This window comes from Dendrobates tinctorius, unplaced genomic scaffold (assembly GCF_039654945.1).
Source record: "Dendrobates tinctorius isolate UK_male_01 unplaced genomic scaffold, ASM3965494v1 ptg000199l, whole genome shotgun sequence".
Classification (NCBI taxonomy): domain Eukaryota; kingdom Metazoa; phylum Chordata; class Amphibia; order Anura; family Dendrobatidae; genus Dendrobates; species Dendrobates tinctorius.
In genome coordinates, this window is record NW_027361866.1 from 2024281 (window position 1) to 2168459 (window position 144179).

Below are 144179 nucleotides of genomic sequence, written 5' to 3' on the forward strand. Positions count from 1 at the left end.
AGTATCACACATAGCGATATCGCTAGCAATATCGCTATAACGTCACAAAATCAGTGACGTTTTAGCGATATTGCTAGCGATATCGCTATGTGTAAAACCCCCTTTATGAAGACAGTATACACTGTGCGCTAATTGTGAAGGACCTGAGATAAGATAAGATGTTGAGAGGAAGTCTGATTCAGTTTCAGTTTCTCTGGATTGGACTTTTGGACTTTTACTGCAGGCAGGGAGTCAAAAATCGTATGATGTTCCAATATGAGAATTATTTCTGGACCCACTTTCTGATCCACACTATAAGGCAACAATGTCAGTGGACAGATATGAGGAAATTAGAAGACACATTCGATTTGATGATAAGCGAACACGTGCATTGAGGTTTGAAACAGACAAATTAGCCCCTATGGCTGGAGTCACACACAACGAATAAAAAATCGGTCCCATTTTAACGGTCCGAAATCGCACAAAAGTATCTTAACCAGTGATCCGTTTTTGATGTGATTTTTCTTCACTGATGCGATTTTAATCGCATGTAAGGATCCGTTTGACATCCGTCTGGCGAGATTTTCTCGCAGGATAGCTAAATGGACATATAATGGAGCCCAATGACAGGTTTCCCCACACAAATAATGAATAGATCTAGACACATTAAATACATATATATATATATATATATATACATGTCATAGAGACACATTTATATATATATATATATATATATATATATATATATATATATATATATATCTAATGCATACAGTTCTTCATTGCAGAATAGCCGCTGAAACATTTGCTGGCTTTTGTATAATCATTCTTCTGCCCGACACGAAATGACACATGGTTTACATATAGTTAACCATTTCATTTCATGTTTTTTTTTTATGTCTATCACTATTAATTATATGAGGGTTTGTGGGTAAAATTTTGGAGTTGTAGGGGTTCATTTAAGGGGTTAATTCGTTGTATTAAATTGCGGGACTCCCTGCAGCCTCAGTGACGTCAGCGGGAGTCCAAGCAATTTAATACAACGAATTAACCCCTTAAATGAACCCCTACAACTCCAAAATTTTACCCACAAACCCTCATATATAATATAATAATAATAATAATAAATTTTATTTTTATAGCGCCGACATATTCCGCAGCACTTTACATTTCAGAGGGGATTTGTACAGACAATAGACATTACAGCATAACAATAATCACATACAGTAGATTATAACATACAGTAGATTATAACACATACCAAGAGGAAAGAGGGCCCTGCTCGCAAGCTTACAGTCTATGAGGAAAGAGGGAGACACGAAAGGTAGGTGGTAACAGTTACCCTGAATTGTATGGACCAGTCATAATGTTAAGTGTGTAACAGTACAGACACAGAGGGCTAATGGAGGCATAAAGCATGTGGGAACATGATGCGGGGAACCTGGTTATGGTAAAACTTTTGGCTCTGCCACACAGGGATAGATTAGGTTAATGTGTTGGGGTGGTAGGCCAGTCTGAATAAATGCGTTTTCAGGACACGCTTAAAATTGTGGGGATTGGGGACTAATCGTATTGACCTGGGAAGTGCATTCCAAAGAATTGGTGCGGCACGTGTAAAGTCTTGGAGACGGGAGTGGGAGGTTCTGACTATTGAGGATGCTAATCTCAGGTCATCAGCAGAACGGAGGGCGCGGGTAGGGTGGTATACTGAAACAAGGGAGGAGATGTAGGGTGGTGCTGAGCCATGGAGGGCTTTGTGAGTGAGGGTAATAAGTTTATACTGAATTCTGGAGTGGATGGGTAGCCAGTGTAATGACTGGCACAAGGTAGAGGCATCAGTGTAACGATTGGTGAGGAATATGATCCTGGCTGCAGCATTCAAGACAGATTGGAGGGGGGAGAGTTTGGTAAGAGGGAGACCGATTAGAAGAGAGTTACAATAGTCGAGACGAGAATGAATAAGAGAAACAGTAAGAGTTTTTGCAGAGTCAAAGGTAAGAAAAGGTCGAATTCTAGAAATGTTTTTGAGGTGCAGATGACAAGAGCGAGCCAGTGATCGAATGTGGGGGGCAAAGGAAAGCTCGGAATCAAGTATGACCCCAAGACAGCGGGCCTGTTGCTGGGGAGTAATAGTGGAACCACACACAGAAATGGCAATGTCGGGTATAGGTACATTAATAGAGGGAGGAAACACCAGGAGTTCAGTCTTTGACAGGTTCAGTTTCAGATATAGTGAGGACATGATATTAGACACAGCGTTTAGACAATCGCCGGTGTTTTCTAGAAAGGCTGGCGTGATGTCAGGAGAAGAAGCGTATAATTGGGTGTCATCAGCATAGAGATGGTACTGGAAACCAAATCTACTGATTGTTTGACCAATAGGGGCAGTGTACAAGGAGAAGAGGAGGGGACCTAGAACCGATCCTTGGGGGACCCCAACAGTAAGGGGAAAATGAGAGGAGGAGGAACCGGCAAAAGATACAGTAAAGGAGCGGTCGGAGAGATAGGAGGAGAACCAGGAGAGAACGGTATCCTTGAGGCCAATGGAACGGAGCATAGTGAGGAGGAGCTGATGATCCACAGTGTCGAATGCTGCAGAGAGATTCAAGAGAATTAGCATGGAGTAATGACCATTTGATTTAGCTGTTAGCAGATCATTAGAGACTTTAGTGAGGGCAGTTTCAGTGGAGTGTAAAGAGCGGAAACCGGATTGCAGAGGGTCGAGAAGAGAGTTTTCTGAGAGATAGCGGATAAGACGGGAGTGGACCAGGCGTTCCAGGAGTTTAGAGATGAAGGGAAGATTAGAGACAGGTCTATAGTTAGCGGCACAGTTTTGGTCGAGGGATGGTTTTTTAAGTAGTGGATGTATGATGGCATGCTTAAATGAGAAGGGAAAAATACCAGAAGAGAGAGAGAGGTTAAATATTTTAGTTAGGTGAGGGGTGACAGCAGGGGAAAGGGACTGAAGGAGCTGTGACGGAAATGGGTCACTGGTGCAAGTAGTTGGGTGAGAAGATGCAAGGAGCCTGCTTACTTCTTCTTCTGTGACTGGTTCAAAATCAGAGAGTGAGTTAGATGCAGTGGGGGAGGGAGGACGGTGCATGGTATGAGGTGATTGGGAGATAATTTCCTGTCGGATCTGGTCAATTTTTTCTTTGAAGTAATTGGCCAGATCGTCGGCTCGGAGCTCCGTGGTTGGGGCCTGTACTCTTGGATTGAGTAGAGAATGAAAAGTGTCAAAGAGACGTTTCGGGTTATTGGACAGTGAGGTGATGAGGGTGTTGAAATAGGTTTGTTTGGAGAGGTGAAGGGCAGTGTTGTATGTTCTAAGCATAAACTTAAAATGGATGAAATCTTCGTGTAGATTGGATTTTCTCCACAGACGTTCGGCGCACCTGGAGCACCGCTGCAGGAAACGTGTTTGCACCGTGTGCCAGGGTTGTCGCCGTCTGCATTGCGGTGTTCTATTTATAGGGGGTGCAAATTCATCCAGGGCACTTTGAAGTGTTTCATTGTAATGCTTCAATGCAGAATCAGGACATGAGAGGGAGGAGATAGGGGCCAATGAAGACTGCAAGTTCTTCATAAGTTTCTGGGTGTTAATGGCCTGTATGTTTCTATAAATATGGACAGTGGGGGTGACCTGAGCAGCCTGGCAGTTCTTGATAGAGAATGAAAGAAGATTGTGGTCAGAGAGCGGGAGAGGGGAGTTTGCAAAATCATCCACTGCACAAAGCCGAGAGAAGACCAAATCGAGGGAGTTTCCGTCTTCATGCGTTGGAGAATTAGTAAGCTGCGAAAGGCCAAATGAGGAGGTTAGAGATAAAAGGTGAGTAGCAGATGGGGAGAGGGGAAGAGCAATGGGGATGTTGAAATCACCCATGATGAGGGTAGGGATGTCACAGGAGAGAAAATGTGGAAGCCAAGTGGCAAAATGATCCAGGAACTGATGGGAGGGGCCGGGAGGACGATACACCACCGCCACTCGCATGGAGAAGGGGGTGTAGAGTCTGACGGCATGGACCTCAAAAGAAGGGAAGACAAGTGAGGGTACTTGAGGGATAACCTGAAAGGTACATTTTGGTGATAGGAGCAGACCAACGCCTCCACCAGCTCTATTGTCTGATCTTGGGGTATGAGAGAAGTGAAGCCCCCCGTATGAAAGAGCAGCAGCAGCAGTAGTGTCTGACTGCTGGATCCAGGTTTCAGTAAGAGCCAGGAGGTTAAGAGAATTAGAAAGGAAAAAGTCATGAATGAAGGAGAGTTTGTTACACACTGAGCGAGAATTCCAAAGTGCACAATTAAGAGAGACAGAAGGCATGCAGGGAATATTAATAAGATTAGAGGGGTTTCTGAGTGTAGCAGTCGGGAGGTTTGACTTTCTATAACATGGGGGACCAGGGTTGGGAGCAATGTCTCCTGCGACTAGGAGAAGGAGGATAGAAAGAGTGAGCAGATGGTTAAGTGATTTGTGAGAGCGTCTCTGATGTTGAATGGTGGGACTGACTGGATCTGTGCAGTTTAACAACGTGAAAAGAGCATGAGTGCTATACATAGGAGAGGAAAGAAGCGAGGGGCCAATGTGGATGGAGTGTAGAGATTTAATGCCAGGGCGGTTGATGTTTGTGAATGCAGCGGCCAGGATTAAAATTACACAAATGCACATGGTATATATTTGTTGTACTCCAAATGTACAGGGAGTAGATGTATATAAATGTCTTACCTGTCTCCTGCCCTGTCTAACTGCCATGTTATAACTGCCAGTACTTTGATAAATTGTACTTGGATAAAGTGTGCATAAATGCCCCCTGCATAAATGCTATCCCCAAGCTATGTCTGAATATATAGGAGGATAAGACTTAGAACTTTTTTTTTTTTTTGGGCTCTCTCTCTTCTCGTTAATCAATCACACTAAATTGAGACACCAGGACCCAATAAAATGTTGTGGTCAAATAAACACATGTCCAGCACTACATGGATCATAAAGCACTTTGAAAAGTTTCTTGACCTCACAACATAAGGGGACAAGCAGAGTAAGCTGAAAAAAAACTATATACCATATAGAAGCTTGCAGAGTTGAAAACACAGAGATAGCATTCAGGATTAACTGCTTGCTGACATTGAATGGAGACACAGGAGTGGATTCAGAGCAGAGATTGGAAAAGCTGGTTACCATATAGAAGCTTGCAGAGTTGAAAACACATATAATTAATAGTGATAGACATAAAAAAAAAACATGAAATGAAATGGTTAACTATATGTAAACCATGTGTCATTTCATGTCGGGCAGAAGAATGATTATACAAAAGCCGGCAAATGTTTCAGCGGCTATTCTGCAATGAAGAACTGTATGCATTAGAAATATATATATAAATGTGTCTCTATGACATGTATAAAATATATATATATGTATATATATATGTGTCTAGATCTATTAATTTGTTTCTTTATTTAACCGGTCACTGTGATATTACAGTATTTGAAAAAAAAAATTGGGCTTTTGGTGCGATTTTACCGCAACTCACACATCGGGTCCATTTGCAATCCAATTTTTTCTCGCCCCCATAGACTTGCATTGTCGAATCCGATCCGAAAATCGGTGACAATCGGATCCGATAAAAAATCGCATGATGTGAGCTGCCCCATAGAATAACATTGGGACGAATGCAATGCGACTGTTTATCGCATTGCATTCGTCCGATTTAATCGCTAGTGTGACCCCGGCCTATCAGTTATATCTGGAACATATTTATCAAAAATGGCACCAAACTTTACAATCCTGGTACTAATGTTACAGTAGATGCGCAACTTGTACCGTTCAGAGGACGCTGCATGCCCAGCAAGCCAGACAATTATGGAATCAAAAACTTCTGGATGTGTGATTCTGCAAATTATTATGGCATAAATGGCGTAATCTACTGTGGCAAAGAGGTTGGTGCACCAGTACAGAAGGATCTTGGGTCTGAAATTGTCAAAGCTCTTGCTGTTCCAATATTCAATTCAGGTAGAAACATTACCATGGACAATTATTTCTGGGAGATTTTGTTCAATTTGTAAAGAAAATGTCTGCAAAGAACATCCTTCCGAAAAAATAGCTTGTCAAAATTGTTTGGAAGACTAATATAATAGAAAAGAAACATAATAGAAATGTAGCTGCAGCTAGTTTGGTATAGATTTCTATGCGTTTTTGTGCCTTTTTTCATATGGCTGTGTGAAATTTTGAAAAAAAAAAAAATGTTGGTGTTTTCAGTGAAAAATTATAATTAAAATTTTGTTTCCTAATCATATTTTATTTAGCAGTTTTAAAATAAACTTGTAAAAGTTATGTAAGCGTGTTTTTCCATATGATTTGCATGGGTATGTTAATATGAAGATTTCTGATGTCACGCATACTTGGTATAAGACTCAAAAAAAGTTAAACATTTTTGCTTGGTTACATTTCTCAGCCATACAGTATTACATGTTCTTGGGTACATTGGGTTAGTTTGTAACCCTCCAAAATTTTTTTCTAAATTTTATTGTTATTATATTGATCACCCATAGACTATTCTGTGGTCTGTATTATATTTTGTTGGTATATAACCCTAAAAAATCTTGTTCAAAATGTATTGGTATTATATTGCTTATCCATAGGATATTACATCTTCTTGGGTACATTTAGTTGCTATATAAGCCTCCAAAAACTTGTTCCAAATGTATTGTAATCATATTGCTCACCCATAGGTTATTAAAACTTCTTGGGTACATTTCATTGCTAAATAAGTCTCAAAAGACTTGTTCAAAATTTATTGGTATTACGGTATATTCCTCATCCTCACCCATAAACTATTCCGTCGTCTGGAGTACATTTTGTTAGCATATAATCCCCCCAAAAATATTCAAAAATTTAGGCTGTGTACACATGTTGCAGCTTTGGTCTGTTTTTGTCATTTTTTTCTGACCAGATTTGTGGCAAAACTTGATGCCAGCATAGTTTATGAGAAACCTGAAGTGTCATGCACACGTTGAGTATTTTCTACTTGCAGATTTGGTGCAGAAAATAATCTGCTGCATGTCAAATTTCTGTGCGTTTTTGCCATACGTTTTTCACCCTTGACTTCTCTCCAATCGATGAAAAACACAGACAAAAATAGGGCAAAAACACAGCTGCATTTTTCCTGCCAAGATATGCAGAAATGGTGCAGAAATTTTACTCAGTGTGTGCACATACTCTTATGAGTATTTTATTGCTCACCCATAGACTATTACATGGTCTGGAGTACATTTCCTTGGTATATTGTTAGGTTGAACAATAAGTAATGTTCACTAGTTGCCTGCTCCTGGCCCAATGGGTATTGATCAGTGTGCACTGAAAGAATCACACCAGAGTCTCAGTTGGATGTAACCTCTCTGATCAATCTATGGCATAGCTCCAAGAGAGCAAGCGTAATGCGACAGCTTTATTGATTCACACATAAGTTTTATGTCCCTTGTAAGTGGGCTCAGTTAACTCTAAAATAGAAGTGTTTGGATGTATTCCATTGGTTAGTGGGTTGGTGAGTGAGCTAGTCCAGGTGGATCCATGAGGTCATCAGGCTGGGTTGGTCCATGAGGTCATCACAGTGGACGTTGTCGTTGGTGGATCCATGGAACACATGCTGTTTGACCAAACAGGAAATTCCAGTTCCATGAGCACATGGTATGAGGCAAGCTGGAAATGGCAGCCATCTTTAGTGTCACACTTTGATCTGAAAAAGCTCATGTAAGGTGAAATAATACACTTGAGGTTAATTAAGTATTTGAACTTAAGGCTCCCCTCAACAATATAACCCTCAAAAGTGCATAACCTTTATGAGTCTAGGAGTACCAATAAATGACAATTTGAACAGAATGTGCATGAGGCCCTCCTTTATGCCTAATACAGGGTGTATCTGAGTCCATTATTTTTGCAGTTCTTGCTTCCTTCATAAATTCAACTGAAATTTCGTATGTTTTATTTTAAAAAAATCAATTTCGGTTTACTTAAATATTTTTTTAAATCTTTTTTGACATTTTGCCTTATATACAAGTCAATATACAGGAAAAAATATTTCCTAACATTTTTTTTTCCTGCAAAATGCAATCTTTCGTTGGTTCAGAAAGTTTTATTGTCACTCCTTAAAGTGGAGTAAAAGTGTGACACCATTGTTCTCAGCAGAGATCTGGGAGTCAGAGATGCTTCCAGGGTCTTCACTGCCCCCCCCCCAGACCTGTTTGTAGGGTCTGCCAGAAAATAGCTTAGCGTTCCCATTTATTCCCATTATGGTCGTACACGAGCATGCGAGTATTGAGAATTGCTTGATTCGAGCAATGAGTACCAGAGTATTTTAGTGCTCGCTCATCCACATTGTACATTCAAAAACATTTCACACATTAACTAGATATGATAAATAAACTTGTATTGTGAATACAAAAAAGCACTTTGTGTACTAATAATAGTATTTAATGTATCAATACAGATGTGCATGCTGGAAGCCTGATGAAGGCCCCACAGTGGGCGTACATAAAACACTAAGAAATAGGGCATTACTATAGCAAAATAGACAAGCAAGACCAATTGTCAATTAAGAGAATTTGAAACAATGTAACTATACACACACAAGGTATATAACTATATGCATCTCAGATTTAGGAACTTTATAGCTTTTATGAGTATCCTAAAATGTAAAGAAGGTAGAAAGATGCATAACTATTTTGTATTTTTTTATGTACTTCACTGGCTAACATTGTTCTACGTAAAGATATGTCCTCTTTCTATTGTGGGGGAAAGTTTCTCACTAGTATGACATCATGTCCTTGGGCCTTCCCTACCACTTAGGCTACTTTCACACATCAGTTTTTTGCCGTCAGGCAGGATCCGGCTATTTTTAGAAAAAACGGATCCGGCATAAATTTTGGAGAACTGTAGAAACGGATCCGTTTTTTTGCTGGATCCGTCTAGCAGGTTATATCTGTTCCTGGGGGCTGGCCAATTGGATCTGAGCATGCGCAGACTTAAAAAAAACGGATCCGGTGGCTGGATCCGTCTTTTTCTGGATCCGGCGCATTCCGGCGCCCATAGACTTTCATTGTAGCAAAAAGCTGGAAGCGCCGGATCCGGCGCTTCCGGCTTTTTCGCCGGAGACAAAAAACGTTACAGTAGCCGTTTTTTCCAGACGCCGGAATGAGACAAGTTGCCGGATCCGGCAAAAAACGGATGAAACGCAATGCCATCCGGCATGATCCGGCGCTAATGCAAGTCAATGGGGAAAAACTGGATCCGGCATTGCATTTTGCCGGATCCGGTTTTACAAAAAAAAGCCGGATCGCGCCTGACGGCAAAAAACTGATGTGTGAAAGAGGCCTAACAAACCAATCAACAGCTGTAGCCCTCCTGCACTACCCACAGCTCTGTCTATACTGATAATCACAGTAGGAATTCATTCATACAGATAAGCAGGCAGCACACAGATGTAACCTTGGGAGGAAGCAGGGGAAAATCCTATACACAGCTGATCCTTCCAAAGATTATAAAGACAAAGATCCTGCATCCATTCAGTCCAGACAAGTAAGCAGTATATTTACTTTCTGTTTTATGGAAATCTTGTTCAAATCCTTAAGCCATGGTCACATGTTGAGTCTTTGGTGAGTTTTTTGCATCTGTATTCGTAAGCCAAAGCCAGGAGTTGAACACTATTTTTTAATAATAATCTTTATTTTTTTTTTTATAGCGCTAACATATTCTGCAGCGCTTCACATACTTTATCATCACTGTCCCCAATTGGGGCTCACAGTCTAAATTGCCTATCAGTATGTTTTTGGAATGTGGTAGGAAACCGGAGTGCCTAGGATTCCAGCGCTGCAAGGCTGCAGTGCTAACCACTGAGCCACCGTGCTGCCCGTCAGACAAGAAACATAATAGAAACACGTGCACCATTTCTGCATTTTCCTCCCACTCCTCGTTTTGGTTTACAAATACTGATGTAAAATATTGAACGTGTGAATGTGGTCTTGGACCTTTTGGAACCTTAGCACTTGTCTTATCAGTAAGAAATGCATTGTGTACACGGTGCTGAAATGCATTTGTTTAGATGCAAAATGTTCTTCGGTGTTGCTAAACATTGCAGTTGTTTTGGGGACCCTTTTTCATCCACTTTTTTCTTGTGTGCTTTTGGAATAACAACAAACATTTGATTCCCACTTTTCTCACAATGGACTCCATGCAGAAGGAACAAAGAATTCATAAAGGAAACCTGCTAGAGAGCATGGAAGTGTTTGTGGCTCCACAGGATGTCCAATAGCTAGCCCACCCGCTGTGTGGAGACTGCCTAGGGCTAGTTTTGCACACAATGCTTTTCAGAACATACACAAGGTGGGGGTTTTGAAGCTGTTTCTGTAGAACTTGAAAAATGCATGGACAAAATGTAAAAATAAAAAATGCTGTGACAGACACTAGAAATTGTAATGCTAAAAAAGAGTGCACGAAGGAGGCTTAATGCATATGTGTCAGATTTGTTAGATTTCAGTAACTGCCTCATTTAGGTGAAGGCTTGCAGAAATCAATGCACATAATACACTACGCACCTGTGTAAGATTTAGCTCTAGAAACTGCAGTAAACTGCAATAAAACCATGTGCAACCTTTGTTCGCACATTCAAAAAGTTTCCCTCCTTACACTCTTGAGGCACATGCCTGTAGTGACCAGTCTGGATGGATGCAGTGGCATTTTTCCAACATAAGAACCCATTGCAAGAAAGTATTACACAGCACTTTTTGGCGTAGGTTGCAGTACTGCATGGGTCGCCCTCCCAGGGCTGTGGGGTACTCGGCACTGGGCCGGTGGGATGTGTCGCAGCAGCGGTGACCCGGTCCATGGCCCTGGGCGCCAAAGTAATCAGAGGCGTTTTGTGAATGGTGGTTTGTAGTTAATGTGATAGTTTGTGATGCCACCTGTGGTGTTCGGCAAGTGATATGTTAAGCCGACTCTGCATGCAGATCCTCTGGGACTGATGGTGTGTGGCAGCATAGATGGTGTAGCTCCCCATAGGCGGAGCTGTAGTCCCAGGGCAGTGTAGATGTGATGACACTTAGATGGTGTAGTGTCTGGAGCAGGAATGAATGGAGGACACCAGGGCATGTAGTTCCAAAGCTTTACTCACAGTCTGTAGTGCCCGCTTCCGTGCCGTGCCCTCCAGGTCAGGGACTCAGTCAACCCCCAGGCAAGATGGAATGCTCCCTTCCAACACTCCGCCAACATATGCCTTTCTGAACGTCTCCTCTATAGCGCCTTTAAGTGTGAAGATCTCCTAGTACTCAGTTACACTGGAGTTCCTCGGAAATTACTAAAACCCTATGTCTATATGCACCCACGAACTCCTGATAGATGTTCCTATGAACCTTACTTGTACGGCAGACAGCTGTAGCCTGCTTCGGGGACTCCTTTCTCCTGAGTCCCGGCTCTCTATCCGTGTTGCTGTTGTGCTGCAAGTCTATTGTTACTCACTGTTACTCGGGACACCGCACTAGGCAGAGCGAAGTTCTCCGAAGTGGACCCTCTGGACCGTGGCACCGAGGGACCCCGAACGAGCGACCAGGTGTGGCCGACCCCTATACAGGGACTGTTAGGCGCAGGTCCGGGGGTTCGAATGCCACGGTAGCCGGAACCAAGAGGGGCGGCTCGGAATAGATCCAGTAGACTGGACTGGAGCTGGACCGGGAGCTGGAACCCGGGTTGGTGCGGCTTGTGATGGACAGCAGGTACGGAGTCGGGTAGGCAGTGCTGGAGCAGGTACGGAGACTGAGCCAGAACAGGTACAGACCCAGGACTGGAGCTGGTACGGACCCAGGACTAGGACAGGTACGATCCCGGAACTGGAGCAGGTGTGGACTTAGGACTGGAACCGGTACGACCACAGGACTGGAGCAGATGCGGACACAGGGCTGGAACAGGAACGGACACAGGACTGGAACTGGAATGGACTCAGGACTGGAACAGGTGCGGACACAGGACTGGAACAGGAACGGACACAGGACTGGAACTGGAACGGACACAGGACTGGAACAGGTGCGGACACAGGACAGGAACAGGTGCGGACACAGGACTGGAACAGGAGCGGACACAGGACTGGAACAGGAGCGGACACAGGACTGGAACAGGAACGGACACAGGACTGGAACAGGAACGGACACAGGACTGGAACAGGAACGGACACAGGACTGGAACAGGAACGGACACAGGACTGGAACGGACACAGGACTGGAACTGGAACGGACAAGATAGATTAGCACAAGGAGCCTGATGACAGGCGAGCGTGCGGACCCAAAGGTGCTGAATGAACAACAGCGGTCAGGCGCCTCCATTAAGGGAGGACGACCTGATATAGCAGCCGCTGTGCTCCCATTGGCCCGGCGGCGCCGTCAGGGCAGGGCGCCGCCGGAGGCCGGGTCAGATGGGGAGAGCTGACCGCGGCCTACGGCGCATGCGCGAGACCCGCGGTGACGTCACCAGCCGCGGCCGCACAGAGAAGGAAGCCGGCGTCGGGGCTGGGAGGAGCGCGGCTGCCGGACGCGGTAAGTATGGCTGCGCGCGCTGGGAGACCTGACGGGGAGCGTGGCAGGGGGCCCGGGGGCCGAGACGGCAGGGCCAGGGGCCATGACAGTACCCTACCCCTCACGCCGCCCCCTACTGCGGTTGGAAAAAAATCGCCTGAGAATGCGGGGAGCGTTGATGTTCTCCCGGGGTTTCCAGGATCTCTCCTCAGGACCAAAACCCTCCCAGTCAACAAGGAAAAAGGTTCTCCCTCTAACTCTCCTCATGGCAAGAATATCCCTTACCTCGAAGGTGTCATCCGAACCCACCGGGAGAGGAGCTGGAGCAGGAGCCGGATGAAACCGATTTAGGACCACAGGTTTCAGGAGAGAGACGTGGAAGGTGTTCGGGATACGGAGCGAAGCAGGCAACCTCAACCTGTAGGCGACTTCGTTGACTCGTTCCAGGATCTCAAAAGGACCAATGTACCGGGGGCCCAGCTTGTAAGAGGGTAGTTTCAGTCGGATGTACTTGGACGATAGCCAGACCTTATCCCCAATGTGAAATGGTGGGGGGTCCAGCCATCTCTTGTCTGCGTGTCTCTTCATTCGCTCGCTGGCTCTCTTGAGGGCTGCGTTGGTCTCGGACCAGATCTCAGAGAATTCCTGGAATTGGGAATTGGCTGCCGGTACCTCGGAGGCTGGGGTGACAGGAAGAGGTATGTTAGGATGTTTTCAAAATACTACGAAAAAAGGTGATTTGGTAGAGGATTCACCAGCATGATTATTATAGGCGAGCTCCGCCCATGGAAGCAGCTCAACCCAGTCATCTTGATGGGCGTTGGAGAAATGCCGAAGGTATGTAGTCAGCGTCTGGTTAGTTCGTTCCACTTGCCCATTGGTCTGCGGATGATAGGCAGATGAGAAATCCAAGGATATGTCCAGAAGCTTGCAAAGCGCCCTCCAAAATTTAGCCGTAAACTGTACTCCACGATCTGACACAATTCGTTGAGGAAGGCCATGTAACCTAAAAATTTGATGAATGAAGATCTTGGCTAAAGCAGGTGCGGAAGGAAGGCCACTTAACGGAAGGAAATGCGCCATCTTAGAAAAGCGGTCCACGACCACAAGGATCACCGTACAGCCAGACGAGCGGGGCAGATCCGTGATAAAATCCATGGCGATACTTTCCCAGGGAGACTTCGGTATCGGTAACGGAAGCAGCAGGCCAAAAGGAGAACGACGAGGTGTCTTATTCCTTGCACAAGAAGAACAGGAGGCAACGAAGTCCGCCACATCCTGACGAAGAGTGGACCACCAGTAATACCGTGTTATGAGGGCCAGGGTTTTCCTAATTCCGGCATGGCCAGCCACCTTGGAGGAATGACCCCATAGAAGAACTCTCCTCCTGACGTTCTCTGGCACAAGAGTTTTGCCCGGGGGTGGAGACAGCAGCTTCAGCGGAGCCACTGTGATTATCTTCGAGGGCTCGATAACATGGGAAGGTTCCTCCCCAGATTCACACGGCTGAAATACCCTGGATAGGGCATCGGCTTTAGTGTTCCTGTCTCCGGGGCGAAAGTGCAGCTCGAAATCAAATCAAGCAAAAAACAGGGACCATCTAGCCTGTCGAGGATTGAGTCTCTGGGCGGACTGGAGGTAGGCTAGATTCTTGTGGTCAGAATAAACAACAAATGGGTGGACAGCTCCTTCCAGAAGGTGACGCCACTCCTCCAATGCCAGTTTGATGGCCAATAACTCACGGTCGCCAATCGAGTAATTACACTCAGCTGGGGAGAAGGCTCTGGAGAAGAAACCACAGGGACGTAGGCGGCCCGAACCAGTTCTCTGGGATAACACAGCCCCGGCGCCAGTCGAGGACGCGTCCACTTCCAGCACAAAAGGTTTGTCGCTCTCTGGACGGATCAAAACGGGAGCCGTGGAAAACGCTTGTTTTAGCGACTGGAAGGCCTCTTCGGCTTCGGGTGTCCAAGAATTAGTAGGGATCCCCTTACGGGTAAGGGCAGAGATCGGCTTGGAGAGTGAGGAAAAATGCGGAATGAATTGCCGATTAGTAGTTGGCGAACGCCAAAAAACGTTGGATGGCTCTTAAGCCAACTGGACGAGGCCACTTGAGAATGGCGGAGAGTTTTTGAGGATCCATCTGCAGTCCGGCATCAGAGACGATGTAACCCAGAAAAGGCAGTGAGGTCTGCTCGAACAGGCACTTCTCCATTTTGGCATATAAATGATTCTCCCGAAGACGCTGAAGAACAAGGCGGACGGTCCTCCTGTGAGACGGAAGATCTGGGGAGAAGACCAGGATGTCATCCAGGTATACTACGACACAGGAGTACAGGAGGTCCCGAAAGATTTCATTGACGAACTCCTGGAACACCGCCGGGGCATTGCACAGACCGAAGGGCATCACCAAGTACTCGTAATGGCCGTCACGGGTGTTAAAGGCGGTCTTCCATTCATCGCTGGCACGGATGCGGATGAGGTTGTATGCCCCCTGAGGTCCAATTTGGAGAAGATGCGGGCCCCTCTGAGACGGTCAAACAACTCCGGAATAAGAGGGAGCGGGTACCGGTTCTTGATAGTAATGCTGTTCAATCCTCTATAGTCGATACAAGGGCGCAGAGAACCGTCCTTCTTTTTGACAAAGAAGAACCCGGCGCCCGCAGGAGACGAAGACTTCCGAATGAATCCCTTGGCGAGGTTCTCCACGACGTATTCAGACATGGCTGCGGATTCCGCAGGAGACAGGGGATATATCCTGCCCCTAGGAGGAGTAGAACTAGGGATTAACTCGATCGGGCAATCGAAGGACCGATGTGGCGGGAGTATCTCCGACTCCTTCTTGTCGAACACGTCGGCATAAGCCCAATAGGCTGAGGGGAGTCCCGAGAGCTCCAGAGGTGGGCGGGTGGGAACGGCCGGATGAATGAGGTTCAGACAGCGACCATGACAAGAATCTCCCCAGCGTAAGACCTCCCCGGTCGACCAGTTGAGTACCGGCTGGTGTGTCCGTAGCCACGGGAGGCCAAGAAGGATGGCATGAGACAGGTCAGGCAACACGTAGAAGGCCACTTTTTCTCGGTGGAGAGCGCCGACTTGTAAGACGACTTCCTCCGTGACCGCGGTGATGGATTCCTGTAGCGGTCTGCCGTCAACGGAAGCGAGCAGCCGGGGGTTCTTCAGGGTGACCACGGGAATGCGATACTTATCCACCACTTCACGCTGGATGAAGTTGCCTGCTGAGCCCGAATCCACATAGGCCACCTCGGACCCACGCCTCTCCCCTGAAAGTAAAAGAACAGAAAGTGTAAGGGGCTGAGAGGATTCATAATCACCTAGGACGACCTCTTACCTGGCCTAGGTGGAGGAGTTTCCCGGTATCACAGGACAAGAGCGGATAAAGTGGGAAGCGCTTCCGCAATATAGACAGAGACCCTGCTCCCGTCTCTCCCTCTGACGTCTCTCAGTTATCCGGACCCGATCTACCTGCATAGGCTCGGGAGGCGGAGTATGTACAGGACCGGGCGAGCGTGGGCTAAAGGGCCGACTAGTGGTCGGAGCAGACCGAATGGGTCTCCTGTCCCTCGCTGATTCCCGGGCGCGCTCCTGAAACCGGAGGTCAATTCGAGTGGCCAGGGAGATGAGGTCCTCGAGGGTGGTAGGAGTATCCCGCCCCGCTAACTCATCCTTAATTCTGCCCGACAACCCCCGCCAAAAGGCCCCGACTAATGCCTCGTTATTCCATCCTAACTCTGAGGACATGGTGCGGAACCGAATGGCGTACTGACCGACAGTAAGGGAACCCTGGTGGAGGTTGAAGAGTGATTCCGTAAGTGAGGCTATTCGTCCAGGCTCATCGAACACCTTACGAAAGGTGTCCAGAAAAACCGGAATACTAGAGACTATGGGATCGTCCCTCTCCCAGAGCGGATTTAGCCAGGACAAGGCCTCTCCCTCCAGATGGGACATGATAAAGGCCACCTTGGCTCTATCGGAGGGATACTGGTGAGGCTGTAGCTCGAAATGCAAGCCACACTGGTTTAGGAACCCCCTACACTGTTTGGGGTCCCCACTGTACCGGGGTGGTTTAGCCAAGCGAGGAGAGGGATCGGAGCGGGATTAGGGAGGGCGGCTGAGGCTGCAGCGGCGGACTGGAGATCTCCCAGGCGACTGTCTACCGAGGCAATATAGGACAGAATATGGGACTGAGCGTCCCGCTGCTGGCTAAACTCCTTCTGGAGACCAGCCAGCTGAGCGGCATTCCCAGGATCGGCTGCCTGAAGGGCGGACAGACGGGACTCCATGGACTTCATGACCGACATGATGCGCCCCTGGTTCTCCCGTAAAAAGAGCAACTCCTTTTGACCGGGAGCAGAAATTCCGGCGGGATCCATGGCCTGATCGCACTGTTACTCACTGTTACTCGGGACACCGCACTAGGCAGAGCGAAGTTCTCCGGAGTGGACCCTCTGGACCGTGGCACCGAGGGACCCCGAACGAGCGACCAGGTGTGGCCGACCCCTATACAGGGACCGTTAGGCGCAGGTCCGGGGGTTCGAATGCCATGGTAGCCGGAACCAAGAGGGGCGGCTCGGAATAGATCCGGTAGACTGGACTGGAGCTGGACCGGGAGCTGGAACCCGGGTTGGTGCGGCTTGTGATGGACAGCAGGTACGGAGTCGGGTAGGCAGTGCTGGAGCAGGTACGGAGACTGAGCCAGAACAGGTACAGACCCAGGACTGGAGCTGGTACGGACCCAGGACTAGGACAGGTACGATCCCGGAACTGGAGCAGGTGTGGACTTAGGACTGGAACCGGTACGACCACAGGACTGGAGCAGATGCGGACACAGGGCTGGAACAGGAACGGACACAGGAACTGGAACTGGAACGGACTCAGGACTGGAACAGGTGCGGACACAGGACTGGAACAGGAGCGGACAAAGGACTGGAACTGGAACGGACACAGGACTGGAACAGGTGCGGACACTGGACTGGAACAGGTGTGGACACAGGACTGGAACAGGAACGGACACAGGACTGGAACTGGAACGGACACAGGACAGGAACAGGTGCGGACACAGGACAGGAACAGGAACGGTCACAGGACTGGAACTGGAACGGACACAGGACTGGAACTGGAACGGACACAGGACTGGAACTGGAACGGACAAGATAGATTAGCACAAGGAGCCTGATGACAGGCGAGCGTGCGGACCCAAAGGTGCTGAATGAACAACAGCGGTCAGGCGCCTCCATTAAGGGAGGATGACCTGATATAGCAGCCGCTGTGCTCCCATTGGCCCGGCGGCGCCGTCAGGGCAGGGCGCCGTCGGAGGCCGGGTCAGATGGGGAGAGCTGACTGCGGCCTACGGTGCATGCGCGAGACCCGCGGTGACGTCACCAGCCGCGGCCGCACAGAGAAGGAAGCCGACATCGGGGCTGGGAGGAGCGCGGCTGCCGGACGCGGTAAGTATGGCTGCGCGCGCTGGGAGACCTGACGGGGAGCATGGCAGGGGGCCCGGGGGCCGAGACGGCAGGGCCAGGGGCCGTGACATCTATGATGGAAGTAGTGCATTTACAGCCCACTACTCCACCGGTGTCTGCTGCAGAACCATTAGTGTTCATACAACCTAGGGGACCGGGCCCCGGCCTTGCGCTTAGAACTTCTAGGCAGGGTTCTCTCCTAACCCACGTCCTCTGTGTTCTTTTTACTCCATCGTTCCGTACTTGTCTCTTTCTTATGGAAGCTTAGGTTTCAAGTTAATGTCCTTCTCCTTCTTTCCTTCCCCGTGCCAGCTGGCTCAGATCACTGAGGCAGCTGCAGCACTCCTTCCTCCATCCCTCTTCCAGGGATCCTCACTCCTCTCCGAGTGACCTTCTCTCCCTCTGACCTCCTGTCAGACTGCCCTGTCAGACTGACCTGTAATTCTACACTTTCCCACTCTTTTATATATTCTAAACTCCACCCACCTCCCAGCACATTTAGTGTTCCAAGCAGGGAGCCACCAAAGGTGCTCTGCTACCCTCTGAGCCAAGAGCCGCAATGTGGCTTTGCCAAACTACTCTGTTGTGTGGGGTGCGAGTGTTGGAGCGTGGTTAGGAGTTGCCACCTTACCTGGATGGTGGGGCACCACACCTTAGGAGAAGGTGCAGTACCTCTGTGGCGACTGAGCCTCAGGGGCGCCACACTGCATATCTGCCAAATGGAGACTAAAATACCATTCTTTTGGCCTCTCTATGGTAATGGGGGCCTATGTGACCATTAATGAAAATCTGACATTTGCCCTAGCCTTCCTAAACCGCCACCATGTATGCATAGCAACCTTACCCTGCATTCTAACAAGCTTTGCAGTGGCTGAATTAACATATAATTAACTTTGATGCTGCTTTCTCTCTATGCAAATTAGTAGTTGACTAGTTGAGGGGGAAAAGATTTGGCTGGAGGAGCATTGACTACCCTGGACTACTTCCCCCTCTAAGTGCTCATACACACATGCGAGAAACTAGGACGGGTTTCGCACGTCAATACCCGGCATTGCCGCCAGCACTCGGGATCGGAGCGTTCAGCTGCATGTATTTCTATGCAGCTGAATGCTCCAATCTGAGTGACGGCGGCTGTGTCGGGCATTGACGCCCGAGACTCATCCAAGTTTCTTGCATGTGAGTATGAGCCCTAATTATGTAATCAGGCCCCTGTGGGTGTGGATGACGTGATTTAGGCTGGTTTCACATTCGCGCTTTTTAAGCGCACGCACGGCCGGGGGTAGCTCCGCCCCCGAGCCGGCTCTCTGCCCGGCGTGCCCGCCCCTTCCTTGTAGCGCCGCCTCCTAGCGCACAGCGGCGCCTGCGATCGGCGCACCCTATCTTTAGCATAGGGTGCGCAGATCGTGCGCAGGCCGTGCGCTAGTTGCGCTTTGACCTGCGCTGCGCACTTTTGACGGTGCGCCGTGCGCGCCAAAATCAAACTTTTCGGATTTTGGCGCGCACGGCGCACCGTCAAAAGTGCGCAGCGCAGGTCAAAGCGCAACTAGCGCACGGCCTGCGCACGATCTGCGCACCCTATGCTAAAGATATGGTGCGCCGATCGCAGGCGCCGCTGTGCGCTAGGAGGCGGCGCTACAAGGAAGGGGCGGGCACGCCGGGCAGAGAGCCGGCTCGGGGGAGGAGCTACCCCCGGCCGTGCGTGCGCTTAAAAAGCGCGAATGTGAAACCAGCCTTAGATGTACAATCTAATCTTATCCTCTTGTTCTGCCACATTCAGATTTACAGTACTACAATAGAGATACAGTCCAGGATAACTCAAAGCAGTCCAATTATAGACAGAAAGAGTTACTCACATTTTTTTTTATTGAACCCAATGTTAAGACAGCCAAGGAATAATAAAAATGCAGAAAGGGAAAGTTTTCACCGGCAGCAATTGTTGCTAACTACTGTATAACAATATGCTCTCTATTGTATTATCTCCGGAGTAGTGGCTTGCTCTCCTATAGTAAGAGAAGAAAAAGAAGCATTCTTTGAATACAGGTCTGTTGGCTGAAGGAGGATATATCACCTGTCTTAATGTGCCTGTGAGCATCTCCAAGTACAAGGGGGAGGTGTTAGCGATCGAAAACATGCTTTATATAAAAGTGTATACAGATAAAAGCATAAATAAATGTATACATTACAAGCTTTACTGTATTTTTTCCCACAATGATGTATGATTTTGTCTGGCTCTCTTGCTTTCCACATAATATAACAATTTCAAAGCATCTTTTCCCATAACTCTGAATTGTACTTTTTCTGTAATACCTCTTAGAAAGTCGTGAATAAATTGACAACTAAGTTTTACCACTCCCCCTGTCAAATCTCTGTATCCAACACATGTCTGTCATCAGATTGCAGAGCTCCAGGGGAAAATTAACACAAAGAATAAGTAAAATGTCAACATTAGTACCAGCATTAAATGCAAAAATTTTTATATGTGCCTTAAAAATTTCACTTACCCATCATATAATGAAATAGAGTACGTTGAGAAGGATCATATGAACTCTATCCATCAAACATCCAATGATTCTTGTAGTAACCTCAAAACACAACTTGTATGCTATAAGGAAATGAAAATTATAAAAAGTTAAAATAATCATCATTAGAATGGAATGGATATATGAGCAGACTAGAACTTTGCAGCTTTGCTTACCTAACAGTTATTCTCCATTTATAATTTAAGATGTATATATCCAGGTAATCCAAGATGTATGATAACAGATTTGATGCCACGAACAGAACACCCATAATGTATTAAACTTAAACGGAACTGAAAAAAAAAAGAAGGGGTTAAAGGCATGTTTTTACTTATGTTAAAGTGATTAAAGGGGTTGTGCTGTCTCCCCTGCTTCTGACTGCTCTACAGCAGTCTAGAAGCAGGGGGTTGGCTCATAACTCCATGGCTCAGCCAGCCCCCAGTATTGCATGAGGAGACTAACAGCAGTGCTCAGTTTTCTCAGACAAGTATATGGAGAGCCGCACGCATGCGCGGCAGGCTGCTCAAGAACTTTAACGGTTGACCTAGCTGTCTGTCAAAGACTGTGGCCACTGCTGGGGGGGGATTCCTATTGGAGGGCATTTTTCATGTTCGGAGCACATAAGGTTTTACCATGATCACAAAAATAGATTCTTTAGGGTACACTGGGAAATTATAGTTAAGAAAATTGCTAGAGAGCATCCCTGAAAACACCCGTTAGCAATTATTTGCCTTATGTAAAGGTGGCTCAGATTACGGATTGCTCCTCCCCATGCTGTGCAGGGGGTTGTTACAGTAAAGGTCACTCGCTTCCAAACAATTATGAGCTAAATTTCTCTGTGTAAAGCCACCATTATTGCAAGAACAGTGAGACTATTAAGTCTCTGACACAGGCAATGGAAAAGGTTGATTTATTAAACAAGTTAAAGAAGGTCATGGGTGGGTGTCTTTCAACATAAAATTAGTGTTTGTTACGGGTGTTTTTCTGTATTGAAAAACTGAGTAATATAACAGACCAAGTCTCAACAGCAACCAGTTGCACATTTGCATTACGCATACCATATCTGAGCTTTTAAGGATGTACATATCATATTTGATCACAATGTGAGCATAGTTTTACAAACCTTTTGGAACATTTAGGAAGGCCAAAGTACTGGAAACTTAGAGGTGAACTTTTCTTGATTTTTTCATAGCAAATTCTTGAATCAGATCTGAAAAGTCTAGCTCTTCAAGAATGTCATGTTCAATGCTTAACAAGCAAAGGTGGGATAGACGTTTCTGGCCCATTGTACTGCGAAGTCTGTTTTTAATTAGCTTCATTTTGGAGAATGATCTCTCTCCACTGCAATTGGTTACCATCAAGACCAAATACATTCTCAAAAGAATTTCAATATTTGGGAATGTACTCTTGAAAGGGTCCTTTAGCACCATTTTATACATGCAGAGCTCTCTAGGGAAATCTTCATGTTCAGCTAGTGTAGCATTTTTAACAAGATATGCAAACTGTTGTAATTCATTTTCAAGTGAAGCTGCATCTAGATCTTCAACATATATATTCGCTAAGTTACGGGCTGCAGAAGAGATTTGTTGTGGAGTGGCTACTGCAAGATTGCCAAGAATGCCAAACCTTTCAGCAATTACTTCATAGGAAGATATTCTATCCAAAAGAGATGTAGAAATACGATCTATAACAGGTAAAATGCTTTCAACCTTAAACTTCTCACTAGGAGAAAACTGGCTTCCAGGTTCCTTTGCATAGTCCAGGGGATTTAATCGGACATTTCTTTTATGACGTCTTGAGTGCTCCTCACAGTACTCTTCTGTGTCACTCAAATGTTTTGCTTCTTGCTCATATAGTAAAAAATGGTCTCTTTTCGACTCCACAAAATTCTTCAAAGACTTCAGCATATCCACTGTGGACTGAAGTAATAATTTTGGATGTTGTAGGGCCTTATTCGTGGCATCAAATCTGTTTAAAATGTCCTTCCAAAAAACAGCTAATAATGATATTTCCAGTGATGACATCTGTCTTGAAAGACCATTCGCTTCATTTTTTTCAATATCTTTTTCATCCTGGTCAGATCCAATTTTCACAAGAGCTTCTTTAATTTTTGCATAGCCTTGAACTAAAGCTTTTGTGGCATCTGCCCGGCATGCCCATCGAGTGTCACTTAGATTTTTGGGAACAAGATACTTTGATCCAGATTGACTTAGATAATTAGCCAAAATTTTATAGCGATGAGTGGATGCAGTGAAGAAAACATAAATTTGTTGTACAAATTGGAAGAAATTTACAGCCTTAGGACATGCATTAGCAGCTGCTTTACCAACCAAGTTTAAGGAGTGCCCACAGCATGGTATCAGCTCTGCAAATTTGTTCTTCTCTTTAACATATGTCTGCATCCCTTTATATTTTCCACACATGTTTGCGGCATTGTCATAAGCTTGTCCCCGACAGTCACGTATTTCAATTTTATGTTGCTGTAAAAACTGCAGCAATGCATTAGCTATAGCATATCCTGTTTGACCACAATTTGGAAGAAATGTTAGGAATCTTTCCTTTGGTGAAGATCCTTCAAGATATCATATAACAATTGTTAGCTGGTCTATGTGTGCTTCATCTGGGGTAGAATCAACTGACACCGAGTAATATTTTGATAATTTTATTCTAGCAATGATTTCTTGCTGAGCACGCTGTCCCATTAGTTGAATTAGCTCTTCAACAATTGTTGAAGACAGATAATTTGTTTTCCCTCTTCCTGTTCCACCATGTTCTTTAATGTGAGGCAAGAAACAGATCAAACTTTGCAATGAGCTCCATTATACCTAAAAAGTTACCATTTCTTGTTGATTTCAGAAGCTCATTTTCACCTCTAAAAGCAAGTCCTCGTTCAGCCAGGAATTTTATAGTACTTACTACACGCATAAGGACTTGCTTCCAGTATCCATGTATTTCATCTGACATTTGAAGCAAATGAGCACTAATGGATCCTTTCCTTTCTCCCCGGTTTGCCAGTGTTGTGACAGCGGTAAGATGGGACTTTGATACCTCATGTTCAGCAATACGTGCATGCACATGCTTCCAGTCTCCAAAACCTTCCCCAGAAAGGTTCTCCTTTTGTGGTGTAATAAGTTTACAGACATAACAATAGACTTTGCCTGTGCTTGGTGAGAAGCAGAGCCAAGATCGATTGACTGATTCACCATTCTTATTTCTTTGACTGAAAATATTTTTGCTACATTTTCTCTCAAATATTTCTTTTCCTGTTTTACACAGTTGCGAGACTGACTTTTCTAATAGCGTTGATGTGCAGTTCTGAAGCTTTTTTGATCCTTCAGTGGCCCAAAAATCTATAAATTCTGAGCTAAAAGTTTGAGGCCAAAGACCGATGTCATTACATACTCCAGCATTTATAGAATCACAGGCACAATCTACTGCTTCAGATGATAGATGAGCTTCTTCATCACCATAAGCAGGACTTGAATGACCTACAATACTTGAATGGTAGATTTGCTGTCCTCTAACAGCCGTGTACACTAGGTCTTCTTGCTTTTTATCATCTGCTTGGTCATCTGCTTCACCTATATCCATTACATCATGTTCTTCCCTTTCATCTGCTGTAAGATGGTAGTCATCTGCCGCTACATTAGCTGTGAAGTCCTCTTCTCCAGATTTTCTTGGATGCACATTACCAACAACATGTTCATCATATTTTTCTTTATTGTCTTCTTTACTAGCAGCTTGGGTTAATTCATTTTCCTCATCAGCTATGTAACAAATATTGTGAACCTCTGCTGCAAGACAAAATAAATGTTTTTTGTTTTTGTTTTTTTTTAAATTAAAAAAATAAATGTTCATAGGTATGCATTTGCTTTCACCTACCTCTACTGGATTGTCCCTGTAGCTCACGCAAATCATCTGGCAAAATTTGGCAAAAATAGTTGCTCAGCTTCTGAGTCTTTTCAAGAAAACCATCTCTTCTTCTTTTCTTTTCTATAGCTTTGTTCCTCTTCTGAGCACCACTACTATATGATCTTGGTGTTTTATGCCTATCAATTCTTCGCTCAGCCATGCTGTACCTTTACAGAAAAAAAATATGACATACAAACCATAGATCTCACGAGTGAATTCCAGCAGTTGTGTCTGAGCATACTCATATCTATGTGCTCCCATCCTGCTATATACCCCTTCCTGGCATATGGCCGCATCCTGCTATTTAACACATCCTGCTATATATGCCCTCAGGCCCCTCATCCTGCTCATAATATACCCCATCCTGGTGTATGGCCGCATCCTGCTATATACCCCCATCCTGCTATATACCCCCTCCCCCATACTCTTATATACCCCATGCATCCTGCTATATACACCTATATTGCTATATACCCCCATCCTGCTATATGGCCTGTATCCTGTGGCACACAAAAATAAACGTTTATACTCACCTTTCCTCATTCCAGCAGCATCGCTCCTCCTCCCGTCTATGCCGGCAGCAGCGCCGCTGACCTGTGTGGAGCCGGCCACGATCCCTGCAGCATCGCTCGTCCTCCTGTCTGTGCCGGCCGCGGCTGTGTCTGGACACGTGAGCACAGCGATGACGTCATCTCTGTGCGCACCACTAGTCTCCACACACAGCCGCGGCCGGCACAGACAGGAGCTATATATAAATATATAGCTAGCTGGAGCCTGGAGGCAAGGGGGTTAATCACCGTGGCGCTGCAGAGTTGATTGGCGGGACTGTACACAGCAGGCGGCGGGCGCACGATGCTCGTGAACGTGGCGAGCAGGCAGAGCAGATCCACAGGACAGGAGGCGTGACAGGAGAGGAGGCGTGACAGGAGAGGATGAGGCGGTACCGGTATGCCTAGTTCATCTCAGCATGACGGCGTCCAATATTTATCCTCGCGCTGCGTTAATAAAATGGCGGTCGCTGCCCAGTGGTGGGGGCCCGGGCCCCCTTAGAAGCTCTTGTGGTGGGGGCCCCTGGGGCTGAAGCCCCGCCTGCCCCTCCTATAATCCGGCCCTGGATGCAATATTCTCCCTCCCTGGGAATGTGCAATGCAGCCATGTGTACTTCCCAGGCTTAAAGAGGTCATCCACTACTTTTATATAGGTCATTAGTACCCACTTGCTGAGCAGGATGTCTTCTGGTATGGTGTTATTGCCGACTAATTGCTGGCTCCCTCCTGTTTGAGGTTATTGCTTGGTACTGTAATGCTGCCAGGATCGAGCCATAAGGCTACGTGCACATGCACGGATTTTGTAAAATCCGCAGGTAAATCTGCAGGTCAAAAGACCTGCGGTTTTACCTGCGGATTGCTCTGCGGTTTTGCCCTGCGGTTTTTCATCTCCACAATGTAGGAGATGGCAAACCGCTGCGGATTCCGCAGAAAGAATTGACATGTCAATTCTTTCTGCAGTTTCAAAACCGCAGAAAAACCGCGCTGAAAAATCCGCACCGTCTACACTGCGTTATTTTATTCCCATGGGGAATAATGGTACTGTACACCGCAGCAAAAACTGCTGCGGACCCGCAGTGGCCAAATCCAAATCTGCTGCGTAACTGCAGCAGAATCCTCAGCGTGTGCACACACCCTAAGAGCTGCAATAACACTGTTAGCGTGCCTGCAGAGTGCGCTCACAATCAAGACATTACACTGCTCCGTATGGAAATTGAGGGGACATAACGCCACACGAATGATGCACTGAAGCATTAATAAAAATGTTTTAAAAAAATTGTAGATACAGCTCACTCAACAAATTGATGTATATTGTTTAACTCCTTAACGACCTGAGGTATTTTTGGTTTTTCTTTTTCAGTTTTTGCTCCCCCTCCTTCCAAGGGCCATACATTTCTTTAAAAAAAGTTTTTGGTTAAAATGGCCATGTTAGGGCTTATTTTTTGTGGGTCGAGTTATACTTTTGAACGACACCATTTTGGTTTTACCATGTCGTGTACTCGAAAACGGGAAAAAAATTCCAAGTGCGTTGAAATTGCAAAAAAAGTGCAATCCAACAGTTTTTTTTTTCACTATGCTCACTAAGGCTGTGTGCACACGTAAGCATTTTTACCAGCAAAGACACTTAAAAAACACTTACAAGAAGCATCCCATTTATTTGAATGATTTCTGCACTTTTTGTGCATATTGATGCGTTTTTTTCCGCAAAAAAAAAGCATTGTGGTAAAAAACGCAGCATGCTCATTAATTTTGCGGAAAAATCCGCATTTCTAGCTATTTTCTATGAGCCTGGGGCCGCGCGGAAAAACGCGTTAAAAACGCATGTTTTTTGCGGTTTTCGGTCAGGAATTTTCTGCATACGTGTGCACATACCCTAAATGCTAAAACTGACCAGCCAATATGATTCTCCAGGTTATTACGAGATCATAGACACCAAACGACCATCTCCGACTCTTACAGCTGCAGTCATTGGCTGACTGCCCAGGGGAGTTTGTTCCAGAAGCTTCTGCACACCAAACAGAGCTGGGTCACATGGGCAAGCCTCTGTGGAGAGGTTTAACCCTTTTTGTGCTGCCTGTCTGCAGGTCAGGCGCAATGTGTTACAACATACAGTTTACTCATAAATCGCAGTGTTTGCATGAAATACACAGTACATCCGGCAGACACGGACTGGGGCTGAAATTTAGCCCTGGCATTTGAAATCACACAAACCCATGCTGTCCCAGTCCCCAATTACCAGATGGGATATATTACTAATATTACCCTGGATGGAGGAAAGCAAGATTTACTACAAGACCAATATTTCTAATGATTCCCGTGGCCTGCTGGGGTAAGTGATGGAGTCAGCCACTTTGTGCTTCATCACAGTATGGGTGTCTTGAGAACACAGATTCTGCTAACAACATAGCAGACAAGGCAGCTCATAACCAGACAGGCCCTTCTGGCCTGACTGCACATGCAACGGTTAACCAGGCCACAGAACACAGCAAAATACTTCCGGGGCTAAGTTAACGGCGCATGTGCAGTCAGGCTTTTCGGTTTTGCCCGCAGTTGGACAAAGCATACTGCGCGTGCGCGAGCCAAGAATGCTTAGCACACGCGCGAAAAATGGCGGACAAAAACTCATGAAAAAACTGCGGACGGCAGCCAAGGATGGGGAGGCGGCAAAGATCGGAAACACCGACCGACCTCATTTAAATAGCCCGCCAAAAGCAGGTGACAGATTCCCTTTAAAGTCCTCGCGCCTGAATGTCTCGCAGCTGTTGAACATCTGGGTTGCCCCGCGTCCCAGGGTTGTGGGGTACTCAGTACCGGGCCGGTGTCAGGGGGAAGTGTCACAGCAGCAGTGACCCGGTCCGTGGACCTGGGTGCCCAATGAATTGGCGGGAGATGTAGTTATATTACAGTTTATAGGAATAGTTCGTGACGCCACCTGTGGTGTTCGGCAAGTGTGGTGTTAGGCCGACGCTGCGGGCAGATCCACTGGGATTGATGGTGTGTGCAGCATAGATGGTAAAGCTCCCCACAGGCGGAGCTGTAATCCCAGGGCAGTGTAGATGTAGTAATGGCAGGGAGGCGTAGATGGTGTAGGTACAGGTACTCAGATGTAACGGTGCAGAATAACTGGAGGACACCAGGGTGTGCGGTTCCAAGGCTATACTCACTGTTTGCAGTTCACACACACGCCTGCCTCCGTACTGTGTTCTCCGGGTCAGAGCTCCATTCAACCTCCAGGCCAGATAGGGTTCTCCTTTCCACACTCAGCCACCATGTACCTTCCTGAACGACTCCTCCAATGCGCCTTTAGGTGTGAAGCACTCCAGTACTTAGTTACCCTGGAATGCCTCTCTCTAGGTGTTCCTAATCTTTACTTGTATGACAGACAGCTGTAGCCTGCTTCGGGTACTCCACTATCGCGTCCCGGCTCACTATCCAAGTGCTGTTGTGTCCCAAGTCTACGATGAGAGCAAGGCGTTAGTGGCTCACTACTCCACCGGTGACTGTTGCTGGGCATAAAGATCCGATCAACCTCGGGGACCGGTCCCCGGCCTTTGCGCTCTGGACTGGAAGGGTTATCTATCTTTCTTCAACCCGCTTTCCACCGTCCTTCTATTCTCCTTCGTTCCGATCGGTTCTCTCTCTCTTATGGAAGGTTAGGTTATCAATCTTATCAGTCTCTTTCTCTGTCTTTCTCGTGCCAGCAGCCCAGATCACTGGGACCTGCTGCAGCACGTCCTTCAGACATCCATCTTCTTCTTTCCTCTCTCACTATCTGACTAACTAACTTCACTCTTCCCACTCTTTTGTATCAACTTACTCCACCCGCCTCCCAGCACATCTCGTGTTAAGAAGTAGGGTTCCACGAGGGGTGCTCTGCTAACCCCCAGCCTGTAGCTGTTAGGTGGCCCCACTGAACTATCCTGTGTGTGGAATGCAGGTGTGGAGTGTGGTCAGGATTTTCCACCTTACGTGGATGATGGGGCACTACACCTTAGGAGAAGGTGCAGTAGCTCTGTGGCCACTGAAGCCTCAGGGGCACCACATACCCCCCGTTAAACACAGCACGTCCGCGGGCTGCAAGGCAACAAAAGTACAATACAGGAACACACAAAAAATTTTAAATGCTGGTTAACAATACTTATTTAATCTTCTTAATGTAGGAGGCACATTTCTTAAACGTTACAAACAGGCTAACTTCCTATCTTAGTATCAAAAGTTTACTTAAGTGCAATTCTAACTCAAAAGTGCTATACTCAACACATTTTCTTTATTACATTTTCTATCAATTATTCGCTTTTTCATTCTCTCTACTGTTACTCTGTTTCTACTGGACGCAAGACACTGACCATCTACACCTGGCCTGTCACCTGCCACTTTATTCAATTCTCACATTCTTTATTCAAGTTTCTCATTCTATCTCAAAATTTTCCTGATTCTCTGTATCAAACATTCTATAAAAGACATTTACTTTTCATAAGACACAACATTATCAAATACTTTTTCATAAAACATTCAAAATTCTTGTAAGGTGCTGAACACTGCTCCCAGCCGGGATCTCTTGCAGTGTCCTTTGAAGTAGACATCATTCTTCGAAAAGTGTACATTCAAAAACATCATCTTTGCAAAGTGTCTATATGTAAAACATTATCTTCGCAAAGGGGTTTCTATATGTGAAACCAAGAGAGAGCACCCAAAGGGGTGCAAACTATTTACAAAATAAGTTTTGGACCAATCAGCGTCTATGATCTCCACAGTTCCATTTCAAAACAACACTGCCAATCACAAACTGGGCACCATGATGAACAAAAATAACAGAGGCACAACTGGTGCAAATGACCCTCCTGGGTAACGAGATTTGTATGTTTTTCCTGTTTCTTATTTACTGGTGATCCCCTCCTGGGGTTCTGGTACTGGAATCAGATGTAATACTTTGGGTGTCTTCTTCTTGGGGTAAAGGCGACATGCTGGTTGGGGTTGGCTGTTGCCTGAGGTTGGCTGTTGCCTGAGACCTTGAAGCTGTGGCAGAGGAAACCCATGATGCATGTCTATTCCCACCGATGGTTCCTCAGGAGTGGGTGGTTCTGCGGGGGCGGCAGCCGGTACCAATAGATGTTGTTCCGCAATTGCGGAGGGTATCACCGTGAATGAGACTACAGTCGGCGGCAGGTACAAGGCTAATCGGTGGCCACCCTCAGAAATCAGGCCGTTTCTGCCTACGGGTGTAGCTCCCAACACTAGAATCATAGCACGTGCAGTCATCATTCCTGCTACCTCCCGGGGCCATTCCGGCTCCTGCGGCGGCACTGGGTGACGAATGATGGCAGTCGCAACCCCCGGGGTCATCTGCGGTACGGCCGGTAACTGCACCCGTCCCGGTTCAGGGCCCGGACAGGCCGGTATGAGTCTGCGTGGCTGCACTGGATCCGGACTAGGACTCCGCTCCCGCCCCCAACCTCTGGGGCTCTCATGTACCTTCATCTGGCAGGACGCGTCCAATGACAGCACTGGCCTGGATGCAGCGATGGTCGTTGTGAGGGATACTGAAGTGGTGGTACGCTCTGTGAGTGCTGCCTGGGGAGGGCGGTTTTTCCCCATCATCTTCTTCTGGCCTCTGCGTTCCTTCCATCATGGCATTCTGGCGTTCTTCTCCTTGCTCCGCCCTCCTTCTCGCCACTGGCTTCCTCTGCCCCTCCTTCCGGGGGCGGCGTCTTCTTCCAGCGCCTCCATACCAAGCCAGTATACGAACCCCTCGGGGGGTGGGCCATGCATCTGTCACATAGTAATTCAGGCAGGGAAGGCCCAATACTCTTCGCGATCTTTTCTTAGGACCTCCCATTTCTTCACGCCCTTCTTCTCCACGCCAGCGGCCATTTTTAAGATTCATGTCACAGTCTATTAAATTTGGTTTTTTGCACATCTTCAAAAGTTGTAAATCCAAGGCACACAGAACCCGATGGCATCAGGTCTCGTCATCCTGTTCGTGATGCCAAAATTGGGTCGCCCCGCGTCCCAGGGCTGTGGGGTTCTCGGTACAAGGCCAGTGTCAGGGGGTTGTGTCACAGCAGCGGTGACCCGGTCCATGGCCCTGGGCCCCCAAAGAATTGGCGGGAGATGTAGTTATATTACAGTTTATAGGAATAGTTTGTGATGCCACCTGTGGTGCTCGGCAAGTGTGGTGTTAGGCCGACGCTGCGGGCAGATCCACTGGGACTGATGGTGTGTGCAGCATAGATGGTAAAGCTCCCCACAGGCGGAGCTGTAATCCCAGGGCAGTGTAGATGTAGTAATGGCGGGGAGGTGTAGATGGTGTAGGTACAGGTACTCAGATGTAACGGTGCAGAATAACTGGAGGACACCAGGGTGTGCGGTTCCAAGGCTTTACTCACTGTTTGCAGTTCACACACACGCCTGCCTCCGTACTGTGTTCTCTGGGTCAGAGCTCCAGCCAACCTCCAGGCCAGATAGGGTTCTCCTTTCCACACTCCACCACCATGTACTGTACCTTCCTGAACGACACCTCCAATGCGCCTTTAGGTGCGAAGCACTCCAGTACTTAGTTACCCTGGAATGCCTCTCTCTAGGTGTTCCTAATCTTTACTTGTATGACAGACAGCTGTAGCCTGCTTCGGGGACTCCACTATCGCGTCCCGGCTCACTATCCAAGTGCTGTTGTGTCCCAAGTCTATGATGGGAGCAAGGCGTTAGCGGCTCACTACTCCACCAGTGTCTGTTGCTGGACATAAAGATCCGATCAACCTCGGGGACCGGGCCCCGGCCTTTGCGCTCTGGACTGGAAGGGTTATCTATCTTTCTTCAACCCGCTTCCCTCCGTCCTTCTATTCTCCTTCATTCCGATCGGTTCTATCTCTCTTATGGAAGGTTAGGTTAACAATCTTATCAGTCTCTTTCTCTGTCTTTCTCGTGCCAGCAGCCCAGATCACTGGGACCTGCTGCAGCACGTCCTTCAGACATCTATCGTCTTCTCTCCTCTCTCACAATCTGACTAACTAACTTCACTCTTCCCACTCTTTTGTATCAACTTACTCCACCCGCCTCCCAGCACATCTCGTGTTAAGAAGCAGGGTTCCACGAGGGGTGCTCTGCTAACCCCCAGCCTGTAGCTGTTAGGTGGCCCCACTGAACTATCCTGTGTGTGGAATGCAGGTGTGGAGTGTGGTCAGGATTTCCCACCTTACGTGATGGTGGGGCATTACACCCTAGGAGAAGGTGCAGTACCTCTGTGGCGACTGAAGCCTCAGGGGCGCCACACATCAGCAGCACATTAACAAACAGGCAATCCCTGCATGTGTTGAAGCTGTTGAACATGAACAGCTGTGAGCCATAAAGCCGAGGGGACTTGAACAAAGACATACTGATAGGGAATTTAGATTGTGAGCCCCATTGGGGACAGCGATGATAATGTGTGAAAACTGTAATGCGCTGCGGAATATGTTAGCGCTATACAAAGATTATTATTACTGTTATCATTATTATTATTTTTCACGCACACTGAAGACACTCGGTTAGGACCCGAGCATGCTCCGATAACATCTCATCTGAGCACAATCGCGCATCAATATTTATTATAACTTTTGCAGAGAAAATGTATAGTGCCAGCAAAGTGACACCAACCATCTGTTGTGAATAATTTGCATCAGTGTGAGACTGTTAGGGTGTGGGCGCGCGCTGCGGATTTTTTCTGCCGAAAAATCAGCATCGTTTGGCAGAAACCGCAGTGCAGTTTTGTCTGAGAGAGCGAATGAATGAATAAATAAATATGTTCATTCTTCCCGGAACGGCAGCTGCGGTTCTGCAAAAAAGAAGTGACATGCTGCGGAAAATAAACTGCAGCAAATCTGCGCGGAAATTTCTGCAGCATGTGCACAGAGGATTTGGTTTTCCATAGGTGTACATGGTAGCAAAAAACGCAACGTGTGCACGTACCCTTAGGCCGGGTGCACATGATCCGGAACTAGCAGCACATTTTTTAATCAGCGTATGCCGTCTATTGAACGTAGTTAAATCCGCATGTGTTCACGGAATCTTGCAGATTTACCACATCCAATATAGTGTATTGGTGAAATTTCGCTAGTCTCCTCAAGATAATTAGTCATGCTGCGGTCTAGAAAGACGCATCGCATGTGTTTCTCTGCTGGTGATCCTCAGGCGCCTGTGGACATGGGATTTCTAGAAATCCCATCCACTATGCTGTAACACCTGGATGCTGTGCTTTTGATGCTGCACAAGTATGCAGCGTCCAACCCGGAGTGTTTACTGATCGTGTGAACATACCCTTACGCATTATGTTAGTTAAAGAGGTTTTTAACTTTTTTTTCTATTGAAGACTTATCGTTAAGGCAACTTTCACTCAGTAGCAAGCTAGTCAGCATCAGCCAAAACTAGCAGGAGTCAAAAGTGAGAGACTCGTGAAAGTAAATCCATAGATGTGCTATGACACTGGTGGAGCAGGCTAGAATCCAGTGGCCAGAAAATCACTAGTGGGACACAGCAAGTGGTACTTAGGCTATGTGCACACGGTGCAGATTCTGCTGTGGATCCGCAGCGGTTTTGGCTCTGCGGGTCCGCAGCAGATTTAGGTGCGTTGTACAGTACCATTATTTTCAATGGTAAACTGGAAAACGCTGTGCACATGATGCGGATTTGCTGCAGGTTATAATCCACAGCATGTCAATTCTTTGTGTGGATTCCACTTCGGTTTCACACCTTCTCCATATGAGGTGTGAAACCGCATGGCTAAACTGCAGGCTAAACCGCACAACTTTTGACCTGCGGATTTACCGGCGGTTTTTCCCAAATCTGCGGGGACAAATCTGCAGCACCTAAAAGCTAGGTGGGCACATAGCCTAAAGGCTCCTTTACATTTAGCGATGCACCAGTGATCCTGACCACGATATGACCCGGTCAGGATCGCTGGTGCATCGCTAAATGGTCGCTAGTGAGCTTCCACACAGGAAGATCTCACAGCGATGCAGCAGCAATACAGTGGTCGTTACTTACCTGTCAGGCGCGGCGATCCTGACGTCCTCCGTCCGCGTCCACGCATCGCTCGTCAGCGCCAGCAGGAAGCGCCCGACAAGAAATGGAGCTGAGCGATCAGCGATGGACAGCGGGGGAGCCGGTCGGAGGTAAGTATCACACATAGTGATATCGCTAGCAATATCGCTGCTGCGTCGCCAAATCGGTGATCTTTTAGCGATATTGTTAGCGATATCGCTATGTGTAAAACCCCCTTAAGAGTCCTTGGAAGTAGTACTTGCATAGATAGGAGTAATACTGGGAGGAGTAGGACCAATCTGGGTTAGACAGTTAGCATAAGCTGGACTGAAAGATGGACACAATACTCAATATACAATAATACATAAGACGCAATGAGTTCCATGTTGCCTTAAGAACTCCCAATCAGAAAACAAGATGGCTTCAACAGGATCAACATTGGCCATCTTAGTAATGGGCAAAATAAAAATAGCAGCCTCCAGTGGTAAGAAGTGGAAATGCAGCACAATTTTGCAAGGTGGATAATAGCAGCCGCTAGTGGACAATCCGCAGAGAGACAACACAATCTTGACAAGATGATATATATACGGACGACTGACAAGCAAGACCAAGAGAGACTATTTGTACAATTTCAGTAGTAAAACACACACCGTTTGGCTTATTTGTCCAATGTTTTGTGGCTTTCTCTTGCTATCTATATTGCTGAGCTGTGAGCTCTGACATACACACTATCCTTAATTACCCTAAAATAACCTCTGCATTCCCTGCCTCAGCTTTCATACAGTCTGTGATAGTCCCTACTGATTGGCTGTGCTATACTACGTGATGTGGTTGCTACAAGGCATTATGACGAATCCTCCATGGCCTAAATTGAGTTTCTGTAGCTGTTAAAATCTTCTACAATGTGTAGAATAGCAACAAGACATTTTGGGGGCATTTTGGAGAAAATCAAATGACAAATTGTTTGAATTTTCCAGGACAAGGGAACTTTCTGAAATTTGACATGAATTTGTTTTGCATTAAATCGATTTACTCATCTCTAACTGCTACCTATTAACAACTGATGCTGATGCAGCCATAAATCTGAATGTAAAAACATTTTAAAAAACATCCATGGACATGACAGTAGAATGTGTGCAGGAACACCTTGATGCATATTTCTCAAAAGAATGAAGCTGTTCCCAAATGAAAATTTGTTAACTACCAACCATAGGAAGGGTTCATTCCATATTATTGAATGATTTAAAACGGATTTATAACCAGATTTCTTAATTTTTTTTAGACGGAGACTCACTGAAAATCTAAATCCGAATGGATGAATACAGATTTTCAAAATAAGTTAAACCACTTCAAGTCTCATAGCTACAGTATTTATGGGGAAGCTGTCTGGTGATTCATGTTGCTGGAACAACTGGAAGCATGCAGACAGGCTCCACTGTTACAAATATGCCTGCTGTATTCTGAAATACTGCAATGTTTTAGAACATATCTTAAACCAGGAGTTGATGGTGACTAACAAAGCTAATCTGCTATTAGGGCCCAACGGCTTCTCCTCACCCATATTTTCTTGGCTGACTGCTCTCTCCTTGTGATTGTATGGTAAAAGACCTGTCCGTCCAGCAAAACTAGTGAATTAATACTGAACAGATGCCAGCTGTGCTACACTGCCGACATGTGTCTATGACAGCAGTAATCATAGCGTGGATTGCTGCCTTTTTAAGGATTTAAATGCTGCAGTCAATCAAGGACAGTGGCATTTTTAGAGCACAATCACGGTTGTGCACCTCCTCCCCCGATGTGATTGTGGGGTGTCGATGAGTTGCCTAGGTAGGAGAGTCTCCCATTGATGCCATGCTGTCCTTCCTATTAAACTTAGTATACGCAATTAATTTCAGAAAACAGATGACGGCAATATTTAGACACAGATGACAAATAGCCACTTATTCAAAGTCATCTTTGAGTTGATAATTGTGGAGATAAATTTACAATAATTAACTGTAAACAATTCTCCAAAAAGTAGTGTCTCTCACCAAATTTGTTTTTTTTTTTACATTATTTCCAAAGCCATCTTACAGTATATAGCATGGGCAATCAAACAATAATAGGTTTAATTCCTTTAATGCCTTCACTCCCAAACCATTTTTCGCTCTTGCTCTTTAATTTTTTCCTTTATGTGCAGGTAGGAGGAGCTCTGTCAATCCATGGCTGTGGGTGGGGAGAAGCTGCCAGGTACCCGCCTACCCGACTAGTTTCTAGCACGGTTCAGTCTTCGGCGGCTTTTAAGGTATGTTTTTCTCTGAAAGGCTGCATGTTTTAGAGTCAAACATACCTGGCTGAGATCATACAGCCAATGCCTGATATATTCTGCTGTCAGGTTCACTTTAACCCCTTCACCCCCAAGGGTGGTTTGCACGTTCATGACCGGGCCAATTTTTACAATTCTGACTACTGTACCTTTATGAGGTCATAACTCTCGAACGCTTCCATGGATACCCGTGATTCTGACATTGTTTTCTCGTGACATATTGTACTTCATGTTTGTGGTAACATTTCGTTCAAATAACTTGCGTTTATTTGTGAGAAAAACGGAAATTTGGCGAAAATTTTGAAAATTTCGCAATTTTCCAACTTTGAATTTTTATGCCCTTAAATCACAGAGATACGGCACACAAAAAACTTGATAACTAACATTTCCCACATGTTTACTTTACATCAGCACAATTTTGGAACCAAAATTTTTTTTTGTTAGGAAGTTATAAGGGTTAAAAGTTGACCAGCGATTTCTCATTTTTACAACACCATTTTATTTTTAGGACCACATCACATTTGAAGCCACTTTGAGGGGTCTATATGATAGAAAATACCCAAAAGTGACACCATTCTAAAAACTGCACCCCTTAAGGTGCTCAAAACCACATTCAAGAAGTTTATTAACCCTTTAGGTGCGTCACAGGAATTTTTTTGAATATTTAAAAAAAAATGAACATCTAACTTTTTTTCATAAAAAAAATACTTCAGGTTCAATTTTTTTTATTTTACCAAGGGTAACAGGAGAAATTGAACTGCAAAAGTTATTGTGCAATTTGTCCTGAGTACGCAGATACCTGATATGTGGGGGGAACGACTGTTTCGGCGCATGGCAGAGCTCAGAATGGAAGGAGCGCCGTTTGACTTTTTCAATGCAAAATTGGCTGGAATTCAGATTGGACGCCATGTCACGTTTGGAGAGTCCCTGATGTACCTAAACAGTGGAAACCCCCTACAAGTGACCCCATTTTGGAAACTAGACCCCCCAAGGAACTTATCTAGATATGTGGTGAGAACTTTGAACCCACAAGGGCTTTACAGAAGTTTATAACGTACAGCGGTACAATTAAAAAATCATATTTTTTCCACAAAAATGATCTTTTCACCCCAATTTTTATTTTCCCAAGGGTAGCAGGACCCTAAAAGTTATTGTGCAATTTGTCCTGAGTACGCTGATACCCCACATGTGGGGGTAAACCACTATTTGGGCGCATGGCAGAGCTCGGAAGGGAAGCAGCGCCATTTGACGTTTTTGGCTGGAATTGAGATCGGACACCATGTCGCGTTTGGAAAACCCCTGATGTACCAAAACAGTGGAAACCCCCCACAAATGACACCATTTTGGAAAATAGACCCCCTAAGGAACTTATCTAGATGTGTGGTGAGAACTTTGAACCCCCATGGGCTTCACAGAAGTTTATAACATAAAGCCATACAATTAAAAAATCATATTTTTTCAACAAAAATGATCTTTTCACCCTCAATTCTTATTTTTCCAAGGGTAACAGGACCCTAAAAGTTATTGTGCAATTTGTCCTGAGTACGCTGATACCCCACATGTGGGGGTAAACCACTATTTGGGCGCATGGCAGAGCTCGGAAGGGAAGCAGCGCCATTTGACGTTTTTGGCTGGAATTGAGATCGGACACCATGTCGCGTTTGGAAAACCCCTGATGTACCAAAACAGTGGAAACCCCCCACAAATGACACCATTTTGGAAACTAGACCCCCTAAGGAACTTATCTAGATGTGTGGTGAGAACTTTGAACCCCCATGGGCTTCACAGAAGTTTATAACATAAAGCCATACAATTAAAAAATCATATTTTTTCCACAAAAATGATCTTTTCACCCTCAATTCTTATTTTTCCAAGGGTAACAGGACCCTAAAAGTTATTGTGCAATTTGTCCTGAGTACGCTGATACCCCACATGTGGGGGTAAACCACTATTTGGGCGCATGGCAGAGCTCGGAAGGGAAGCAGCGCCATTTGACGTTTTTGGCTGGAATTGAGATCGGACACCATGTCGCGTTTGGAAAACTCCTGATGTACCAAAACAGTGGAACCCCCCCACAAATGACACCATTTTGGAAACTAGACCCCCTAAGGAACTTATCTAGATGTGTGGTGAGCACTTTGACCCCCCCAGTGCTTCACAGAAGTTTACAACGCCCGGGCGTGAAAATAAAAAATTCGTATTTTTTCCACAAACATGATCTTTTAGTCACCATTTTTTTATTTTCCCAAGGGTACCAGGAGAAATTGGACCCTAAAAGTTGTTGTCCAATTTGTCCTGAGTATGCTGATACCCCATATGTGGGAGAAAACTACTGTATGGGCACACGTCAGGGCTCGGAAGGGAAGTAGTGACGTTTTGGAATGCAGACTTTGATGGAATGGTCTGCGGGTGTCATGTTGCCTTTGGAGAGCCCCTAATGTACCTAAACAGTGGAAACCCCCCACAAATGACACCATTTTGTAAACTAGACCCCCCAAGGAACTTATCTAGATGTGTGGTGAGCACTTTGACCCCCCCAGTGCTTCACAGAAGTTTACAACGCCCGGGCGTGAAAATAAAAAATTTGTATTTTTTCCACAAACATGATCTTTTAGTCACCATTTTTTTATTTTCCCAAGGGTACCAGGAGAAATTGGACCCCAAAAGTTGTTGTCCAATTTGTCCTGAGTACGCTGCTACCCCATATGTGGGAGAAAACTACTGTATGGGCACACGTCGGGGCTCGGAAGGGAAGTAGTGACGTTTTGGAATGCAGACTTTGATGGAATGGTCTGCGGGTATCATGTTGCCTTTGGAGAGCCCCTAATGTACCTAAACAGTGGAAACCCCCCACAAATGACACCATTTTGTAAACTAGACCCCCTAAGGAACTTATCTATATGTGAGGTGAGCACTTTGACCCCCCAGTGCTTCACAGAAGTTTACAACGCCCGGGCGTGAAAATAAAAAATTCGTATTTTTTCCACAAACATGATCTTTTAGTCACCATTTTTTTATTTTCCCAAGGGTACCAGGAGAAATTGGACCCCAAAAGTTGTTGTCCAATTTGTCCTGAGTACGCTGACACCCCATATGTGGGAGAAAACTACTGTATGGACACATGTCGGGGCTCGGAAGGGAAGCAGTGACGTTTTGGAATGCAGACTTTGATGGAATGGTCTGTGGGTGTCATGTGCGTTTGGAGAGCCCCTGATGTACCTAAACTATTGAAACTCCCCACAAGTGACCCCATTTTGGACACTAGACCCCCCACGGAACTTATCTAGATGTGTGGTGAGCACTTTGAACCCCCAAGTGCTTCACAGAAGTTTATAACACTCGGATGTGAAAATAAAAAAATCATTTTTTTCCACAAAAATGATATTTTTGCCCCCAATTTTTTATTTTCCTAAGGGTAACAGGAGAAATTGGACCCCAAAAATTGTTTTGCAATTTGTCCTGAGTAGGCTGCTACCCTACATGTGGGGGTAAAACACTGTTTGGGCGCATAGCAGAGCTTGGAAGGGAAGGAGCACCATTTGACTTTTTCAACTCAGAATTGGCTGGAATTGAGATCAGACGCCATGTTGCATTTGGAGAGCCCCTGATGTGCCCAAACAGTGGAAACCCCCAATTCTAACTCCAACCCGAACCCCAACACGCCCCTAACCCTAGCCCTAACCCTAGCCCTAACCCTAGCCCTAACCCTAGCCCTAACCCTACCCCAACCCTACCCCAACACACCCCTAGCCCTAACCCTAGCCCTAACCCTAATGGAAAAATGGAAATAAATACATTTTTTTTATTTTATTATTTTTCCCTAACTAAGGGGGTGATAACGGGGGGTTTGATTTACTATTTATGGCGGTTTTTATGTTTGGCGGCTGTCGCACGCTAAAAGACGCTTTTTATTGTAAAAATAGTTTTTGCATCACCACATATTGAGAGCTATAATTTTTCCTTATTTTGACCCACCGAGTCATGTGAGCTCTTATTTTTTGCGGGACGATTTGACGTTTTTATTGGTACCATTTTCGGGCACGTGAAATTTTTTGATCGTTTTTTATTCCGATTTTTGGGACGCAGAATGAACAAAAACCAGCGTTTCATGAATTCCTTTTGGGGGGGGTGCGTTTACACCGTTCCGCGTGCGGTAAAATTGATAAAGCGGTTTTATTCTTCGGGTCAGTACGGTTACAGCGATACCTCATTTAGGTCGTTTTTTTATGTTTTTGTCGGTTTCATGCAATGAAAACTATTTTATATAAAAAATAATTATTTTTGCATCGCTTTATTCTGCGAGTTATAACTTTTTTATTTTTTCGCTGATGATGCTGTGTGGCAGCTTGTTTTTTGCGGGACAAGATGACGTTTTCAGCGGTACCATGGATATTTATATGCGTCTTTTTGATCGCGCGTTATTGCACTTTTTGTTTGGCGGTATGATAATAAATCATTATTTTTTGCTTCGTTTTTTATTTTTATTTTTTAAGGGGTTCGCTAAAGGGGTTAACTAATGGGACAGTTTTATAGGGCAGGTCGTTACGGACGCGGCGATACCTAATATGTGTACTTTTATTGTTTTTTTTTTTATTATTTTCAAAAAATGAATTTATTGGGGAATATTTTTTTTTTTTTTTACTAATTTATTTGGCGATTTTTTTAAATTTATTTTTACACTTTTTTTTAATTTTTTTTTTACTTTATTACATAGTCCCAGGTTAGACATCACTGTCCTGTGACAGATCGCTGATCTGTCACATCACAGATCACTGTGACAGATCAGCAATCTGTCACAGGCAGTGCACAAGGCTTCCTCATGCCTGCGCTTTGCAGGCACTGAGGAAGCCAGCTTCCCCAGGCCCCCGAAGGCCCCCGTCGCCATCTTGGATTCGGGGGCCTGGAGGAAAGGAGCCCCCCGCAGCAGCGCTGCACATTGCGCTGCCGTGGGGGGCTCAGGGAAGCACGGAGGGAGCCCCCTCCCTGCCGATGCTTCCCTTTAACCCCGGTACACCGCGATCATGTTTGATCGCGGTGTGCAAGGGGTTAACGTGTCGGGGGCGGTCCGTGACCGCCCCTGACACGTAGTGCCGGGTGTCAGCTGTGATAATCAGCTGACACCCGGCCGCGATCAGCGGCGCTCACCACGTGGGCGCCGCTGATCGCGGTAGACGTACTATCCCGTCCCCGGTCATACGGGCCCGGGTACCGTGGACGGGATAGTACGTCTCATGTCAGGAAGGGGTTAAAGGGGTTGTCCACTACCTGGACAACCAAATCTTAAACTCAATGATAAAATAATAAAGTCTATACTCGCCTCCCTTGCCGTCTCTGTTCCAGCCGGTGGTGGCACTCACGGTCTCGGGGCTGGATTATCATAACAATCGCTGTCTTTTGTTCATGGTATTTATCTGCACCATCAGGACTTGGTAACCTGTGTTACCGTTTCCTTTTTTCATTGCCCTTTTGACCTTATCACATTAGCACTTTATAGTTAATATTGGTGACACTTTATATATCTAACGGTTGTCTCTTAATGTATATGCCCATCATTTCGCTTTATACAGCTCTGGCAAAAATTAAAGGGAACCTGTCACCCCTCCCAGGTGTTTTTAAGTAAAAGAGCCACCTTGTGCAACACTAATGCTGCATTCTGTCAAGGTGGCTCTTTTATTTAGCGTGCTTCCACCGCCGAAATAATCGTTTTTAAAATTGGTCAGACATACATGATATTTGACAGGGGGGCAGGTCTTTCCCCCCTGGACACAGACGCCTCACATACGTCAGTCATATCCACCTTTTGAATTTGGTGCCGCCTCCTCAGCATTTATTTCTTTTTCTGGCACCTGCGCTGTAATATTCTTTCAGTGGTGCAGGAGGATCTCTGATGACGTCAGCACCATGTGACCAGTAGCGGCGGAGCTCACCAGAGCAGTGGTACAGCAGGACCTGTGATGATGTCAGCACCATGTGACCAGTAGGGGTGGAGGTCAGCAGAGTAGTGGTGCAGCAGGACCTGTGATGACGTCAGCACCATGTGACCAGTAGGGGCGGAGCTCACCAGAGCACTGGTGCAGCAGGACCTGTGATGATGTCAACACCATGTGACCAGTAGGGGCGTAGCTCAGCAGAGCAGTGGTGCAGCAGGACCTGTGATGACGTCAGCACCATGTGACCCATAGGGGCGGAGCTGAGCAGGGCAGCGGTGCAACAAAACCTGTGGTGACGTCAGAATATTACAGTGCATCCAAGAGAAAAAGAAATGAATGCTGAGGTGGCGGTGCCAAACTCAAAAGCAGGACATGATTGACATATGTGAGGCATCTGTGTCCAGGGGGGGAAGACCTGCCTCCCTGTCAAATATCAGGTATGTCTGACCAATTTTAAAAACTATTATTTCGGCGGTGAAAGGGACGCTAAATAAAGAGCCACCTTGACAGAATGCAGCATTACTGCTGCACAAGGTGGCTCTTTTACTTAAAAATGCCTGGGAGGGGTGACAGGTTCCCTTTAAGAGACCACTGCACAGTTTTATAAAAATCATCTTCTCTATATGTCTGACAGCCATTCGAACCAGAGTACACCTCATTCTACTTAATGTGCTTCTGATTAGGTGATCACCTGAACCAAATCTTATTTAACAAAGGAAAGTATAAAAAACCCTGCTGTGGTGTTCACAATCCTCTTGCAATTGGACAAGCTGGATGGCAAAACAAGTGCTAGTAATATCCCAAAAGTGATAGGAATGAAAAAATAACTTTTAACCATGTCAAAGGAGGTGAAAAGAAAATTCTTGAGTGAGGAAAAGAAGGGCTCAATTCTGGCTTTCCTAGCAGAGGGATACAGTGAGCGCCATGTTGCCGCTATCCTTAATATTTCTAAGACGGCAGTCCATTACAACAAGGTCAAGCAGCAGACATTGGGGACAACAAAGCTACAGACTGGCAGAGGGCGAAAATGACTCTCCACTGACCGGGATGACCGTCATCTTATTCGAATGTCACTCAGCAACCGCAGGATGACATCAAGTGACCTACAAAAAGAATGGCAAATGGCAGCTGGGGTGAAGTGCACGGCAAGACCAGTTCATAACAGGCTCCTAGAGGCAGGGATCAAGTCATGTAATGTTAGAAAAAAACCTTTCATCAATGAGAGCCACGCTGAAGTTTGCCAAAGACCATAAAGATTGGACCATAGAGGACTGGAGTAAGGTAATCTTCTAATGAGTCTAATTTTCAGCTTTGCCCAACTGGTCATGAAATGGTTAGACCGAGACTTGGAGAGGCATACAAACCACAGTGTCTTGCACCCACTGTGAACTTTGGTGGAGGATCGGTGATGATCTGGGGATGCTTCAGAAAGGCTGGAATTGGACAGTGTTGTGAGTTCATTTTCCCCTTCACTACTGAGGCCCGAGGAACTCCCTCTTCTGGTAAAGAAAGATAGTGAGCCTGATTATCAAACACCTGAGCCTAATGATGATGACTGGCTGAGTGAAGTTACTGACTGGATATAAGGCTGCCAACGCCCTTCTGCCCTGCGGGTGATTTCTCTGTGGGATCCTTCCTGCTCTTCTAAAGCTAAGTTTTCTGCTCGGCTTTTTGCATTTGTGCTTTAACTTTGTTTTGCTTTGTTTTTCTGGATTTCTGCCATTCCCTGCTGGGGTGAGCTGAATTCCTTTAGCTCTGTCTTCTGAAAATACCTGAGTGCTGATTTAGTTTTTGAAGCCTAGCTGCTTCAGGGTCTTTTTCCATATCAACTTGTTGGCTTATGTCTTTGATAGGGTTTTGGCAGATTGCAGACAGCAACCTTCCTTTCCTGTTCTGTTTAGTTAGCTTGGGCCCCATCGTTTGCTCAGCCTATCTTTCTATCTGTGTGAGTGTTTTTTCATCTTGCTTCACCGTCATTATATGTTGGGGGCTGCCTTTTACTTTGGGGTCTGCTCTGGGGCAGTTTAGATTTCCTTTTCTGTCTTTAGGCTATTTAGCTCTCCGGCTGTGATCGAGGGGTCTAGGGCACCGTAGGAACCCCCCACGGCTACTGCTAGTTGTGTTGATAGGTTCAGGGGTCTGCAATCTGATAGTTGCCAACTTCTCTGGTTTTCTGGACGTAGCTTCTATTTTTGTGTCTGCCTCCTACGGTGACTCAATCATAACAGAATCACCCGCCATACCGCAGATCCTAGGGTACTCAATAGCAGGAAAGAATTGTAAAAAAAAAAAAAAAAAAAAGTGTGTATATTTTTTCCTCTATATCTCTGAGGCCGTAGGGGGAATTTTTTTTTTTCTCTCAATGGAGATAAAGCAATTGTCTGATCGTGTGGAGCAGCTCGCTGCGGAAGTGCGGGGAATTTCTGCCTACCTTGCTCATTCACATGCTGCTGAACCAAAGATTCCTACACCTGATGTATTTTTTGGGGATCAGTCTAAATTTTTGAATTTCAAAAATAATCGTAAATTATTTTTTGCCTTGAAGCTTAACTCGTCAGGGAGCTCCGCGCAGCAGGTTAAAATTGTCATCTCTTTGCTGCGTGGCGATCCCCAGGATTGGGCGTTTTCTTTGAAACCAGATGATCCTATTCTGACTAATGTGAACGCATTTTTTCAAGCCTTGGGGTTGTTGTATGACGAACCTAATGCCATTGATCAGGCTGAAAAGACCCTGCTGGCATTGAACCAGGGTCGAGATTCTGCAGAATTGTACTGTCAAAAATTCCGAAAGTGGGCAGTACTTACTACCTGGAATGATAATGCCTTGGCTGCTCTCTTTCGGAAGGGGTTGTCAGAAGCCGTAAATGATACTATGGTGGGATTTCCTGTTCCCTCTGGTCTTGACGATTCTATGTCATTAGCCATTCAGGTTGATCGGCGTTTGCACGAACGCAAAGCTGCATGAGAGGTGTTGCCACCTGTTGAACAAATGTCTGAACCTATGCAATGTGATAGTTTTGTCCAGAGAGCAGCGTCAGGAGTTCAGAAGGCGTAATAAGTTGTGTTTTTTCTGTGGAGATGCCTCGCATATTATTTCTGTCTGTCCTAAACGAGAGAAACGCTTTGCACACACGTTTTCTGTTGGTGGTCTTCAACCTAAGTTTCTTCTGGCTATTACTCCGATCTGCTCCCTGTCCACATTTTCCGCCAAGGCTTTTGTGGATTCGGGAGCAGCCCTAAACCTAATGGACTTGGATTTTGCTAAACGTTGTGGATTTCCGATGACACCTCTGCAGACACCTATCCCTTTGAGGGGTATTGATGCTACTCCTTTGGCGAAGAATAAACCTCAGTTTTGGACCCAGGTGGTAATGCGGGTCGCCCCAGACCATCAAGAAAATTGCAGATTTTTGTTGTTGCACAATCTGCATGATACTATTGTTCTGGGGTTTCCCTGGTTACAAATTCATAATCCAGTTTTGGATTGGAAATCTGTGTCTGTGGTGAGTTGGGGTTGTCGGTGTGCCTTTAGTGAGGCTCCGGTGTTTTCCACCTCTCCTCAGTCGCATGATGTTCCTGATTATTTGGCGGACTTTTATGATGTATTTAGTGAGAATGAGTCTGCGTCTCTGCTTCCTCATAGGAGTTATGACTGTGCAATTGAACTGAGCCCGGGGTGTAAATTTCCCAAGGGTCGGCTCTTCAATTTATCTGTACCCGAGCACGAGGCTATGCAATCCTATATTAAGGAGGCATTGGAGAAGGGTCATATTAGACCATCCTCGTCACCCTTAGGTGCCGGTTTTTTTTTTTGTAGCCAAAAAGGATGGATCATTAAGACCTTGTATTGATTATCGTGCCCTCAACAAGATTACTGTTAAATATCAGTATCCGCTACCCCTGATTTCTGATCTATTCTCCAGAGTTAAAGGTGCTTGCTGGTTTACCAAGCAGGGGGATGAATGGAAGATGGCGTTTAATACTCCGGAGGGACATTTTGAGTACCTGGTGATGCCTTTTGGGCTCACTAATGCCCCTTCTGTCTTCCAGTGCTTCATGAATGATATTTTCTGAGATTTTGTCGATAAATTTTTGATTATCTATCTGGATGATATTTTGATCTTCTCCAAGGATTGGGATTCTCATGTGGAACATATTCGGACTGTGTTCCGGATCTTGAGGGAGAATTCCCTGTATGTCAAAGGATCTAAATGCCTTTTTGGAGTACAGAGGATTTCTTTTTTGGGATTTATTTTGTCTCCGTCAACTATTGAAATGGACCCGGCCAAGGTACAGGCCATTTACGATTGGGTTCAGCCCACTTCTTTGAAGGCCCTCCAGAAGTTTTTGGGTTTTGCTAATTTTTATCGGAAATTTATAGCAAAATTTTCTAGTATTGCCAAGCCATTGACTGATTTGACTAAGAAGGGTGCTGACGTGTTAAATTGGTCTCCGGAGGCTTTTTCTTCCTTTCAGGAGCTGAAGCGAAGATTCACCTCCGCCCCGGTCTTGCGGCAACCTGATGTCTCACTTCCGTTCCAGGTAGAGGTGGATGCTTCTGAGATTGGTGCAGGAGCTGTTTTGTCCCAAAAGGATCCTGTAACATCTAAAATGAATCCCTGTGCTTTCTTTTCCTGAAAGTTCTCTCCATCTGAACGTAACTATGATGTGGGGAATCGGGAACTGTTGGCCATGAAATGGGCATTTGAGGAGTGGAGACATTGGTTGGAGGGAGCTAAGCATCAAGTCGTGGTCCTCACTGACCACAAGAATTTGATTTACCTAGAGTCGGCTAAGCGCTTGAACCCTAGACAGGCTAGGTGGGCCTTGTTTTTTACACGTTTTGATTTTGTGGTTTCTTTTCTTCCTGGAACTAAGAATGTCAAGGCAGACGCCCTCTCTAGGAGTTTCTTTGCTGATTCTCCTGTGGTGACCAAGCCTGCTACCATCTTAGGCTAAGGGGTAGTTCTTTCTGCCATCTCGCCCGATTTGAGACGTGCTCTGGAAGAGTTCCAGGAGGACAAACCTGAGCGTTGTCCCAGTGGAAAGTTGTATGTTCCTGACCAGTGGAAGAAGAGAGTGATGTCTGAAGTTCATTGCTCTGCTTTGGCTGGTCATCCAGGTATTTTTGGTACTAGAGATCTGGTGAGTCGGTCTTTTTGGTGGCCCTCCTTGTCTCGTGATGTCAGGAATTTTGTGCAGTCCTGTGGGACGTGCTCCCGGTCTAAATCGTGTTCTCGCTCTAGTGGGTTGTTGATGCCCTTGCCTGTCCCCAAGAGGCCATGGACCCATATTTCAATGGATTTCATCTCTGATATGCCTGTCTCTCAAAGGATGACTGTTATTTGGGTGATTTGTGATAGGTTCTCTAAGATGGTTCATCTTGTACCACTCCCTAAGTTGCCGTCTTCAAGCAACAGGTGGTTCGCTTGCACGGGATTCCTGAGAACATTGTATCTGACAGAGGAGTTCAGTTTGTGTCTAGATTTTGGAGAACTTTCTGTTCTAAGCTGGGAATTCAGTTGTCCTTCTCCTCTGCTTTTCACCCTCAGACCAATGGGCAGACAGAGAGAACAAACCAGACCTTGGAGTCATATTTGAGATGTTTTATTTCTGCTGATCAGGATGATTGGGTTTCATTTTTGCCCTTGGCCGAATTTGCTTTAAATAATAGAGCTAGTTCTGCCACTTTGATGTCACCTTTTTTTTGTAACTTTGGGTTTCATCCTCGATTTTCTTCAGGGCAGGTGGAGCCCTCTGCCTGCCCAGGTGTTGACACTGTGGTGGAGAGAATGCACCAGATCTGGGACCAAGTGGTGGATAAGTTATCTCTCTCCCAGGAAAAGGCCCAGCGGTTTTCCAACCGACATAGGACCATTGGTCCCCAGTTTAAGGTTGGTGATATGGTGTGGTTATCATCAAAAAATATTGCTATGAAGGTGGCTTCTCCTAAGTTTAAGCCTAGATTTATTGGACCTTACAAGATTTTGGAGATTATTAATCCGGTCTCTTTTCGTTTGGCTCTTCCTGTCACATTTAAAATCCATAATGTGTTCCATAAATCTTTGTTGAAGAGGTTTGTTGAACCTGTTGTTCCGGGGGTGGCACCTCCAGACCCTGTATTGGTTGAAGGTAACATGGAATATGAGGTAGAGAAAGTACTGGATTCCCGTCTGGCTAGACGGAGACTCCAGTATTTGGTTAAGTGGAAGGGTTATGGTCAGGAGGATAAGTCCTGGGTCTCTGCCTCTGATATTCATGCCAAAAGATTGGTGCGTGCCTTTCATCGGGCTCACCCTGATCGCCCTGGTGGCGTGGTTGAGGGTTCGGTGACCCCTCCTCAAGGGGGAGGTACTGTTGTGAGTTCATTTTCCCCTTCACTACTGAGGCCCAAGGAACTCCCTCTTCTGGTAAAGAAAGATAGTGAGCCTGATTATCAAACACCTGAGCCTAATGATGATGACTGGCTGAGTGGAGTTACTGACTGGATATAAGGCTGCCAATGCCCTTCTGCCCTGCGGGTGATTTCTCTGTGGGATCCTTGGAGACCAGTCTGAATTCCTGCTCTTCTAAAGCTAAGTTTTCTGCTCGGCTTTTTTTTTTATTTAGTTTTTGAAGCCTAGCTGCTTCAGGGTCTTTTTCCATATCAGCTTGTTGGCTTATGTCTTTGATAGGGTTTTGGCAGATTGCAGACAGCAACCTTCCTTTCCTGTTGTTTAGTTAGCTTGGGCCCCATCGTTTGCTCAGCCTATCTTTCTATCTGTGTGAGTGTTTTTTCATCTTGCTTCACCGTCATTATATATTGGGGGCTGCCTTTTACTTTGGGGTCTGCTCTGGGGCAGTTTAGATTTCCTTTTCTGTCTTTAGGCTATTTAGCTCTCCGGCTGTGATCGAGGGGTCTAGGGCACCGTAGGAACCCCCCACGGCTACTGCTAGTTGTGTTGATAGGTTCAGGGGTCTGCAATCTGATAGTTGCCAACTTTTTTCTGGACGTAGCTTCTATTTTTGTGTCTGCCTCCTATGGTGACTCAATCATAACAGGACAGGTTAATCTTTGCAAAGGACGTATGAATCAAGCTGCATACAAGGTTATCCTGGAAAAACAGTTGATTCCTTCTGCTCTGAGGACTGGTTTTTCCCAAAAAAATTAATTCACAATGCTTTCCTTAAGGCGGAAAAATTCTCAGAAAGATTGCATCAATAAAATTAAGGCCAATGCTGCTAGGGATACCACCACTTCTGATTTTGGCAAGAGCAGCCTGGTCACCATTTCTAACCAGTCTCATAAGGTCATTCGTGACCTGCTTAAAAAATACTGGTTTATCCTGAAGGATGACCCTTTTCTTTCAAAAAACCTACCTGCTCAACCAAAAATGATGTTTAGAAAGAATAGTATTCTGAGTAATTTTGTAGCCCCTAGCAACACTTCCCTTGGAGCCTCTTTCTCTAATACGCTAATAGATTCTAATCCGGGTAGCTTTGCCGGCAGCACATCCAAATGTCTCTGCTGCACATCCATCATACATGGTGCTAAAGAATTTAAATTAAATTCCACAGGTACCGTTTATAAGATTAATTACCATGTCAGCTGCCAGTCAATATTTGTCATGACGTTGGTATTGTCAAGTTGCTCCCAGCAGGGGAGAGGGGACCATCCCAAATACCCGCACCCCCCCAACTCGTATTAACCCCCCATACGCCGCATCATAAAACCAAAGACCAAAGGTTTCTTTTTGGAATTTATATGGCCACAGCAGCCTTTTATTAAAACAACAAACAACAATAATAATAAAGCATTATAAATAACATAAATACAGTAACTTGAACCCAGAGGAGGAGTCTTTGAAGCCACAAGATCAAGGTGAATTGACCCCAAAATGCTGTGGACAGAACCCAACATATTACACCCAGCCGTTACCCCACAGGCTCGGGAGCACCAACCACCGACACATCTGTCCACTAGGCAACTAGGGGATCCACACTCTTTACGGAAACTCCCCATCCACCTTTCACCAGATCACCACCACCAACTTATAAACGGAGGAGACCCTATACAGTGAATCTCCAAAACCAATTTCCAAACGACTCCAAGGACTCCCCCCCCTTCCAAACCGCCACAACGAGGGACTTTGAACACCTCAAGGGCCCGAGACCCCCCCGAACACGCCATGCAATGGCCCGCTCAATGCCTTCCTGAAGACCGAGAGTCCAAATATCGGAGCCAACCCCGTTCAAATGGACCCCATCCGCCAACCAAAAATCACCTTCGCCCCTTTCCAGATCAAAATGACGCACAGCCACGCCCCCGTTCCTTACCACAAAGGAAGACACCGCCCTGTTAACGTTAATCCTGGGCTTGTTGACCTTCACCAGGGACCTCATGGAACGCCACCGCCTGCGTGGAACAATTTCAGACCACACAATGGTGACCCCCCGATCCAACAACCATAACCGCAAACAATCCTGCTTGATGTCCTTTATAAGTTCCCGAAAAGGCCTGACCGCCAAATCATTGCCCCCCACATGAAGAACAAGAATATCTGGTGCGCGATCCAACTGGGCACACACATGAATTTCCTGTAAAACCCTCCGCCATTCCATACCCCTGAAGCCGAGCCACCGCACCACCGCCGTGTTCCTGGGGAAGCCCAGTTGTCTGCCTTCATGTCGGACATCGGCTCTCAAGGCTCCCCAATGAACGAAGGAGTGCCCAAAAATCCAAACCAGAAAAGGTTCGACACCTGCAACAAAAAAGGATGAGTGCTAACATCACAAATAAAAGACTAAGGCCTAACATAACTCCGATATCGGTTAGACTTCCAACCACCAATGTGCCGTATAGAAGCTGGATCCAAACCCCCCACTGCCGCTTCCGTCGCCTCCCCTATCCTGAAAGAATGAGGAGCAAAGCGAGAGTCATCCAGGCCCAGCAACCGAACGGACTTCTTAAAAACGGCACCAAACTGATATCTGGACAAACTACCGCCGTCAACATGACACAACAGTGACCCAGTCAAGCTGTGATGCAAGTCCCAAAAATTCCTCAAGCACTGAGCAGGGCACATTGCCCAACACCACCCGGCGACCTCTTCCCGACTGATCCGTCTTGGAACGTCGCAGCCAAAATTCAACCCCTCCCAAAGTCAATACAACATCCCTGGCCAATAATCCCCCCGCCAAGTTTTTACAGGAAGAAACAAGTTCACCAACCCGTAAAGCCCCAAAAAATGCGAACGAGAAAGCCAAACGAAACAACAAGACCTCGTAACGCGTAGAACACACAGACTCCAGTGTAAGGCCCAATTGCTCCAATAAATTAAAGGATACCGGCCTCCTCAAATCCCCCTTGCTTCGGCGCCGACGAAAACCCTTCGCCGCTTGTTTGACTAGAAACGTCTTTGTCAAATCCCGACTGCCACGCAAGCGAAAGCCAAAGGACAAGCCGGACAAAATACGACAAACTTTTGTACACGACCAACCCTCAACGGAGCCGCGCCCCAACCAGGCCAACAACATCCCTTCCTGATCCTGCCTGAAACCATCGACCAGGCCAGCCGTAACAACTTCCTCCCACATCCGCCACACTGCCCAGTAAGTCTCCCAAGTTTTAGGCGCCAAGGAAGCTTCAATCAGCGACTCTGCGGCCCGTAGGCCAGGTTCCACAGTTCCTCCGGACAAGCTAAACCCTCGACCTCCGCTTCTGGCACCAACGAGCGGAAACGATCCCACTGCGAACGAGAGAGAGAGTCAGCTATGTCGTTCTTGGCTCCGGGAACATGAGACGCAGTCACATGTGCATTCAAGGACAAGCATAGCAAAACCAACTGTTGCAACACTCGAACGACTGGAGGGGACGACGTGGTAAGCCCGTTAATCGCGCCCACAATGCCCATGTTGTCACAATTGAAACGAATGCGCCGATCCCGAAACTCAGACCCCCACAAATGGACAGCCACGAGGATCGGAAAAATCTCCAACAACGTAATGTTACGCACCAAACCGATTGCGATCCACTCATCAGGCCAACGAGACGCGCACCACTGTCCTCTGAAGTAAGCACCGAAGCCTATACCGCCAGCAGCATCCGTGAACAATTCCAAGACATCATTCCCAACGACGTCCGACATCACCAAAGAGCGGCCATTGTAGCCGTCTAAAAAAGACTCCCAACTGCCAAATCCGCCCTGAGATCCGACGACAATCTGATGAAATGATGGGGGGCCTGAATCCCTGCAGTAGCGCTGGCCAGCTTACGTGAAAAAACTCGCCCCATCGGCATCACCCGACACGCAAAATTCAACTTCCCCAACACTGACTGGAGGTCACGCAACGATATCTTCTTCAAACGACGCGCCCGAACCACTTCCGCCCGCAAATTCTCCAACTTATCCTCAGGTAGCCTGAACTCCCATGCAACAGTATCAATTACAATCCCCAGAAAACGCAGACACGTACTGGGGCCCTCCGTTTTACCGGGCGCTAACGGTACGCCAAATCACTCAGCAACCCATTCAATAGCCTGGAGAATTCTCTGACAACGCAACGAATCTGCGGGACCGACGCACAGAAAATCATCCAAGTAATGGATAACTCAGTCCCAACCGGAAACCTCCCGAATGACCCACTCCAGAAAAGAACTAAATGCCTCAAAATACGCACAGGACAGTGAGCAACCCATTGGTAAGCACCTGTCCACGAAAAACTTGCCGTCCCAAAAACAACCCAGCAGCCTCATGCTGTCTGGATGAACCGGTAATAAGCGAAACGCAGCTTCAATGTCGGTCTTAGCCAGGAGTGCCCCCCGACCACAGCTCCGCACCCACCGAGCAGCCTCATCAAACGACGAGTAGACCACTGAACAAATCTCCGGATCAATCCCATCGTTGACCGACCTCCCTTGAGGAAACGACAAGTGCTGAATAAGCCGGAATTTATTTGGCTCCTTCTTCGGAACCACACCCAGAGGGGAAACCACCAAATCCGGAAACGGGGGAGCCTCGAAAGGGCCCGCCATGCGGCCCAAAGAAACCTCTTTTTCAATTTTTTCCGAAACAACTGAAGCATGAACCAGCGCAGAACGCAAATTTTTTAGAACTAGCGGAATAATGAAAGGGGGCTGAGGAATAACGAACCCGTCCTTAAAGCCTGCATGTAACAATGCCGCTTTCTCTCTGTCCGTGTATCTATTTAGATAAGGGACCATCTTTTCCAGATTCACCGGAGTCTCCCCCTTTGGAATTACCGCCCCCAGCTCCCGGCTTCCCTTTCTTAAAACACTTAGATGCTCCGTGTGAGGCCCCGTTGCAGGTGGAGCAGAGATGTTTGAATTTGCAGTTCGCCCCAAACTTGCACTGCCCGTCGTTGAACTGCCAGCAAACCCCCACCTTGTGATTTCCGGACTTCCCCTGCCTGCTTCCACTCGTGGCACTGGCGTTTCCGCTACTCTGGCTGGTGCTGCCAGCCCCCCCATGAAAGGAGCTCCCAAACTTGTTTTGCGCTATGACCCGCATCCACAACCCAATATCCTTCTGATCCCAACGAATGGCTGGCCGAACGGCCTTCCTCTGCCGGAATTGCTCGTCATACCAAAGCCAGGCCTGACCCCCACAAACTCTGTAAGCTTCCCCGATCGCATCCAGGTAACAAAACAATGCCGAGCAATTGTCTGGGGCCTTTTCTCCAATGACGCTTGCAAAAATGGCAAACGCCTGCTGCCAATTCTCGAACGTCTGGGGGATGAGTCGCCACCTACGCTTCTCCTTCTCCTCCTTTTTTGCTGTCCTCTTTCCTACTCTTGTCCAAATTAAATTTCTCGAGAGGTAATAATGAAAAAATTTCCACGTATTCGTCCTTCCAAATACGCTCCTTTACGTCCTTCTTTAAATGAGCCCCCAGAGGGCCTTCAAAACAAACGTATACCTCCCCATGAGCCCTGTCATCCAAGTTCACCCGACACTCCTGATCCTTCTCCGTCTGCACAGACACCGACATCGGGTCTCGTGCACGCCCGGTCGGCTCCGACCCGCTCAGCCACACCTGCCCCCCGGCCTGTGACCCCACCCAAGCCGCCAATGGAGATGACGCAAGAAAACCCCGTTCTAAGCCTGACAACAAATTCCGCACGTCCCCTAACATGTCAACTACGCCCCCTCCCACCCCAGTACCATCCGCCGGGGAGCCCACACCCGCCGAAGAGGAAGACAAAACAGTAGACACAGAGGCATACTCACCGGGCTGCGAGGGGGCTGTGGGCCCTCCAGCCCAACGACCAGGATCCACGGATGAAGGTCCACCTGTTCTTGTAGCGAAGCTGGCACCGCTGGACTGACGCTGACGCTGAGGACTCTCTCCCGGAGGATCCAGGGTACAGGACCTGAAACCCAGGGTGGATCCTGCTAGCTGATCTCCTGGCGACCACGCTGCCTGGGTCGCCGCGTTGTGGGTCCTGGATCCCCCACCATCTGACCCCGCTGAAACAGCCCCCAGTGATGAGGCATGTGCCCCCGAAGCGCGCCCCCTGCCGCCGTCTGTGGGGGTGGAAGCCACAGGCCCTGCCGCTCTGCAGGCCGCTGGATCCCTGCTGCAGGACCTCCTGTCATACCACCCGGCGTGAGAGGCAGACCACGGTGCGGGCACCCCCCGCCGCAGGCCCCCGACCCACCCGAAGTCCCCCTCCCGGTGAGGGGTGAAGTGCTGGGCCCTGCCGCCTGGCAGGACGCCGTCCTGGATCTGCCTGACCGCAAACCGGAGCAGGAAGCAGGCTGTGCAGCTGGAGCGCCATCAGCACAGCCCCCCGATGCCTGTGTGGAGCTGCGCCGCTCGGCGCGTGTCAGCCCCGCCCCCTGAAGAGAGCGAGACGTCGGGCTGGACACCGCCGCATGGCCTCGCCGGGCTTGCGGATTCCTCCCAAGCCGGGGCCCGCTATTACGGGGAGCGCGCGGCGCCCGGCTTGAAGGGTCCCGGGAGGGGCTCCTGCACCGTTGCGAGGCCCGGGGAGCCGATTCAGGGGAGAGCCGCTCGGGAGGCCTCACCCTTCTGGTCCGTCGCTCCCTCGTCCCCGGCTGAGTCGCCTGCTCAGTGGTCCCAGGCATGATGGAGGCCAGCTGCGCCGCTAACCAGCCCGGCGGCTGCGACAAAGACGCCTCCTGGAGGCATTCCAAGGCCGGATCCACGTCAGACATGAAGGCTGGTGACAAGCTGCTGTTAAGAGCGGGAACAGAGAGGGAGGAAGGCCCACTGCACCCCCTTATATATGTGAAACGCCCCCATTTCCCAAAACGCTCCCCCCACCCTCTACTTCCAACCCTCCGTCATGTTGGCCTCCGCCCATGCCTCTTCTGTGAGGGAGGGGGAGGCTCAGCTCCGGCCATTGCTTTTATTTAATAGAGTGTACTTGCAGCCTTCAATATATAGGACTTACTATACAGACTATGCACGCACGATTGAATAAGCACCGTCAAAATATCAGAAACGGTTACTTACTGCATAATCTTTCCAAACATTTTTCCATAACGCATCAGAAAAATCCTAAACAATTTAAACTTACTATTATTGAACAGATACCAGATAACGTTACTGACCGCTATAGGAATCTAGTTAATAGGGAGAGTTTCTGGATATTCAAATTGGGCACACTTTCTCCAGATGGCCTAAATCTCACTATTGAGAATGTTATTAAATAAGCACTATAACGTCATTTCCCTTTTTCTTTTTTATTGTTTATGTATTAATTTTGTAATGTTTTTATTATCATTGCAAGTGCCAGTGTTTGTGACCGGCGGTTTTATTCTGGATTGTCATTGGTTAATGACACTTTAAATACCCCTCCCCTTGTTCCTAATCATGTTGTCACCTGATGAAGACTGCATTTGATCGTCGAAACGCGTTGTGGATTAAAGCTAAAGAATTTCCCCAACACTGGCATTGCTTGCCTGAGCGCTCCTTGACCGGGGTTTTATTTGTATTTGTTTCCTGTCCCTCCTTGAGGGTACTCTGCTAGAGCTGCCATGGCTTTACCTTATTTTAATTTTTTACCTACCTCCAGAGGCTTAGTTTCCGGCGCTGCCTAGTGACCGCTGTTTTAACTGACAAAACGTTAGTATTGTTGCTTCTAAATGATTATGAACTTGTTTTCTTAGCATTATTTGAGGTCTGCAAGCACTGCATTTTTTTGTTATTTTGACCACTTCTCATTTTCTGAAAATAAATACAAAATTTAGTGCTTGGAAATTCGGAGGCATGTTGTCAGTAGTTTATAGAATAAAGGAGGAATTTACATTATACTCAAAAATATACCTATAAAGAGAAAAATCAGACAAACTGAAAATTTTGCATTGGCCTCCTAATTTTTGCTATATACACTCACTGGCCACTTTATTAGGTACACCATGCTAGTAAGGGGTTGGACCCCCTTTTGCCTTCAGAACTGCCTCAATTCTTCGTGGCAGAGATTCAACAAGGTGCTGGAAGCATTCCTCAGAGATTTTGGACCATATTGACATGATGGCATCACACAGTTGGCGCAGATTTGTCAGCTGCACATCCCTGATGCGAATCTCCCGTTCCACCACATCCCAAAGATGCTCTATTGGATTGAGATCTGGTGACTGAGGAGGCCATTTGAGTACAGTAAACTCATTGTCATGTTCAAGAAACCAATCTGAGATGATTCGAGCTTTATGACATGGCGCATTATCCTGCTGAAAGTAGCCATCAGATGTTGGGTACATTGTGGTCATAAAGGGATGGACATGGTCAGCAACAATACTCAGGTAGGCTGTGGCGTTGCAACGATGCTCAATTGGTACCAAGGGGCCCAAAGAGTGCCCAGAAAAAATTCCCCACACCATGACACCACCACCACCAGCCTGAACTGTTGATACAAGGCAGGATGGATCCATGCTTTCATGTTGTTTACGCCAAATTCTGACCCTACCATCCGAATGTCGCAGCAGAAATCGAGACTCATCAGACCAGGCAACGTTTTTCCAATTTTCTACTGTCCAATTTCGATGAGCTTGTGCAAATTGTAGCCTCAGTTTCCTGTTCTTAGCTGAGAGGAGTGGTACCCAGTGTGGTCTTCTGCTGCTGTAGCCCATCTGCCTCAAAGTTCGACGCACTGTGCGTTCAGAGATGCTCTTCTGCCTACCTTGGTTGTAACGGGTGGCAATTTGAGTCACTGTTGCCTTTCTATCAGCTCGAACCAGTCTGCCCATTCTCCTCTGACCTCTGGCATCAACATGGCATTTCCGGCCACAGAACTGCCGCTCACTGGATTTTTTTTCTTTTTCGGACCATTCTCTGTAAACCCTAGAGATGGTTGTGCGTGAAAATCCCAGTAGATCAGCAGTTTCTGAAATTCTCAGACCAGCCCTTCTGGCACCAACAATCATGCCACGTTCAAAGGCACTCAAATCACCTTTCTTCCCCATACTGATGCTCGGTTTGAACTGCAGGAGATTGTCTTGACCATGTCTACATGCCTAAATGCACTGAGTTGCCGCCATGTGATTGGCTGATTAGAAATTAAGTCTTAACACACAGTTGGACAGGTGTACCTAATAAAGTGGCCAGTGAGTGTATATATATATATATGTATGTGTGTGTATGTATGCATATATATATATACTGTGCATATATGTATATACTGTGCATATATGTATATACTGAATAATTCATTGGGGTTGGCACCATACAGAAGCCAGAGCTCTGCACTATCGTTGTGAGTTACTTCCCACCTTGGTTTACTTGTTTACACCCTCACATGACTCTGTCCCTGTCACCACGCATGTACTTTGTGCTGCCATTTGGTGCTTTGACTACTACATATCATACACGTACACCTATTGATTTTGCTGCCTTTGTAACACTTTTTGTTTAGTACGGTGTAACAACACCATACTAGCACTTTAGCTATTTGTAATATTAATATTTTGTACGACTTTGCTTTTTGAATTCTTTAAGTGTATATGTTTTTCTGTGCTGTATACACTATCTTGTCACTCTCCACCCGGCTTTATTAACATTACCATACCCCTGGGTGTGCGTCACTTTTGTTCTATTTTATATTTTGCCTCATTCATTACTTTATATTTTACCTCATTCATTGCGGTTTGTCCTGTTATTTTTTACCTGAAGAATTTAATAAATTGATTGTTTTCTTTATAATATTTTGGACTGTATGGTCGGCTTTTTGCCTTTTCTTTTCATTCCTGTATCCGTGTGCAGTGTCGGTGTGCTGTGCGCTTTTACAGACACATTGAGCCTGTCCTATTCTGATTATCAAAATTGGATTAGAACAGAACATTCTCTGACCCTCACGGATCTCATTCTCAATTCCGTGATTTTCATGGATGTGTGAACGGACACATAAAACTCTAGGAGTCCGTGTGCCATCCGATTACAAAAAAAAATCTGGCAGCACCCGGACATTTCACACAAATGTAAAGAATGCAGCCTAAGGGCTTTTTAACAATAATTCCAAGTCACACAGTGCAGATACAGAATAATATTTACATCCAAGCACTTACCGCTGAAGTCTCATCTGATTAGTCGTTTTCTACTGTTACGTCTCCATCTGGTCAGACCCTCATATCGACATCTCCCAGCCATAACTCGTCTTGTCACGATGAACGTAGCAGCACTGGAAATAACAAGGACACATACATTGTATATATACAGATATGTACCTCACCATTAATATACTATTAGCCATGCACCAATCAATATATAATTAATATATAAAGTGATGAGCGGCACTGTTCCCACCATTAACTATAATCTCTGCCACCCAAGAAATATCAATTATTCAGTCTCTATGACCATCCACAATTAACTTTAAGGCTATGTGAACATAAGCAAGGTTTTACACTACAAGCAAAGTGAATGAGATCCCTGAAGTCTCAGGCACACTCTGCTTATATTTTGCTTGCAGATTTAAATCTGCATAATGTCAATTCTTGCAGCATATTTCACCCATACTAATGAGTGGGGAAAAATGGGCAACAAATGCATATAATAATGTGGAAAGAAAATGTATTTTAAGCAGTGTTCTTCCTGCCAAAATAATAGGATATGCAGCAGAAGTTTCTCCTGCACATCCTGACCGTGTGCACATATCCTTACTCCCTGTCTTGTGTCCCCCCTCAATCATTAGAAGTAACTTGATAAAATCATAATTAATTTGGGGGGTGGGAGAAGACGATACCTTTCAATCAGTATCAGACTGGGGTGCCAAGAGCCCACGAGTAACATTGAATTTGGGGGGCCCACTTTTCACCTGCATACAAATATTACACTATCCTCATTCACAACTTTACCTACATCTATAATTATAAATGCCCTAAGCAGCTTCCGGTTGTAACAACTTCCGTCCAGTTGTAACCGGTGACGTCACCGCACACCTCTTTCCATGTTAACCCTCAACACACCACTCCTCCTCAACACACACTCCTCTCACCTTTCACCATCTCCACTCACGTCCACTCACTCTTTCACTCCACATACGACCCCTTCTCTCACTCCGTCTCTCATACTCACGCCGTCATCGCCGCTGATCCACGATCCCCGACATCTTCTTCCGCCGGCGCCATCCTGGATCCAGACGTCCTCCACGCTGGCGACATGTTCTTGCGGCGAAATCCCGCGATACTCAAGATGGCGTCGCCGCAAGAGCATGTCGCCGGCGTGGATGCCGTCGGGATCCAAAATGGCGTCAGCGAAATCTCGCCGGCGACATGTTCGCCGGCGACGCCATCTTGAGTATCGCAGGATTTCGCCGACGCCATTTTGGATCCCGATGTCGTCCACTCCGGCGACATGTTCTTCCGGCGACGCCATCTTGAGTATCGCGGGATTTCACGATACTCAAGATGGCGTCGCCGCAAGAACATGTCGCCGGCGTGGAAGGACGTCTGGATCCAGGATGGCGCCGGTGGAAGAAGATGTCGGGGATCGTGGAGCAGCGGCGATGACGGCATGAGTATGAGAGACAGAGTGAGAGAAGGGGTCATATGTGGAGTGAAGGAGTGAGTGGACGTGAGAGGAGTGTGTGTTGAGGAGTGTGTGTGTTGATGGTTAACATGGCAAGAGGTGTGATGCTATCGCATCCTCCTGATGCGATAGCATCGGGCCATAATCTAGTCTCTATATAATAATTAACCAAACTACCCAGTTTATGAATGATGAGATCCTGCTTTTTTTCTGTACAGAGTGACTCAAGTGAATTATGACAAGTACTGCCCATACAGTGGGATTGGAACCCCAGATCTGCATAGGGGCCCACCGGGGGATTCTCCTGTTACCCTATGGGCCAGTCCGAGCCTGCTTTCAATTCTTCATGAAGTGTCCTGTGCATCTTACTACCCTCTCCTTTCCTACTCCCCAATAAATTGTGGTTCCCTGATAGCGTTCTCCCCATCTCACAATTAATTATGACACTATCAGAGACTTGGCATCCTCCTCCGCCACCCAATTCATTTTACATCCATATCGAACGTCTTCCTCCCCCTGTTCATAAGTCCATTATAAGTCCCCCTTACCCCCCATCATTGTCCTTCCACCCACCCTTCATTGTCGTGGACCTCTCCCCAGTGTATTGGTTAAAAAAAAACATCACCCCCACTCACCTCTCCTCCGTTTCCCTGCAAAATCATCATTGCCGGAGGCAACTTTCTCTCTGACACAGGTGGGTGCTGCATGCTGACATCATCCAGCCACGAAGCCTCTGTCAGACAGAAATCGCCGGGCAGGAAGCAGAGGATGAATTCCTGCAACTCTGCTGCCATTTTCTACTGTAGGCAGCAAAGGTGTAGCGATTGCTCCCTGCCCGCCGCACATGAGAGCAATCTGGCCATGGGCCCCCTGAAGCTTTGGGCTCCGAGAAACAGGCTAGATTGCCTTATTAGCCACCCTGCAAGGGTCCCCCTCAATCCCAGGGTCCCAATGCAGCTGTACTTTCATTATGTCCACCCCTTTTTCATAAAGTGGAAAGGAATTAAAAAATCAACAGAAGATTAAGGCGGTATATGAACAAAAGCCGCTGACACTAACTATTTAAGCTAGACCACTTTTCCATCTGTGATATTCCACTTTTTGCAAGACTCTACACAAGCATTGGACAAATGTGATATAAAGTATAGAAATACTTAAAACAATTATAATTACAAGAAGAAATAGAGAAATAATATACATAATTTGTGTCTTTTGACAGATATTTGTCATCTTGGAAAGAAGAATAAAGGTTGTTAGCCAATATGGAGATAACTGAGAAGGTATTGCCGATATTTAGAGAGGCAGGTTGGCCAATAATGATCATATGGGAGCGAATTAACCATGCATACACATCGGATTCTCCCCCTGTGGACTGGGGGCTTCAAAAAGAGGACTATGGCTTCCAATACTGGTATTTTAAATCCCACAATGAAAAATATACTGTGTTCTGGGACTCTGAACGCTCTTACTGGAAGGTGAACACCCCATTTGGACAAACTCTATATTTCATCGGACCTGTGTTTATAGACAAATCAAGGAAAGGATTACAAGTTCCTCCATGCTTTACTGTCATTGATTCAGATACTGATGCTCTAATACCTGCCAGGCGTGTTAAAGTGCTAGAAAAAATGTTACAAATTACACATTTTGTTGTTAAGCCTATTGCTCTGAGCAATCCTGAATAAAAATGATGTTTTCCTGTCTTCAGCATTTATGAAATGTGTAAATTTTTGTGATACTAAATTTGTGACATTAAAAATGCGCATTTTGGAAAACACTTCTTAGCTGATGTTATTTTTATAACATAAAATGGTTTCTTTTATGCGATACTCATAGCCTCATTTATAAACTTAAAGGGAGTCTGTCAGCACAGAATGACTGTTGAAATCGAGTATAGGTGTTCGGTGGACATGACTGGCTTTTTGTTCAGCTCAAGTAATGGTCTACACAGAGATTAGGTGAAGGAGCTGCCTACTATTTTCCTGCACTCTTCTACCGGACCAGACTAGTAGAATATGCTGCAATGTATTCCATGTGGATCCAAGGTCTATGTATAAAATCATCTATATGCACAAGCACATAGGCTACAATTAGTCTGTTTGTGGTCCACTGTGCACACAACCACACACAGGCCAAGAAAACGTCTGTGAGAATGTACCATTATGCAAAGCTTACCATTGCTCAGTCCTCAGCCAAATGTAAACGCAGCCACTAGTAAGTCCACAGCCTTGTGCAAAACTGCCCCAGTAATTCCACTTCTAAATCAGGATCTTGGAACAATTACCTGTGTAATGCTTTTTTTTTTATAGTGGTCGATAAAAGGTTCTTATTCCTCACCACCATCTTTTTTATGGCACTGATAAATAATTAAATCATTGGGTGCCAATGGTTGTCATTTAAAACCCAGGGCTAAGTAATGGGCCTCAGGATCTGTCACTTGAGGTAGACTGTTAGACCCTGCCATGACCAGGGTTTAACAGGCCCAATGCACTGCAATATGTATGTTGTGAATTAGTCTAGCATTCAAAGTGTAAAATGGTTAAGTTCTAGGGAGGGACCATGTAATAGAGTAAAAAAAGAAAGGATTAATTATATTTTGAAATAAAAGCATGAAAAAATAATGCAAAAATGTATTGCCAGTAAAATGGCAAGTTTTGTAAAAAATAAGGATAAAGTACACAATTAATTGTCTGCAAAAAACTACAAAACTGTCACATTATTATACAGTATGGTGAACTTCTAAAATGTCCAAAAAGCTTTTTTCCATCTTACTACCACACAATCAAAAAAGTCTTTATATATAAAAAGAAATGGTATAACTGAAAACTTCAACTTATCCAGGAAAAACAATCCCCCCCATAAAGCTAAGTTGATTTAAAAAGGCAAAACTTAAGTTACAACTCTCAGAACAAGGTGATGCAAAATCAAATTATTGTTTGTAAAAAAAGTTTTTAGCTTTCAAAACTATATGAATCTACTATGACTGTAACCGTAGTGACCCAAAGAAAAGTTAAGTTAGCTGTTTAATTACTTTGATTTTAATAAAAACATTTACCACACAGTGAACAGTGTAAAATAAAAATAGCTAAGTTGACTTTTTTGGATCATTTTAGATTTGAAAAATTAGAATAACGAGTGATCAAAAATGTTATGTAGTCACAATTTGTAAAAATGAAAGCTTCAAGTCATACTGTAAAAAACAAGTCCTCGTACAGCTCTGTCAGCAAAAAAATCAAAAAAGGTACGGCTCTCAGAATATGGTGACAAGGGAAAACGGCAAAAAAGTGATGAAATGTGGCGAAAAAAGTGTTTGCATGTGCAAAAGTAGCACAACATAAAAAAATATAGAAATTTGGTATCACTGTTATTGTACTGACCCAAAAAAACAAAATTGTTTTATCACTAGTACTGTATGGTAAACAGTGTTAAGGTTTTTTTCTTAACTGTTTATTTGTTCATTGTTTTCATCCCAGCATTAAAATAAGGCCGGAGTCACACTTCTGAGAAACTCGCTCGAGCCTCGCGTCTCAATACCCGGCACTGCCGCCGGCACTGGGGACTGGAGTGTGCGGCTGCAAGTACAGGCCTGAACAATCCGCCCCCTCTTCCCACGCAGCATTAGCAAAGGCCTGCATGACATGGGTTTGGAGGAGGGTGGGGATATTTTAATAAGGGTTGGAATATTCGTTAATGGGTTTATAGGGCGAGTTAGGGGTGGGGTTTGGTCAGTTCCCACTTCAGAGGCGTTCTGAGTAGTCCCCCCATCTCCCTGCTTACCGTCATAATCCAAAAGGGGGTGACACCAGTGAAACTGGACGCGATGGTCCCCAATAATTAAAGGTCCGGCACCTGTGCACTGCAGTTCTCTGCTCTGCCCTCAACAGGGCAGAGCAGTGCGCCGGAGCTGTGACAGGAAGCAAGGAGGAGGATATCATCTCTAGAAGATGGGAGGCACCGGACCGTGACACCCTCCGGACCCGGACTGGACCCAGACCGCCCCTGGGTAAGTATAATATGACTTGTTTTTCTTCTCTTTCAGGTTATATCAGGGGCTTATCTACAGCATTCTGCAATGCTGTAGATAAGCCCCTGATGGCGGTGGCCGCATCTTATATACGAAAAAATAGGTGATAGATTCCATTTAAAACATTTTACTAATTACCTTTCATTTTAGCAAAATGGTGTCAGCTGACATAGCAGTTCCACAGCCGTGAGGTAGTAGTACGGGCTGTGTAAAGACATCGGTTGAGATACGTCATGTAGCTACAGCATAGGGAGAAACTTGGGGTATGTGCACACGATCAGGAATGGCTCCGTATTTGTTCAGGATTTGACGCAGGTGAAATCTGCACCAAATCTGCATCTGACTTCACTGGCAGGTCACCTGTGGTTTTGATGCGTTTTTTCATTGCATGAGTTTTTTTTTGTCAAACAAGGTACGCTATTATGTAAATTAGGACACAGGCGTAGTAAGGTGCGTTCTTGCACTTAATATGCATGTGACTAAGAAGATAGTGCGGTTTTACCACATCTAAAGAAAGTGTATGGGAAATTTACGCCGCGGAGACTGGGCAACTCCGCTACATAAATAGACATGCTGCGGTCTGGAAAGACGCACCGCATATTTGTCTCCGCTGGTGAGCCCCGGGCATCGGTGCACGCATAGTGGGCATGGGATTTCTTGAAATCCCATCCACTATGCTGTAACTGCTGGACGCTGCGGGTTGGACATTGTGGATGAAACACCAGTCCAAGTAGTCTGCTTTACTCTGGCTGGTTAACAAATATAGGGGGACCCCACTCTATTATTTTTAATTTATTTATTAAAAAATGAGGGGACCTCTCTTTGTGCTTTCCTCCACTTTCTGTGTCATGTACATCTGACTGTGTCACAAGATTTTCCACTATTTAAATTAGTACACATGCGTAGTAAGCTGCGTTCCCGCACTTAATACACATTAGGAAGATAATACGGTTTTACCGCATCTAATGAAAGTCTATGGGGAATTTAATTTATACAGCGGAGACTGAGCGTCTCTGCTACATAAATTGACATGCTGCAGTTTGGAAAGACGCACCGCATGTCTGTCTCAGCAGGGAAGCCGGAGGCATCCGTGCATGCATAGTAGGGATGGGATTTCTTGAAATCCCATGCACTATGCTGTAACATATGGCCACTGCGGAGGTACGCAGCATCCAGCCTGCAGCGTTTACTGATCATGGGAACATACCCTTTGATACGTGGGGGTATTAACTGCATATGATCGCCAGAGCATCAGACTTCTGTCCCAAATTGTATAGAGCATCAGTGCACATGTTCAACCTTTGCTCCACTAAAAGGGGTTATCCAGAATTTTTTTTTAATTTTCTCTTTGGGGCCAAGCAAAGAATGTTCTGCCCTACAATGATCTCTCCTGGCTCAGAGATCTAATGGACCACTCCTCCTGGTAATTATCCGGCTTCTCTTGATGTCACAATGATAGAGGCATGCTCGGTCGATGAGGCATCCCTGTCGATGTCATAAGGTTACATCATATTATAAGGTTGCAATGTATGTTGTAACATTGTTGTGATGGCACATCGTGCACCACATTGCAAATTGGAGCACAGGGACACCTTATGCCTTGTAACACTTGGGAATCTGGATATATAGAGTGAAGTGGCTGGAGATGCAGCTCGAAACTTTGGAACAAAAGGATGCAGAGGCCAGATTTCGGACAGTGAGCAGCGAGGCAGCAGCACAGGGGAGAGGGTAAGTATTAGTTTTTTTTCTTTGTACTACATGCAGTGTATCTGCAATGAAGACTACAGGGGTCGAGTACATTATGCCACACCACACCGTAATCCCCAGAGTAGGACTGGTGTGATGTTCCCTCAAGAAAACCTCTTCATGGCGTAGCCAGAAATTGCCCACGTGGTCTCCTGACCAATCATTGTGCCAGGACAAAAGCGGGACTCCTCACTAAATTAGGATAAACCTCCATTCATGTCACCATTGCTCCATCCCTGTTTCTGTCCTTCATCTGAAGGTACATGGGAACATCACAATGGTCCTCCTCCTGAGAAAGTGATGTGGGATGGCATAATATATAGTAGCTAGTCTTCATTACAGACACACTAACAGCTCAACAATGACTTGGTGCTGGAACCAGTGTTACAGGCACTTCCCCAAAGAGCGTAGCTAGGGTTTTGGTTCAAGGAGGGGTACATATAAGAGATTACTGCACAGTTATAGATGGTGACTTACAGCTGACGTTCTTTCTGATTGTATCATTCACTTTTCCCGTCTTTTCCATCTGGCCCAGACTGACACAACAACTTCTCCAGCCAAGACTCGACTGCAGAGATTACAACAAGGACACATTTAGTTTCTCACATTCCAGCCCCATCACTATCTATTCCCAACCTGCACAAACTCCTCATCCTGCTGATACCCCAATGCTTAGCCGCTGCTGCCATGTGCATCCCTATCACTGAACCTACTGTGTGGTTCTGTGTGCCCTCTAAATTTTAAAGCAACCCTCTAGAAAAGCGGTCCCCAACCTTTTTCCTTTTTGACCTTTAGAGCCACATTCAGCACTGAGAAAGGGTCGCGAGCCACATTTAGCTCTGAGAGGGGGTCACGAGCAACATCCTGCTCCTCTCCCCCTCAAAGTAGTGTCAACCAAAGCCCCCATTATGGGTATAATGATAACCAAAGGTTTTCCACAGAAATCACTCAAAAGCAGTACACTGAGATCCAGGGGTTCCCACAATACCCCCATTCAGTATTCTCCCATCAAGTACTCCCAGCACACTGTCGCATCCAACTTCAAGGACCTCCTCTAACAGGTAGTATCATCCTCCAGTGTACCATACCTAAAATATCTCTAAACCCCTAAGACCAGTAAATGTGGAACCAGATCTACTCTTCTGTGCAGGGCTACTCAAAAAATTCCCATTTTGATATGTACTCTTCATACCTCTTTGCTAGACCTGGAGTTAATTCACCAAGCTGGCAGACAGTCGCGAGCCGCAATTCCTGGGACCGCGAGCCACATATGGCTCCCGAGCTACAGGTTGGGGGCCCCTGCTCTAGAATATAGTAATGCCTGGTGCAAGTACCCTAGAGAGCAGTGCCCACATTTTGCCCACTAGAAACCTAGAAAGTCTTTATGCCCGGTGTGCACTTTGACAGTCACAGTAACCCGACTTCCCCTATAACAGTAAGTGCCCACTTTACATTTAATAATGTCCCAAGTCTCCCCCTGTACATCTCCTCTACACACAGTATAATGACCTCTCGCTGTATAGTACCACCCACACACTATACTGACCTCTTAGTAGCCACCAAACTGTTTATTGGCTCCAACACTGTATGATGGCCCCCTCACTGTAATATCCACACTGTATGATGACCCCCTAGATAGCCTCCATATAGTATAATGCACCACATAGTTCTCAATATAGTATAATGAACTCCCCATAGGCCTCTACAGTATAATGTACTCCCCATGGAAAGACTCTATATTGTACTCCCCATAGGCAGACTCTATAGCATTCAGCACTCCCCATAGGCAGACTCTATAGCAGGGTTCCCCAACTCCAGTCCTCAAGGCCCACCAACAGATCATGTTTTCAGGATTTCCTTTGTATTGCACAGGTGAAGCAATTATCGCCTGAGCAATACTAAGGAAATCCTGAAAACATGATCTGTTGGTGGGCCTTGAGGACTGGAGTTGGGGAACCCTGCTCTATAGTATAATTCAGTCCCCCCACACATACAGTCAGACTCTATTGTCTACTGCACTCCCCATAGGCAGACTTCATAGTATACTGCACTCCCCCCGTAGGCAGACTATATAGTATAATGCAGACTCTATAGTATAATACAGCCCCCAGTAGGCAGACTCCATAATGCACCCCCCACAGGCAGACTCTATAGTATAATGCAACCCCCCCACACACACAGGCAGACTCTATAGTATGCTGCACTCCCCATAGGCAGACTCCATATTGTATAATGCACTCCCCATAGGCAGAGTCTATAGTATGCTGCACTCCCAATAGGCAGACTATAGTATACTGCACCCCCCCATAGGCAGACTATATAGTATAATGCAGTCCCCCATAGGCAGACTCTATAGTATTATACAGCCCCCCCCCCGGAAGGCAGACTGTAGTAGGCAGATTCCATAATGCACCTCCCCACTGGCAGACTCTATAGTATAATACAAGCCCTCCGGAGACACTCTATAGTAGGCAGACTCCATAATGCAATCCTCACAGGCAGACTCTATGGTATAATGTAGCCCCATAAAAACAATAAATAAATACCTCTCTTCCTCCTGGTTCCTCCTCTGTTCTGACCGCCCGCACATCTCTGGACAGTGGTCTCCGGGTAGTGACATAATCGTGACCCCTGTCAGTGTCGGCGTCGGTGATGTCAGACGCTGAGAGGGGGATGATTGGAGCAGGAGCGTAACGCTCCTTCTCTCATCAATGTGGTCTGCTGTATCGGCAACTAGCCGCTACAGTTGAACCTGTGATGATGGGCAGGGGACCCACCCTCGCCTACTCAGGGGCCCCATAGCGGCCACGTGGCAGAGCAGGGAGGTCATGTCTACCTGCTCTGCCACAGTGTAACTATATCGATGCGCTGTGAACGCCACTACAGTTACAGTAGCATAGCTCCGGATGGGCCCCCACAAGGAGCGCAGGGCCCGTGGTTACTGCCCCCTCTGCCCCCCCGGTGGCTACGCTACTATTTGTGACAACTTCTTTCACTCTTCTTTTTTTTTTCTCTGTGGTCGGATATCACTACAGAAGCTATACATTGTCTTGGGCTGCTAAATGGTCTGTCTAGCATCTTAAGGGTTAATGTAAATCATACATCAGGTTGTATGGATAGGTAACTTTTTAAAGTGATGGGGCAGTGAAATCCGGATCATTGTTGAGAAATCCTCCTGAATTGTGTCCTCAATCTTTGTCCCCTTGTGTCTGTAGGCTTTTATTTTAATATTATTTGCAACTAAGCTCTAAAATACTTCCACTAAACCTCTTAAGAAGACTGTCATTTTGGTCCTTGATCACACAGGAAATTTTAAAACATATTTTAGATTCATAACTATTGAAATTTTTGGTTTAAATTTTGAAGTACAAGTTATATTTTTAATACCCAGCACTTCTGAAATATTTTTCTTGTAGTGGGAATATGGTCTTGTGGTTTCCCTTGAATATGACTCTCTACATATTGGATTAATGGAATGTAATGTAGAATTTAATTATACATTTGTATTTTATTTCAGATTTATCTCCACTAGAACAATCTTCGGCTTTGGTCCTTTGGTTGAAATGACCTCGAGGAAAGAAGAAGCAATGGCGGTGATCAATAAAGAGATGGATTCAAAAATATTGCCTGAATTTAAAAAGTCCTGTTGGCCATTAATGATGATATGGGAGCGGATTATCCATGCATATACTTCAGATTCACCTCCAAAGGACTGGGGACTTCAAAAAGGGGACTGTGGCTTTCAATACTGGGTTTTTAGTTCTGATATTGAAAGCTATACTGTTTTTTGGAACACCAATAACTCATACTGGAAAGTGAAAACTCCATTTGGACCCTGCTTATATTTTTTGGGCCCCAAGTTAATTGACACATCCGGGGCAGGATTACAAATACCACTACATATTTCCGTCACTGTATCACATAAAGATATATTGATACCTGCCTTGTCCAAACAGGTGAAGAAAAAAATGTCAAAGATTGCACGTTTTGTTGTAGGAAAAGACATAACAAAGTGTTAATATATGAGTAACTAGTGTAACACTAACCCAACTTACATGTAAAAATTAATATACTTTATAATATATGGATTGATCAGAGTACCATATTTTTCCTGGGCATTTGTTTCCTTAGATACAGTAAAGTTTATATTTTTAATTGATCATTATTCTCCTGTCATTTAATATCATGGAAACTAGAGTGCATTGTTATATGCAGTTCAGATGAGCTGGAATCACACTCACATGTGACTGAAAATATGGTGGAAGATCTGTTTAAAACTCTTATCAGGTCATATTGACCCAAACAGTACATATATAACAGTTCGTGATGGGCAAGTAGCATTGTTGCTCGGGTGATCGAGTATTTGGCGTGCTTGGAGATCTAATTTTTGTCATCTCAGCTGCATGATTTTATAAGGAATTCCACATATGTATTCAGCCTGTCTAGCAGTCGCAAATCATGCAGCTGAGGCTACGAAAACTAAATCTCCAAGCCCGCCAAAATACTCGGAGACTACCCGAACAGGCTCGGGGAAACCCGACCAACGAGTATACTTGCTCATCACTAATAACAATCATAAGAGTTAAAATAATAAAAACACTACTTGCAATAACACATATCCATAAGCAAACTGCCTAACCACGATTTGAAAATCTTCATAATTATTCATCTTCAGTTTCTCAAACTTTTTTTGAGTCAAGTAGGCCCAAACAGTACAGCAAGATAAAAGGAAATCTATCATTAGGTTCACAAATCCCCAACCATAGGCAGCAAAAATTGGAGCCTGGCTGCTCGATTTCAGCTATGCATATTTCACTGTGAAACTCTCTGGTGTTTCAGAGAAAACAGTTTGAAGAACCGAGGACCATAGAAGTATATGTGATTGGATGGTGCTGAAAGGCTGGCCTCTCTCTGCATCACTCTAGCTAATCTAGCAAGTCTCTTAAATGGGTGTACATGGGGAGAGGCCTGTCAATAAAGAGGAGAAGTGTGGGGTGAAGTCAGGGCAGGGCCAGACCAGTCTACAAACACAGGGATTTTTTTGGGAAGGTATGTTGCTTTTTTTTATCAAAATGGAGCATATCTGAATCTGATAAGTTTCCAGTAAGATTTTCTATGGGATTAAAAAAAAGCCCTATGAAAAGCATGCTACAAACGTAACAAAATACAGGAACTCCACCAAAACGCTTTAAAAATGTGATGAAAAATACTTGAAATATATTCACTTGAGATCTTGTCAGCTTCCCTAGGTCTTTCAGCCATCTAGTATTTGTTGATCCTTTTTTGTACTTCCTAACAAAACCCTTTTGGAATATGCTTAAAATCAATTTTATAGCTGTACTTGCATTATGCTAATTAGTGGGTAACTGGTCATGGGGGTTTTGGTTTCTTTAGACTAATTGTCCCACAAAGAATGTTATCACAACTCCATGGGCTTGAATTACTTAAATTGCAAGAGCGGCATCACGACTGGCTATATGCAAATCTCTGCTTCCCTGGCAGTATGTAGTCTGGCTAGGTGTGTGCTCCTCAGCTTCAAGGGCGCAAGTTGTTACCACTGACACTTTGCAAATCTCATGGTTGGCTGAATCCTGGTGCATCTCTGGGTCGATAAGGGTATGTGCACACGTTGCAGATTTGCCTGCAGAATTTTCTGCACAGAATCTGCACCTCTTGGCAGAAAACGCAGGTAAAAATCAGCGCGTTTTTGATGCTGATATTCATGCGTTTTTTCATGCGGATTGTATGCATTTTTGTAACCTAAATAAAGATGTTACTTAACAAAAAAAAAAAAGATTTGTGATGTCATTTCTTGTCCAACTTCCTTTTTTACATATGTCCAACCCACACTCCATTACACAAACACAGATAGACAGATAGATAGATAGACAGATATGGGATAGATAGATATATATGGGATAGATAGATGGATAGAAGGAATGAGATACAGTTATGTCCATATATATTAGGACAGAGACAACATTTTTCTAATTTTAGTTCTAGACATTACCACAATGAATTTTAAACAAAACAATTCAGATGCAGTTGAAGCTCAGACTTTCAGCTTTCATTTGAGGATATCCACATTAAAACTGGATGAAGGGTTTAGGAGTTTCAGCTCCTTAACATGTGCCACCCTGTTTTTAAAGGGACCAAAAGTAATTGGACAATTGACTCCAAGGCTATTTCATGGTCAGGTGTGGGCAATCCCTTTGTTATGTCATTCTCAATTAAGCAGATAAAAGGCCTGGAGTTGATTTGAGGTGTGGTGCTTGCATTTGGAAGGTTTTGCCGTGAAGGAAACATGCGGTCAAAGGAGCTCTCCATGCAGGTGAAACAAGCCATCCTTAAGCTGTAAAAACAGAAAAAAACCATCTGAAAAATTGCTACAACATTAGGAGTGGCAAAATCTACAGTTTGGTACATCCTGAGAAAGAAAGAAAGCACTGGTGAACTCATCAATGCAAAAAGACCTGGGCGCCCACAGAAGACAACAGTGGTGGATGATGGCAGAATAATCTCCATGGTGAAGAGAAACCCCCTAACAACAGCCAAACAAGTGAGCAACTCTCTCCAGGAGGTAGGCGTATCAATATCCAAATCTACCATAAAGAGAAGACTGCACAAAAGTAAATACAGAGGGTTCACTGCATGGTGCAAGTCACTCATAAGCATCAAGAATAAAAAGGCTAGATTGGACTTTGCTAAAAAACATCTAAAAAAGCCAGCACAGTTCTGGAAGAACATTCTTTGGACAGATGAAACCAAGATCAACCTCTACCAGAATGATGGAAAGAGAAAAGTATGGCGAAGGCGTGGTACAGCTCATGATCCAAAGCATACCACATCATCTGTAAAACACGGCGGAGGCAGTGTGATGGCTTGGGCATGCATGGCTGCCAGTGGCACTGAGTCACTAGTGTTTATTGATGATGTGACACAGGACAGAAGCAGCCGAATGAATTCTGAGGTATTCAGAGCCATACTGTGTGCTCAGATCCTGCCAAATGCAGCCAGACTGATTGGTCGTCATTTCATACTACAGATGGACAATGACCCAAAACATAAAGCCAAAGCAACCCAGGAGTTTATTAAAGCAAAGAAGTGGAATATTCTTGAATGGCCAAGTCAGTCACCTGATCTCAACCCAATTGAGCATGCATTTCACTTGTTAAAGACTAAACTTCAGACAGAAAGGCCCACAAACAAACAGCAACTGAAAACCACCGCAGTGAAGGCCTGGCACAGCATCAAAAAGGAGGAAACACAGCGTCTGGTGATGTCCATGGGTTCAAGACTTCAGGCAGTCATTGCCAACAAAGGGTTTTCAACCAAGTACTAGAAATGAACATTTTATTTAATCTGTCCAATTACTTTTGGTCCCTTTAAAAACAGGGTGGCACATGTTAAGGAGCTGAAATTCCTAAACCCTTCATCCATTTTTAATGTGGATACCCTCAAATGAAATCTGAAAGTCTGAACTTCAACTGCATCTGAATTGTTTTGTTTAAAATTCATTGTGGTAATGTCTAGAACCAAAATTAAAAAAATGTCTCTGTGCAAATATATATGGACCTAACTGTAGATATAGCGATAGAAATAACGATTGATAAATATATAGATTATGTAGTGATACTAATGGCCATATAGTTAATGGGAGGTATGTATCACAGGGATGGCAGCTCCCTGTGATGTAGCCTGGAGTGTTTTTTCTTAAGTGTATGTAAGTTCTAAGTAGTTTTTGTTCACATTTGGGTCCGGGCTATGAGTAGCTTTGAGAGTTGGGAAGATCATGCTACCCATTTATCTCACTCCGTGGTGAGGGTGGCTCACTGTACCCCGTTTTGCCTAAAGGTATGTGTGTGGCTATGCATTTTGAGGACCTGTGATGAGGTCATGATCATGTGGCTAGCCATATGATAGGTAACTGGGAGTGGTTATGGCTATGTAAGGAAGGTGTGTTGCACATGTGAGTGTATTGGGAGTCTGTCAGCCCAGATAGAGCTCCCATGTGTCCAGGCTGGATGTCGCATAGGCTGGGGAAACAGTGCTTGTGAGTCCGAGCCAGAGGAGTAGACGGTCTTGAAAACCAAGAGTTATGCTGACCGGGGTCAGTGAGATATTAATGGGATACCTCTGTGGATAAGAGGGATTCGAGAACCTGCATGGCCAACAGGTAACAGAACGGAGTCCGTGTTATACTGACCTGAGTCAGAAAGAGACTGTGTTTGAATTGATGCTTATGGGATACCTCTGAGGATAAGAGGGATCCGAGAACCTGTGTGGCTGATCCAACAGGTAACGGTCTTGATAACCGTGAGTTATACTGACCGGGGTGAGTGAGAAGTATTTGTGAGGAAGAGACTGTGTATTGATGTTTATGGGATACCTCTGCAGATAACAGAGATCAGTGAACCTGTGTGGCCAACACCAACAGGAAACGGAACAGAGTCTGTGTTATGCTGACCGGGGTCAGTGAGAGACTGTGCTCACTTTGGTAAAGCTGAATGTGTAACAGTGTAATGGCTGCTGCACACTGATGAATAATAAACCAAATGGACTCGTTTTAACCCTGAGTGTGCTAGTGTTTACTCCAAGGCCTGCAAAGTGAGTAATCCCCGTCCACAGACAGTGTGGAACGTTACAATTGGTGTCGAATGCGGGCAACGGTCCATTAATTTTTTCTTTTCTTTGCAACTTGCTGTGGCTTGGTGGGGCTACAAAGGGGACAAGCGTCTGGCTGTAACTCTGTGGGGTTACGAAGCTTGCTGTGGATCGGCGGGTCCACAAAGTCTATGGTGCAGAGCCATGCAGGGATTTGTGGCAGCGGGAGCTGAAATTGCAGGAGCTGCAGTGGCTTCAGAGCAGCAGCCAGAGGTGTCGGCGGTTTGTGGCTACAGTAGAAGGCTTGGCAGAATTTTAGTAGGAGCTGGTGAGGTGCCATAAGGACATCAGGGGTCCAGAGCGTGCAACCTCTTAAAAGGCCAGTACCAGCCCCAGAGAGACATTAGGGTCTGTGTGAACTGGGGCCTGGGAAAGCCGTGGGGGGAGTACACAATGTGTACCCCAGAGAAGCGTGGGGTCCCTAAAAGGGGTGGAGACCCAAAAGGGGGCGCTGACCCAAAACAGGGATGGTTGCCCAAATAGGGGTGAAGTTACAAAAGGGGGCGATAACTCAATCGGGGTTGGGTGCCAAAAGGTTGCGGAGTCCCAAATGGGGGGTGGTATCCCAAAACGGAGCAGTGGCCCAAAATAGGGCAGAGTCCCAAAAGGGGCGGTAACTGAAATTGGGGTTATGGCAAAAAAGGGGCGGCAGCAATTGTGTAGATAGACTGTTGCTGGGTTCAGTGTTCGAACAGTGCATGTCCAGGATGTTGCACTGACCTTCCATCTGACAAGGTGTCACAGAGCTGTTCTGTAGAAGTCAATGGAGAGGGCGTGACTGGACTTCTAGACTCCAGGGGAAGCCGGAATGACCCTTAGGGAGCCCCACCATAGCAAGCAGCTGTAGTGGATCCTGGTGGTGTGATGCATGAAAAGGAGGTAGCATCGCCTAAGGTTGATGGTCCAGAGTCCCGGGAGACCTGAAGAAAGTGTGGGTCTGACCAACTTGGGGACTTAGCTGAGGTGACCAAACGTGGGACCGTGAGAAACGGGGTAGTTCCAGAAAAGGGGTCCGACACCTGGTTAAGTGGGGACATGCTGTTCCAGGATCACAGGGGGAGTGAGAGTGACTCCCATTCAGATGCTGAGAACAGTGGAAAGGAGTGCAGTAAGATTGACTCAGATCTAAATAGCAAGTCATCCTCCCGTCACCGGAGGGGTAAAGGTCGGAAAGGGGCTGAACAATCTGCACCCTCTGAGAAGATAGATAAAGAGGTAGTAGAGGACATAAGAAACATAAAACTGTCCCAGGGTGGTGGTAGGACTCCAACTGCTAAAAACTCAGTTGGAGAACAGCTCCAAGATAAAATAGAGGGCCTGCAGGAGAGGCTGTTCAATTCGACCGCTATCACCCGACAACTAGGGGGTCAAATTGAAAAACTGACCAAAGAAATGTGTACATGGAAAAAGCATATCGAACAAGAAAAGGCCCTGAGACAAACGGCTGAGCTCAGAGGTCACCTGTCAATGTGGCAAAGTGTGAATAAGGCCCTAAGGGAAGATGTGGAGGTGCTTAGAGAAGCAGTAAAAGGTCCTCTGCAAGAGGAGAAGTTGGTGGTCGGAGACTTACAACAGCCATGCCTGAATGATAACAAGGCAAAGCTGCCAATGCCCATCTTAGCAAGGGGTCTTGAAGAGTGTATATCTGAGGAAGAGTTTGCGCTGAGGGCGGAACCAGACAATCAACAGTTCGTGGCAGATGTCTTGATGGAAAGGTCCATGGCAAAGTGGGAGCTGGCTGTCCATGAAGAGAATGAGACCTCGCTCTTCAAGTGCGTGATAGAGGTACCCGAAGATGTGCGAGAAGCACGTACCAGTGAGGATGTCTATGAGGCCTTTAAAAAGGCGGTAGAAGCCTGTAGTGTACACTGGGCACCAGAGACGAACCAGTTGGTGATACTGTCGACTAGGGAAGTCACAGTGAAGCAGGTGGCTGTCCTGAGGGATATGCATCTACAAAGCCTCCATATGAAACAGATGAGCATGTTGAGAAATAAGGAAACTGCCAGACATATGGAGCTTGCGAGAGAAGCTCAAAATCGGATGGGCTAGGAGGAAGATATCGTTCTGGTACCCAGAAATTTGGTGAGGAAGGTCATCGGAAGATTTGGGAAAGTGAGGCAGGAAATGGTGAATAGATCCGGTGTGAAGAGACTGAGGATTCTAGCTGATGACGAGGCCCAGGTCATGGGTGAAGATGGGATGGTTCCTTTCCTTGCTGTCGGGTCCATGGAGACTCTTGGGAGTATCCGGATGTTCCTCGGGTATCGCGTGGCGTACCTAAAAGAAATTGAGCAGCTAAGATGTGAGAGGAAGTAGATCAATAAAGAGCTGCAGAAAATGAGAAGAAGATGGCTGCCACCTTTAACTAGTGGTATGAAGAGACAAAGAGATTCTCTAAAGACTGGAAGTCCTCAAGCTGAAGCTATCGGAGGACATAGAGGCAAATGGAGGAACTGCTTTCTGGGAAATGTGGAAAATGGGAGAAGTGGCCAGCAGAGAGATAACAGAAGGGGGCCTGATGGAAGATGTAGAAGTAGTGATGCCTCAGTTAGCTCAGGGCTGAGTGACCTAGGCGGGAGACAGTGTAGCAGACATGGTGACAAAGAGTCTGACCAGTCAAGAGGTATGGATGCAAGGGAATTGTGACACCATACTGACTGCTGGGGATGCGGGTCGTCTAACAAGGGGTCATCTCTATCAAAGGACGTGACAGATACGGATGACGAATATCTACAAAAGGGTTCAGTTAGCAGGGCCTAACTTAGACAGACAGTTTAACTGTCAGGGACGACAGAGAAGGGTCTCTGGTCGGGTAAGAGAAAGTGCCAAGCCCCACAGCTTTAGGCAGAGGGGAAGGTTTGTAGCGATACTAATAGCCGTATAGTTAATGGAAGGTATGTATCACAGGGATGGCAGCTCCCTGTGATGTAGCCCGGAGTGTTTTTCTTAAGTGTACATAAGTTCTAAGTAGTTTTTGTTCACATTTGGGTCCGGCCAAGGGTAGCGCTGAGAGTTGGCAGGGTCGTGCTACCAATTTACCTTGCTCCGTGGTGAGGGAGGCTCACTGTACCCCGTTTTGCCTGAAGGTATGTGTGTGGTTATGAATTTTGAGGACCTGTGATGAGGTCATGATCATGTGACTAGCCATGTGATAGGTAACTGAGAGTAGTTACGGCTATCTAAGGAAGGTGTGTCGCACATGTGAATGAGTGTGTTGGGAGTCTGTCAGCCCAGACAGAGCTCCCATGTGTCCAGGCTGGACGTCGCTTAGACTGGGGAAGCAGAAGCCAGAGGAGTAGACGGTCTTGAAAACCAAGAGTTATGCTGACCGGGGTCAGTGAGAAGTATTTGTGAGGAAGAGACTGTGTATAGGTGTTTATGGGATACCTCTGCACATAAGAGGGATCCGAGAACCTGTGTGGCCGACACCAACAGGTAACGGAACAGAGTCCGTGTTATGCTGACCGGGGTCAGTGAGAGACTGTGCTCACTTTGGTAAAGCTGAATGTGTAACAGACAGTATAATGGCTGCTGCAAACTGGTGAATAAACCAAAATGACTCGTTTTAACTCTGAGTGTGCCAGTGTTTACCTTCAAGACATGCAAAGTGAGTAATCCCCGCCCACAGACAGCGTGGAACGTTCAATAGATATCTATAGATATATCTATAGATAGATATGGAAGAGATATTTGATGGATAGATAGATAAATAGATGGAATGAGATAGATAGAAGGAAAGAGATAGAAGGAATGAGATAGATATATCTATAGATAGAATGAATGAGATAGATAGAAGAAATGACATAGATATATCTATCTCATTCCTTCTATCTATCTATCTATCTATCTATCTATCTATCTCATTCCTTCTATTTATGTATGTATCTATCCATCACATATCTATCCCATATCTATCGATCTATAGATCGATAGATATGTGATAGATAGATAGATTGATAGATAGAAGGAATGAGATAGATAGATAAATAGAAAAAAATCAGGCAACACTCCAGTTCCAGGAAAAATTGTGGACTTTAATCCAGCACCAAGTGGTGCAACGTTTCGACCTCACAGCACGGTCTTTGTCAAGCACAGTGTTACCATAGAATACTGCGCTTTTTATATATATCTCTTCAATTTACCAATATATAAAAATTAGCATTCATTAAATATAAATCATAATCAAAATGCACTATTCTATGCTGCCTGATTTTTTTCTATTTATATTTTTGAGTTGGACAACCGCATTACTCAGGAAGTATTACACCCAAAATCTGCTCAAGTTTGTGCTGCTGTCTATTTTTTCTATTTAGATAGATAGATAGATAGATAGATAGAAGGAATGATATATATATATATATATCTATAGATATATCGATCGATAGAAAAAATCTTTGTTAGGCTTTGTCACACTTTACGAGAAACTCACACAAGTCTTGCACCTCAACCAACACACGTACTGGAGCGTGTGACTGCATAGAAATATATGCAGCCGCACACTCCGGACCCGAGTGCCGGCAGCAGTGCCGGATATTGGGGTGCGAGTTTCTCATAAAGTGTGACCCCAGCCTTAAATACAATATCTGTTTAATAAAAAAAATGGAAAAAAAAATTGCGTGGGCAACCGCACAATTTTCTGCACCAGAGGGGGAAAGCCGATGGCCGGGGGCCAATATTTGTAGCCTGGGAAGGGGGTAATACCCATGGATCTTCTCAGGCTATGAATATCAGCCTTCAGTGGTCTGCAGGTGTCTTTCCCTCATTCTTCAAACATGCCTCAATCACACCCATCCTCAAAAAGCCCTCCCTTGACCCATCCTCTGTGTCTAACTATCGCCCGATATCTCTTCTCCCTTACGCCTCAAAACTACTGGAACAACATGTATATCTTGAACTGTCCTCCCACCTCTCCTCCTGTTCCCTCTTTGACCGGTTACAATCTGGTTTCTGACCGCATCACTCAACTGAAACTGCCCTAACTAAGGTCACTAACGACTTACTAACCACCAAGAGCAAGCGATACTACTCTGTCCTCCTTCTCCTGAACCTGTCCTCTGCCTTCGACACCGTAGACCATTCCCTCCTGCTACAGACTCTCTCATCTCTTGGCATCACAGACTTGGCCCTATCCTGGATCACATCATACCTAACAGACCAAACATTTAGTGTCTCCCTCTCACACACCACCTCCTCACCTCGCCCCCTGTCTGTCGGTGTTCCTCAAGGCTCTGTCCTAGGACCCCTACTATTCTCCATCTACACCTTCGGCTTGGGACAGCTCATAGAATCCCACGGTTTGCAGTATCACCTCTATGCAGATGACACGCAGATCTACCTATATGGACCCAACCTCGCCTCCTTACTCACTGAAATCCCACAATGTCTGTCTGCTATCTCAGCCTTCTTCTCTGCTCGCTTTCTCAAACTGAACATGGACAAAACAGAATTCATCATCTTTCCCCCATCTCCCTCCACCCCTCAACCAGTCCTATCCATCAATGTCAATGGCTTCTCTCTATCCCCCGTCCCGCACGCTCGGTGCCTCGGGGTGATCCTCGACTCTGCGCTCTCTTTCAAACCACATATCCAAGCCCTCGCCTCCTGCCGCCTCAAACTCAAAAATTTTTCCCGGATCCGCTCATTCCTCAACCATGAAACCATAAAAACACTAGTGCATGCTCTTATCATATCCCGCCTCGACTACTGCAACTTCCCACTCTCTGGCCTCCCCTCTAGCACTCTGGCACCACTCCAGTCCATCCTACACTCTGCTGCTCGACTAATCCACCTGTCTCCCCACTATTCCCCAGCCTCTCCCCTATGCTAGGCCCTTCACTGGCTTCCTATTGCCCATAGGCTCCAATTCAAAACCCTAACCATGACATACAAAGCCATCCACAACCTGTCTCCTCCATACATCTGTGACATGGTCTCCAGGTACCTACCCGCACACAATCTTCGATCATCTCAAGATCTCCTCTACTCTCCCCTTATCTCTTCCTCCCCCAACCACATACAAGACTTCTCCCGTGCTTCCCCCATACTCTGGAACTCTCTGCCGCAACACATCAGACTCTCACCATCAACGGAAACCTTCAAGAAGAACCTGAAGACCCACCTGTTCCGACAAGCCTACAGCCTGCAATGATCCTCGGTCTACTGAACCACCACACGACCTGCTCTACCCTCCACTACTGTATCCTCACCAATCCCTGTAGACTGTGAGCTCTCGCGGGCAGGGTCCCCTCTCCTTTTGTACGTGTGTGTCCCTTGTCTTACACATGTTTATTATACTTGTCTATATTTCCCCTTTTCACATGTAAAGCGCCATGGAATAAATGGCGCTATATAAATTTAATAATAATAATAATAATAATAATAGCCGTTACTGGCTGTTAAAATAGGGGGACCCACAAAAAAAATGACGTGGGATCCTCCTATATTTTATAGCCAGAAAGGCTACGCAGAGAGCTGCAGGCTGATATTCATAGCCTAGGAAGGGGCCATGGATATTGGCCCCCTGGCTACAAATACCAGCACGTAGCCACCCCTGAAATGGCGCATCTCTAAGAAGCGCCAATTCTGGCACTTAGCCCCTCTCTTTCCACTGCTGTGTAGCGGTGGCATATGAGGTAATAAGGAGTTAATGTCACCTTGCTATTGTAAGGTGACATTAAGCCCGGTTAATAATGAAGAGGTGTCAATAAGACTCATAAACATTATTAATCTAAGTAATAAAGGGTTAAAAAACACACACACATAAGCATATGGTATTTTAATGAAATAAAACATGACACATTTTTTCATAATTTTTATTACCCAGCTAATCCATGCGACACCCTTGATCACCTGCAAAAAAATTTAAAAAAACAAACCAACAGTATACTCCCTGACCTGATGAAGTCCCTCTTTAATAACGGTTGTCCCACGATGATCTCACCTATAGAGCTGTCACATCAGCAGATGTGACCACTCTATAGGCCTCTGATGACACACTGACCGGAGATAAGGGAGAGAAAGCACCACTGCAAAAAAGCGCACACTGCACCAATTATAATTAAGACTGAAATAAGTCATTTTTATTGATATAAAAGAGTTATACACAATAAAAACATGATAAAATCACAAAACTATGGCATCCATAGTACCCATAATACATATCAACACATAAATATCATACATATAAGCACATATAATGTGAGCATATGATCCAGCAACACTGTGGCACTATAGCAGTATCCCTCCCTATTCCTAGGCTCATGAGGACTATATAACCCTAGACCAAGCCCAGCCCATAGATGAATTGGAGCAACCACACACAAAAATCCATGTTATATGGAAGAGTCTTGAGGAGATCATTTGCATATTCCTAGTGCCTTCTGGGATAAGTGAAGAGTCTCTGCGAGCTCAACGATCACTGGGCTTTGGCCGTTGCAGCTGAAAAGAGGAAATCGGAAAACCAGGGGAAGAGTCTTGAGGAGATCATTTGCATATTCCCAGTGCCTTCTGGGATAAGTGAAGAGTCTCCGCGAGCTCAACGATCACTGGGTTTTGGCCGTTGCAGCTGAAAAGAGGAAATCGGAAAACCAGGGGAAGAGTCTTGAGGAGATCATTTGCATATTCCCAGTGCCTTCTGGGATAAGTGAAGAGTCTCCGCGAGCTCAACGATCACTGGAATTTTGGCTCATCTTTCATCGTTTTTAAGAAATCTCAAGATGGAAGAGGCCAGGAGCCATTTGGTGAGCTGCATTTCTTGGTACATGTTCACAGATTTACCAGTGGAAAAGCCAAACTTCACATGCCACAAATGCAAGCTTGTGTCCCTGTTGGAGGAAAAGTTGCAAAATCTCGAAGAGAGGTTAGCTACGTTGAAGATCATTAAGGAAGGTGAAGAGTTCTTGGACAGAGCAGAATTATCTCTTCATGTTACAGAAAGAGAAGAAATTCGAAGTGCACCTGAAGAAACAGAGGAATGGAGACATGTGACCCAGAGAAGCAGGAGGATCAGGAGGCAGTCAGCACCCATACTGCTCAGGAACCAGTACCAGGCTCTAACGCAGGAAAACGATGAAGAAATACATCAGGATAAGACTTTGCCAACAAACAGCAACCTTGTACGCCTTCAGAGTCCTCCTGGATGGAGAAAGAAAAATGTTGTGAAGAAGAAACGGAGAGTGGTGGTCATGGGGGATTCCCTGTTGAGAGGAACAGAGGCCGCTATCTGCAGACCGGATATAACTTCAAGAGAAATGTGCTGTCTTCCAGGTGCAAAAATTAAAGATGTGTCTGACAGGATATCAGGACTCCTCAGACCTACAGATGACTACCCATTCCTGCTACTACATGTGGGGACAAATGACACCGCAAGAAACGACCTGGAAACCATCTGCAGAGACTTTGAAGACTTATGCAAGAAAGTGAAAGAACTGGGAGCGCAGGTGGACTTCTCTTCCATCCTCCCAGTGGATGGCCATGGAACAAGGAGGTGGCATAAGATTCTGCAGGTGAACAACTGGCTACGTCGATGGTGCTGTCAGCAACGATTTGGATTTCTGGATCATGGAGTGAACTACTTATACCATGGACTACTTGCTAGAGATGGGGTGCACCTTACGAAGACTGGAAAGCATGTATTTGGAAGTCGCCTTGCTACACTTGTAAGGAGAGCTTTAAACTAGAACAACATGGGAAGGGAAGCAAAAGACCAGAAAAAGCCATACACCTGACAAATGCTATTGAGAACTCTGCTATTAGAAGTGGAAAGGAAGAACAAAGACGAAAGAATCTAATTAATAAAAATATTGGAGAAAGAGAAACCAATCAAAAAATAAAATGTTTCTATACTAATGCACAAAGCATGGGCAACAAACAAGGAGAATTGGAACTACTAACACAGGAAAAGAAATATGATGTCATTGGAATCACTGAAACTTGGTGGGACAATACACATGATTGGAATACAAGACTAGAAGGATACAACTTATTTGCAAGAAGCAGACTTGATAAACGAGGAGGGGGTGTCACATTTTATGTTAGAAATGCTTATATCTGCACATAGATTGAAGCTTCAGAGACTGGGAGTTCTGTGGAAACTGTTTGGGTAAGAATAAAAGGACAGAACAATGGAAAGGACACCATTGTAGGCATTTACTACAGGCAGCCTGTGCAAGCTGAAGATATGGATGAACTCTTTATGCATCAAATGGCCAAGTTCTCCAAAAAATATGACATAGTTGTCATGGGAGATTTCAACTATCCAGACATTTGTTGGGAATCTCTCTCAGGCAAAACTAACAGGTCAAGGAAATTCTTATCCTCTCTTGCTGACAACTTTATCTTCCAAAAGGTAAGGGAGAAAACAAGGGGAACTGCTACCTTGGATCTAATCCTTATAAACAGGGAGGAAATGGTTGAGGAGGTAAAAGTGGCTGGGACCCTAGGAGGTAGCGACCATGCTATTTTAGAATTTTGGATAACTAGAGGCGGAAGACCTGTGAAGACTCAGATGTCAAGGTTAGATTTCAGAAAGGCAGATTTTAAGGGATTCAGAAAGAGAATTGGAGGGATCCAATGGCTGGATATCCTTAAAGACAAAAATGTCCAGGAAGGATGGGAAATCTTGAAAAATGAAATTCTCAAAGCACAGTTGTTAACAATTCCGAAAAGAGGGAAGAATAGGAAGCATTTAAGGAAACCAGGATGGATGAACACAGAACTTAAGCACATGCTAAAAAGGAAGAAAAAAATGTTTATAAAATGGAAAGAGGGAGGCATATCTAAAGAAGAATATAATTCTGTCTGCAGAACCTGCAGGGCACAAATCAGATTACTAAAGCTGAAAATGAATTGAGGCTTGCAAGAGATGTCAAAAGAAATAATAAAGGATTTTGGGGATATGTCAAAAGTAAAAGAAAAGTCAAAGATGCTATAGGATTTTTACAGGATGAAAATGATGAAATGGTAAGACAGGATGTTGAGAAGGCCGAACTTTTAAATTCCTATTTTGCATCTGTTTTCTCTCAGAAAGGAAATGTAACATCAACTGTTATTCACTATCCTATTAAGGGAATAGAAGAATCCAGGATATCTATAAACAGAAAGATAGTGAGGAAACACTTAGCTAACCTAAATGAATTCAAGTCTCCAGGTCCAGATGAATTACACCCCAGAGTACTGAAGGAGATAGCAGAAGAAATTTTTGAACCCCTCTCCATAATCTTTGAAAATTCTTGGAGAACAGGAGAAGTGCCAGAAGACTGGAGAAGGGCAAATGTTGTTCCTATCTTCAAAAAGGGGAAGAAGGTGGACCCAGGCAACTATAGGCCGGTGAGTCTGACTTCTATACCAGGAAAGATCTTTGAACAAATTATTAAACAACATGTATGTCAATACCTGGATAAGAATGAAGTAATTAAACAGAGTCAGCATGGGTTTGTAACTAATAAGTCATGTCAGACTAACTTAATTTCCTTCTATGACGGTATCACTGATTGGGTGGATCAAGGAAATGCTGTAGATATAGTATATCTTGACTTCAGCAAAGCATTTGACAAAGTCTCTCATACAATCCTTATTGAAAAAATGACTAAGTATGGAATGGACAAGGCAACTGTTAGGTGGATTCATAACTGGCTTAGTGATCGGACCCAAAGAGTGGTCGTAAATGGCTGCACATCCAGTTGGAAGAATGTCTCAAGTGGGGTACCACAGGGCTCTGTCCAGGGCCCTGTATTGTTCAACATCTTTATCAACGATTTAGATGAAGGAATTGAGGGTAAACTGATTAAATTTGCTGATGACACAAAGCTAGGAGGGATAGCTAATACTAGAGAAGAGAGAGAGAGGATTCAAAAAGATATAAATAAACTGGAGCAGTGGGCAGCAACTAACAGAATGGTTTTTAACAGGGAGAAATGCAAAGTACTACATCTGGGCAATAAAAATGAAAAAAGCATATATAGAATGGGAGGAATAGGGCTAAGTGACAGCACATGTGAAAAAGACTTGGGTATACTAATAGATCACAGACTGAATATGAGTCAACAGTGTGATGCAGCAGCAAAAAAGGCAAATGCAATTCTAGGATGTATTAACAGAAGCATACAGTCTAGATCACGTGAAGTCATTATTTCCCTCTACTCCTCTTTAGTCAGACCTCATCTGGAATATTGTGTCCAGTTTTGGGCACCACATTTTAAAAAAGACATCAACAAACTGGAGCAAGTTCAGAAAAGAGCGACCAGAATGGTAACCGGTCTGCAAACCCTGTCTTATGAGGAAAGGTTGCAGGATTTGGGAATGTTTAGTTTGCAAAAGAAAAGACTGAGAGGAGACTTAATAGCTGTCTACAAATATCTAAAGGGCTGTCACATTGTAGAAGGATCAACTTTATTCTCATTTGCACAAGGAAAGACTAGAAGCAATGGGATGAAACTGAATGGGAGGAGACACAGATTAGATATTAGAAAAAACTTTTTGACAGTTAGAGTGATCAATGAGTGGAACAGGCTGCCACGAGAAGTGGTGAGTTCTCCTTCAATGGAAGTCTTCAAACAGAGGTTGGACAGACATCTGACTGGGATGATTTAGCGAATCCTGCTTTGAGCAGGGGGTTGGATCAGATGGCCCAGGAGGTCCCTTCCAACTCTACGATTCTATGATTCATATAATTTTCATACCAGGACCCTAATAAGCCAAGATAGCAAGAAAGAGAGGTAAAAGTTAAACCCTCCACATATCAGTGGTGCCAAAACACATAGTATCAAAAGCTGCTCAATAGCCACAATGAAAATACAGATACACGGATGCCATACCCAGGACCATTACCCCACGCGTATCGCTGTAACCTGTACGGCTTTGTCAGGGGAAGTCGGAGATAAGTGTGGCGCCCCCAGGAGTATGGTTGCCACACTGGCATTGCCTTTCTCCAGGGAGGGTGATGTCAGGCTTGGAAACAATGAAGGGTCTCTCTGGCAGTTAACCATAACATGCAGCACAGTTCCCACTCCAGGCCAGCAGAGGGAGCTCTAAACCAGAATTGGGGGAGGAGTGCTCTCTGAGGGCCAGGAAGGGAAATTAGTCAGTTAGTGTGAGGAGGGCAAAGAGTGTAGATGTGTGGAGAGAAGCTGGAGGTTGAGCTGAGGATAGAGTGCTCCCTCTCAGTGATAGCGCATGATCTGGAGTCTGGTCTCCATGGTTGTATGGATACTGAAGGTCCTGCAACAGAAACCAGAGGAATAGGAAGCTGTAAATGCTCTATTCCCAACTAAGACTCGGAGGCACAACAGCGAAGGGTGAGCCAAGAGAGATAGAAGGCTACAGCTGTCTGCCATACGAGGTAGATCCGAAAAGGAAGAAGAAGGAAGAACTTCAGTGTAACACTGTACTGCATGTACCTCAAGTAAGCGCTATAGAGGAGACTACCAAACCCATCTGACAGAGAGATTCCTATGTTGCTTCCAGGCTAATCAGCTCCTCTGCCATCTGTAATCTGGACCCTGGACTGCACTTACAAGTAAAGGTAAAGAAACTACATTCCGCTGTGTCCTTGCCTTCTTTCTGCAACTTCTTCAGCACTGCTACATCTCTGTGCCAGACACTGCACCCTCTTCCCCAACACCTATCTACACTGCCCTGGGACCAACAGCCCGTTGGTCCCAGGGCAGTGTAGATAGGTGTTGGGGAAGAGGGTGCAGTGTCTGGCACAGAGATGTACCAGTGCTGAAGAAGTTGCAGAAAGAAGGCAAGGACACAGCGGAATGCCTGTGGAGGGCTACAACATCTTTGCTGCACTACACCATCTGTCCCAGAGGATCTGTCCGCAGCGTCGGCTTAACACCTTCATTGCCGAACACCACAGGTGGCATCACGAATCACTCATAAACTTTATTTCACCACTCAAACCCCCTTTTACATGGGTGCCCAGGGCCACGGACCGGGTCACAGCTGCTGTGACATTGCCCTCTGAGAGACCGGCCCGGTACCGCGTACCCCACAGCCCTGGGAGGGCGACCCTTAAGCCTCTGGTTTTACGGCACTACAGCGTGAGAAAATTCTCATGCTGTAGTGCCGCAAAGTGACAGGTGAAATCAGGTGACCTGTCGGCAGTAGAGTGATACAATGCAGAGGATTATCTCCGTCATTGTATCACTGGAGCCCCTGGAGAGCGGTCGTATCAGCTGATGTGACAGCTCTCCACGGGAGAGCGTCGTGGGACAATCGTATTTATTGGACTACGTCGGACACAGGGAGTCTATTGTTGGTTTATTATTTTAATTTCTTTTCAGGAGATCGATGGCTTTAGGGATTAGCTGATTATGGTGAGTATAGACTATATATGTGTACTGTATGTGCTTTTTTGTTTTTTTATTCAACACATTAGCCGGATGAAGGGACTACTACTGTCCCGTCATTGGCTAACGTGTCACTCACTGTCACTGTAGCAGGCATAGCCGGATGGGACTTGTAGTCCCATCGGACGATGCCTGCCTACACACACACACACATACACAGCTCCGCTGACACCGCACACAGACACGCAGACCCACACAGACACGCAGACCTCATGCCCACACTCCGCCCACACACTTCCCTCCTCCCAATCTGCAGCGTTTCATCCGCAGCAAAGCCGCAGATCTTTTTTAGACCTGCGGTTTTACTGTGGAAGTGCCCGACTCAGTGCAAGTCAATGGCTGCAGAAATGCTGCAGATCCACACAAAGAATTTACATGCCGCAGAAAATAAAATGCTGCGAATCCACGCATTTTTTTCCGCAGCGTGTGCACAGCGTTTTTGGATTTCCATTGATTAACATTGTGTGCATTTTGCACTGTGGATTTGATGCAATTCCGCGCGTCCAAAAATGCTGCAGAAACGCATCAATATCCGCAACGTGTGCACATACCCTAAGATGCATGCCTGCCTGAGACAGTTGCTGACAAAATGCACGAGCGCTAAGGTAGGTTCATTGATGCCCACCAAGGCACACAGGTATTGCAAAATTGTTGCTATTTCTTTATCTTATCTAGAAATATATGTATGGCTTGAGGTCTTTATTGATTGAGGTTTTACAGCAATCAAATTAAATTTTCAAATTTTATTTTGCATAATACAACAGTTTAATAACAATTCTGTAATACAATGGTCTGCCACTCAAAATGTTGGTAGACATTTTAAAAATATCCGATCCCATTGGGATTTTCAAAAATATTCTAATTTTAGTCTTGGGTAAAACAAAACTTGTCAAGGCTATATTGCCGAACTATGTAAATTTTATAAAAATTTTTTAGAGATTGTGGTATTGCGCAGGCATATTTTTTGTCCACCTGAAAGCTGGACTGCTACATTGCTGGTGCATTTCCATACCAGGCTCTCCCTGGCCTCTGAGTTGTGTTGTTGCTTGGTACGACGGCATGTCCATGGTACAATGGCTTGCACGTGTTTTTGGTCTAAAGGAAGTGGGTTCCTGAGGGGCCAAAAATTCCTCGACTAGATCGTTAAATCTTTGTCAAAACAATTAATTTCTGTGCGGCGTTATGTTTTGGACTAAAGGGACATACGATAAAAACAGGAGCTTCTAATCATTGGCTGCGTACACAAATTCTCGTGATTGCAAGTCCTTAATTTCCCGCCTTATATCTCTGTGTTCGCTACGACACAGATCCTCTAAACATTGGAGTCCATCAACAATTATGACATCGACTTCATCTTTGGCAGATGATCGCTTGCGTTCGCACAGTGCTTGCAAATGGGCACTGACAACAGGAGCCACAGTACTACTGTCCATTGATCGTGGCTCGCTTAGGACAGACACATCTTCAGTTCCTGTCTTTTGGCTTGATTCCTGTTGAGATGGATCTGGTGCCTCTGTCTCTTGAGAAGCAGCTGTACTGCAGATCGTTCTACCAACAAAAAAAATAATATTGTTTTTGAGAAACACTTGTTGCTCTCACACATTTTTACCAACACAAACAATAACGTTATGTTTACTTACGATCGCTGGGATGTTTTCTGCAGAAAATCAATTGCTCGTAGTGAACATAAGGGGTGACTCGTTTGCCTGAAAATCCACTGGCAGCGTTTTGGCTGTTCCGGTAGTCATGGACAAATCGATCTCATATTGATCTCCAATGGGTATGGACTGCAATGCAAAATACAACCCCCCAAAAAAAATTATTTATCTTCAATAAATATACAACCTTTAATGAACATACATTTCAGTTGACCAATAATTACCAATTTTTTTTTAGAGGAGGCGGACTTTTCCAGATACCGAGGATCCAACTCGCAAATTATTTTCTCCCACAATCTCCGTTTATTTATAATGTCATTGTCTGAGCTGTCACTCTAATCCCATGTGGACGGATTTGCGTGCACCAATGCAGTAAGAGTCTCATTTTAAATGTCCAAGGGCTCTTCATCAACATCAATGTGTCTTCTTTTTTTGGATGACTGCTTGGACTATGTAAACACAAAGTTTTTAATAAAAAATATAAGTGGATATAATTTAATTAATGAAATTTAATTTAAATTTGTTCGTAAGTAAAAATAATGTTATTATTTGTGTTGGTATATTGTTTTTGTTGGTACAACGATCTGCAGTTCAGCTGCGCCTCAATTTTTATATTTTTAACACTTTCAGATTTTTAAAAATTATATTGTAATGTTGTTCTTTTATACTAATAAGTGTTAGGCGTCGAATTTCCCCCACTGCACAGGGAGAATCTCAAGCCATGTCCACTGCGGTCTCCCAATTCTCTGCAGCCGCAGAGATTCCTGCTCAGCAGAGACGTCGGTCCAGACATCTTGCCCAGACTAATGCTAGGTGTCTGGTTCCTCCTTCTGGCTCTGCTATAACTCCAAGCTTGAGTCAACAGCAAGTAGACTCTTCTGGGACTAAGGCTGGTTTCAGACTAGCGCATTTTACATGCAGCGCACCACGCCACTAAGCCCCGCCCCCTGCCCGCCCCGTTCGATCATTTCCTCCTACTATCTCACACGGCTGCATGCGATCTGCGCACCCTATCTTTAGCATAGGGTGTGCAGACCATGCGCTGGCCGTGCGCTAGTAGGATTTTTGCGTGCACTGCGCACTTTTGAAGGTGCGCTGGTATGCGCCGAACGCACCATGTTGCATTTTGCACCTTCAAAAGTGCGCAGCGCACGCAAAAATCCTACTAGCGCACGACCAGCACACAGTCTGTGCACCCTATGCTAAAGATAGAGTGCGCAGATCGCATGCAGCCGTGTGCGATAGTAGGAGGAAATGACCGGATGGGGCGGGCAGGGGGTGGGGCTTAGCGGCGCCGTGCGCTGCATGTAAAATGCGCTAGTCTGAAACCAGCCTAAGTCCTGTCTTTTGCTTACTGAGCATGCTCATGGGATGACCTCTCATTGGAGGTCGGAGGACACATGCGCAGGTCCCGTTGCTTCTCGGATTGGTCCACTACAGGGAAGGTCCCAGAAGGACGCCGCTATAAAGGTGTTGCATGGCCGCTCGGCCATGCGTTAGTATAGACTCTTATGGGTAGTTGTGTGTGTGAAGATGGATGCATAAGACTGGTGACGGAATCATTATGATCCCCTCCCTTTGGTTGTGTATGGTATAGGGGTTACAGAGTCAAAGTTCACGCCAGTAGTGGCATAGTCTATGTGCCACAGAGCATCCCGCTCTCCACACGAGCATTAGCGCCATATAGTGCCATCCAGCACAAGGCACCTCCGCACCACACAAGCAGCAGTGTTCCTAACAGTAGCGCCATGCGCTAGTTAAGTACTTTCCTCCCTGCTCTGGATGGTTAGTGGCGTCCGCCGGAGTGGTGCAGTGCGCACTTGATGCAATTAATATTTATCTGTTCTCTTGCTGGCACCACAGCTGCGGCGCCGAGCGCTAGTGGTCTAGAGGGACTCTAGCCCTGAGTCTCTGGGGCAGAGTTCTGTGACCGTTAGCTAATGCTCACCTAGCCGAGTCCTGTGAATATTAACAGGCTCCGACATTTGTTTCATCGGCTCTGTGAGGTAACAGAGTTCGCTCCTGTGCACACCGGTTCAGCGGATAGTCCGCCGGTGTTCACTTAGTTCTCCGCCATTACCAAGCAGTAGTTACCATCTCTGCACGGTGGACCCTGGGCTGCGAAAGCACCTAAATGCCTTCTATATTATTTGGTGCGTTCTGCCAGCCCCTAACAATATGTTTGTTGGGGGGGCATGTATTATTGTTTGGTTTGGTTAATGTAATGAAATGAAATGAATGTAGTTTGTAAGTTAAAAAAAAGTTTTTTAAAAGTTTGTATTTTGTGGTGTTTTATGTATTTTTTAAACTATTATGTTTTGTTTCTATAATGATTTTGTGGGAAAAAAAAATTAATTTTGGTTGGTTCAAAATGTATACTTTATGTGATGATTACGACTTTAATGTGAGGTGATGCAACACAGCGAGGCTGTTTTTTTGGTTTTGAAACCTACAATTGTGAAAAAAAAAGGTGTTTACGATTCATGTTACAATTTATTTAGCCAAAAATTTTTTTTCGGGCATGTACCTTTTTGGCCGCTTTATTTGATTGTTTTTTGGGGATGGCCTGGTTGGCTTTGGATCTGAGGATTCCTATAATTTGCAATAAAAACATGATTATTATTCCCCTCAATACACTAGTGCCACACAACATTTTTAGGCTTTTTATAAATGGCATTGTAAGGGGGTGGCAATGCTATGAACAGTAGAGACAAGCTGCCCCTTTAAGAGACAGCACCCCCTTGGTTAGAGCAGTGGGACATTCTGCGCTTCCCTGCTGTAAAGGCTGTTTGGTTTCATCTGCCAGACTACAGAGGGGAGGGGCTGCTTTTTTGTGTGTAGAAGTGACCCGAGATTTCTGCAGGAAGCAGATGTGCCTGCGTGAGCTGTGAGGAAAAGAACATTTAGTCTGCAGCTGTGACTTTGTAAACTATTCTGGGGATTCAGGGTATGTGCACACGGTGCGGATTCTGCTGTGGATCCGCAGCGTTTCCGCAGCCGCGGGTCCGCAGCAGATTTAGGTGCGTTGTACAGTACCATTGTTTTCAATGGTAAACTGGAAAACGCTGTGCACATGCTGCGGATTTTTCCGCGCGGTTTTTTCTGCGGTTTACAATCCGCAGCATGTCAATTCTTTTGTGCAGAACTGCTGCAGTTTCACACCTCATCCATTATGAGGTGTGAAACCGCAGGGCAAAACCGCAGGCAAATCCGCAGAATCCGGTCACAGGGGTCGTGTGGATGAATATTCGAATCTGTGGGCAAGAAGTAGGAAAGAATGGGATCCTGCTAGTCCCTGAGCCCATCAAAGAAGATGTGCCTGTAGTACTGGGAATGAATATCCTACGATAATTTTCACCAAACAGGGACCCAGTTATTGGAAGAAGGCTGCCACACACAAGCCTACTCAAGAAGCCCTTCAGCGATTGATCCCCGTCTGTGGGACGCAGAAGAGTGTGCTGTCTTATCAGGTGAACCACAACAAGGTTGTGGTTCAGCCATTGGGTGGTGTGGGCATTGTCTTACCGACTTGTTCACACTTGTGCATGTCACATATGTTTTTAATCGTCTTATCAGGTGGTAGGGGTAATCAGAGCCCCTGGGAAGGAGTCTGTAATCCTACCTCCCGAGTGAGAAAGTAAATTACACCTTCCAGTGGGGACTCATCGCAACCTTGACGGGCTGGAGGTGATAGTTCAGCCTGTGGTAGGTGGAGGAGTGGACGAAGAAGTCATGATAGTGGAGAGCCCCACGGGGCCTGGGGGTACTCAGTACCGGGCCCGTCGACTTCAATGGGGGACGGTGTCACGGCGGCAGCGACTCGGTCCATGGCCCAGAGGCGTCCAGTAAATGGAATAGGGGAAAGTTGTGTGGTATTTATGTGGTAAAAATGAAAATAAAGTTATTAGATGGTGAAATACGTTACGCCACCTGTGGTAATCTGGTCAGAGGTGACCAGCGCTGCAGTGTTGCTTGTCTGGGATGGATGTTGGGCGCAGCTATGATGTTGTAGCCCTCCACAGGTAGGGCTGTAGTCCCGTTGCAAAGATGTTAAATAAATAGTAAAAGTGGCTGTAAACGTTGGGGTGCAGATAAATGAGAGAAAGACACAAAGAGGTGCAGTTTCTTTACCTTTTACTGGTAATAGGTTGCAGTCCGGAGTACCACATACAGGTGTTGGAATGAGTCCGGCTCGCCTGGAGGCATTCAGGGGATCCACCTTGCCAGGTGGGGATTTAGGACCTTCCTTTCTGCGCTTTGTGTGTGGGTCTCCGCTGTATATAACAATGCTGCGACCCTCTATACATGATGGTTTCACTAACCCGTATGGCTGTCAGCGTGAGCCTATTCCACAGGTACTGTCCTTTTCACCATCAGCCCTGGGCTCCTTATCCACTGCAGTGCCCTCAGGTGATCAATGTGCACAGGAATTTACAATCCCCTGTACTTTCAGATTTGGCTATCAGAGGGCGTACAGCTCCTGTCAGCCTAGGACTCTGATGTCCCTTTTCTCTTTATTAGCGCTTTACTCAGGGGTCTGCTATATGCAGTATTTCAGCTTCCTAGAGTCTCTCAGTCTCTGCACTTGTCCTTTCCCTCTTCACAGATCAGCTCTGCCTATCAGGCTCCTCACCGATCAGCTCCCTGTCTTAAACTGATAGGATCTTCCAGAAAGATCCTTTTACCTCACGTCCTCACGTTTAACTGTCATCATTTCTCCTCACAGCTCACAGCTGTTTCATTTCCATGACAACCCCCTCAGCTGACTTCTAGCTGACTCACCAACTCCCTCTGCTGGCCAGAATTTATAAGGCATCTCACTTTTCTGACCTGCAGCAGGAATTTGTGATTTTTTAATCTATGCTGCCTGGCATGGGGGCCCTTTTCTGCCTCCAAGCATGACTTCACCTCATAGAGGGAGGAATGTCAATGTGACAACCGGACTCTGGGGTGTCACATTCCCCCCAGTTAAGTTCAGTACTCCTGGACTGAGGAAACATAACAAGAATTGTTAACAACAACTATTAATGAAAATCTACAAATTCTTAAAAATGTAAAAATTATCAAAAACCAGACAAGAAAAAGAAAACAATAGCAGTTACTGCGGCGACCAGTCCTTAAGCTGCTATCCAGGAATTGTCTTTGTGCTTGTACCTGGAGTTTAGTCGGTGGGAACCGCCTTAGCCCACTTTGTGTGTTGTCCCTGGGCGTGGCTACAGGGTACTCTGTAGATGGGCCTGTTTTTCGGCCACGCCAGCGGCTTATTTCCAAGGCCTTTTTGGAGTAACTATTTACAAATACCGTTCTGACCACACATAGTCCTGTGGCCAAATTGTCCTTTAACTGGTTATTGCGAATACTTAAAAAAAGGTTCTTACAGTAAGTTTCTGTAGGCTCTCATGCTTAATGGTTACAACTATACATTCTTATTACTTTATTTACATTATGTACTCTCTATAACGGGCAGGGATCTGACCTCTAGTACTACGAGTGGATCTACGCAGTATAGGTATTTCTGATGACCTGACCTGTTCTCTGATGTCTACTGTGGGTGCACTAGTCACTACGCTATAAGTAGACTTGTGTAAGATAGGTATTCTAGACTGCCTTCTCTCTACTCCTAGACTCACCATGAGATTGTCAGATTCGCTGTTAGCAGGTGACAGATTTCCGCATTCCTCTACAGATGTGGTATCTGTTACTGGAGCCATTTCATTTAGAGTCTCTTCTTCATCTGGTGCAGTAGGCTGATGAAAGGTTAGTACTGGTACTACTATTGACTGATTTACTTGTGTCCACATCCGAGGAAATTCTCCAAGTATAGTTTGAATCTTTTCTTCCACCTCTACTATGGGTTGTGGAGTGTCTTGGACTTCTTTCTTGTCCTTCAATTGATCAGGGCATATCTTTAGATGATCTCTTGAAACTGCTTCGAAGGTTTCTCCTCCATCTTTGCTGATGATACATACTTTGGTATTATTAAAGTCTGAAGGTATCACGGTGTAAGGCTCTGCTTGCCACTGGTCATCTAGTTTGTGAACACGCCTCTTTCTTTTAAGTATTTGTTCTCCTGGTGTCAAGGGAACTGCAGGGGCGTGATGGTTGCAATTTCCTTCCTGCCCCTGTCTTGCTTGGGACAAACCTTTCTCCACACATTCTTGCACTTTGCGGTATTGTTGCTGCCACTCTGTATCCCAGTCTGCATCTGGTAATGTTGTCTCAGGTGTTAAGACTCCCATGTCTAAATCAATAGGTAACTTGCCACGTCTCGCTCTCATCAAGTAGGCCGGAGTGCAATTTGTAGAGTTTACCGGTGTATATGATTATATAGATCTATTAGATCTGGCAACTTCTCTGGCCACTGGTTTCGTTCTTCCAGAGGTAAGGTCTTCAATAAGTCAGCGACCACCTGGTTCATCTTTAGATACCAAGGAACGACCCCTGATGAAGCCACTCTAGGTGGCGACACACGTCGGGCATTTTCTCGCCCTGCCTTCACTTCACATAGGTTCTGCAAACTGACGCCAGCACTTCAGGCCGCAATGCATGGGTGATTGATTCTGCACATTTCAGTTTGTGTGCCTTGGTTGCTGTTGCTGGGTCTCAATATTCATTCATTTATGTATGACTTCTACTATAGGTATTGTTGGCTTGGGTGACCCAGTTCCATTTATTATCCATATGCAGTTGTTATAATATGTTTCACTTTTGACTAATACAAAGTCCTTTTTGTGGTTTCTTCCTCCATATCAGGTACAGGGGTCGCCACTTTATTCTACCTGCATTCATATCTTTTTTGGGGGGTATTCATTGTAATATACTCAATCATTAGATGGTATGCTGTTCATATGGGCAGGTATTTGGTCATTAACCGTTGTGGAGTGTTATTACAGGGTGTAGGCTCTATTATGAGCCATTTGATTGCTGCTGTCATGTCACATGTGTGACTTTTTAAATGTTTTTATAGTTGTTTGTGGTCTTTACATGTCAATAAAAATTGCTTTTCTAAATGCCAATCATTTGTTTGTGGTGATCCCCCATTCCATAGCTTATTCTCTTTCCTCTTTTGTGTGTGTTATATTCACCTGGTTCATCTTTTCACACATGCCATTTGTCTGTGGATCGTACGGCGTCGTTCTGATTTTCTTGCAACCGTACATGTTACAGAACTCCTGGAACACTTCTGCCTCAAAGGCTGGACCTTGGTCGGTGAGCACTTGTTCAGGGTATCCGTGCGGTGGACAAAAGTGCTGCTGAAAGGCCTTGGCTGCTGTCTTTGCTGTTTGGTCTTTAACAGGCACGACTACCAAGAACCTTGAGTAATGGTCAACGATGGTCAAAGCATAGGTGTAGCCATTCCTACTCGGAGTTAGCTTCACGAAATCCAAGGCTACCAGTTCAAGCGGCTGCTTTGTGATGATCGGCTGTAATGGGGCTAACTGGCTGTTTCGGTCTTTTCTGCGCAGGTTGCATGGGCCACATTCTCGGCACTACATCTCAATGGAACTCCTCATGCCAACCTAGTAGAACCTTTCACGAAGTAGGACCTACAATTTCTTCCAACCGAAGTGTCCTGCTCCATTGTGGTAAGCCTCTAAGACCATTGGTGCATCCCTCTTCAGGACTACCACCTGCCAGACCAGTTCGTGTGCGCGCGAGTTGATGTTCTTCCGACACAGTTTACCCTCGTAGATGAACAGCTTGCCTCTCTCTTTCCATCGTTGCTGTGCTTCCTGTGGGTCATCTGGACCAGGGTGTGCATCAGCTTCTGCCAGGCACTCCTTTACTAGGCGAACAGCTGGATCACTATCTTGTGTCTCTGCCCACTCATGATGGGGTAATGGGTTCAATGTTACCTCTCGTACGGCAAAGCGCTTATTCCTCACTCCTTGAGAGCGCTGGGCTGCAATTGGACGGTGGAAGGCTGGTAACTCGATTTCTTCGAGTTCTTTTGGATCTTCTCCCCGTCTGGTGAATTGGGCATCCTGGACAGCGCATCCGCATTAGCGTTCCTATGTCCTGCTCGGTACTTGATGGTGAACTCGTAGTTGGACAGCCGGGCCATCCATCAAGGTGGGTTGGCGGATTGATGGTGAACTTGGCTGAAGCCAAGTAGTGCTTGAAGCGCTCTGTTACTGCCCAGACTATGGCAAGGAACTCCAGCTTAAAGGAACTGTAGTTGTCGGGGTTCCTCTCAGTGGAACGAAGCTTCCTGCTGGCGTAGGCAATCACTTTCTCTCTGCCTTTCTGCACTTGTGACAGCACTGCTCCCAATCCCACGTTGCTGGCGTCAGTGTAAAGTAAAAACAGTTGGTCATAGTCAGGGTAGGCCAGGACCTCATCTCCTGTGAGGGCCAATTTCAACTTGGTGAAGGACTCTTCTATCCTTTTGTTCCACTCAAACGGAAGATTTTTGTTCTTGGCCTTCTTGTATTGGCCCACTAGAAGATCTTGCAGCGGTGCTGCTATCTTGGTGAAGTTCTTGATAAATCTTCGGTAGTAGCCTACTAACCCAAGAAATTGCCTCACTTCATGGATAGTGCTGGGTCTTTGCCAGTCCCGGATAACAGTGACTTTGTCAGGATCGGGTGCCACACCTTCTGCGCTCACCACATGGCCTAGGTACTGCACCTTGGATTTCAAAAGGTGACATTTGGACGGTTTCAGGCCAAAGTTTGACAGGACTTCGAATACCTCGGCTAGGTGCTTCAAATGGTCTTAGTAGGTTTGGGAGAAGACTAGAGTTGAGCGAAACGGGCCGAAAAATTTCAAAAGTCGCCGACTTTTGGCAAAGTCGGGTTTCATGAAACGAAACCCGACCCTAGGATGTGGTCGGCCACGAGGTCGGCGACTTACGCGCCAAAGTCGCGTTTCAAAAGTTTGTTTTGCGCTCTTTTTCAGCCAATCAGGATCCACGGACACTGTGGGCAACGTGATGACATAGGCAGGGGTCACCACCATCTTTCAGAAGGGCATGCAAGTGATTGGCTTGCTTTGGTGGGCGTCACAGGGGGTATAAAAGGGCGTGCACGCCGACCGCCATCTTACTTCTGCCGATCTCAGTATAGGGAGAGGTTGCTGCTGATTCTGTAGGGAGAGCGTTAGGCAGGGAAGAAGACAAAAAAACTGCTTCTGCTGCTAGCGATTTGGCCTGCACAACACACCAGTCACTGTGTGTGTGCAGTGCAAGGGGAGGCTATATAGTGGTGTATCAGTGGTGTTGGTTGTTGGGCTGCCTTCTAAGGCTTCCTGACATTCCTGAATTGCTGTTTACCCACTGCTCCGCAAACTGCTTTTTTAAAAGCAATCCCAATTTTTTTTTTTTGTCCTGCTGAGAAGAAAAAAAAACTGCTTCTGCTGCTAGCAATTTGGCCTGCACAACACACCAGTCACTGTGTGTGCAGTGCAAGGGGAGGCTATATTGTGGTGTATCAGTGGTGTTGGTTGTTGGGCTGCCTTTTAAGGCTTCCTGACAGGCTGGCATTGCTGTTTACCCACTGCTCCGCAAACTGCTTTTTTAAAAGCAATCCAATCTCCCTTATCCTCTAGTCACTTTTGTCACAGCTGTGCCATCGAGCCTGCCACATAGCGCTCAGATATTCATTGGGCCTCACACAATCCAAAAGTGTCCAGTGTCCAAAAGTGTGTGCAGAGATTCAAAATCTCCCTTATCCTCTAGTCACTTTGGTCACAGCTGTGCCATCGAGCCTGTCACATAGCGCTCAGATATTCATTGGGCCTCACACAATACAAAAGTGTCCAGTGTCTAAAAGTGTGTGCAGAGATTCAAAATCTCCCTTATCCTCTAGTCACTTTGGTCACAGCTGTGCCATCGAGCCTGTCACATAGCTCTCAGATATTCATTGGGCCTCACACAATCCAAAAGTGTCCAGTGTCTAAAAGTGTGTGCAGAGATTCAAAATCTCCCTTATCCTCTAGTCACTTTGGTCACAGCTGTGCCATCGAGCCTGTCACATAGCGCTCAGATATCAGTGGGCCTCACACAATCCAAAAGTGTCCAGTGTCCAAAAGTGTGTGCAGAGATTCAAAATCTCCCTTATCCTCTAGTCACTTTGGTCACAGCTGTGCCATCGAGCCTGTCACATAGCGCTCAGATATTCATTGGGCCTCACACAATCCAAAAGTGTCCAGTGTCTAAAAGTGTGTGCAGAGATTCAAAATCTCCCTTATCCTCTAGTCACTTTGGTCATAGCTGTGCCATCGAGCCTGTCACATAGCGCTCAGATATCAGTGGGCCTCACACAATCCAAAAGTGTCCAGTGTCCAAAAGTGTGTGCAGAGATTCAAAATCTCCCTTATCCTCTAGTCACTTTGGTCACAGCAGCTGTGCCATCGAGCCTGTCACATAGCGCTCAGATATTCATTGGGCCTCACACAATCCAAAAGTGTCCAGTGTCCAAAAGTGTGTGCAGAGATTCAAAATCTCCCTTATCCTCTAGTCACTTTGGTCACAGCTGTGCCATCGAGCCTGTGACATAGCGCTCAGATATCAGTGGGCCCAGCGTCGGACTGGCCCACCGGGGAACCGGAGGTTTCTCCGGTGGGCCCTGGCATCTGGTGGGCCCTGGCACCTGCTGGCATACAGGGCCAGCAGTTGCCTAGGGCCCCCGCTGCTCCAGGGGCCCCCAGCCAGTGGTGTGTCGCACACCATGCAGCTGCTATGGGGGCCCCTGCCAGCGGAGCAGCAGCGGGTGTTAGGAGGCAGGAGCCCCTGTCCCCGCTGCTAAAGAGAAATGAATATTCACTGCGAAGCAGTGAATCTCATTTCAGGTCTCCACCCCCAGGGGCCCCGCCCCCAGCCCAGTAAGCCGCTTTGCAGACTATAGCTGTAAATCAGGGCCGGCGCCGCCCTCAGTCCTCTCTGCTCCTGGCTCACAGCCAGTGCGCGATGACGTCACTACATCGCGCACCCGCTGTGTGTCAGGCAGAGGGAGCAGCTCCTGACACTGAAGCCGGGATCAGCGTGGGAGCGAGGAGGAGAGGTGAGTATTGTGTTTTTTTTATTTTTTTATATCTCTCTCGCTCTCTCTATCTGTCTCTCTCTATCTATCTATCTCTATTTCTCTATATATCTCTCTCTCTATCTCTCTTATATCTATCTATCTTTCTATCTCTATCTATTATCTATATCTATCTATCTCTATATCTATCTCTATCTATTATCTATATCTATCTATTTCTATATCTATCTCTATCGCTCTATCTTTATATCTATCTTTCTATCTCTACATCTATCTCTATATCTATCTATCTATCTCTATATCTTTCTATATATATCTCTATATCTATCTATTATGTCTATCTATCTATCTCTATATCTATCTATCTTACTCTATCTCTATATCTATTATCTCTATATTTATTATCTATCTAGCTACCATCTATATCTATCTATCTTTATCTACATATATCTCTATCTAATATCTATATCTATCTATCTCTATACCTATCTATCTATTTATCTATCCGTTATCTATCTCTATATCTTTTCTCTGTATCTATCTATCTCTATATCTCTCGCTATCTATCGCTCTATCTCTATATCTATATCTATCTCTATATCTATCTTTATATCTATATCTATATATCTATCTCTATCTATCTCTATATCTATCTCTATTTCTCTCTATATCTATCTCTATAGCTATCTATCTATATATCTCTATCTATCTCTATATCTATCTCTCTGTATATCTATCTTTCTATCTCTATATCTATATATCTATATATCTTTATCTATTTATCTCTATATCTTTTCTCTGTATCTATCTCTCTCTATATCTATATCTATCTATCTCTATATATATCTATTTTTCTCTCTATATCTCTCTCTATATCTATCTATCTATTTATCTCTATCTCTATATCTATCTCTCTGTATATCTATCTATCTATCTTTCTATCTCTATATCTATCTCTATATCTATCTATCTTTCTCTATCTATCTATCTATTTATCTCTATCTATTATCTATATCTATCTCTATCTATCGCTCTATCTCTATATCTATCTTTCTATCTCTACATCTATCTCTATATCTATCTTTCTATCTATATCTATCTATATCTATATCTATCTATTATGTCTATCTATCTATCTATCTCTATTATCTATATCTACCTATCTCTATATCTTTCTATCTTACTCTATCTCTATATCTATCTGTTATCTCTATATTTATTATAGTGGTTTGAAAAAACCACTATATTGTAATCCGAACGCTGCTAACTTATTCTTCTTCTTATTATTATTATTATTAAGTTGATTTCCGCAATTAATGCGGCCCGAACCGCTACACGCACAGACTCCGTTGAGGTGTCGTTTCGAAGCCAGCGTCCATGAGAGGTGTGCTAAGTATTTTTCGTGTCGATCGGATTTGTAGTTTTTGCGCAATTTGCGTTTGAAAATTTTTTTTCCCGTCATTGGAATGCACTGTGTCAATGCTTTTCAATGGGAAGCTTAAAACGTGCCCTGAGGCGATTGAAATGGCAGTTGAGCTCATTGATATGCGCAGGCAGACCCAGTTACTATGCCAACGCCTACGAACGTCACATGACATCTCCAGAACAGAGCTTTTGCCACATAATATCAGCTCTTAAAGCTAAACCCACGGCACAAATGCAAATCTAGCTTCATCACATGATGCATGCCCCTGAGAGAGAATGTGTGCGCCAAAGTGGATTTAGAAGCCCAGTGAGCCACCCTGGCTCTTAAAGGGCCGACGCGCCAAAGTGATTCTTAAAGAGCCGGCGCACCAAAATGAGTCTTAAAGGACCGGCGTGCCAAATCGAAAGCTGAGTGACCCAAGGCTCCAAATCTGAGGCTGATAGACCCTGGCCTACAAAAAGGAGGCTGAGCAACCCTGGCATCCAAATCGGACCCAGAGTGGCCCCACCCACGAAATCAGACCCAGAGTGGCCCCGCCCACCAAATTGGACCCTGAGGAGCCCCACCCACAAAATCGGACCCTGAAGGCCCCACCCACAAAATCGGACCCTGAGGGGCCCCACCCACAAAATCGGACCCTGAGGGGCCCCGGCCACAAAATCGGACCCTGAGAGACCCCGGCCACAAAATCGAACCCAGAGGGGCCCCACCCACAAAATTGGACCCTGAGCGCCCCCAACCACAAAATCGGACCCTGAGGGGCCCCAACCCCAAAATCGGACCCTGAGGGGCCCCGGCCACAAAATCGGACCCTCAGGGGCCCCGTCCTCAAAATCGGACCCTGAGGGGCCCCTCCCTCAAAAATCGGACCCTGAGAGGCCCCGCCCACCAAATCAGACCCTGAGGGGCTCCGCCAACCAAATCGGACTCTAAAGGGCCCCACCCACAAAATCAGACCCTGAGGGCCCCCAACCACAAAATAGGACCCTAAGGGGCCCCACCCTCAAAATCGGACCCTGAGTAGACCCGGCCACAAAATCAGACCCTGAGGGGCCCCAACCACAAAATCGGACCCTGAGGGGCCCAGGCCACAAAATCGAACCCTGAGGGGCCCCACCCTCAAAATCGGATCCTGAGGGGCCCAACCAACAAAATCGGACCCTGAGGGGCCCCGGCCACAAAATTGGAACCTGAGGGGCCCCGGCCACAAAATCGGACCCTGAGGGGTCCCAACCACGAAATCAGACCCTGAGGGGCCCCGGACTCAAAATCGGACCGTGAGGGCCCCCAACCACAAAATCGGACCCTGAGGGGCCCCAACCACAAAATCGGACCCTGAGAGACCCCGGCCACAAAATCGGACCCTGAGGGGCCCCGGCCACAAAATCGGACCTTGAGAGGCCCCGGCCACAAAATCGGACCCTGAGGGGCCCCGGCCACAAAATCGGACCCTGCGGGGTGCCGGCCACAAAATCAGACCCTGAGGGGTCCCAACCACAAAATCAGACCCTGAGGGGCCCCAGTCACAAAATCAGACCCTGAGCGACCCCAACCACAAAATCGGACCCTGAGGGGCCCCGGCCACAAAATCGGACACTGAGGGGCCCCAACCACAAAATCGGACCCTGAGGGGCCCCAGCCACGAAATCAGACCCTGAGGGGCGCCGGCCACAAAATCGGACCCTGAGGGCCCCCAACCACAAAATCAGACCCTGAGGGGCCCGCCACAAAATCGGACCCTGAGGGCCCCCAACCACAAAACTGGACTCTGAGGGGCCCCAACCACAAAATCAGACCCTGAGGGGCCCCAACCACAAAATCGGACCCTGAGGGGCCCCGGCCACAATATCGGACCCTGAGAGACCCCGGCCACAAAATCGAACCCAGAGGGGCCCCACCCACAAAATTGGACCCTGAGGGGCCCCAGCCACAAAATCGGACACTGAGGGGCCCCACCCACAAAATCGGACCCTGAGGGGCCCCGGCCACAAAATTGGAACCTGAGGGGCCCCGGCCACAAAATCGGACCCTGAGGGGTCCCAACCACGAAATCAGACCCTGAGGGGCCCCGGACTCAAAATCGGACCGTGAGGGCCCCCAACCACAAAATCGGACCCTGAGGGGCCCCAACCACAAAATCGGACCCTGAGAGACCCCGGCCACAAAATCGGACCCTGAGGGGCCCCGGCCACAAAATCGGACCTTGAGAGGCCCCGGCCACAAAATCGGACCCTGAGGGGCCCCGGCGACAAAATCGGACCCTGCGGGGTGCCGGCCACAAAATCAGACCCTGAGGGGTCCCAACCACAAAATCAGACCCTGAGGGGCCCCAGTCACAAAATCAGACCCTGAGCGACCCCAACCACAAAATCGGACCCTGAGGGGCCCCGGCCACAAAATCGGACACTGAGGGGCCCCAACCACAAAATCGGACCCTGAGGGGCCCCAGCCACGAAATCAGACCCTGAGGGGCGCCGGCCACAAAATCGGACCCTGAGGGCCCCCAACCACAAAATCAGACCCTGAGGGGCCCCGCCACAAAATCGGACCCTGAGGGCCCCCAACCACAAAACTGGACTCTGAGGGGCCCCAACCACAAAATCAGACCCTGAGGGGCCCCAACCACAAAATCGGACCCTGAGGGGCCCCGGCCACAATATCGGACCCTGAGAGACCCCGGCCACAAAATCGAACCCAGAGGGGCCCCACCCACAAAATTGGACCCTGAGTGGCCCCGCCCACCAAATCGGACCCTGAGGGTCCCCGCCCACAAAATCGGACCCTGAGGGGCCCCGCCCTCAAAATCGGACCCTGAGGGGCCCCACCCACAAAATCGGACCCTGAGGGGCCCCACCCTCAAAATCGGACCCTGAGGGGTCCAACCAAGAAAATCGCCACAAAATCGGACCATGAGGGGCCCCGGCCACAAAATCGGACCCTGAGGGGCCCCAACCACAAAATCGGACCCTGAGGGGCCCCGGCCACAATATCGGACCCTGAGAGACCCCGGCCACAAAATCGAACCCAGAGGGGCCCCACCCACAAAATTGGACCCTGAGTGGCCCCGCCCACCAAATCGGACCCTGAGGGTCCCCGCCCACAAAATCGGACCCTGAGGGGCCCCGCCCTCAAAATCGGACCCTGAGGGGCCCCACCCACAAAATCGGACCCTGAGGGGCCCCACCCTCAAAATCGGACCCTGAGGGGTCCAACCAAGAAAATCGCCACAAAATCGGACCATGAGGGGCCCCGGCCACAAAATCGGACCCTGAGGGGCCCCGGCCACAAAATCGGACCCTGAGGGGTCCTGGCCACAAAATCAGGCCCTGAGGGGCCCCACCCACAAAATCAGACCCTGAGGGGCCCCGGCCATAAAATCAGACCCTGAGGGGCCCCGGCCATAAAATCGTACCCTGAGGGGCCCCGGCCACAAAATCGTACCCTGAGGGGTCCCACCCACAAAATCAGACCATGAGGGGCCCCACCCACAAAATCGGACCCTGAGGGGCCCCACCCATAAAATCGGACCCTGAGGGGACCCACCCACAAAATCGGACCCTGAGGGTCCACACCCACAAAATCGGACCCTGAGAGGCCACACCCACAAAATCAGACCCTGAGGGGACCCACCCACAAAATTGGACCCTGAGGAATCCCGGCCACTAATTCAAATCCTGAGGAGCCCAGGCCACCGAATCGGATTCTGAGGGGCCCCACCCACCAAATCAGATCCTGAGGCCAAAGTGGCCCCTGAGAGGCACCCACATTTAAAACGGATACTGAGTTGAAAGTCTTGCAGGGGCAGCAGCCAAGTCTCTCTTAAAGGGGCAGCCCAGGCACCATTTCAAACCACTATCTGTACTTCCTTCAGGAAATACACATCTAGTTATAGTGGTTTGAAAAAACCACTATATTGTAATCCGAACGCTGCTAACTTATTCTTCTTCTTCTTCTTCTTATTATTAAGTTGATTTCCGCAATTAATACAGCCCGAACCGCTACACGCACAGACTCCGTTGAGGTGTCGTTTCGAAGCCAGCGTCCATGAGAGGTGTGCTAAGTATTTTTCGTGTCGATCGGATTTGTAGTTTTTGCGCAATTTGCGTTTGAAAATTTTTTTTCCCGTCATTGGAATGCACTGTCTCAATGCATTTGAATGGGGAAATGTTGCTATAGACAAAACATGCCCTGAGGCGATTGAAATGGCAGTTGAGCTCATTGATATGCGCAGGCAGACCCAGTTACTATGCCAACGCCTACGAACGTCACATGACCTCTCCAAGACAGAGCTTCTGCCATATAATATCAGCTCTTAAAGCAAAACCCACAGAACAAATGCAAATCTAGCTTCATCACATGACGTATGCCCCTGAGAGAGAATGTGCGCCAAAGTGTATTTAGAAGCCCAGTGAGTCACCCTGGCTCTTAAAAGGCCGACGCGCCAAAGTGATTCTTAAAGAGCCGGCGCACCAAAATGAGTCTTAAAGGGCCGGCGCGCCAAATCGAAAGCTGAGTGACCCAAGGCTCCAAATCGGAGGCTGATAGACCCTGGCCTACAAAAAGGAGGCTGAGCCACCCTGGCATCCAAATTGGACCCAGGGTGGCCCCGCCCACCAAATCGGACCCAGAGTGGCCCAGCCCACCAAATCAGACCCAGAGTGCCCCCACCCACCAAATTGGACCCTGAGGGGCCCCACCCTCAAAATCAGACCCTGAGGGGCCCCAACCACAAAATCAGACCCTGAGGGGCCCCAACCACAAAATCAGACCCTGAGGGGCCCCAGCCACAAAATCGGACCCTGAGGGGCCCCGCCCTCAAAATCGGACCCTGAGGGGCCCCGCCTACCAAATCGGACCCTGAGGGGCCCCGCCTACCAAATCGGACTCTGAGGGGCCCCACCCACAAAATCGGACCCTGAGGGGCCCCACCCTCAAAATCGGACCCTGAGGTGCCCCGCCCTCAAAATCGGACCCTGAGGGGCCCCGCCTACCAAATCGGACCCTGAGGGGCCCCGCCAACCAAATCGGACTCTGAGGGGCCCCACCCTCAAAATCGGACCCTGAGGGGCCCCACCCTCAAAATCGGACCCTGAGGGGCCCAACCAACAAAATCGGACCCTGAGCGGCCCCAGCCACAAAATCGGGCCCTGAGGGGCCCCGGCCACAAAATCGGACCCTGAGGGGCCCCGGCCACAAAATCGGACCCTGAGGGGCCCAGACCACAAAATCGGACCCTGAGGGGTCCCGGCCACAAAATCGGACCCTGAGGGGTGCCACCCACAAAATCAGACCCTGAGGGGCCCCGGCCATAAAATCAGACCCTGAGGGGCCCCGGCCATAAAATCGGACCCTGAGGGGCCCCACCCACAAAATCGTACCCTGAGGGGCCCCACCCACAAAATCAGCCATGAGGGGCCCCACACACAAAATCGGACCCTGAGGAGCCCCACCCACAAAATCGGACCCTGAGGGGACCCACCCACAAAATCGGACCCTGAGGGGCCCCACCCACAAAATTGGACCCTGAGGAATCCCGGCCACTAATTCAAATCCTGAGGAGCCCAGGCCACCAAATCGGATCCTGAGGGGCCCCACCCACCAAATCAGACCCTGAGGCCAAAGTGGCCCCTGAGAGGCACCCACATTTAAAAAAGATCCTGAGTTGAAAGTCTTGCAGGGGCAGCAGGCAAGTCTCTCTTAAAGGGGCAGCCCAGGCACCATTTCAAACCACTATCTGTACTTCCTTCAGGAAATACACATCTAGTATTATTATTACTATTCAGTTGATTTCCGCAATTAATGCGGCCCGATCCGCTACACGCACAGACTCCGTTGAGGTGTCGTTTCGAAGCCAGCGTCCACGAGTGGTGTGCTAAGTATTTTTCGTGTCGATCGGATTTGTAGTTTTTGCGCAATTTGCGTTTGAAAAAACATTTTCTTGTCATTGGAATGCACTGTCTAATTGCATTTTAATGGGAAAATGTTGCCATAGGGAAAACATGGGGCAGTCGTGAGGTGACGGTTATGCTCATTGATATGCGTAGGCCAGGGCCGGCGTCAGCACCCGGGCAAGTGCCGGGGCCCTGGCGAGATGGGAGGACCCACTCACGCTGTCTGGGATACCCGCCGGCCGCCGCCATGCCCCCCATGTACTGACCTCATCCTGCGCCCTCCGCGAGGGACCCACGCAGTGACGCAGCCCCTTAGGCTGAGTGCACACGACTTTTTAGCCCTGCGGATTTTTCCACTCAGAATGGAAGAAATCCGCAGGTTAAATGACCTGCATTTTTCCTGCGGATTTCTTCCATTTTTCCTGCGGTTTTCTGTGGTTTTCCTCCTGCGGATTTGGACACAGGGGAGATGGAAAACCGCACAAAAGAAGTAACATGCTGCGGATTTTGTACCGCAGGAAAACTGCGCAGAAAAATCCACAGCGTCTGCTGTACGTTTTTTTTTTTTCATTGATGTTAAGGCTACTGTACATCACAATGCGGATATGCAATGTTTCTGCGCGGTAAAATCCGCTGCGGATCCACTGGATATCCGCATCGTGTGCACACAGCCTTACTGCCAGCAATGGTCCTCGCTTCCTTCGGCTGTAATCTTGTGTGCAGTGTTGTCACAGGACCTGTGATGAGGTCACAGGAGGGGAGGAGTCAGGGGTCACATGATCAGGGCGGCTGCAGGACTGCTGTGCTGGTCGCTTGTCATTACGGTGCTCTGGATGGATGAGGTAACGTTTATGTGTGGGACAGTGGGGTCAGGGAGGTGTTTTACAAGGTGGATGTAGCAGAGCCGTGTGTGTACTTGTGTGGGGTCAGGGAGGTGTTTTACAAGGTGGATGTAGCAGAGCCGTGTGTGTACTTGTGTGGGGTCAGGGAGGTGTTTTACAAGGTGGATGTAGCAGAGCCGTGTGTGTTCTTGTGTGGGGTCAGGAGGGTTTTACAAGGTGGATGTAGCAGAGCCGTGTGTGTACTTGTGTGGGGTCAGGGAGGGGTTTTTCAAGGTGGATGTAGCAGGGTCGTGTGTGTTCTTGTGTGGGGTCAGGAGGGGTTTACAAGGTGAATGTAGCAGAGCCGTGTGTGTACTTGTGTGGGGTCAGGAGGAGGGGTTTACAAGGTGGATGTAGCAGAGCCGTGTGTGTACTTGTGTGGGGTTAGGAGGGGTTTACAAGGTGGATGTAGCAGAGCCGTGTGTGTACTTGTGTGAGGTTAGGAGGGGTTTACAAGGTGGATGTAGCAGAGCCGTGTGTGTACTTTGTGTGGGGTTAGGAGGGGTTTACAAGGTGTATGTAGCAGAGCCGTGTGTGTACTTGTGTGAGGTTAGGAGGGGTTTACAAGGTGGATGTAGCAGAGCCGTGTGTGTACTTGTGTGAGGTTAGGAGGGGTTTACAAGGTGGATGTAGCAGAGCCGTGTGTGTACTTGTGTGAGGTTAGGAGGGGTTTACAAGGTGGATGTAGCAGAGCCGTGTGTGTACTTGTGTGGGGTTAGGAGGGGTTTACAAGGTGGATGTAGCAGAGCCGTGTATGTACTTGTGTGGGGTCAGGAGGGGTTTTACATGGTGGATGTAGCAGGGCCGTGTGTGTACTTGTGTGGGGTCAGGAGGGGTTTTACAAGGTGGATGTAGCAGAGCCATGTGTGTACTTGTGTGGAGTCAGGAGGGGTTTTACAAGGTGGATGTAGCAGAGCCGTGTGTGTACTTTATGTGGGGTTAGGAGGGGTTTACAAGGTGGATGTAGCAGAGCCGTGTGTGTACTTGTTCGGGGTCAGGAGGGGTTTTACAAGGTGGATGTAGCAGAGCCGCGTGTGTACTTGTGTGGGGTCAGGAGGGGTTTACAAGGTGGATGTAGCAGAGCCTTGTGTGTACTTGTGTGGGGTCAGGAGGGGTTTTACATGGTGGATGTAGCAGGGCCGTGTGTGTACTTGTGTGGGGTCAGGAGGGGTTTACAAGGTGGATGTAGCAGAGCCGTGTGTGTACTTGTGTGGGGTTAGGGAGGGGTTTTACAAGGTGGATGTAGCAGTGCCGTGTGTGTACTTGTGTGGGGTCAGGGAGGGGTTTTACAAGGTGGATGTAGCAGGGCCGTGTGTGTACTTGTGTGGGGTCAGGGAGGGGTTTTACATTGTGGATGTAGCAGAGCCGTGTGTGTACTTGTGTGGGGTCAGGGAGGGGTGTTACAAGGTGGATGTAGCAGGGCCGTGTGTGTTCTTGTGTGTTGTCAGGAGAGGTTTTTCAAGGTGGATGTAGCAGAGCCATGTGTGTACTTGTGTGGGGTCAAGTGGGGTTTTACATGGTGGATGTAGCAGTGCCGTGTGTGTACTTGTGTGGGGTCAGGAGGGGTTTACAAGGTGAATGTAGCAGAGCCGTGTGTGTACTTGTGTGGGGTCAGGGAGGGGTTTTTCAAGGTGGATGTAGCAGGGTCGTGTGTGTTCTTGTGTGGGGTCAGGAGGGGTTTACAAGGTGAATGTAGCAGAGCCGTGTGTGTACTTGTGTGGGGTCAGGGAGGGGTTTTTCAAGGTGGATGTAGCAGGGTCGTGTGTGTTCTTGTGTGGGGTCAGGAGGGGTTTACAAGGTGAATGTAGCAGAGCCATGTGTGTACTTGTGTGGGGTCAGGAGGAGGGGTTTACAAGGTGGATGTAGCAGAGCCGTGTGTGTACTTTGTGTGGGGTTAGGAGGGGTTTACAAGGTGGATGTAGCAGAGCCGTGTGTGTACTTGTGTGGGGTTAGGGAGGTGTTTTACAAGGTGGATGTAGCAGAGCCGTGTGTGTACTTGTGTGGGGTCAGGGAGGTGTTTTACAAGGTGGATGTAGCAGAGCCGTGTGTGTTCTTGTGTGGGGTCAGGAGGGTTTTACAAGGTGGATGTAGCAGAGCCGTGTGTGTACTTGTGTGGGGTCAGGGAGGGGTTTTTCAAGGTGGATGTAGCAGGGTCGTGTGTGTTCTTGTGTGGGGTCAGGAGGGGTTTACAAGGTGAATGTAGCAGAGCCGTGTGTGTACTTGTGTGGGGTCAGGAGGAGGGGTTTACAAGGTGGATGTAGCAGAGCCGTGTGTGTACTTGTGTGGGGTTAGGAGGGGTTTACAAGGTGGATGTAGCAGAGCCGTGTGTGTACTTGTGTGAGGTTAGGAGGGGTTTACAAGGTGGATGTAGCAGAGCCGTGTGTGTACTTTGTGTGGGGTTAGGAGGGGTTTACAAGGTGTATGTAGCAGAGCCGTGTGTGTACTTGTGTGAGGTTAGGAGGGGTTTACAAGGTGGATGTAGCAGAGCCGTGTGTGTACTTGTGTGAGGTTAGGAGGGGTTTACAAGGTGGATGTAGCAGAGCCGTGTGTGTACTTGTGTGAGGTTAGGAGGGGTTTACAAGGTGGATGTAGCAGAGCCGTGTGTGTACTTGTGTGGGGTTAGGAGGGGTTTACAAGGTGGATGTAGCAGAGCCGTGTATGTACTTGTGTGGGGTCAGGAGGGGTTTTACATGGTGGATGTAGCAGGGCCGTGTGTGTACTTGTGTGGGGTCAGGAGGGGTTTTACAAGGTGGATGTAGCAGAGCCATGTGTGTACTTGTGTGGAGTCAGGAGGGGTTTTACAAGGTGGATGTAGCAGAGCCGTGTGTGTACTTTATGTGGGGTTAGGAGGGGTTTACAAGGTGGATGTAGCAGAGCCGTGTGTGTACTTGTTCGGGGTCAGGAGGGGTTTTACAAGGTGGATGTAGCAGAGCCGCGTGTGTACTTGTGTGGGGTCAGGAGGGGTTTACAAGGTGGATGTAGCAGAGCCTTGTGTGTACTTGTGTGGGGTCAGGAGGGGTTTTACATGGTGGATGTAGCAGGGCCGTGTGTGTACTTGTGTGGGGTCAGGAGGGGTTTACAAGGTGGATGTAGCAGAGCCGTGTGTGTACTTGTGTGAGGTTAGGAGGGGTTTACAAGGTGGATGTAGCAGAGCCGTGTGTGTACTTGTGTGGGGTTAGGAGGGGTTTACAAGGTGGATGTAGCAGAGCCGTGTATGTACTTGTGTGGGGTCAGGAGGGGTTTTACATGGTGGATGTAGCAGGGCCGTGTGTGTACTTGTGTGGGGTCAGGAGGGGTTTTACAAGGTGGATGTAGCAGAGCCATGTGTGTACTTGTGTGGAGTCAGGAGGGGTTTTACAAGGTGGATGTAGCAGAGCCGTGTGTGTACTTTATGTGGGGTTAGGAGGGGTTTACAAGGTGGATGTAGCAGAGCCGTGTGTGTACTTGTTCGGGGTCAGGAGGGGTTTTACAAGGTGGATGTAGCAGAGCCGCGTGTGTACTTGTGTGGGGTCAGGAGGGGTTTACAAGGTGGATGTAGCAGAGCCTTGTGTGTACTTGTGTGGGGTCAGGAGGGGTTTTACATGGTGGATGTAGCAGGGCCGTGTGTGTACTTGTGTGGGGTCAGGAGGGGTTTACAAGGTGGATGTAGCAGAGCCGTGTGTGTACTTGTGTGGGGTTAGGGAGGGGTTTTACAAGGTGGATGTAGCAGTGCCGTGTGTGTACTTGTGTGGGGTCAGGGAGGGGTTTTACAAGGTGGATGTAGCAGGGCCGTGTGTGTACTTGTGTGGGGTCAGGGAGGGGTTTTACATTGTGGATGTAGCAGAGCCGTGTGTGTACTTGTGTGGGGTCAGGGAGGGGTGTTACAAGGTGGATGTAGCAGGGCCGTGTGTGTTCTTGTGTGTTGTCAGGAGAGGTTTTTCAAGGTGGATGTAGCAGAGCCATGTGTGTACTTGTGTGGGGTCAAGTGGGGTTTTACATGGTGGATGTAGCAGTGCCGTGTGTGTACTTGTGTGGGGTCAGGAGGGGTTTACAAGGTGAATGTAGCAGAGCCGTGTGTGTACTTGTGTGGGGTCAGGGAGGGGTTTTTCAAGGTGGATGTAGCAGGGTCGTGTGTGTTCTTGTGTGGGGTCAGGAGGGGTTTACAAGGTGAATGTAGCAGAGCCGTGTGTGTACTTGTGTGGGGTCAGGGAGGGGTTTTTCAAGGTGGATGTAGCAGGGTCGTGTGTGTTCTTGTGTGGGGTCAGGAGGGGTTTACAAGGTGAATGTAGCAGAGCCATGTGTGTACTTGTGTGGGGTCAGGAGGAGGGGTTTACAAGGTGGATGTAGCAGAGCCGTGTGTGTACTTTGTGTGGGGTTAGGAGGGGTTTACAAGGTGGATGTAGCAGAGCCGTGTGTGTACTTGTGTGGGGTTAGGGAGGTGTTTTACAAGGTGGATGTAGCAGAGCCGTGTGTGTACTTGTGTGGGGTCAGGGAGGTGTTTTACAAGGTGGATGTAGCAGAGCCGTGTGTGTTCTTGTGTGGGGTCAGGAGGGTTTTACAAGGTGGATGTAGCAGAGCCGTGTGTGTACTTGTGTGGGGTCAGGGAGGGGTTTTTCAAGGTGGATGTAGCAGGGTCGTGTGTGTTCTTGTGTGGGGTCAGGAGGGGTTTACAAGGTGAATGTAGCAGAGCCGTGTGTGTACTTGTGTGGGGTCAGGAGGAGGGGTTTACAAGGTGGATGTAGCAGAGCCGTGTGTGTACTTGTGTGGGGTTAGGAGGGGTTTACAAGGTGGATGTAGCAGAGCCGTGTGTGTACTTGTGTGAGGTTAGGAGGGGTTTACAAGGTGGATGTAGCAGAGCCGTGTGTGTACTTTGTGTGGGGTTAGGAGGGGTTTACAAGGTGTATGTAGCAGAGCCGTGTGTGTACTTGTGTGAGGTTAGGAGGGGTTTACAAGGTGGATGTAGCAGAGCCGTGTGTGTACTTGTGTGAGGTTAGGAGGGGTTTACAAGGTGGATGTAGCAGAGCCGTGTGTGTACTTGTGTGAGGTTAGGAGGGGTTTACAAGGTGGATGTAGCAGAGCCGTGTGTGTACTTGTGTGGGGTTAGGAGGGGTTTACAAGGTGGATGTAGCAGAGCCGTGTATGTACTTGTGTGGGGTCAGGAGGGGTTTTACATGGTGGATGTAGCAGGGCCGTGTGTGTACTTGTGTGGGGTCAGGAGGGGTTTTACAAGGTGGATGTAGCAGAGCCATGTGTGTACTTGTGTGGAGTCAGGAGGGGTTTTACAAGGTGGATGTAGCAGAGCCGTGTGTGTACTTTATGTGGGGTTAGGAGGGGTTTACAAGGTGGATGTAGCAGAGCCGTGTGTGTACTTGTTCGGGGTCAGGAGGGGTTTTACAAGGTGGATGTAGCAGAGCCGCGTGTGTACTTGTGTGGGGTCAGGAGGGGTTTACAAGGTGGATGTAGCAGAGCCTTGTGTGTACTTGTGTGGGGTCAGGAGGGGTTTTACATGGTGGATGTAGCAGGGCCGTGTGTGTACTTGTGTGGGGTCAGGAGGGGTTTACAAGGTGGATGTAGCAGAGCCGTGTGTGTACTTGTGTGGGGTTAGGGAGGGGTTTTACAAGGTGGATGTAGCAGTGCCGTGTGTGTACTTGTGTGGGGTCAGGGAGGGGTTTTACAAGGTGGATGTAGCAGGGCCGTGTGTGTACTTGTGTGGGGTCAGGGAGGGGTTTTACATTGTGGATGTAGCAGAGCCGTGTGTGTACTTGTGTGGGGTCAGGGAGGGGTGTTACAAGGTGGATGTAGCAGGGCCGTGTGTGTTCTTGTGTGTTGTCAGGAGAGGTTTTTCAAGGTGGATGTAGCAGAGCCATGTGTGTACTTGTGTGGGGTCAAGTGGGGTTTTACATGGTGGATGTAGCAGTGCCGTGTGTGTACTTGTGTGGGGTCAGGAGGGGTTTACAAGGTGAATGTAGCAGAGCCGTGTGTGTACTTGTGTGGGGTCAGGGAGGGGTTTTTCAAGGTGGATGTAGCAGGGTCGTGTGTGTTCTTGTGTGGGGTCAGGAGGGGTTTACAAGGTGAATGTAGCAGAGCCGTGTGTGTACTTGTGTGGGGTCAGGGAGGGGTTTTTCAAGGTGGATGTAGCAGGGTCGTGTGTGTTCTTGTGTGGGGTCAGGAGGGGTTTACAAGGTGAATGTAGCAGAGCCATGTGTGTACTTGTGTGGGGTCAGGAGGAGGGGTTTACAAGGTGGATGTAGCAGAGCCGTGTGTGTACTTTGTGTGGGGTTAGGAGGGGTTTACAAGGTGGATGTAGCAGAGCCGTGTGTGTACTTGTGTGGGGTTAGGAGGGGTTTACAAGGTGGATGTAGCAGAGCCGTGTGTGTACTTTGTGTGGGGTTAGGAGGGGTTTACAAGGTGGATGTAGCAGAGCCGTGTGTGTACTTGTGTGGGGTCAGGAGGGGTTTTACAAGGTGGATGTAGCAGAGCCGTGTGTGTACTTGTGTGGGGTCAGGAGGGGTTTTACAAGGTGGATGTAGCAGAGCCGTGTGTGTACTTGTGTGGGGTCAGGAGGGATTTTACAAGGTGGATGTAGCAGAGCCGTGTGAGTACTTGTGTGGGTCAGGAGGGGTTTTACAAGGTGGATGTAGCAGAGCCGTTTGTGTACTTGTGTGGGTCAGGAGGGGTTTACAAGGTGGATGTAGCAGAGCCGTGTGTGTACTTGTGTGGGGTCAGGAGGGGTTTACAAGGTGGATGTAGTAGAGCCGTGTGTGTACTTGTGTGGGGTCAGGAGGGGTTTTACAAGGTGTATGGAGCAGAGCCGTGTGTCTACGAGGTGTACGGAGCAGAGCCGTGTGTGTACGAGGTGTACGGAGCGGAGCCGTGTGTGTACGAGGTGTACGGAGCCGAGCCGTGTGTGAACGAGGGGTACGGAGGGGAGCTGAGTGTTTATGAAGCAGAGCCGTGTGTTTATGGAGCGGAGCAGAGCCGGGGGTGTACGAGGTGTATGGTGGGGAGCATTTATACCTCCCAACTGTCCCGGATCCAGCGAGACAGTCCCGATTTTGAGAGAGAGACTGCCCCAGCCGGGAGCATACTTTCCCCGCGAGACACAGGAGTACACAGCGGAGCCCCAAGGAGCAATTTAAAACTTGCACGTAACTTTCTACCGGAAGTGACGTGCTGGAAGCTGACCAGAAATTAGGTAATTTCGGGAGGAGATTGTGACGGAACCATGGAGGCACTTCAGGGAATGCTTCAGTTCCATTACCGTGTCCTCCTCTGATAGCGCGGACAGTGGATCGCCTTGGAATCGGGGATGTCGGCCATGTGAGCGGATCATGATATGTCCTGCACCAGGAGGCTCAGGTAGGCATTACAATGGGAGCTGGGCTGCTATAGTATCTTTATAGAATTTTTCTTTCTCTGTTTCTCTCTCTCTGTTCTCTTTCTTTCTTTCTTTCTCTCTCTGGCCCCGCCCACCAAATCAGCCCCCGAGTGGCCCCCACAGTTAAAACGGATCCTGAGTTGAAAGTCTTGCAGGAGCAGCAGGCAAGTTTCTATTAAAGGGGCAGCCCAGGCACCATTTCAAACCACTATCTGTACTTCCTTCAGGAAATACACATCTAGTTATCTATCTTTATCTATCTATCTCTATCTATTATCTATATCTATCTCTCTATCTATTTATCGATCTCTGTATCTATCTCTCTCTATATATATCTCTCTCTCTATCTACCGCTCTCTCTATCTCTATCTATCTTTATATCTATATCTATCTATCTATCTCTATATCTATTATCTCTATATCTATCTACCTATCTCTATCTATCTCTCTCTCTCTATATATATATCTGTTTCTCTCTATATCTATCTCTATATCTCTCTCTCTATAGCTATCTATATATTATCTCTATATCTATCTATATATTATCTCTATATCTATCTATCTATCTATCTATCTATCTATCTCTATATCTATCTATCTCTATATCTATCTATCTATCTCTATATCTATCTCTATATCCATATCTATCTCTTTATCCATATCTATCTCTATATCTATCTATCTCTATATCTATCTTTCTATCTAACACTATATCTCTATATCTATCTCTATATCTCATTATCTATCAATCTCTATCTCTATCTCTCTCTTTATCTATCTATCTATCTATCTATCTATCTATCTATCTATTGATCTATCCATCTATCTCTATATCTATCTCTATATCTATCTATTATATCTATCTATTATCTCTATTATCTATATCTATCTATCCATCTATCTATCTAGCTATCTCTATCTATCTCTATATCTATCTTTCTAACTCTATATCTATCTATCTCTATACATATCTCTATATCTAGCTATTATCTCTATATCTATCTCTATATCTATCTTTCTATATCTATCTGTCTCTATATCTATCTCTATATCTATCTATCTCTATATCTATTATCTCTATATCTATCTATCTCTATATATCTCTATATCTATTTTTATTTATAGCCATCTATCTATATATATTTATCTCTATATCTATCTATATATGTCTATATTATTATCATTATTATTATTATTATTATATCTGTATATCTCTATCTATTATCTATCTCTATCTATTATCTATCTCTATCTATATATCTATCTATCTCTATATCTTTCTATCTATAGCTATCTATCTATCTATCTATCTATCTATCTATCTATCTATCCATTATCTATTTTCTATCTATCTCTATATCTATCTACCTATCGATCTATCTATCTATCTATCTATCTATCTATCTATATTTCTTTCTATATCTATCTTTATATCTATCTCTATCTATCTATCTCTATGAATCTTTCTATCTATATCTATCCATTATCTACTTTCTATCCATTATCTACTATCTATCTCTATATCTATTTCTACATCTATCTTTCTATCTATATCTATCTAACTCTATATCTATATATCTATATAGCATTATACCCTATGAGGGGGTGCATTATTCCCTATGAGGGGGGCAGTATTATACCCTATGAGGGGGGCAGTATTTTATTCTATGAGATGGCTGCATTATATTCTATGAGATGGCTGCATTATACTATGTGAGGGGGCTGCTTTATATTCTATGATGGGGCTACCCCAACTCCTGCTACATAATTAAGACTTGTAGAACCTTATATTATACCCGGATATTAGCGTGTTTTACCGCATAATTGGTGGTCTGGTATTTAACTCTATGCAGCTACATAGTGGGCCCCAAGAATGATTTTCTCTGGTGGGCCCAAGGTGTTCCAGTCCGACACTGTCTATATCTATCCATTATCTACTTTCTATCCATTATCTACTATCTATCTCTATATCTATCTATTTCTACATCTATCTTTCTATCTATATCTATCTAACTCTATATCTATATATCTATATAGCATTATACCCTATGAGGGGGTGCATTATTATACCCTATGAGGGGGGCAGTATTATATTCTATGAGATGGCTGCATTATATTCTATGAGATGGCTGCATTATACTATGTGAGGGGGCTGCTTTATATTCTATGAGGGGGCTACCCCAACTCCTGCTACATAATTAAGACATGTACAACCTTATATTATACCCGGATATTAGCGTGTTTTACCGCATAATTGGTGGTCTGGTATTTAACTCTATGCAGCTACATAGTGGGCCCCAAGAATGATTTTCTCTGGTGTTCCCAAGGTGTTCCAGTCCGACGCTGAGTGGGCCTCACACAATCCAAAAGTGTCCAGTGTCCAAAAGTGTGTGCAGAGATTCAAAATCTCCCTTATCCTCTAGTCACTTTGGTCACAGCAGCTGTGCCATCGAGCCTGTCACATAGCGCTCAGATATTCATTGGGCCTCACACAATCCAAAAGTGTCCAGTGTCCAAAAGTGTGTGCAGAGATTCAAAATCTCCCTTATCCTCTAGTCACTTTGGTCACAGCTGTGCCATCGAGCCTGTGACATAGCGCTCAGATATCAGTGGGCCTCACACAATCCAAAAGTGTCCAGTGTCCACAAGTGTCTGCAGAAATTCAAAATCTCCCCTGTCCTATAGACACCTTGTACCTTGTTTTACATTACTATATAGTTTGTTGGATTTTGTCTACATTTCTACCAAAAATGAGGAAGGCTGGTGGAAGAGGCCGTGGAATTGGGCGGGGGTTGGCAGCTGGTAATGATGGTGTTGGTGGTGGATCTGATGGTAGTGGCAAGAGCAAAATAGGACCGAATGCAGGAGGTGTTGAGCCTGCGTCATCGTCTGGCTACATAAGGCCTCGAACGCTTAGTTTTCTAGGAGTTGGCAAACCGCTTTTAAAGCCAGAGCATCAGGAAAAAGTTTTGTCTTACATTGCTGACTCAGCCTCCAGCTCTATCGCCTCCTCTTCTTCAGTTGTAAAAAGTAAAAGCACTGAGTCGTCATTGGAGGCTCATGTTCATGAACCACACCTTTCCTTGTGTCCTTCACCCCAACCAAGATTGAAGGATGACGCAGGCCATACTACTGATTACTCCATGGAGCTGTTTTCACATACCATGCCTGGATTATCAAGTCAAATGGTGAATTACCCAGGCCAAGATGAATCTGACATGGAGTGCACTGATGCACAGCCGCTGATGGATGATTCTGCTGGTACATTCACTCAGAGCACTACATTGTCCTCGCAGTGTACAGAGCCAGATTCTGACCCTGATGAGACTCAGGTGCCCCTTCCCGCACACTATACCACCATACACGGTGACACAGAGGAAGGTGCACATGACATAGAAGAGGAGGTGATGGATGACCCAGTTGTTGACCCAGATTGGCATCCATTGGGGGAAGAGGGTGCTGCTTCCAATAGCTCAGATGAGGAGCATCCACAGCAGACATCGACATCGCAACAGCTGTTATCTGGCAGGCCCGGAGCACTCCAAAGACAGGTTCCAAACATGAAAAGAGTTGCTGGACAGCTTGTCCAGAGGGTCAAAAGATCACAGCGTGCTAGGCCGCAAAATGTCTGCCAAAGTAGGAAGAGTGCAGTGTGGCACTTTTTTGAACAAAATCCTCATGATCAGGCCAAGGTTATCTGTAAGAAGTGCGCAAAGACCTTTAGCCGAGGGAAAAATCTGAAAAATTTGAATACCAGTTGCATGCTTAGACATTTAACCGGCATGCACTTGCAAGCGTGGACACAACACCAAACCTCAAGTGCCACATGTGCAACTGATCACAACGAAGGTAGTCAGCAATGCTACATTGTTTCCCCCACTGTAAGCCCACCGGTTAGCACAGCAGCAAATGTTGAGGTGTCGTTGCAAGGCCACAGCAGTCAGGGAATCCCACTGTTATATCAACGAAAGACTGATTCTAGGCCATCAGAAAGAACACCAACTCCATCACCATCATCAACCCTCTCTCAGTCCGCCCTGTCCACCGCTACTTCCACCATATGCAGCTCTCAAGTCCAGCTCACCCTCCCAGACACTATGAGTAGGTCAAGAAAGTACTCAGTCTCTCATCCGCGTACACTGGGTTTGAACGCCCACATTGCCAAACTAATCTCGTTTGAGATGATGCCCTTTCGGTTGGTGGAAAGCACAGCTTTCAGCGAACTCAAGGCCTATGCAGTACCACGCTATGACCTACCCAGTCGCCACTTCTTCTCTCGCAAAGCCATCCCAGCCCTCCACCATCATGTGAAAGACCGCATTGTCCATGCACTCAAGCAGTCAGTGAGCGGAAAGGTGCACCTCACAACTGATGCATGGTCCAGTCGGCATGGCCAGGGCCGTTACGTGTCCATCACTGCGCACTGGGTTAATGTGGTGGATGCAGGGTCCACAGGGGACAGCGGTGGTGGGACAGTGCTGCCTAGCCCACGGTATAGGAAACAGTTGGCTGTAGGCGTTCGACCCTCCTCCTCCTCCTCCAGAAGCGAAAGCTCGTCCACAGAGCGCAGTCGTACGAGCACTCCATCTGCAGCTGCCACTGTTGCACACGATGTGTCCCCCTATCGAGCAGCTAGTGGAAAGCGTCAGTAGGCTGTGTTGCAGATGATGTGTTTGGGCGACAGACACACCGCCGAGGTGCTGGCCGAGTACTTGAAGCGACAAACTGAGTCATGGCTGGGCAGTGTACATCTTGAGGCAGGCAAGGTAGTTAGTGATAACGGCCGTAATTTTGTGGCAGCCATAGCCCTTTCAAAACTCAGCCACATACCTTGCTTGGCTCACACCTTGAACCTGGTGGTGCAGTGCTTCCTCAAAAATTATCCGGAGTTAACAGCCCTGCTCCAGAAGGTGCGAAGACTGTGCGCGCACATCCGCCGGTCGCCTGTACACTCCGTTCGTATGCAGAAGCTGCAGCGATTGCTCCACCTTCCCAACCACCGCCTCATTATCGACATTGCAACAAGGTGGAACTCCACCCTGCACATGGTGGAGCGGCTGTGCGAGCAGAGGCAGGCCATAATGCATTTGTGGGAGGATACACGGCCAGACACTTTGAGAGCAGACATGGAGTTGACAGGTGTGCAGTGGTCGAAGCTGAAAGACCTCTGTAAAGTCCTTCAGTGTTTTGAGGAATGCACACGGCTGGTAAACGCAGACGACGCTATCCTAAGCATGAGCATCCCACTTATGCGTCTGCTCATGCAAACTTTGACGCACCTTAAGGAGCAGGCGTCTGCAGCCAATGTTGATGAGGAGGAAGAGGAGGAGGGAATCCTTGATGACATTCAGCCATTGTCTGCTCATGGACCTCTCCTGGACGAGGTGGAAGAAGAAGAGGAGGAGGAGGATGATGATGGGGATGATTACTTAGGGGAGGAGGATGCATCTCGTGGGGCAAGTGAAAATGTTGGCGTGGCAAGGTCTGGTACAGGGTTTGTGCGTGACTGGAGGGATGTGGATTTGCCAGAAAGTGCTCCTCCACCCATCACTCGCAGTGCATCATTGACACCGGGAACATTGGCCCACATGTCAGATTATGCCTTGCAGATCCTAAAAAGGGACCCCCGCATTGCCAAAATGATGAACGATGACGACTACTGGTTGGCCAGCATCCTGGATCCACGCTATAAAGGCAAATTACAAAACATCATGCCACAGGAGAACCTTGACCTAATATTGGCTAATAAACAAGCAACTCTGGTAAATCGGTTGCTTGAGGCATTCCCAGCACACAGCAGCGGTGATGGTTCTCACACGAGACGTACGGGCCGGGGGCAGCTTGGCAGAGGTGTTCGTAGTGCACACAGCAGAAGTGGCGTTGGAGACAGGGGTTTCATGACAATGTTGTGGACTGATTTTTCAAATACCGCTCACACAACTGGTAATACTGCATCGATGGAAAGTGACAGGAGACAGCAGTTGTCAACTATGGTTACAAACTACTTTTCCTCCCATATCGATGTTCTCCCACACAGGTCATTCCACTTTGACTATTGGGCCGCTAAACTGGACACCTGGCCTGAATTGGCCCAATATGCCTTACAGGAGCTCGCTTGCCCAGCTGCAAGTGTGCTATCGGAAAGAGTCTTCAGTGCAGCTGGATCAATCCTGACAGAAAAAAGGACCCGTCTGTCAACCCAAAATGTGGATGATCTAACCTTCATTAAAATGAACCATGCATGGGTTTCCAAGGATTTTGTCCCACCTTCCCCTGATGACACATAGGGTGACAGAAAAATGGCTTGCTTTGGTCCACCTCTTCCTGGGACTTCACCTATTTCGCCTTTTGCATCAGCTGAATGTCCAACATCAACATATGCCACTTTCTAAAACTCCCTAACTGTGCTGCCTCCCCCCCCATGGCCGGGGTCACCACCTAGCGCACGACACCGTGCGAGTGCCGTTGCCCTGGACAGGTGGGTAGGCCGACTCTTGGGCGCGGGCACTGGCACAGGGTCCCTCATAGTGTAATCAAGTGTCTCTGACGGTGGTGGTGCACACCCGCCGTCAGACACACCGCTGTACTATGAGGGGCCCAGTGCCAGTACCGACGCCCACGAGTGGGCCCCCCTTGCTTGGGCAGGGCCCCAGCATTTGCAATCTTTACCTCTCCCTGCTCCTCCGCTGTGTAATCTGGGCCGTCAAATCCATACTGTGCCTGACACCGTCTGAGCCTGCCTCCTGATGTATAGACATATATTTTGAATGTGTACGCTATCCATACATGTTATCCGGGGAAACGGTACCCTTTCTAACCTTTGTGCAATCACGTGCAATCCATACTGGGCCTAACACCGTCTGAGCCTGCCTCCTGATGTATAGACATATATTTTGAATGTGTACGCTATCCATACATGTTATCTGGGGATACGGTACCCTTTCTCACCTTTGTGCAATCACGTGTAATCCATACTGGGCGTGAGAACGGCTGGCGAGCTGTTAAGCAAGCTACAGCACCTGTGGTTTGCACACGTACGTTTTTCATTTTTTCAGGAATGACGGTTAGGCCTAATTCCGGAACTGCGGTTGACCTGCACTTACTGGGAAATCATTGTTCGCGGGTAATAATTGTAATCAGTGATCCCCATCACTAACGTTGTTCAGCGGGTTATCTACACCTGTAAGCGACAAACGCTGGCCTTTTCAGTGTAGCGCACATGCAGCCACGGACATGTAAGGGCATGACACACCAGTTATTGGCCAATCTCATGTGCCAGAGCCTCACGTGTCCCTCTAGTAAGCCGGACTCGGACCGCGGGGCATGACGGAGTCTCGTTCGTTAACGGAATTAAGCTTGCAATGTGTGCATCTGTTCTGTAGCTGGCATGGTTGAGGTTTCCCAGGTGGAGTCGAATTTAACCGTAGGCTCCACTCCTGGTGGTGCCCTTCTGGACATTCCTTTAAGGTTCAGCTTTGCAACCATACTGCCCACGTAAAACAAACACTTTGCCTTCATGAACGCTGTTTGGAGGGTCATGACTCGTGGGAATAACGCCGCCCAATTAGTTAACCTGCTAGAGAGATCCTTCGTTGCTCCCAAGCATGACATCACACTCCCTAGGAAGAAGGTAATGCCACTGTGGCGACCGTACTCCTGGGGGCGACACAAGTGCACTGATGCCCAGCCACTGCTCGATGAATCTGCTGGTACATTGACCCAGACCACTACATTCCCCTCGCACGCTACCCGGCCTGAATCTGACCCTGATGAAACTCAGGTTACCCTTCCCATATACAGTTCCATCTTACACGGTGACAAAGAGGAAGCTGCAGATGAAAGTGCAGGTTCGGCCCACCCGCCATCAGACACACCACCGTACTATCAGGGGCCCTGTGCCAGTGCCGTCGCCAACGAGTGGGCCCCCCCTGCTTGCCCAGGATCACAGCACTTGCAAAGTTGAAATTCTGTGCAGTGAGATGGAAGATGGGGACGACGAGGAGTCTAGACTAGTACAGGGATTCCCTAGCGAGGAGACTTATTTGATTGTTTTCAATGTTGGGACAGCAATTTTTGGGGAGCACTATACTCTGGAGAATGATAGATGGGGCCCACCATACACTGGAACATTCCAAAGGTGGACATCAGACACTGGAGCAGCATTTACAGGGCCCATTATACACTAGAGCATTAGAAATGGGGCCCATTATGTTTGGAGCATTATTTGGGCCCATAAGACAGTGGAGCTTCATCCATGGGGACCAACATATACTGTAGCATTATGTGGAGCTCATCATATACTGTTTCAAACACGAAACGAAACTCGACAATAAAAAACCAAAAGTCGCTCAACTCTAGAGAAGACAATGATGTTGTCCAGGTACAGCAGAACGCTTTCAAAGTTTTTATATCCAAGGCAGCATTCCATTAACCGCTGAAATGTTCCTGGCGCATTGCTGAGCCCGAACGGCATATAGTTAAACTCGCAGAGGCCCATTGGTGTTTTAAACGCCGTCTTCTCTTTGTCTGCCTCTGCCACAGGAACCTGCCAATACCCACTGGTGAGATCTAAGGTAGAGAAATAATTAGCAGTTCTCAGTGCAGCTAGTGATTCCTCAATTCTAGGCAATGGGTACGCGTCTTTATGTGTAATGCTGTTAATCTGCCTGTAGTCTACACACATTCTCATAGTACCGTCTTTCTTCTTAACGAGGACTAATGGAGCTGTCCAGGGGCTACAACTTTCTCTGATTACCCCAGCCTCCTTCATCTCTCGTAACATACTCTTGGCACATTGGTAGTGTGCTGGGGGTACAGGCCTGTGTCTCTCTTTAATGGGTGGATGATCTCCGGTGGGGATATGATGTTGAACCTCTTTTGCCTGCCCAAAATCTAGAGCATGCTTGCTGAAGACCCGTTCAAATTCTCGAGCCACCCGGGAAGCCCCATGCTTTTGGTGTGAAGGGGTGGAGTCAGTGCCTACGTGTAGCTGCTGACACCAATCCTTCTGTTGCCCTTCAGAGCCATTCTCTTCCACCTTGTCAGACGGAAGCAAGGGTTCTAGTGCCTCTATTGCATAGTTGCTGACGGTGAACAATTTAGCAAAGGTGGCATACAGGGGTAACTGGACCTTTCTCTCCCCACAATTTAAGATGCGTATTGGTACTCTCCCCTTGCGAACATCAACTACCCCTCTGGCTGTCAGGATAGTGGGCCTACTATCAGAATACATGGGTTCTACCAAGGCTTGGTAATCTTGACCCCTTAGGCCTATTGCTGCCCGACACCAAATTAACATTTCACTTCTGGGAGGTACTGCAATGGGGAAAGGATCACTTACTCTGACACTGCCGACTTCTCCACCAGACAGCTCTACCTGTTGTCTCTGCATCAGGGCTCTGATCTCCTTTTGCAGGACCCGTTGCTGACTGGAGCTGGCGGTCTCGGCTACCTGTTGTAACAAAACAATAATTTCTCCAAGACAATTTTCAATTACATTAGTGCCTAAAGTGATCATAGGATGGCATTCTCGTTTGTCAGCATCAACTATTATCAAACCTTGTGATTGCAATTCTACTCAGCCAATCTTGATGGTCACCTCTTTATATCCCATCTGAGGCAAGGGCTGGCAAAAATGGTAAGGTCTTTATCTGGGCTATGAGTAATGTCTGAATCTGCCCAGTACTGCTTAAAAAGAACATATAGTATCGTTGCCACCTGGGAGCCGGTGTCCAGTAAAGCGTTCATCGGAAAACCGTCAATCACGACAAGCAAGACTGGTCGTCCTCCTATGTACTTGTCTCGCCAATTTGGTGGGCCTAGTCATCTTACTCCTGAGGGTTGGCCCTTTGCCCCAGGGGTTGCTTGATTAAACGACAGTATCTTTCTAGGTGTCCTGCCTTTTTGCAGTGGCGACCGATGGGCTGTCCGTCCTCGTAGTAATGATCGCTGTCTCTCCCTCTTGTCGGCGGGATCTTCTTCTGCTGTCGCCATGGGACGTCTTCTGGACTGGAGGCCAGCTGGATCTTCTTCTTTGGAATCACTTGCAGGGACTGCACAGTTTTTGTGAGTGTAGCCACACTTTTAGTTAGTTCCTTGACTTGGAGATGTAAGTCTGCAGCAGAGTCATCATCTTGGGACGGCTTCTCAGTCTCAATAGAGGTCTTTGGAAAGGATGCTGTCTCCTGCTGGTATGTAATTGCAGGATGCTTAGAGGGCTCTGTGCTGCTAGGGTTCGGTTCACGCAGTACTCTGATGGCTCTATCCTTAAAATGTGCAAAGTCCAATTCAGGATTTTGTAGGGCCATTATGCGCAGCTGTGTCCTTTGGTTGTTAGACTGGAGTCCCTCTATGAACTGCTCTGTTAATAATCTATCTTCATCTTGCACGCTCTCAGGATCAACCTGCTTTACAGCCTGTAGTGCCTCCTGAAGATTAAGGGCATAGTCCCGTATACTGTCCTGCACTCTCTGTTTGCACCCAAAATAATCTCATTTTTATCTCTGTTGCAGTGCGGGTATCAAAAGTGTCTTTCAGTCTGGCTAAGATTTGTTTGACAGTTCTTTTATCAGTGTCCGGCCAGGACTTTACTTCCCTCTGAGCCGCACCAGTTAACTGGCAAATGAGGATACTGACTTTTTGGCTCTCTGACAGGGGGTACACTTTGAATAAACTACATAGTCTTTCGTTAAAGTCGCTCAGGGTGTGCAACTCCCCTGAGTACTGAGGTAACCAGGCCGCTCCTGGTATATATGGCATTGATAGCGGCATTATGGAGGCTGCGGCTGCGACCACCGCTGAATCTTCACCTGCGTTGAGCATTTTCTGCCTGCTTTTTCACTTGCTCACTAACGTCAAAGCACGGGCAGGGGGCTTCGCATCATGCTTTCTTTCTGGCTCTGTCCACAATTGCACATCCCTCTCTGCTCGCACGCACTGTGTGATGCAGCTTTGGCGGTTATTTCAAAGCTCATTAAAGTCTATAGCACACAATTTAATAAAGTCTATGGCGCACAGTACCCAGCTTTGCCAGACTCCTTGTACCCAACTTTGCTAGGCTCGCTAAATCCTGTTCGTGACGCCAGTTGGAGCGCCCAGCGGGGCCTGGGGGTACTCGGTACCGGGCCCGTCGACTTCAATGGGGGACGGTGTCACGGCGGCGGCGACCCGGTCCGTGGCCCAGAGGCGTCCAGTAAATGGAATAGGGGAAAGTTGTGTGGTATTTATGTGGTAAAAATGAAAATAAAGCTATTACATGGTAAAATACGTGACGCCACCTGTGGTAATCTGGTCAGAGGTGACCAGCGCTGCAGTGTTGCTTCTCTGGGATGGATGTTGGGCGCAGCTATGATGTTGTAGCCCTCCACAGGTAGGGCTGTAGTCCTGTAAACGTCGGGGTGCAGATAAATGAGAGAAAGACACAGAGAGGTGCAGTTTCTTTACCTTATACTGGCCAGGTGGGGATTTAGGACCTTTCTTTCTGCGCGTGGGTCTCTGCTGTATATAACTATGCTGAGACCCTCTATTCATGATGGTTTCACTAACCTGTATGGCTGTCAGCGTGAGCCTATTCCACGGGTACCGTCCTTTTCACCATCAGCCCCGGGCTCCTTATTCGCTGCCGTGCCCTCAGGTGATCAATGTGCACAGGAATTTACAATCCCCTGTACTTTCAGATTCGACTATCAGGGCGTACAGCTCCTGTCAGCCTAGGACTCTGATGTCCCTTTTCTCTTTATTAGCGCTTTACTCAGGGGTCTGCTATATGCAGTATTTCAGCTTCCCTAGAGTTTCTCAGTCTCTGCTCTTGTCCTTTCCCTCTTCACAGATCTGCTCTGCCTATCGAGCTCCTCACCGATCAGCTCCCTGTCTTGAACTGACAGGATCTTCCAGAAAGATCCTTTTACCTCACGTCCTCACGTTTAACTGTCATCATTTCTCCTCACAGCTCACAGCTGTTTCGTTTCCATGACAACCCCCTCAGCTGACTTCTAGCTGACTGACCAACCCCCTCTGCTGGCCAGAATTTATAAGGTATCTCTCTTTTCTGACCAGCAGCAGGAATTTGTGATTTTTTTAATCTATGTAATGCTGCCTGGCATGGGGGTCCCATTCTGCCTCCAAGCATGACTTCACCTCATAGAGGGAGGCAATGTCACTGTGACAACTGTACTCTGGGGTGTCACATTAGCTTGTACAATAGCTGTGGTCCAGCGAGGACATGTCCCCATAAGAGCTTTGAACGTGGGCCCCGGGGAAGTCACCTTGCCAAGGGGGATAGATCTGGCCTGGGTGTACCTACACAAGGGCAAAGTGGTGAGTCAGAAAGAGATGTCTTTATTGCTGATCGAAGGTGCGGCAGTCGCTGCAGGGCCCGAAGAGAAGCCATCCCCAGAGTGGAATGGACAAATCATCCTTGACCAAATGGAAGTGGATGTGAAGACTCTTAGCCCTGAGCATGTTCGGGCGATAGAAGCTATGCTGTGGGAAAATCAGGCTGCATTCGCCCATCATGCCGAAGATTTTGGCTGTACCGAAGCGATCACACAGGAGTCACCGACCGGGGACGCTTGCCAAATTCGAGAACAATACCGGCAAATCCCACCCAAGATGTGCCAAGAGGTGAAGACATTACTGAGGCAGATGCTGAATTCAGGAGTAGTGCAGAGTAGTCAGAGCCCTTGGGCGGCACCTGTGGTGCTTGTCAAAAAGAAGGATGGAACCATCCTGTTCTGTTTAGATTACAGGAAACTCATAGAATCATAGAATCATAGAATCGTAGAGCTGGAAGGGACCTCCTGGGCCATCTGGTCCAACCCCCTGCTCAAAGCAGGATTCGCTAAACTCAATGCCGAACTGTGCGAGACTCATATCCGTTACCCCGTATCGAGGAATCCTTGACAGCGTTACGGAAAGCCAAGTAGTTCTCCACCTTGGACCTAGCAAGCGAATACTGGCAAGTGGCCATGGCTGAGAAAGACAAGGAAAAAACTGCTTTCATCCTACCTATGGGATTGATCGACCTTAACCGGATGCCCTTCGGGCTCTCCAATAGTCCAGGCCTTCCTTGGACTCACTGGGTACAACCAATGGTTTGTCAAAGATTTTGCAAAGGTGGAGGATCCTCTGAATGAACTGCTGAGGGGGACCACCAGAGTGCCGAAGACCCAATGCATACCTTGGGACCAGAGGCAAGATAAGGCCTTCCAGGCAGTAAAGAATGCTCTTACTTCAGCCCTGATTTTGGCCTACGCAGATTTCGTTAAACCGTTCCTGTTGTACACAGACGGTAGCCTTCATGGACTCGGTGCAATACTTTCCCAAATACAGGATGGACATGAGAGAGTCATTGGGTATGCCAGTAGGTCCCTGCGAGACAGTGAAAGAAACCCCCATAATTACAGCTCTTTCCGGTTAGAGCTCCTGGCCCTCGTGTGGGCCATGACAGAGAAGTTTGCAGGCTTCCTGGCAAGGACCAAGATTCAAGTTCGAACGTACAATAATCCCCTGGCCCACCTTGAGAATGCTAAATTGGAGGCCTTAGAACAATGGTGGGTGGCTCACCTGGCCAAGTTTGACTTTACCATCCGTTATCGCTCTGCTACTGAAAATGCCAATGCCGATGGCCTGTCACGAGTGACGGTGGAAACTCTAGTGGGGGATCTCGATGAACAACTCGAAGAGGAAGAAACTCCAGACTTCCGTAAGTTCAAGACCCCAGTCGTTGCGGTCCAGTTGAGTAGGGAGGCCTGCTCACTACCCCAATCTCTGGGGAGAACCAATGAAGAGAGGGGAAATGTTCAAGATGAAGATGGAGGGCTGAGACAGATGAAATGCTGGGTATTGCAGAAGCGGAAGCCAGGCAAACAAGAGAGAGATCGTCTTGCTGTCTACAAATATCTAAAGGGCTGTAACATTGTAGAAGGATCAACTTTATTCTCATTTGCACAAGGAAAGACTAGAAGCAATGGGATGAAACTGAATGGGAGGAGACACAGATTAGATATTAGAAAAAACTTTTTGACAGTTAGAGCGATCAATGAGTGGAACAAGCTGCCACGAGAAGTGGTGAGTTCTCCTTCAATGGAAGTCTTCAAACAGAGGCTGGACAGACATCTGACTGGGATGATTTAGCGAATCCTGCTTTGAGCAGGGGGCTGGACCAGATGGCCCAGGAGGTCCCTTCCAACTCTACAATTCTATGATTCTATGGACGCTGAGATGAAGAGTGTCTTACACCAGTGGGATAGGCTGGAGGTGCGAGAATCGGTGCTATATCGCAAGAGGCAACAGCCAAAAGATACTGAAGGTGGCAGGTAGTCATCCCAGGAGGAATGGCCCAAGAAGTGGCTAAAGATGCCCGCGAATTCGGAGCCCACTTCGGGTCCACAAAGACCTACCAGTGGTTACAGCGGCACACGTACTGCCCCTGGTTGGAGTCCATGGTAGAAGAGGTTTGCAGGCAATGTCAGGTATGTGACCTTATTAAGAGTACTGAACAAAGGGCACCCATCCAGACCATACATACTAGGGAACCGCTAGAAGTCCTGATGATCGACTATCTCCTCATGGGACACTCAACCCGGGGGCCACAGTACTGTTTGGTGATGACCGACCATTTCTCCAAGTTCGAGGTAGTCACCCCAACTAGAGATCAGACTGCCAAGTCGGCAGAACGGGCCATCTGTCAAGACATCATCCGAGTGTATGGGTGCCCAAAGCGCATCGACTCTGACCAAGGTGCATGTTTCCAAGGCAAGGTGATAGAAGAACTGTACCGTTTGTATGGCATCGAGCGGTCCCGGACCACCCCTTACCATCCTCAAGACAACGGAGCATGTGAACGCTTCAACCGCACCTTACTTCAAATGCTGAGGATGTTGGAAGAGGACAAGAAGGCATGCTGGCCAGATTTTCTGCCAGAGTTGGTCTGGACCTACAACAATTGGGTCCATTCCACCATGGGTTACACCCCCTATCTGCTGCTGTTTGGAAGAGCTGGACGAGAGATCATTGAATTGAAGTTGGAACAGCCAGAGGAGCTGATGGAGTGAAATGTCACTTCATGGGTGAAAGAACATCGGAAACGACTGCAAACAATACTGCGGTTGGTGGGTCAGCAGCTACAGGAGAAAGAACATACGGGCCGTAAACCAATTCAAGAGATACCGCTCTGGCCAGGGGACCGAGTATTAGTCAGAGAGTAACGCCCCAAGGGTAAACTAAGAGAGAGATGGGAAGTACAGCCTTACAAAGTCATCGAGCGAGTGTATGCTGTCGGTCTGGTCTACAAGGTGCAGGCTGAGATTGGGGCGTCGGCCCCTAGAGTGCTCCACAGGAATATGCTACTGCCATGCTGGTCCGAGACCCCTCCTGTACCAGTGCCGCTTGAGGGTGATGCTCCACTTCCTGAACCTGTCTTGCTTGCTGATGAAATCAATGATGAATGGTGGATCGGCCCTGACACCGTGGGGGGCCTCAGCCGGACAGAGATGGTAATCTTCTGGAGGTACCACTGCCTCCATGTGACAATGAGTCCAGACAAGAGCCTACTACAACTCCTGCAGCAAGTATTCCTCTGGAGGATAGTCAAGACATCCGGAGATCCCAGAGGTCTACTGCAGGGGTTCCACCAGCCCGATGAATAGAACAGTGTTTGCTGTCTGTTTCTCCGCTTGTGTTTTCTCCCCTATAGGTGCTGTTCCTCATTGCAAGTGTCTCTATTCCACTGCGACCTTGATGCTGTGATGGTTGAGGACGACCATCTTTAAGTAGGGAGGCATGTAAGGGGGTGGCAGTGCTATTGACAGTAGAGACAAGCTGCCCCTTTAAGAGACAGCACCCCCTTGGTTACAGCAGTGGGACATTCTGCGCTTCCCTGCTGTAAAGGCTGTTTGGTTTCATCTGCCAGACTACAGAGGAAAGGGGCTGCTTTTCTGTGTGTAGAAGTGACCCGAGATTTCTGCAGGAAGCAGATGTGCCTGCGTGAGCTGTGAGGAAAAGAACATTTAGTCTGCAGCTGTGACTTTGTAAACTATTCTGGGGATTAAAAGGTGTCTTTCCTGTCTTTCCGTGAGAAGCCACGAAGAAAGGACAAGAAAGGAACCCAGAGGAGGAATCCATCATTCCTAGGAGCATCATTGAACTTGCACACAAGGAAAACAGAGCATCCAGGAAGAAGTGCGCACCATCTTGCAAAGCTTCAGGGGCCCCTGGGAATGGACTGAGACATCAACTTTACCGTGAGTGTTAACCCCGTGTGCGCACATGTTTAGGGCTTAGGATAGGCAGCAATAGACAGAGCACGGTAGCCGTGCAGCCAGAGTAGCAGCGGCCAGATAGATTATAGTTAGAGTAGCAGCATACTGTACTTTATTGTATTGGTTTGCCTTTTGCAAAATACACTGATCTGTAATAGTTGATGCACCGTGCCATTTGTACGGCCCAGCTAGAGAATATCACTTTTGTAAATTGTTTTATGTCATTACATACCCCTGTTTACACTTTCCTAACACATTGAGGTCAACTTTAACACAAGGCAAGGTTTTTAATATTAAACAGTCTAGGACTATCCCGAACAGAGTTACTGTGTCGTGGTGGGATAGCTTTCATGTTAATTTTGATCAAAAACAGTATTACTAAAAACTCTGTATTATTTAGATGCACGTTTGCTTTTACTTATTTAGTTACAGCAGGGTTTTTGCTCACTTTGTTCTTTGCAGGTTTTATACTTTCCTAACACTGCATTCCTTGCCTGTAAATAAATTAACCCTTTGTTGCTTGCACCTCATCTTGTGTACCGTAGTCTCCCTGCATTGTGGTGGTCCCCCGGCCATCGCTTCAGCATGACTTTACCGATTCCGAGAAGATGATGGCAGACACGCTGCTGCATCTAGATCCCTCACTATCTGTCATCTGTGTATATACAAAACCATACATTTATTACACAAACATCGGACGGCCACTACACACTTAAAGCATGTATATATACATATATATTGTACTTACAATGCCTCAGGTCGGTCACACAGTAGATACACTGTGAAGCTGGTGTTTTGAAGAGTGTGTCTGCAGAGTATTTTGCTCCAAACTGGCTGAAATGATATTTCCAGTCACATGACCACATGGAAAACCCTCATGAATGCAATCCAACGCTTGGTTTAGTTAGGACATTTTGCTTGATTTGCGTCTGCCTGCATTTGCAATAAACTTCAATGGCAGAAATAACACTTCCGTTACCCGTGCGTTATCTGTACCACACCCGAAAACGCTGCAGACCGCATTGGAAGAAGCGTCACAAAATGATGGAATATTGCAAACACATGCCAATTTTGACATGCGCTACGATGCGTTACACTAATGGAAGTCTATGGGTGCGTTAAAATGTCTGTTACATTGCTACTTAAAAACGTGTCCGTTAAACAGACTGCTCTAGCGCAATGTGAACACAGATTTAGTGTGTGGTGAAGTATGTCACTAAGGAGGTGTGTTTGCTTATCCGTACCTTCCATTTTGTGTTCATTTAGTTTTTTGTTCTTGAAACCCTGTCAGCGGTCTTGGGCATGTGTTGGTTATGTAAATATAACCTGGTCACTGGCACCAAGGGGATATTATGTCCTGGAGCCCTGAGTGTCGGAACAAATGTCTTTATCTGTATATTTGTCTTAAGACATACCCAGTGGTTCACATGAAATATTTAGCCATTTTGCTAATTTTCAGTCTGAAAAATTACCCCCACACAGAGATTATGATTGTAACATTGATCGAATTCCAAATGTCCATCTCCTCACAGGTAAAACAATTTTTTTGGTCCAGAGAATTCGACCATACAATGTACAACATATTTAAGCTGAATACGGTTATCTGTACACTCATGTACAAATAAACATTATGAAAGATAAGTTCCAAGTCTCCAAGTTCTTAACTTCTCACCTGAAACAGGAAGGACATTATGGAAGCAGATTTTATATGCATCACTCCAAGGACCTTAATCTGACATATCTCGCTCAAGACAAGTAATATTATTACCCAGCACCCCCAAGTAAGGACATAATATCCATACCTTTGTGAATTTTCATGTCCTCCCATATATTACAGAATTTATGCAGGGCTATCGTCTTTTGTATACTCCTACTTCCAGACATAGCAGTAGATTCATTTTTTCCGTGAATTCCCTAAACGCAGGTAGCGCCCTGTCCAACCAGTGTGCTGCTATAGTTTTCCTGTCTTGACATACTGTTCTTTTAAGTGCCAACCTTTTGTTTGCATCTTCAGCAACCCTGTCCACAAAACCCAACCCAAAATCTTCTTGCAAAAATTCTCTATTAGATTGAGCGGTGATTTTCATTAGTTGATTTCTTGGGGCTCCATAGCCTGTTCCACCAGCACCTCGCCGTTTATGACTTGAGTCCACACCATTCTCCTCCCACAAAACCCAAGACACAAACCAGAGGATGCATAGGAATCATCTAAACCCTAAACACAGTGTTTACACTAGAGGAAATAAGTATTTGATCCCTTGCTAATTTTGTAAGTTTGCCCACTGACAAAGACATGAACAATCTATAATTTTAAGAGTAGGTTAATTTTAACATTGAGAGATAGACTATCAAAAATAAAATCTAGAAAATCACATTGTATAAATTTATTTTCATTTTGCAGTGAGAGTAAGTATTTGATCCTTCTGGCATACAAGACCTAAAACTTGGAGGTAAAACCTTTCTTGGCAAGCACAACAGTCAGACTTTTTTGTAGTTGATGAGGTTTATGCACATGTCAGAAGGAATTTTAGTCCATTCCTCTTTGCAGATCATCTCTAAATCATTAAGATTTTGAGACTTTTGCTTGACAGCTTGGAGCTTTAACTCCCTCTATAAGTTTTTTATGGGATTAAGGTCTGGAGACTGGCTAGGCCACTCCATGACCTTAATGTGCTTCTTCTTGAGCCAACTCCTTTGTTGCCTTGGCTCTATGTTTTGGGTCATTGTCTTGCAGGAAGACCCAGCCACGACCCATTTTTAATGTCCTGGCGGAGGGAAGGAGGATGTCACTCATGATTTTATGGTGCATGGCTCTATCCATGATAACACAGGCCCCACTCTCATACATAAGAAAAAAGGACACAGGACACCGAGTTCTAAGTTTGGCATAAAATGGCTGTGGCGTTTATTTTGAGTTACTCAACAACCAATTTTATTTCATCATAACCATTAAAAACCATTAAATATCTCCATCACTGAATAAAATTAATACTCTCCTGACCCAATCCTCCCTAAAACAGGGAGATTACCTCAAACGCCGTGCATATTAATTCATGGCCCCCCCAAAACACCACAGCCATTTTTCAATGATGTCCTGGAAATCCAAGTTAAAGATGTCCAGGCCAACATCTGAAAGGTGCACAAGGCCCCTTCTGTACATACCGGGGATCTTTTCTTCCAAGTCGACGTGCCTGTAAGATAATCCGTCAGTCAAAACCATAAACTTCTGCATACTCCTGTTAACCCTTTTTCTTATTTTTTCAACAAACAACATATTGTATTCTGCCCATAACAATCTAGAGATAATTTCTGAAAATACAAATAATGATTTAAAAAATTCAATTTTTAGTAAACTTAAATCCTTCCTCATGAAGGCTAATAAATCGAGTGTGTTAACTTTACCTAAATCGTTACCCTCTAAATGCAAAATTATTAAATCAGGATAGGGATGACTCTTTGACAGCTGTTGCATAAATCCAACCAAATTCTTTCATAACATTCCTCTTCTGCTAAACCAAAAAATGTGGAGGGAAGAAGTATTAAATGAGAGATTCTCTATATAGTACCGCATCGTCACCCTTTTTTCGGCACAATAAATATACGAGTGTCCGATGGTCCACACAATTAGCGGACCTACAAAATGAATAAGATGTTAGCATTCATATAAATTTGGCCGAACATACAATTTGAACCTTTTTGATTCCCACCTTCCAATTTTTATCATATTATTGTCTTGAAAAACCCAACCTAGCTGCTTCCGTTGCTGCTCCAATACGAAAAGAGTGAGACGTGATTTTAACATTTTTCAAACCCAATTGGACCAGACATTTTTTCAAAATAAAATTAAATTGAAAAACAGTCACCGGTGTACCATTGCGGTGAATGAAAAATGGACCTTCTAAACTTGGTCTCATGCTAAGCCATCTCTTCACATTCGAGACTGGACAAATGACTGAATCTGAGATTGCAGATAAACTAACTGAAGCTCCTCTTCCTAACTGATCGTTTTTTTTACTTTTTTATAAATAAAACAACAGAGGATTCAAATACCTTTATATCCTCCATTAACAGGCCAGAAGGTGAATTTTTGACTGAGAAACTATTTCCCCGACACGAAGAGCTGCAAAAAATGCTAATGTAAATGTTGCTGAAAACAAACAACTTTCTTCAAAATTGTCGCAAATAGAGATGAGCGACTTTGCCTTTTTTCTGGTCGAGTCGGGTTTCACGAATCCCGACTTTCGCAAAAGTCGGGTCGAACGAAATCGGCCGACTATTGTGAAAAGGCAAAGTCTGACTGAAACACGAAACCCAATGTAAGTCAATGGGGAAGAAAACTCGGCAGTGAGTGGAGGACAGGAAGCACACCTAGAGTGCCCATTTTAATGCCAAAAACATCAATTCTTATTCCTCAAGCTTGTCAACCTTAATTTACTTTATAATAATAGTTAGGCATTGAAAACTTGGGGTTATTTGGCTAAAGTTGTGGGGGGGGGTAGTGCTGGCTCCAGATTTTCGTGGGCCCAGGGCCAAAGAGTGTCACTGGGCTCCTTTAACACATGCCACAATTCATGATTCTCTGATACGGCAGAGAAATAGTGGTATGGTACAATGAAAAATACTTCACTTCTTACATCACATGACTGATATCCATTTTAAATTATCCAATAGCTCCAAAAACAGACAGCATATTCCTCCATACAGTATTATGGCCACCGCATAGTGCGCCATACAGAGTAATGAGGCCCATATATTTCTCCATACAGAATCATTGGTCCCATATAATGTTCCATACAGTATATGATGAGCTCCACATAATGCTACAGTATATGTTGCTCACCATGGATGAAGCTCCAGTGTCTTATGGGCCCAAATAATGCTCCATATATAATGGGCCCCATTTCTAATGCTCCAGTGTATAATGGGCCCTGTAAATGCTGCTTCAGTGACTGATGTCAACCTTTGGAATGCTCCAGTGTATGGTGGGCCCCAGATATCATTCTCCAGAGTATCGTGCTCCCCAAAAATTGCTCCCAACCAAAACAATTAAATAAGTCTCCTCGCTAGGGAATCCCTGTACTCTGGACTCCTCGTCGTCCCCATCTTCCATCTCTCTGCACTTGGACTGTTTAGGCAGAGGGCGTACAGACGTGATGTCATCGCGCTCTTTGACCAAAATGTCACTAAGCTGAACCTTAAAGGAATGTCCAGAAGGGCACCACCAGGAGTGGAGCCTGCGGCTTAATTGGACTCAACACGGGCAACCTCAACCATGCCATCCACAAAAAAGCTGCACAGATTGCAAGCTTAATTCCATTAACGAACAAGACTCAGTCATGCCCCGGAGGTCCTCGTCCAGCTTACTAGAGGGACACGCGAGGCTCTGGTACGCGAGATCGGCCAATAACAGGTCTGTCATGCCCTTACATGTCCGGGGCTGCACGCGTGCTACAATGAAAGGACCAGCATGTATCGCTTACAGGTGCAGATAACACGCTGAACCCCGTTAGTGATGGGGATCTGGGATTACAATTCTTCCCCACAAACAAGCATTTCCCAGTAAGTGCAGGTCAGCCGTAATTCCGAAATTAGGCCTAAGCGGCATTCCAGGAAGAATGTTAAAAAATTAAGTGTCCAAACCACAGCTGCTGTAGCTTGCTTAACAGCTGGGCTCCTCTGCTGAGTACCACACAGTTCTTACATAAACAGGCAGCATAGCTTGGTTCACGGGTGGCCAACTCTGCTGAGTAGCATACACAGTTACTAGGCCCAAAGTATTAAGTGGTGAAAATGCAGTCAAAAAATGGTTCTTTCATAAACAGGTGGCATAGGTCGGTTCACGGGTGGGCTCCTCTTCTGAGTAGCAGACACAGTTACTAGGCCCAAAAGGATTTTCAGGACAATATGCGGTAAAAAATTATTAGAAACACACACGGTGTTGCTCCTTCACAGGTGTACTACACTGCTGGCTACCAGACACCGCTACTATGCCCTAAAACTGTCTATTATCATTGAAAACCATTATTAATGTGAAAAAAAGATACGCTTTTGTTTAACGGAAACTCGAACAGCCGAATTTTAATCAAAGTGTTGTAGTTCGAAGAACGGATAAAACACCGCCCAAAACAGCTAGAATTTGAACTTGTCCAACAGTTCTACTCAAACACCACTCATCTGTAATCAGGAGCCAGACTCAGACGGTCTCAGGCACAGTATGAATTCGACAAGATTGCAGAAAGTTGAGAAAGGGTACAGTATCACCGGATAACAGGTATATGTATAGCATAGTTTAAACATTTAAAATCTCCGTGTTTATTTCCGGAGTCCAACAAAGACACTCACAGCCTCAGTATGGATTAGACAACAATCTAAAAAGCAGAAAAAAGGAAATGTTTTTGAAGCGTACACCAGTATACACTGTTGGGGTATTTTTAAATCTTCATATATATTTCTGTCTCAGTAAGACAGTCCAGACTCTCCGCAAGAGGAAATGAGATAGATAAAAGTACAGACATAAAGTCGAGTGATTGCAGAAATTTAGGAATTACTAATCATGGGAAAAACTCCTGGGAGAATTCTCAGAGGCGATGCTGACCCTCAGTTACTTTGTGTGTGGAGACAGCGAAAACAGTTCTTTGTGAAGAAAGGGTTGCTGTATCGCAGTACCGTTGATCCCATCACCGTTACTCATCTCCATCAAATTTTGATCACAGAGAGAGATGTAGACATGGTCCTCACTGCCTATCATGATCTGTCAGGTAACTTTGGAGTGCAAAAGACAGAAGCCACAGGCTGCAGGCAATTCTATTGGATTGGCATGAGAGGGCACATTTAAAAATGAGGGCAGGAATGTCACACGGCTGTGAGTAGGAAAACTGTGAAAGCTGAGGATAAACCACCACTGCATCTCATTGTGAGTCGACGTCCATAAGAAATGGAAGCTATTGATCATCTGAAGCTAGAGCCCGGCCAGCAGGTCAGGGCATAGCTACGCCTTAACCATCATCTATCAGTTCATCAAATTTGTAGTGGCAGTCCCAGGGAAGGATTTGACAGCCCGACTACACAGCGGAGGAGCAGTGAGAGGTAAATATTGCAAACGCTGGGGGCCCTGCCCAAGCAAGGGGGGCCCACTCGTGGGCGTCGGTACTGGCACTGGGCCCCTCATAGTACGCCGGTGTGTCTGATGGCGGGTGTGCACCCCCACCGTCAGAGACACTTGATTGCACTATGAGGGACCCTGTGCCAGTGCTGGTGCCCAAGAGTCGGCCCACCCACCTGTCCAGGGCAATGCCACTCGCACGGTTGCGTGCTCTAGGTGGTGACCCCAGCCATGGGGGGGAGGCAGCCCAGTTAGGGAGGTTTAAAAAATGGCATATGTTGATGTTGGACATTCAGCAGCTGCAAATGGAGGAATTGGAGAAGTCCGAGGAAGAGCAGGACAAAATCGAGCCATTTTTCTGGCAAGCTATGTGTCATCAGGGGAAGGTGGGACAAAATCCTTTGAAACCAATGCATGGTTCATTTTAATGAAGGTTAGATTATCAACATTTTGGGTCGACAGATGGGTCCTTTTTTCTGTCAGGATTGAGCCAGCAGCACTGAAGACTCTTTCCAATAGCACACTAGCAGCAGGGCAAGCGAGCTCCTGTAAGGCATATTGTGCCAATTCAGGCCAGGCGTCCAGTTTAGAGGCCCAATAGTCAAAGAAGAATGACCTGTGAGGGAGAACATCGATATGGGACGAGAAGTGGTTTGTAACCATAGTTGACAACTGCTGTCTCCAGTCACTTTCAATCGATGCAGTATTACCAGTCATGTGAGCGGGACTTGAAAAATCAGTCCACAACATGGTCATGAAACCCCTGTCTCCAACGCCACTTCTGATGTGTGCACCACGAACACCTCTTCCATGTTGCCCCCTATGGCTCGTTGGAGAACCATCACCGCTGCTGTGTGCTGGGAATGCCTCTAACAAATGGTTTACCAGAGTTGCTTGTTTGTTAGCCAATATTAGGTCAAGGTTCTCCTGTGGCATGATGTTTTGGAGTTTGCCTTTATAGCGTGGATCCAGGATGCTGGCCAACCAGTAGTCGTCATCGTTCATCATTTTGGCAATGCAGGGGGTCCCTCTTTAGGATCTGCAAGGCATAATCTGACATGTGGGCCAATGTTCTAGGTGTCAATGATGCACTGAAAGTGCTAGGTGGAGGAGCACTTTCTGACAAATCCACATCCCTCCAGTCACGCACAAACCCTGTACCAGACCTTGCCACGCCAACATTTTCTTTTGTCCCACGAGAAGCATCCTCCTCCCCTAAATAATCATCCCCATCAACATCCTCCTCCTCCTCTTTCTCTTCTTCCTCCACCTCATCCAGGAGAGGTCCCAGAGCAGACAATGGCTGACTGTCATCAAGGCTTCCCTCCTCCTCTTCCTCATCCTCCTCGGCTGCAGACGGCTGCTCCTTAATGTGCGTCAAAGTTTGCATGAGCAGACGCATAAGTGGGATGCTCATGCTTATGATGGCGTCGTCTGCGCTTACCAGTCGTGTGCATTGCTCAAAACACTGAAGGACTTTACAGAGGTCTTTCAGCTTCGACCACTGCACACCCGACAGCTCCATGTCTGCCCTCAAAGTGCCTGGCCATGTATCCTCCCACAAATGCATTACAGCCTGCCTCTGTTCGCAGAGCCTCTCAACCATGTGCAGGGTGGAGTTCCACCTTGTTGCAACGTCGATAATTAGGCGGTGCTTGGGAAGTTGGAGCAATCGCTGCAGCCTCTGCATACGACTGGAGTGTACGGGCGACCGGCGGATGTGCGAGCACAGTCTTCGGACCTTCTGGAGCAGGCCTGTTAACTCCTGATAATTATTAAGGAAGCACTGCACCACCAGGTTCAAGGTGTGAGTCAGGCAAGGTATGTGTCGGAGTTTTGAAAGGGCTATGACTGCCACAAAATTCCGGTCGTTATCACTAACTACCTTGCCTGCCTCAAGATGTAGACTGCTCAGCCATGACTCAGTTTGTCGCTGCAAGTAGTCGGCCAGTACCTCCGCGGTGTGTCTGTTGTCGCCCAAACACATCTTCAACACAGCCTGCTGACACTTACCACTAGCTGTTCAATAGTGGGAAACCTCATGTGCAACACTGGCAGCAGCGGATGGAGTGCTCATGCGACTGCGCTCTGTGGATGAGCTTTCGCTTCTGGAGGAGGAGGAGGAGGCAGGTCAAATGCCTACAGCCAACTGTTTCCTATATCTTGGGCTAGGCAGCACTGTCACACCGCTGTTCCCTGTGGACCCTGCATCCACCACATTAACCCAGTGCGCAGTGATGGATATGTAACGGCCCTGGCCATGCCTACTGGACCATGTATCTGTTGTGAGGTGCACCTTTCCACTCACTGATTGCTTGAGTGCATGGACAATGCGGTCTTTCACATGAAGGTGGAGGGCTGGAATGGCTTTGCGAGAAAAGAAGTGCCGACTGGGTAGGTCATAGCGTGGTACTGAGTAGGCCATAAGTTTGCGGAAAGCTTCGCTTTCAACCAACTGGTAGGGCATCATCTCTGACGAGATTAGTTTGGCAATGAGGGCGTTCAAACCCAGTGTACATGGATGAGAGGATGAGTACTTTCTTGTCCTACTCATAGTCTCTGGTAGGGTGTGCTGGACTTGAGAGCTGCATATGGTGGAACAAGCGGTGGACATGGCGGACTGAGAGAGGGTTGATGATGGTGATGGAGTTGGTGTTCTTTGTGATGGCCTATATTCAGTCTTTTGCAGCAATAACATTGTGACTCCCTGACTGCTTTGGCCTTGCAATGACACCTCAACATTTGCTGCTTGTGGTGTGCTAACCGGTGTGCTTACAGTGGGGGAAACGATGTAGTGTTGCTGACTACTTTCATTGGGAGCAGTTGCACGTGTTGTACGTGAGGTTTGGTAGTCCGTCCACGCTTGCAAGTGCATGGTGGTTAAATGTCTAAGCATGCAACTAGTATTCAAATTTCTCAGATTTTTCCCTCGGCTAAAGGTCTTTGCACACATCTTACAGATAACCTTTGCCTGATCATTAGGATTTTGTTCAAAAAAGTGCCACACTGCACTCTTCCTACTATGGAAGACATTTTGAGGCCTTGCACGCTGTGCTAATTTGACCGTCCGGCCTAGCTGTCCTGCAACTCTTTTGGTTTTTGTAACCCGTTTTTGAACTGCTCCGGGCCTGCCAGATAACAGCTGTTGCGATGTCGATGCCTGCTGCGGATGCTCCTCCTTCTCTTCTGAGGTATTGGCAGCGGCACCCTCTTCCCCCAATGGATGCCAATCTGCGTCAACAACTGGGACACCGATCACATCCTCTTCAATGTCATGTGCACCTTCCTCTGTGTCACAATGTAAGGAGGTATAGTATGCGGGAAGGGGCACCTGAGTTTCATCAGGGTCAGATTCTGGCTCAGTACACTGCGAGAACAATGTAGTGCTCTGAGTGAATGTACCAGCAGATAAATCTAGCAGTGGCTGTGCATCAGTGCACTCCGTGTCAGATTCTGCTTGGACTGGGTAATTCACGATTTGACTTGATAACCCAGGCATGGTATGTGAAAAGAGCTCCATGGAGTAATCTGTAGTGTGGCCTGCCACATCCTTTACTTTTGGTAGGGGTGAAGGACACAAGGAAAGGTGTGGTTCCTGACCATGAGCCTCCAATGACGACTCAGTGCTTTTATTTTTTGAAAGTTCAGAAGAGGAGGCGATAGAGCTGGAGGCTGTGTCAGCAATGTAAGCCAAAACTTGTTCCTGAAGCTCCGGCTTTAAAAGCGGTTTACCTACTCCCAGATAAGGGAGCCTTCGAGGCCTTGTGGAGCTAGAGGATCACGCTTGCTCAACACTTCCTGCATTAATTTGAATCTCCCTACAGACTTGAGAACACTGAACTAATATCTCAGGCCCAGTGTAGATTACACCTCAATATAACAGGCTGAAATTGGATGGTGTATAAAATGTCTATGTAGGACTGGGGAGAATTTGAATCTCCCTACAGACTTGAGGACACTGAACTATTATCTCAGGCCCAGTGTAGATTACACCTCAATATAACAGGCTGAAATTGGATGGTGTATAAATTGTCTATATAGGACTGAGGAGAATTTGAATCTCCCTACAGACATGAGGACACTGAACTATTATATCAGGCCCAGTGTAGTTTACACCTCAATATAACAGGCTGAAATTGGATGGTGTATAAAATGTCTATATAGGACTGGGGAGAATTTGAATCTCCCTACAGACTTAAGGACACTTAACTATTATCTCAGGCCCAGTGTAGATTACACCTCAATATAACAGGCTGAAATTGGATGGTGTATAAAATGTCTATGTTGGACTGGGGAGAATTTGAATCTCCCTACAGACTTGAGGACACTGAACTAATATCTCAGGCCCAGTGTAGATTACACCTCAATATAACAGGCCGAAATTGGATGGTGTATAAAATGTCTGTATAGGACTGGGGAGAATTTGAATCTCCTAACAGACTTGAGGACACTGAACTATTATCTCAGGCCCAGTGTAGATTACACATCAATATAACAGGCTGAAATTGGATGGTGTATAAAATGTCTATATAAGACTGGGGAGAATTTGAATCCGCCTACAGACTTGAGGACTCTGAACTATTATCTCAGGCCCAGTGTA

General features: G+C 46.6%; 2 long non-coding RNA genes across 3 annotated transcripts; one reads left to right on the forward strand and one right to left on the reverse strand.

Moving 5' to 3' along the window:
• Positions 1 to 8722: 8722 nt before the first annotated feature.
• LOC141056758 (uncharacterized) lies at positions 8723 to 70164 on the forward strand. Of its 2 annotated transcripts, XR_012221930.1 has the most exons (3): positions 8723 to 9547; positions 36188 to 36292; positions 61454 to 62011. It is a non-coding gene; the product is annotated as an uncharacterized lncRNA (long non-coding RNA). The 2 variants fall into 2 exon arrangements; XR_012221929.1 differs by lacking the exons at positions 36188 to 36292; positions 61454 to 62011 and adding an exon at positions 69522 to 70164.
• LOC141056732 (uncharacterized) lies at positions 19787 to 20838 on the reverse strand. The gene is made up of 3 exons (XR_012221914.1): positions 20710 to 20838; positions 20516 to 20616; positions 19787 to 20014 (listed from the first exon to the last, which is right to left on the reverse strand). It is a non-coding gene; the product is annotated as an uncharacterized lncRNA (long non-coding RNA).
• Positions 70165 to 144179: the final 74015 nt, after the last annotated feature.